The sequence below is a fragment of the Caretta caretta genome, chromosome 21 (genome assembly GCF_965140235.1).
Source record: "Caretta caretta isolate rCarCar2 chromosome 21, rCarCar1.hap1, whole genome shotgun sequence".
Lineage (NCBI taxonomy): Eukaryota > Metazoa > Chordata > Testudines > Cheloniidae > Caretta > Caretta caretta.
This window is the reverse complement of record NC_134226.1, coordinates 3,450,247-3,594,425: the sequence shown is the minus strand read 5'-3', so window position 1 is coordinate 3,594,425 and position 144,179 is coordinate 3,450,247. Positions and strand designations below refer to the sequence as shown.

At 43.2% G+C, this 144,179-nt stretch overlaps 2 protein-coding genes across 7 annotated transcripts; one reads left to right on the top strand and one right to left on the bottom strand.

Annotated features, from left to right (window-relative positions):
- Positions 1-6,600: 6,600 nt before the first annotated feature.
- ADORA3 (adenosine A3 receptor) lies at positions 6,601-11,632 on the bottom strand. The gene is made up of 2 exons (XM_048826542.2): positions 10,728-11,632; positions 6,601-7,913 (listed from the first exon to the last, which is right to left on the bottom strand). The coding sequence occupies exons 1-2, from the start codon at positions 11,075-11,077 to the stop codon at positions 7,292-7,294; spliced, it is 972 nt and encodes a 323-aa protein (XP_048682499.2). The 5' UTR covers positions 11,078-11,632; the 3' UTR covers positions 6,601-7,291.
- A 62,526-nt stretch (positions 11,633-74,158) lies between these two features.
- On the top strand, positions 74,159-143,647 carry RAP1A (RAP1A, member of RAS oncogene family). Of its 6 annotated transcripts, XM_048826689.2 has the most exons (11): positions 74,159-74,265; positions 76,659-76,701; positions 77,687-77,762; positions 108,656-108,716; positions 119,678-119,761; positions 124,755-124,823; positions 126,040-126,096; positions 128,447-128,587; positions 135,717-135,860; positions 139,337-139,453; positions 141,660-143,647. In XM_048826689.2, the coding sequence occupies exons 5-10, from the start codon at positions 119,705-119,707 to the stop codon at positions 139,421-139,423; spliced, it is 555 nt and encodes a 184-aa protein (XP_048682646.1). In that variant the 5' UTR covers positions 74,159-74,265; positions 76,659-76,701; positions 77,687-77,762; positions 108,656-108,716; positions 119,678-119,704; the 3' UTR covers positions 139,424-139,453; positions 141,660-143,647. The 6 variants fall into 6 exon arrangements, with proteins under 6 accessions (XP_048682646.1, XP_048682648.1, XP_048682647.1 ...); XM_048826691.2 differs by lacking the exon at positions 108,656-108,716; XM_048826690.2 differs by lacking the exon at positions 77,687-77,762 and having other exon boundaries at positions 74,160-74,265.
- The last annotated feature ends 532 nt before the right edge of the window (positions 143,648-144,179 follow it).

Sequence of the window (144,179 nt, the reverse complement as noted above, 5' to 3'; positions counted from 1 at the left end):
AGATGCACAGGTGAACGAGCCTCTGATAGTGTGGCTGATGTGATTAGGCCCTATGATGGTGTCCCCTGAATAGATATGTGGGGACAGTTGGCAACGGGCTTTGTTGCAAGGGTTTGTTTGGTTCCTGGATTAGTGTTGACAGAGCCAGAAGAGTACCCAGAAGTCACCTACTACAGGACAGGCCCAACAAAGGAAATAACAGAACGCCACTAGCCATCACCTTCAGCCCCCAACTAAAACCTCTCCAACGCATCATCAGGGATCTACAACCTATCCTGAAGGATGACCCATCACTCTTACAGATCTTGGGAGACAGGCCAGTCCTTGCTTACAGACAGCCCCCCAACCTGAAGCAAATACTCACCAGCAACCACACACCACACAACAAAAACACTATATGCTTCCTGCCTTTGTCCCTCTATTTCAAGGATTCCCTGCACCCCCCTTAACCTCTCTCATGCAGAGGCTCTGTGTTAACCAGTTGTTAATGGCTGCCATCAACTGGTTCTTTGATTATGGGCAATCAAAGAGGTGGTTGAAGCTGCTGCATCTGTTAACTAGATGCCAAGGGCTTTGTGTGTCCATTGTTTTCCTATTTTCACCAAAATCCATAGAGTTCTACCCATTGTTCCTACATCATTTTGGAACTGATTGGATGCAGGGTTCAAAAGTTACCATGTTACAGACAGACAGAAATGCCATTAAGTTGAGTGCAGGACCTGGCTTCGCTCAGCCAATCATGAGTCTTCATCACTCAGATGTCACTGCAACACGCTGTCTCATTTGCTCCTGCTGGGTGCAATTCTCCCCTGTGCAGAAGCCAGCACGAGGCCTAGGGACCATGTAAAATTAGGGCTGCCATCTAGCCAGAGTTTCCCAGGATCATAGCTGTCCTGGGAAATCTGTACAGGTGCCCACTGCCAGCTGTCCAGGATCATCCCTGAGCTCCTGGTTTTTTGTACCTTAGCAGTGGCAATCCTACTTAAAGTACAGCTTACGTGGACTTAATTAGCAGATAGGCTGCACATTGGGTCTCTGCACAGCCGGCACAGGGGTAAAAATCTGAGGTACTTCCAAGGGCATCTACCACAGGTCAGAGAGAATGCCGTGTTATGCCTTGGGCGGGAAAGTGCTTCGGACAATATCCCTGGCTGGGAAGCAGACAGACATTTTTCAGGGTGTGGTGCGGGCAATGGACTCTCTTGGCAGAGAGAAGATTAATAGAGACTCTCCCTGAGCCCTGTAAACAACACAGGTGCCTATCCTCATTGTAATGACCCTGACTAAGAGGGCAATGGGAATGGGCTCAGCTGGGGTGAATTACTAAATTCCCCTATAAGAGATGTGTGCTGAGAGTAGGGGGAAATGGCAGCTTGATGGGACTAGGAAGAATAGAATTGCTTCACCTCGTCTCTGGGAACGATGGGGTAGCCAATGCTGTACGTTGGGGTTCCGTTTAGGAAGGCAGGGTAGAATGATTCTCTTAGAGCTGTGGGGTTTCAACGGGAGATCTGGCTGGGCCAATCTTTTTTTCTGCTTGTTCATGACGTCTGGTCTCAGGAACGCTCACTTTGTCTCTTAGCCCTATAGGGGTGTTGGTCTTGTGCTCGTCTGGTCTCTTTGAACAGTGTCACTGCACGTGCCCTGGGAATAAACCTTCTGTGAGGCCCACAGCTAACAAAATGGGGCCCCTGTCCAAGCCTCTGACAACCCACAGCAGCCAGCTGGTCTGTCCGGTTACTGATGAACAGGGGTTCTGCAGGGAAATCCATGGGTGTTACGCAGTCTGGCTGAGCTCCCTCACTGACCTGTTCATTACCTGAGTCCACTTGCACACCAGGGTAGGCATCATCCCCTGTCAGAGGCTGTGACAGGTATTAAACTGGTTCTATACTTCATCTTAGTCACAAGGCCAAGAAATAGAGCATTTTTAACAGTAACTTCCTTGGATGAGCGGAACAGAATTGCTCCCTTTCAACTTTCCTAGAATAGCCTTTATCAGGGAAAAAAAAGCCTGGCTCCTACATCCTATTTCCACTCTCTGCTATGCTTACTGGAAACAGCAGATGCTACCAATCAACTACTGGTATTTAATGTAGCTTATCAGCTGGAACTTGTTCTAGTCAAGATGTGGTTTGAAAGGGTCTTGAGACTATTATTATTATTTGCATTCTTGCGGTGCTAGGTGCTACCCAAACACGGGACAAAGAGCCCCGTGCCCCAAAAGCTGACAATCTACTCAGGCTGCTTTCTCTGATCACCTGGGGAAGGACAGTGGGTGGAGTTCATGCTAACTTAAATGTCAGACCTCTAGAGAAAGTTAGTATGATTTGGAGGCACACAAGGCAGATGCCCCTTGGATTAGAAGTCAGTGTTGCAATTTGATTAGCTGTGATACTTCAGCCATCAGAGCTATATCCCGTTTTAACAAGGACATTAGCCAATTTCAGCCTGCTGTGACTTATCACAACTTCTTGTTTGTAAAATGGCAGAAGCTATAGCCTAGAATCCTCTAAGGCAATTGCAGGTAGGAGGCCCCCTTCATACTCCTTTGAGACATTCAGAATGTGTGAGTTCACACCGTATTGCACCCACTCTTTGTTCTCTATGTATTTGACTTTGGATTTTTTAAAAATATTAGAAAAATTGAAAGAACGTGAGCATGGCTGGCTAATCATTCTACTGTGTCCATGCCCTGCCATGCTCCAGTGATCAGGGTATAAGAACTGCTCTTATATGTATTACAGTAGTGCCTAGCCGCACCAGCAGAGATCAGGGCTCCAGTGTGCTTGGCATTAAAGAGTTTGCAGTCCAAAAAGAAAAGACCCCTAAAAAGAGGGAGAAATTTCCATTTTTCAAAAGGGGACCTGAGGTAGATGGAGGAATTGAATGTAGATCTTCCAGATCCTAGTCTAGTGTCTCAATCACAAGCTTGTTCAGTGTGGCTATGCGGTTTTCAACCTTAGAGCAAAATTAACTTTCCCTGTTTTTTCCCAAAGTCTCTTTTGTTTGCAACAGTGTATTTCACTTAATACTTAAAGCAAAGTTTCGTTTCCATCAGCTACTCTGATAAATGGAAGTTTGAGTTTCATTCTTTCATCACTGCCCTGGCTTCCTCTTTTTCTGGTATTAGTCTGAAACTGTGTCTGGAGCCTTGTCTTGTGTGTGTGGTTGCAGTTGGTTTTCAGTTCTCTATTCCTCTGGTTTCTCTGACACAATCACTCTAGTTCAGGGGTAGTCAGTAGGTGGACCATGGGCCAAACCCAGACCGCCAGATGCTTTCGAAAGGACCCTGAAATCTTTTTATTTACTTATTAATATCATCACTATTTTTTTTCTTCTCTGGAGACTGGACCTTGACTATACCTTAACCGAGAAATTTGGACCTTGACAAAAAATAATTGACTACCCCTGCACTAGTTCATCCCACTTTCCACAAACACTCAGGATGCTTCACAGCGATGTTTCAAAAATGGAGAGACAGAAGGACAGTCAGCGTCTGGTCAAACCACATGAGGTAACACTGAATCCAGTTTCAGAGTAGCAGCCATGTTAGTCTGTAGCCGCAAAAAGAAAAGGAGGACTTGTGGCACCTTAGAGACTGAATCCAGTGTTGAGAGAGAGCCAGGTGTGAATGAAAGTTCTCAGGGACAGGCAGGGCAATTAGGGAACAATGCAACTACTGAGAACTATTCAGCAATCAGTTGGAGATGCATTCAAAGAGCTATGTGGCCTTCTCTCCGATTCCCATAAGTTTTCCTTTTACTCAACTTACTTTTTTTGCTGGACTCCAAACATATTGCTAGCTAAAATATAAAGATGAACAAAAATACAACAGCAGGCTTGAGATATATTGCTGAGCAGCTTTCTGTCTTCAAGACCCTTTACAAACATTAAGTAATAGTTATGACACCCTGTGATATAATTATTTTCTCCATTTGACAGATAGCAAAATTGTGAGAGTAGTTTAGTGACTGGTTGAAAGAGAAGCCACTGCCAAAGCTGTGATTAAAATTCAGGAGTTCCTGGGTCAGACAACACAACACGCCTCTCTTCAAATATTATTCAGTCAGGATATGCCCAGGCTGCTAAGTACTGTATTTTGGAAAACAGGAATACACACCTGTCATAAATATAAAGGGAAGGGTAAACCCCTTTATAATCCCTTCTGGCCAAAGGAAAAATCCTCTCACCTGTAAAGGGTTAAGAAGCTAGGATAACCTTGCTGGCACCTGACCAAAATGACCAATGAGGAGACAAGATACTTTCAAAAGCTCGGGGGAGGGAAAAGCAAAGGGTCTGTGTGATGCTTTTGCCGGGGACAGAACAGGAATGGAGTCTTAGAACTTAGTAAGTAATCTAGCTATATGTGTTAGATTATGATTTCTTTAAATGGCTGAGAAATTAAGTTGTGCGGAATAGAATGGATATTCCTGTCTGTGTGTCTTTTTGTAACTTAAGGTTTTGCCTCGAGGGATTCTCTATGCTTTGAATCTAATTACCCTGTAAGGTATTTACCATCCTGATCTTATAGAGGTGATTCTTTTTTACTTTTTACTTCTATTAAAATCCTTCTTTTCAGAAACTGAATGCTTTTTCATTGTTCTTAAGATCCAAGGGTTTGGGTCTGTGGTCACCTATGCAAATTGGTGAGGATTTTTACCAAACCTTCCCCAGGAAGTGGGGTGCAAGGGTTGGGAGGATTTTTGGGGGAAAGATGTTTCCAAACAACGCTTTCCTAATAAATAAACCCAGATAAACGTTTGGTGGTGGCAGTGGAAGTTCAAGGGCAAAGGGTAAAATAGTTTGTACCTTGGGGAAGTTTTAACCTAAGCTGGTAAAAGTAAGCTTAGGAGGTTTTCATGCAGGTCCCCACATCTGTACCCTAGAGTTCAGAGTGGGGAAGGAACCTTGACAACACCTAACATCTTTTCCAACTGACTCTGGTCAATACCTTTATGAGAAAATGTGAAAGACAAAACATGCACCGGGAATCTCTTTACTGACTTTTGAAATTATAAAAGCTGTACCTACAGCTGTGCTAACTCACTGATATTCCCATGAAAGAACTGGTATATTGTGTCCCTGTGGCATATTTTGTTATCTTCCCCACCACCAATGCTGCCTGTTATTGTCTGGAGTGGTATGTCTCAACAGGACACGTCCACTATAGTGTGGTTCTGGGATTTATTTATTTTTTGTGGGGGAGGGTTAAGTGAATTCCAAGTTGATAAATGGCTGCCCATTGACAGGAACTCCTTGTAGGGCTAAGAGGAGTTTAGCCTCCATAGCCCGTTCAGCCTTTGGTCCTCTCTGCGGAGACTGCCACCAAGGGGCCCAGCTGAGAGTGAGGTTTGGTGCTGCAGACACCTGTCTTCCAGTGAATGTGCTGGAACCCAGTTCTCACAAGGTACTGAAAAGGCATCAGATGCATAGGTGTAACTGTGGCAAAAAGTGGGAAGGAGTGTCTGGATAAAAGCACTAGACCTGCAGCAGCACTGAAAGGGAAATGGAGAGGATAGCAGAAAGCTGAGTGGGGAGGACGTTCCACTGTCAACCACTCAGTGGTTGGACTTATGATCAGAAGATAATAAATCTAGTTGACCAGCTCAAATCTATCCCAGGATACCTGTAAACAATAGTTAATAATATAACTGCTTTTCATTGCTGTCCTGGGACAGATCTGAGCTGATGAACTAGAGGCAAAAGGATCTATATCTCATTTATCAGTAGACAAAGTCATTACCTCATCATGAAAAGTTCACATCTTTGAATCAAGACCGGAAATCTTTCTAAAAATACCAAAACAAGTCAACGCTCTAGCTCAACCACAAGCTATAGGCTGGTTACCGGAATCACTGGATGAGGTTCTATGGCCTGTGTTATGCAGGAGGCCAGACTAGATACTCATAATGATTCCTTTTGGCCTTAAAACCCATAAGCTAATTGCTGGTGCAGACAATGTGCTTTAGAAAAACATGGCTGAGTTTGGACTAGATTCTACTAATCCTGCTACCTTTGTATTTCTGGTGAAGCCTTTCTTTCCAGCATGTGTAGAATGAATGAGCAGAATATTCAGAGCATATATTTCTCCCAGAGCCTGTTTATGCGCAGGGTTATCAGTCTGTTTACGTTATGTGGATATAATTTACCCAGATAATTCAATTGCCATTCTTGATTTATGACCACTGCTTTGTGTGATTCTTGCTGCGGGTACCCAGGACTCTGAGGCATCTTGCTACCATCTGCCCTTAGCATGAGGACGCCTTCTCTGTGCCTGCTGGGGGTCAGCTCCCCAACTCCACTGGCCATGGGCAACATAATCACTCCCCTCTAGGCCTTGCAGGCCCCGCTGTCATTCTGCAGGTTAGCAATAGGCACACTCCAACCTCTGAGCATCTCCCTGGAGTGACGAGCCCTTGTGCCACTGGACACTCACAGTATTCACAGATTTGCTGCTTCCAAAGAAATGGTACAAGCCAGCTTACCAGTCCCACTTCAGAGCACCACTCCGCTGAACACACAGCATTGAGATTTGTTTATAGTTAAATCAAATGCAAGATTATTTAACAAAGCATAACAATTTGAGTAGAAGCAAGTAGAAGTATTGGAAACAAATGGTTCCATAAAGAATAAAATCATAGCATGCATTCTAGAGCCTAGACTTAATTAACAAGATACTCTCACGGCTAGTAGAGTATTGCTCATCTAAAATCCTTGCAGTACTTTCCAGCTAGGCTGGCTGTGACACCCTCCCACCCCTTGCATGAGATATGCATGCTGTCAGTTTGCTTCCAAGGTGAAGGTTTCAGTGTGTCCCTTTGCACACCAAGATATACCCCAAACAATCATTTGTCTTTATTCATAAGCAGGACACTCTCCTGCTGTTTTTTCTTCCTGTAGATTTCCTCTCTTGTAGATTTTCACAGTCTCTTAATTAGCACCTGGCTCAATATGCAAATAGGCATACATTGTGAGGCACACATTGCGCACTACACAATACACAAATGATCAGACAGGGAGATATTACCACTTGCCTGAAAGGAACATTTCCAAGGTATGTGACCTGCTTTAACTCCAAGACCTTAAGAACATTATTTTCAATATAGATACATAACTCCTTAAATATTATCCATCCATTCATATTGCCGTGGTTATGATGACCAGTGGGCTACTGGCTCTTGGTAGAGACCTCATTTGCCATCCTTTGGTGAATTATTATGCATATATGTGACCCAGGGAACCCCTGTAAAATCCTGTGTGTGCCCCCTGGACCTTCTGCCAGTTGGCATCAAGGGGTCGCTGGGTCACAGTCTGATGTTTGCTCCATGCTAGGACTGACCAGCTTTGGACTCGTGCACAGAACACAGGCTCTTAAAATAAGAGTATAAGTATCTTTGAACTTCTTTATCTTGCAAGCATAGACAATGGGGTTCATGACCGAATTGGAGTGAGACAGCAGAATGCTCACGTACAACAGAGGCGATGGGATATGACATTTGGGACAGAAATAGAGGATACAGTTTAGAATGGACAAAGGCAGCCAACAGATAGCAAACAAGAAGAGGACGAGGGCCAAAGATTTGGCCGCCTTGAACTCCTTCCCATAAAACACTCTTGCTGCATTCGTGTTTGTTGCACTTTGACTTAGCTTTGTCCGGATAATGTAGAAGATCTCAATATACAGAGCACACATGAGGATCATAGGGATGAGGATCCAGGCGAAGAAGCTGAAATATACCATGTAATCCATTCTCATCACAGAGGGGAATTTGCACTTGAGTTCACTGGCCCTTTTTGTGTCAGTCCTTTGATTCCATCCGAACATGGGGACAAATCCTGTCAGCAAGGACAGCAGCCAGCAAATTCCAAGAGCCACCCAAATTCTTCTCTTTGTGGTGATTATTCTGTACCTGAAAAACACCACCCCTGTTAGATGTGATTCTTTAGTGACAGTGAAGCAACATCCAAGAATTCATGCCTTCAAGGGCTGTAGGTTCATTTGTGGCTGACTTGAGTGCTCAGCTGTCTTTTGGACAAGGTATCTTATTGCAGGTACTTTGTACCATATGTGGAATGATTAACTGGTTTTAACCAAGTCTGTCTCTTACCATTTGGCCTGCTTTGGATGGCCACATTTCTGGTCTGGTGCTGATCTCAGCATGTTTGAGGCAAGGATATGATTGCCATTGCCAGCGGCTGATTCTGCTACTTTCCAGCTTTCCTTTAAGGACCTGTCCATTCATATTGTAATTTACACTATTCCCCCAGACTATACTATTCCTCTGCTCCTGGTTATCTTTTAATGTAGGGCCTTTGCTCATAGAAATATGGCCTGCTCTATTAATTTAGATGGGAAAAAACAAACCCAAAGAGTTAAAGATTTAAATTGACCCAGTCACTGCCCAACATTAAACAAGGTTCAGGGTTTGGTAAACAGAGACCTCAGCCTACTTAGCATCATGGCAAACGCACTATGGAAAGTCTTTTAAACCTTTTTATTAAAGATGCAGAAAAGAACTCAAAAACAGTGAAAGCCTTTGAAATGTAACACCTTAAGTCAGGCTTTCATTTTACGAACATCCCGACCCTTTCCCTTTCGCTGGAGAGAGTTTTGAAAGAACTCCTTTCCCCCTTCCCATTTGACAGTGTCTTAGATGGTAATAACTGTCCTTTAGGGAAAAGAGAAGACATTAGTTAAGATGGGCTGGACCTGTCATAGATGCTGCTGTTAAACTTCAGTCTCACTTCCCAGAGGACAAAACAAAACGAACACGCACAAAGGGGGAAAGAAAAGAATGGCAAAGATAGAAAATGGAACTTCTCTCTCTAGCATTGACTCTCACCGCTGGAAAAAACCCAGGCCTAGCACGCAGTCTGATCAGCCACTCCGAAACCCGGAAAACTCGTACCAGTGTTGGTCTTTTGAGGGCTTTTAGCTGCCTCTTTCTGGTCACAGGCTTACACCAGTGTTGTAAAATAGACAGTCTTGGCTGGTTGAGCCAGACTCTTAGACAGAAGACAAAAGAAGAAACATGGGAAAGAGAAGAAATAAGGATGTGGAAGGAAAAGGACATCTTGGGCAGTGGTGAGGGGTAACAAAGTCTCACATCCTAGACAGTGTTCAGGATTTAGTCAGAGCTGATAGAGGAGGCAACGTTATCTGGATCCCTCTCTCATGGCCCGATCTGGTCACGACATTTGTGAGGATTAGGATGAAGGAAGTCCGGGGACCCAGGAGACTGCAGGGCAGGTAGTCGTCACAGTGAAGCTTACTCCTAACACTTCTTTCATCTTTTAGTTAGACAGCATCACAGTAGCCAGCTTTCCCCCCAATGTCTCTTCTTTTAAGGATCTCCAACAAGAGTGGTGGGTGGAATAGCCTATCCCCTCATCATCTTGTCCATCTGTTAGACCTAATTTCTGACCCACTAGTTTTGGTTCATTGATTACTGGTCCCACACTTCTCTTGTTTACCAGGCATAATCTTAACACAGTCCTTAATTATATCTGTAGGTTTTTTAGTTTAGACTTATGCAGTTTTTCTGTCTCCCTTGTGCACCTTTTCCCATCAACATATGTTGTTACAGTTCATAAAAAAAATTTGTTTATGAACTTTCACTCATTCCTTACAGTTGACTTCACAATTAAGGTAAATTTGTGGACCCAATTACTACACCAGGACTGTGTACAGTCTGCCCCTGTGCCATGGTTTTTGGGTTTGGTGGGCTTTTTTCTTTTTTTTTTTTTTGATGGGGGGAGGGGGGGAAGTGTTTTATGCCTGCACTTGGCCACTCAAGTTATAGAAAAAAGGTGTGTTTTTTATAAAATCCTCTTATTAGAACTTGCTGTTCACTCTATGCCCCTTTCTCATTTTGATCCAGTGCTGACATTGACGGGAGTATTTGAAGTGACTAGCCCCAAAATAAACAAACACAGAAATAATATAAAAATCAGGCTATACACCCAACAAAATGATTGAAGAATGAAATCATGTTTCACCAAGATCCCAGCGGCTCTCTGATCCCTATAGGCAATTAAATAATTAATACTTATTTTTTATATTGTGGTAGCACTTAGGGGCCCCAAACACGGATCAGGACTCCATTGTGCTAGTTGCACAAACACAGAGCTACGAGATAGTCCCTGCCCCCAAAAGAACTGCTCTTAAATTGATTTTACAAAGAGATAATCTTACTCTTTTTGGAACATACATTTAAAGTGAGTTTACTGCTTCAGAAACTTGCCTGATTAGAAGCCACTTCAAATAGATGGGGAAGCAGGGAGCATCTGTCATCACAGAACCATAGAAATGTATCACAGAATCATAGACTATCCGGGTTGGAAGGGACCTCAGGAGGTCATCTGGTCCAACCCCCTGCTCAAAGCAGGACCAATCCCCAATTTTTGCCCCAGATCCCTAAATGGCCCCCTCAAGGATTGAACTCACAACCCTGGGTTTAGCAGGCCAATGCTATGTAGGGCTGGAAGGGATCTCAAGAGGTCGTTTAGTCTATCCTCCAACCCTGAGGCAGGGTGGAGTAAAACATAGGTGTTGCAGGGTTGGTGTGAGATGGGGGTATGAGCACTGGGGGAGACAGGGGAGCATGCCTCCAGGTCTGAGCTGGGGTGTGGCGACCAGGAGGAGCATTAGAGCATTAACAGAACCCCCCCATGTAATATGAACAATAACGTGAAAATGCAACAACCTAAACAGACTGACTCACCTAGTGGGCAGCTTCACTCTCAGGTACCTGTCGATCGCGATAGCCAGGAGAGACAGGATGGAGGCATTAGTGAAAACCACCAGCAGGCAGCACATGAAGAGGCAGGAGTAGAAGTGGATTACGACTCCCAAGCTCACCACGATGGCCAGCGGCATGACAAGGATGCCCACAGCTATATCGGCCAGTGCCAAGGAGACGATGAGGTAGAAGGTATTCGTCTGAAAAGCTGGGTTCAGCTTCACCACCCAGATGACCAGGATGTTGCCCAGGGTCGCCGATATCCCAATAACGAACTCGATGGTGATGTAAACTGCATCCAGGCTGCTTAGAGTCAAGCTGCTGTTTGTCATGGTGAAGAGCAGGGTGCCTCCTCTGCAGGCTCAAGGGCAGGAAGGAAGGAGGAAGACGCCAACAGGAACAACCTTGAGTGGGATTTTTCTTCCACAATGGCACCAAAACTCAGCTCTCCCAGTGACTTTCCTCACAATAACTACAGAACTGTGCAGAACTTTGTCACCATGGAATCATGCAGTTAACTGGCTGTCACCCCTCTTTAGCATTGCACAAGGGTAAATTGCACCTGGATGTCTATGCCACATGATCCTCCCTTGTGATTTCTCCTTGTTAATGCCAGAACATCTCTGTGGTTCCTTCAATATCCTTTGAGCACTCTGGCAATTTATTTTGAAGTGGTCAGAAATCTTGTAGCAACCCAGCCAAAAACCCACCTGCCTTCACTTGCTCTAGCTGTTGTCACTCCCCAGTGACACTATTTTAAAGCTGTGAACTTTTTTTTTCTTTAGACTTACCAATGTTAGTTAACCACATCTGATTCTAGATAAGCAATTTCTATTCTTCTTAGGAAGTGAGGCAGTTAAGAGGAAGTCACCAGAATGTTGTGTCTGATTTCAGCTCCCCACTTGACTTTTAGCTCCTGGTGTGTTAATCTTCAACTAAAGCTCTGAATGGGCCGGGGGGGGGCCCAGCAATCTTGGAGATCCCCCTACCAGCACTGCTGACCTTCTGAGACAGCTGTGCACCGTGGAGCACTGCTGTGACTAGGATGGTCCTGTCATGATGTAGAGGCAAAGCCTTTCAATGGAAGGCCCTGAGCTGTGGCATTCATTAGTGCTAGATATCAGAATGAGTTCAAGCCTCCTCATATTCAGAGAGCAACGCATAGTTCTTTCAGTTCTTAGTTTGCACCTATCAGCATGGTGTGTAGGTGCAGAAAGGTCTCCCCACCATGAAACTGCTGAAGAATGAGCCAGCACTGTTCATGGATAGAGGAAAGAAGTGATGGGAAAAGGCAGCAGGGAATTAGGGGAGGGAGAGAGAGAGAGAGAGAGAGAGAGAATAACTACACTAAGCTGAAAATATCTGAGTTTGTTATGGGAAAGCATTTGTGTGACCCTTAAATTTGTATTTCATGGTAACTGGGTACTCAGACATACAGATAGACACATGCTACCCCAGAACAGGGAAACAGAAACCACAGAAGAAAGGCAGAATGGGAAGATGAAAACCATCGTAAATTCCAAACTTTTATCCGGGTTCCAGAAGTGTCCTGTAAAAAACAGAAATCCAGCCCAAGTGACACTGTTATTTCAGGGTCCACCCCGATGTCCTTTCCAGTGCCCTCTAATCCCACTACCATGCCTGACCTTTAACTGCTTGCGTTGTAATGGTCTATATTATATTGCTCACTCATCGGGGAGTAACTTTATCTTCCTAATGTAAATAATAAACGATACTATAATAAAAAGAATGGAATGAAACATAATCTTTGGAAGGCAACATGTATAGTGTTCACTTCCTTAAATGTCTGTTGTCTCGAAGCTGACATAGCTTGGCACCAGAACCCATGATGTGGAAGTGAAATGAACCCAGGATCTTAAGTGATAAGACAACTCGGGGAAAATTAAAATGAAAAAACAAAGTTACTTCTGCACAGTGTGCTCAGTAAAAACAGACACTGGGCCACATTTATCCTGAGTGTAACCTCACTGAAATCAGTGGCATCACTCCTCATTGACCCAGGTGCAAGTCAGAGAAAAACTCTGTAAAATTACAGTAGACATGATGATCATTAATCTGGCTGTTATCTGCTGCATTGGGATGTGACTGAGGTTTGCTAGGGGTCTGGTCTACAGCCCACCAAAGCCAATGGAGCAGGTCCCTAGTGAACCCCAGTCATATCCTTTCCATTTTGACATCAATAGATTTAGGATTAGGCCCTTGTAGAGTGCGGAGCCATATCAGAAACTGCTTATGCTGAGAATAAGCCTCATTCAAAGACACAGGTCTGGCTTGCAATGAACACATACAAGAAGTCAAAGCACACGTCATCTACACATACTATCCATGTGCTCCTAGAGCGTGGATTCTAGTCTGGCAATGAGAAAGCTGAGGGCAAGGAGTGCATGCTAGGAATTAGCTTATAAATAAGCACAGCAAGCATCCAAATCTGCAGAAATTCCCATGTCCAGCTGTCCGCAGAAGAAGCAGCAATTTCAACTGGAACAGTTTTCCCCAGCCCTGGTGGGCAGCATAGATATATGTTTCACTCACCTACCCCGCTATAAGTAAAACTGAGTACGGACAAACCCACGCTCCTCTTTGCCTGCTGAGAACAACTTTGTCTCCTGTTATTGTATGCTGCATTCAGCAGATTGATAGGGATAGACGTGTGCACATGTGGGATAGACTGTGAACCAACCAGGTTGCTGAAGATTTATTGAAAATCAGCATTAATGATCCAGTGCGCTCCTTGGCTATCTCTTTTAAAACTCTCAGGTACGAGTTAGCCAGACCTGCTGATTTTTAAAAATGTCAAACTGTCTAAACTTATAATAGCTGCTGTGTAACGTCCTCCGAGTTACTGTTGCAATGAAAAGTCTATCATCACTGTCATCTGATATGAATACGTTGTCAGGCTTTTCCTAAATACAGAACAGGAAATGTATTGAACGCTTCTGCTTTTTCACTAACAGGTCTTCTATTTCCATCTAATAACAGACCAATACCATTATTAGGATTCTTTTTGTCCTAATATACTTAAAAGACTCCTCATTGTCCTTTACTCTTCAGGCCCTAGATTTCTCTCTGTGTCCTTCTGTTTCCCTTGTCAATTTTCTATCATTCCAAACTTCTAATATATATTCATTGCTTTATATTCATTGGCATCAACTTCTCCTTTTTCCTATGTGTAATATATTGTTGGGGGGGGGGGGTTGGCTGATCTTTTTAACATCGTAGTCACCTCTCTCGACCTTGAGATGGTGTACTTTGGGGTATCTAGTAAAATATTCTGAAATACTTCCCAATTATCATTCACATTTTTCTGTTCAAATCTTCTCCCACTTGATTTGCCTCATAATTGTTTTCAGCTTTGTGAAATTGGCTCTTTTAAAGCACCAAGTTGATATATTACTGGTATGGACTTTATTTCTGTTTGCACACAACAAAAACAACAGACCCTGGGCATTTTTAGGTCTGTGAGCAATTCCTCATTATGTGTCAAGACAAGGTCTAGTGTAGAATTCCACCTGCTGATGCAACACTTTTCTGAGTTAGGATAATGTTTAGAAATTGTGAGGACGTTTTAGTACTGGCAGCATGAGACTCCCAGCACCTGTCACTCAGACTGAATTCCCCCACCCCCCACACTGAATAGAACCACAAGGACTGCTGCACTAGCGGGGAGCAGATATAATGGAGCCCAGCTAAGAACACCCCATCCTCTGGACACTCTCCTGGATCCAGAACTCTACAGAGGAGACCCCCTCAAGCTGGGGCCACTAGGAGGTGCCTCCCCTAACCTCTGCCATGTGGCCTGGGGGGAAAACTGCAGAAAGAAGCCAGCCAGAGTCCAGCCGGTGGGAGCAGAACCAGCCAGGCAGGTTCTGAGAACTTTCTACAGTTCTGATTGAGTTTTCTCTGCCCTCTGCTGAACGGCTGTTTGCTCCAGGCCTCACAGTCTCTTCACCTTAGCTTCACCCCACAACTAACTACCCCTCCGACCCTCTTCTTGCCTGTCCTGTCCCCTTCATGCTCCTTCCCTTCCCTTTTCTTTGCATGTAGCTGATTCCCTCCTTAGTAAACTCACTCTAAAATGTAAAATCTTGTGGAGCTGATATGCTGTTTGCTGCCATCACGTTGTTCATGCTCCTTGTGCATTCTGCACCTTCCCCCACCCCCTGGCTCGCTGGTCTATTTAGCTTGTAAGTGCTTTGGGGAAGGGACTAGCTACTACGGTGTAATTCTGTCTGTACAACACCTGACACAAGAGGCCCCATTCTTGGCTGGTCCTTAGGCACTCCTGTGACAAACATGATTAATATCAAGAAGAGCCTCACTAAGCCATATCTACACTACATACTTTGGTTGATGCAACTTCTGAGAGCTGATAAAGCTGCTGCAGCTAGTGTGTTGCTTGTGTGCGTGCACACTTGGCTCCTTGCACTGGCTTTGTGCATACTGATCAGGAGTGCTCGTGTCAGTGTACAGTGCGGTGCACCTGGGGTAGGTGGTATGCCAGTATGCGACTCACCACCATCCAGCACCCTGTCTTTTGGGAAATGCTGGCAATGCGTGGTGGAGCAGCAGTGAGTCACACGGGAATATCCCCTTTCTCCTTGCTGTTAATGGCAGGGGTCTCTGTCTCGGGCCCCACGGAGGGATCCACAGTGGTTGGCGTGGTGCTGCTTGTGACGTCTCTGCCAAGTGCGGCATGCAGCTTGTTGTAAAAGCACCAGGTCTGCAGCTCAGCACCAGGTGGACTGTTGGCTTCCCTGGCCTCGTGGCATGTTGCCGCACTTCCTTTGCTGTCACGTGGCACTGCTGCTGGTCCCTGTTGTACCCCTTAGCCTGCCTCCCAGTGCAATCTGTTTGTAAAAGTCCACGTTTCTGCAGCTGGTCCGTAGCTGTGCCTTCTCCCCGTAGGCCCAGGAGATCCTGACAGGAGTACGTCTAGCGTAGGGAGCCGGCACGGTGGGTTGGGCAGTCGCACACAACCAAGGAACAGCTGGGCATGCTCACCAAGGTGGGCAATCGGGAAAAGGCATTTCAAAAATACACAGGGGCGTTAGAGTGGGGTAGGGAATGGCTTCTGGTCCCCATGACCCCTGGGCAGTGGAGTTCATGTTTCTGACCAGAGCAGTCACTGCTAGGCATTATGGGACAATTGCCGGAGGACTAGTAGGGGCTACATCGGTCATGCAATGCCTACACTCTCACTACATTGACCTCATTAGGTTGACCATGGCTCAGTGCCATTTGGGGAGGTGGTGTTACTGTCTCTCTTACATCTGTCGGAGACAAATGTGGATGTAGACATGTGCACAAATAGGTTGATGCAAGGTAACTTGCTGGTTTCTTTATTTGGCATACAGCAAAGCTACGCTGAGTTGATGAGACTCGAGCGTACGGGGTGGATATAAGTCTAATCAACTCAGCATAGCTTTGCTGTGTGCCAGATAGAGAAATCTGAGTGAGAAGACTGGAGTTTAATTCAGTTATTGGGGAACTGAGTGAAAGAGGTCTTGGGGGAACCCTAACACTTATGTTGACATAACTTTGTAATGTACACCAGGCCTAATGATATGGGAGTAGCTAGAGTGGTAGGAAATAGCTCAGACTAAGCCATGCTTTTCTAAATCCCACTGTCTGGACTAGCAGTTATTTGTACATTCTTGTACAAATGTGGCCGAGGTGGTAGGCTAATGGGTCCAGATACCAATAATTGGATATGGAATCTTTCTTCTCTAGGCCATCAGCTCAAATCTGGGCCAGGTTAGTAACGAGTGCAAGTTTTTACCAACTTATCATAGGTGCAAGCACAGGGCAGAAGAGAGAGAAATGTCTCCTGGAAAGAAACATTTTACTTTCCCAGTGGTTACCTTACTCACAGAATTTGTTTAGTTCAGCCCACTATTAAAATAGGGCCCTTCTACAACACTTGGATTCTTAACACACACTCTTCCTTCCATCCCAAACTGATTCAGGTGTATTTGGACTGGGTTTTGGTTCAGGCCCATCTCTAGTTTGAAAAGTGTTTTCTGTGTGGCCCTGTGTATTCCATGGCAGCAGAATATGACATGGAATCCATCATCTTCCACAGAATAGTGTTACAAAATCTCACTTTCCATTGAAAAAATGGAGCTTACGGCAGAGAAGAAACCCTTGAAAATATGAACCAAACATCTTCCTGAGTCTGCAGACAGCTTGAAACAATTGCTCTGAGCGGGGGGCCCCATAACGTTCAATTGCATTCTTCGGGTTCAGAGTAACGTTGTCAGCAATAAGAACAGGAGTACTTGTGGCACCTTAGAGACTAACAAATTTATTTGAGCATAAGCTACAGCTCACTTCATTGGATGCATTCAGTGGAAATGTGCAGTGTTCCACCGGAGAGCCAGCTAATGTGCTTTACTCACAATCCAAACCCACTCCCTGGTCACCATAAACCACAACTGGTTCCTCTCCAGCTTCCCAGATCTCCACAGCAACTGCCTCAAAAGAGTTCAGCATTGTTAGTTCCAAAAGCCTTGCCAAGCTGAACGCTGAAAATGTGGGGACAGTATTCAATACATGGACATGAATGTTAATATAAGTAACACTAGAACCCACACCTATGCAGTGTGGTGATCTATTTTCCTCGACTGATGGCTCAGCTGAGGTTGAGGAGCATGGGCGGTGGGTATTACAGGCTGGGGGAGGCTGAGCCTCCCCAAACAGCCAGGCATGGCTCTGCCCCCAGCCCCCTCCTGCTTCTTGCTCTGCGGGTGGCTCTTCCCCTGTGCCATGGCCCTGGCTCAGGCTGGGGTTGGTGCTGGAGCCGCACCGTCCTCCCAGCACTCTGGGGATGCGGGGGGAGGAGGGGGCTGGGGCTGTGCTGCCCGCCCTTCCAGCACACCGGGGCTAGGGGCATTAGCCTGGGGCATGGGCCAGCAGCCGTGATGGGGGGGCCTCTGGCCTCCGGCAGCAGGGGGACAGTGCGGAAGGGGTGGGGTTGGGGGCTAGCCTTCTCAAGCCAGCAATTCATGCACGGCTTATGATTTATGAGCCTGCTGCAACTCTGGCTAACGGAGCCAGGTCTTTTAGCTTGGGCAAGAGAGGCTTGTGTATTTGGATGTTGCCATCCCAAATTTGTTCCTGGCTGTTGCTGACCCACCCCAGTGCGTGGTGTAACAACTGCCTCATTCACGTCCCACCTGCTACCTCAGAATGCTGCGGACTCTTGCCACAGAGTTGGCTTCCAGCTTGCTGGGGAGTATCTGGGAGGTTATTATGTACGCAACATATAGATACAGTCAGGCGATTCCTGTGCTCCCAGCAAGCTCAGCCCAACCTAGATGGCATTCTAGGCTAGTGGGGGAGAGTGGTGTTTTTGTGTTGAGATCAGTCAGCTGGAGGCCATGACATCGTGCAAGCCTGTACCAAGCTGCTCTGCAGCAAGATAGGGTTAAGAGATAACTTTATCAGACTGTCTGTAACTGCTTCCAAATCTAGCAGATACCTGGTAGGAAGCCCCCTTCACACGCATGGAGCTGCAATGCAGAGAGAAGCATTTTAGAAGCCGATAGATAACGAAGATTGGTGGGCTGGAGTCAGATCAGTCTTTGAGTGGAGGCGTTACTACTTACCCAAGCCTGAGTTAAAGGTTTGTTGATTTATGAGCTACAAGAATAAGTCCCACTCACTTTCCTTCTGCCTTGTCACAGGTTCCTGAAGCTCATGTATTTTTGGCTAGTGTTTGAAGACACTAGGATCTAGAACTCCTGTGTAAACAGGTGCTACTTCCCCACATCCCACCCCAGCCAACTCTCAGCTCCTTCTGGGGACAGGGTCAATGACCGCAGAACTACGAATGTCTCCGACTGACCCCTCGGGTGGTCTTGTTTAATCAAGTCTCACACAAATAGTTTTCTTGTATGCTGTGTTGTTGTATGTCGGCCCCAGGATATTAGAGAGACAAGGTGAGTGAGGAACCATTGAAAACTACTCTCAAAGTGAGGTTTTCCAGCCAGTCGTGCATCCACTTTACACTAGGTTCATCTCGGCTATATTTCTCTAGTTTGTTTATGAGGAGATCATTTGAGACAGTATCCAAAGCCTTACTAAAGTCAAGATATATGACATCTATTAGGAAACTTAAAACCCTGATGTCCCTTTGCATCCCCTTCTCCCCCCCTCCCCCCCCCCCACACACATACATACTTGAGCAAGTCAAGCTTTACCACTGGTTCACACATAAGCACATCCATGAAAGGAGAGAAAAAGAAGGAAGCTGCTCTCTGTTCTGGCCTGGAGCCAGATCCATCTCTAGTTTCAATGTAATGAGCAGTGACATTGATGCAAAATGATTGAAAGATAGTAAAGATTATTTGTTTCTAAAACATTTTTAATCAACATGCTTATAAACTCTGTGTCCAGTTCAATGCCCATCTATCAAAGCACTGTGTGCTCCACAAATACCTCAGACAGGTGGATTGTCAGAAGGAACGAGGTCTGGGATGGGATGTAATCTGAAACATACAGTCTGGAATGCTGAGGCCCAGCTCCTACAAAGTGTTTGCTCCAATTGTCCTGGACGCAGAGGTCCCTGGAAGCCTGGTTTACCTCGTCTCACTGGTTGCTGAGCCCTGGATGTAGGAGAATCTTTGGTCTCTAAAGGACGGTGCCCACTATATTAGGATTTACATTTTCACAAGTAGTCACTGATTTGGGTGCCTCAGTTTTTTGGAGCTCAGCTTGAGACTGGACACTAAAGCACCAATTTAGGCTGGATTTTGAAAGCTGCTGAGCACCAGTCCAGTGCTGTCAACAGGAGATGCAGGTTCTCAGCACTTCATTATCCGGGGCCTAGATATCAAAAGTTGGTCCTCCAAAATTTAGACAGCACTTTGAAAAGTTGGCCCCAAATTCCAGACCCTGCATATTGCTTAGACTTGCTAATCAGTGGCCAGCATGACGCTACACAGCTAGTAATATGGGCTGAGATTTTCAAAGCTTTCTAGGGGATTTGGACACGTAATGAGAGTTGGGCCTCCAGATCCCTTAGGTAGTTTTGAAGAATCTCAGCCGTGAACTATACAGCGTGAGGCTACTTTCCATCAGTCCATCCAAAGCTGCTGTTAATCTCACTGTTGATCCAGGGGTGGAAAAAGAATGAGTTAAAATAAAAAAAAAAAAGGGTTATGGGGAAACTTTCTGAAAAACAGCCATAAGATGGCAGCACTTTCCTGAATCAAACCACCCTGGAGAGACAATGTCTCCGTTGAGTTTCGTGAGTTGATTAACACCAGTGCTAGCAGAGGGAATTATGGTATAAAGAGTCAAACCTATTCAGTTAGTCCTCCCCTTTCATGGGTGTTCAGTATCTAACGTGACAATTAAATCTTCAAAGGTTCCCTTTGCTGTGATGCCTGGCCAATGGTTAGATGGCTGGTGGGCTGGGACTGCTGCTTATCATACTAACCAGTTCTGTCTCTTCGTGCTGCCCCCGCCTGTCCGTTGTCCTCCGCCTGTCCTCTCCTCTTGCACTTAGATCATCAGTGCTTTGGGGAAGGGACGTGGTTTTGTTCTGTGTTTGTACAGCACCTGACACAATGAGGTCCTGCTCTGTGCCTGGGACTCTGAGGCATTACAGTAATACAAATAAATTAGAAGAATTAGCAATTCGGAGACATGTGATGGAAAATAATAAAATCCACCCTTTCGACCTCGATCATATCAGGCCAAAATTCTGCCAGGGTGTTGCCTGTGGACTCCAGCAGGCTGTCACCAGGGCTGACTTTGGCCCTAGATGTCATTTTCCCCTCCCTACCGGTCCTTCCTTTCAGAGTGCTCCCTTTTGTCTTCTCAATTCTATTTAAGGCAGCTGCTCCTTAAGGCAGTGAAGCTACAAAGAATTGTCCTGGTATTTTGCCAAAGACCGAACATCGCTCTGCATGTGAAGCCACTAGAGAATGTTACAAAAGCCCAATCCTGGCCTTATCGGATTTCTCCTTTCAGAGTTAAAAGGCGAGAAGGTGGCTGATGAGTGAAACAGAACTGAGTGGAGTCCAACATCGGAGCTAGAAAGGTGGGGATACACTGGAACGAGGCTTAGCCGCTCTGAATTGCACAAGGATGCCTTGCGGATGGATTCTTACTGCATGTTTCTTATTGCAGCAGCGCCTACCCTTATGGAAAAGTCCCACAGTATGCAACAGAGACTGATACTCTTTCTCTAGGGTTTCATTTGAACCAATCTATAGAATTTAATAGAGGTATAATAGATCTATACGTTTTCTTAGGGTGAAAGCCCTTCGGGACCAGGGCTTTCTCTTCTGATGTGTGTAAACAGTGCCTACCCTATTGTTAAAAGAAAAGGAGGACTTGTGGCACCTTAGAGACTAACCAATTTCTTTGAGCATAAGCTTTCGTGAGCTACAGCTCCCTTCATCGGATGCATTCAGTGGAAAATACAGTGGGGAGATTTATATACACACAGAACATGAAACAATGGGTGTTACCATACACACTGTAACGAGAGTGATCAGGTAAGGTGAGCTATTACCAGCAGGAGAGTGGGGGGAAAAAAACCTTTTGTATTAATAATCAAGATGGGCCATTTCCAGCAGTTGACAAGAACGTCTGAGGAACAGTGGCGGGTGGGGTGCGGGGAAACTAAACATGGGGAAATAGTTTTACTTTGTGTAATGACCCATCCACTCCCAGTCTCTATTCAAGCTTAAGTTAACTGTATCCAGTTTGCAAATTAATTCCAATTCAGCAGTCTCTCCTTGGAGTCTGTTTTTGAAGTCTTTTTGTTGTAATATTGCGACTTTTAGGTCTGTAATCGAGTGATCAGAGAGATTGAAGTGTTCTCCGACTGGTTTATGAATGTATAATTCTTGACATCTGATTTGTGTCCATTTATTCTTTTACGTAAAAAGGGCAGTGCAAATGAGGATTTAAAACCCACGCATCAGTCGCACATGTGGGGATAGAAAAGAAGCAGTGTCAGCTGCCCTGCTATTCAAAGAAGAAATAAAACCAAGCAGTCTCTTTGGGCCAACCTCACCATTGGTACACACGGGTGCAACTCCTCTGAAGCCCTCTGAGCTGCACCTGCCCAAATGACTGTCAGTGTAATACACCTCCTCTTCCCACACCATTCCTGGCATGGATGTTGCAAAATACGACTATTTTCCTCAGTCAGGCAGCATCTGTTTCCTGCCCTAAACTTAAACAATCAGGTTGCTGGACTTTTGTGACTCCTGTGCCACAGAGCAAATGAGACCCTTTCACAACCCTCTCCTTTCTCCAGAGTTCCCTACTGACCGCACACACACATGTCCTCAGCATGTCAGCTTCATGCACCAGAGTGAAACCACTGCAAGCAGATGTCACATTTCTCCTCTCCCAGGCTGGGCTTCCTGTTTTACTGGGCACCCACCTCCCTTTCCCACCCAGCTTCTTCAAAACCGGCTCCAGGAAACAGCGAGCTTGGGATTTTACAACTTGTGAAATGATTAAAATTCCCCAGCTCTGTGCAGGAAAGCAGGAGGCTGAGGTTTGTAATCTGGTTCCTTGGGGCATTCAGCTACTCTGTATTTATTTTTCCTTTTCACTGTTAATAGACGGGATGCATTTAAGTAGTCAGACATCTGAGGAAGGGCCCCCTCATTTACTAGCTCTCAATAAAATTAAACTCAATCTTGGAGCCTTAAGTTTGTGTCAGGTGCCCTTCTGGAAGCTGGATCACATATAGGATAATAGTCTGGTACTGCTGCAAACTAATGGAGTTAGTCTTTTAGCTCAGTCAATAGAGATTTGCACATTGGTCCAGAGTTAGACCTTGGTGATGATCCCTTCTTGGGAGTGTGGGTGAGGATCATTGAGTAATCCCTTACAAAACAAACACAAGCAAGTATTTCTTCACACAACACACAGCCAACCTGTGGAACTCCTTGCCAGAGGATGTTGTAAAGGCCAAAACTATAACAGGGTTCAAAAAAGAACTAGATAAGTTCATGGACGATAGGTCCATCAACAGCTATTAGTCAGGATGGTGTCCATAGGCTCCGTTTGCCAGAGGCTGGGAATGGGCAACAGGAGATGGATCACTTGATGATTACCTGTTCTGTTCATTCCCTCTGGGTCACCTGGCATTGGCCACTGTCAACAGACAGGATACTGGGCTAGATGGACCTTTGGTCTTACCCACTATGGCCCTTCTTATGTTCTAAAAAAAGAAAAACAAACCCACGGTAATAATCTGAAGCTGCAGTTAGTTACACCATTGTGAGTTAGAGCGTTGGGCACTGATGCTGCCAAAGCTTTTTTCAAGGGAATTTGTGGCTTGAATTATTGACTCTAGAACTTGTCAAAAAATGAAAAAAAAATTCAAGGGGAAGATTTTTCATCAAAGTTAAACTTCTTGAAAAACGTGAAGCCCTCTCCTAGCAGGTCCCAAAACAGCAAAGCTCGCCAGCTCTAACGGAGAGCAGAATTTGGCAGAGGTTATGCCTGGTATTTATTATTCTCATTCCCCGGTAGCATCAGGCAGGTATTTGCCACTGGACAAGGCCATATAATAGACTATACATCCTCGATGCAACAGTCTGGACCTACTGGTAATCTGCTCTGGCTTGGCAGGAGGAGGGATATCAAGCTAGATGGTCTGCTCTGCTGTATGTCAGCTCCCAGCTTCCCTCCCATTGCTGATAATTTGCCTCCCCAAGATTTCACAGAATGCACAGAGTTCTGACCTCAACTCTCACTGTGGCCTCTCACCCCTCCCCGGGCAAGAATGCACCACTTCCTTTGACTCTCTCAGCAGCTTTGTGCAGTTGACACACGGGACAGGAACACTGACTGCCCCACGCTCGTTTCCTTCCTTCCTCTTATGCAATCGCTCACTAAATACAAAACACAAGCTAATGCGGAGAAAACTCCCTGACAGCCATAGCCCCCCACCTTAACCCTGCAAGCTTCAGCCACTGTTGGCACCCACAGTGTCTGCTGTGAAGAGCAGGCACAAGGAGATCTTGTTTAAGACTAATTGACCTCCTCAGTGCTCCCTGGTACACAGAGTGCTCGACACTATCAGTCCCCATTGACTTCAGTGCAAGTGCAGAGCTCTCATCACCTCTGGGGGTCATGGGCCGGAGCTGGTGCTTTCAGCCAGGCGGACACAACACACTGTTATCTTAGCACAGCAGGTTTTGGGGTGAGAATCTAATAATCCTTTTTGTTTCCCCATCACCCTTCACTCTCCAAGGCCCTACAGCACTGCAGCCCTTAAGAAGGGCTAATTTCTGCAGGCTAACGGTATGTCTATACAGCAAAAAAAACCCATGGCAGTGAGTCTCGGAGCCCGGAGCAACTGATTTGGGCTTGTGGGGTTTGTGTTACAGTGCTAAAAATGGCAGTGTAGACATTTGGGCTCAGGCTGGAGCCCAGAATAGGTGCTGGAACTACGGGTGCTGGGGATGTGGCAGGACCCTCTGGCTTGAAGCGGTTTCCATCGGACACAGGTTTGCAGTTTGGCTCAGTGGCTCTCAGCACCCGCACTATAAAAACGGTTGCAGCACCCGTGGAGCCCAGGCAGCGGGACTGTCCCCCCTCGTCAGGTTTCAGAGTCCGGGGCCCAGCCTGAGCCCATATGTCTACACTGCTGTTTTTAACCCTGCCACAAAGGTCTTGTCTTGCTTAAAGGAAAGGAGGACTTGTGGCACCTTAGAGACTAACCAATTTATTTGAGCATGAGCTTTCATGAGTTACAGCTCACTTCATCGGATGCGAATACAGACTAACACGGCTGCTGCTCTGAAACTTGTCTTGCTTAGGATTTGAAGAGGCATTTTTAGATCACGGTAGTTAGCTGAATTTAACTCGCACCTTCTAAAACTCCAGTGTAGACAAGTCAAGTTGTACTTTATAATGTACCTACCTGGTTGCGTTAAAGCACAGAGGACAGCTTTGGGCTTTAACTTGGTCCTTTAGAGCTATCTGGAGCACAACCTGTCTTGTCTTAACTGCTGGTTAGACTCTGTCAGTTAGACTGAGGTAGATAGCAGATGGTGATCTTGGCTCACTTTTAATTCCGAGTCCAAGGGGAGCTGGGGTTGGGCTTGCTGGACTAGCCATTTTAAAGCTCCAATCTGTTTGCTAGGCATTTCTATGGATCCAACAACAGGCTCCAATGGCCCCCTCTCCAATTTGCATGCTGGTGGATGGGGGAGGGGGGCTCCTATATCCTGGTCAGATAAGGATCAGAAAGGGAACAATATATCTTAAATCTTAGCTACAGCTCTTGAAGAAAATATTTCTCTGTAAGTGACACACAGATGCGGAAAAAAAACAAATGTCCTGTAACAATGACGCTATCATGTGACTCAGCAATGGAAACAATCCCCCCTTTGTTCTGGCAGGGATATTAAATACTTGCAAGGGAAAGAAAGCTGCATTCTTCCAGACAGAGCTGACATCTCACCCAACTACAGAGCAAGATAAGGGCTCTTGTCTGTTCCTCCTGGAGTCTGCACTCCTTTGGTGATGTAATGCACTTTCTGTCCATCACTGCGTCACTTGCTTTGGTGCTTGGGCATATCCATCTATCTTTACTCCCCCATTTTGTGGATTGCTTTCCTCTTTAATTTCATTTCTTTCCCTTTGTGTTCCCTGTCTCTTACCTCCTCCCGTCCGGGTCTTCTGTTCTCCCTTTCTCTTTGCCCCTATCCCCTGGCCATCGCATGAAATGCCACTTCCAACTGCCATGCCTTCTCCTAGTGGCGAGGAATGTAGGCAATAAAGGAGGAATCAGGAGCTGGGGCTGGAGACAGGGACTCCAGCATCATGTAACCTAGCAGGAGCCATAGTATTTTGTTGTGCACAAGTTGTGGTGTTACCCCCAAAGTCTAGTACTGGCCATTCTTGGACTAGATGAACCATGGTCCAGCATGGCAGTTCCTTTGTCCCATTCTAGTCCAGCAAGGTATTTATAAGGCACCAGCTACCTTGGTATGTAGGTGCCATTTCAACCACATTATTTTTATATGTTCACTTCAGGCTTCCAGATGGAGACAATGTCTTATATTTCCAGAGCACCTTTAAAACCCATAAGCTCCCCAAAATGATCTACAGATGTTGGGCCAGATCTCTGACTGGTGAAAACTGGTGTAACTCCATTGATGTCAATAGAGCTGATAAACACTGATACACATCAGCTGAAGACCTGGCCCCATATATTCAGGGATCACTTTGCCACGATGAATCCATGAGACTATGGAATACTTTAAGAAAAGTGGTGGAAGCCCTGTTGCCAAAGCTTAGACTGGCCAATGCATTGGCAAATAAACTTTAGGGAACTGATCTGTATTGGCCTTAGGCTGCATGAACAAGATGACCTTTCCATCTTTAACTTCTGTGTTCCTACACCCACCACTGAAACCCAGTTACCTCAGGGGCAGAAGATGGCAGCTGTTTAAAAGCTTGGAGCAATGCTGCAGGACAGTTTAGAACAAGAAGCACAGATGGGAAACAGCTGACTGAAAATGCAGGAGACAGACAGACCGTCAGTCATTGGAACTGAGCTCGGACACCGGGTTGAAAGTTCCAATTCAAAGCATGGCAGGGGAGGTTGTATGCTACTAAATGATGTGATCCTAGCAACTGCTGGCAAAGGAGCGCTAACGTTTAGACTGATATAGCCACCGGGCAGCCTTTCCAAATACAAGGCACTCACAACACTTCACAAGTGTGCAGCTGGGGGATATTTTTCTGTGTTCTGCTTTCCTAGACAGCTGTATTGTATATGTTATTAAATTGCAAGATTTCATTCTATTGTGCCAGAGGGTGTACAGGAGCTTTTCAGGGATTTTGGGTCTTAAAAAGAAAGATTCATACCACATGACTTAGTGAATGGAGACCAATATCCCTGTTTGCTATTCTGTGTTTCAAAGGAAAACAAAGCAGAAGCAGGATGTAAACATGAAACAGAGGTCACGTCAATTTGACAGGAGAGGCAGTGTGGTCCACTGGTCTTGGACTCAGGGGGCCTGGGTTTTATTCCAGCTCTGCTCCACCCGTGCTGAGTGACCTTAAGCAAGTTTCTGTTACCTCAGTTTCCCCAGCTGTAAAAAAGTGCTCAGTGTTCTGCAGTTGAGAAGTGCTATATAACAGCAGGATTTTACTATTTTTCAGATGTACTCATATTATTTGGAAGCTTTTAACATTGGGACATAATTACTCCAAACTCCTCAAAAATGGAGACATAATTACTGTAGGAGCCCGTACATAATTCTGGGAAAACATGGGAAATTCCCCCTGCCAAATTTTGCAGAAAGACAAAACTATTTGGTCTCCTCTTAGAGTCTGCCTTCTGCTCCGGAGAGAATTGTAACTGAGAGCAAACTGACTGGAAAGACAGAGCCGAGCCAGAAAACTCATCTTCTTCCCTTCCACATTTCACTCTCAAGGCCTTGAACCCTGACAGGCATTCATGCTTTTTGATTCATCCACAATTGATTTGTTTTCAAGAGCGAGATGTGCTGGGCTGGTGAGATGAGATGGACCCATCCCCTGTCACCTCACCTACCTCTGGCTGCTGAAGTCGCATCATTTAATTTCCAGTGAAAATCTATTTGTTCCAAACACCATTGAAACCCAGTGATTCGGAACCCCTGTAATGGAGACAAAGTGCCCTGAGCTTCCTCCTATCCATGGTTTATTTCTCTTCATGAACAAAAGGTGAATTAGCTGCTCCCAGCAGCAATTTGACACCGTTTTCTACTTCTCCAATGAATCTTGTGCTGGTGAAGCCTCTGGGAGAGCGAACTACTCTGTTTATCCTCAGGATGGGTACAGAACCAGTGATGGTCTGGGATCCAGTGTGGACATTCAGTCAAAAGGAGCAACTCCCCTCAGAAAAATCCTCCAACATTCTCTACCTTTATTCCCTGACCAGCAGTAGGCAGGCTAGGGGTGAAGCTATCTCTGTACTGAAGGCTTTTGCACAAGATAAGCCTCACTTAAGTCCAAAGGGCCCTCTGCACAGGCGTGAATTTCAAGCAAGGCTCTAGAGAATTCCAGATTGGGCCAGAATTCTCCATCCTGGTCAAATCCAGGTGCTGGGAGTGAATGACCTTTGGGAAGGGGATAAGAGGAACAGAGTGGGGGAATAAGAGGAAGGCCTGGAGGTGGCTGTGGAGAAGTTTGTATTTCGCGAAAGAGGAGGAGATCCTACATTTTGGTGGTTCTGGCCCTGACCACCCCAGATACTAGCAGTGCCAGCTTCCCCACAGTGTCCCCCAATTCATCTTACACCGGTAAAGGAACAGCCATCGTATTGCAACAGTGTTTGGCCACCACTGGATTCTAGATATCGACTTAGAGGTAAATGGATCCATGTCTCATGATCAACCCCAGGAGCCATTAGGCCAGCCCTGGTTCACTCCCCCAATACCTATTTTCCACCCCGGGATGCATCTGCCTCCTTCTTTTGCAGCGTGCGACCCTGCGCTCGTTGAGGTATGATCGGGTCACTGCCTGTTAAAGGTGACACTTTCCAATGGGAAGAGTGGCTGCCGCATGTGCAGCCAGGAAAGCATTCAGGGTTGAAGGAAAGGAAACAACTCTCCTGAGCATTTCCTTTCTGCTTTAGGAACAGAGCCCAGCGGAGCACATGGGCTGGAGTGACAGCTGGATCAAACTTTTAACCACGTTTTCTCTCTCCAGAGCTTATCACTGCATCCTTGCTGCATATCAAACAGACAGAGAGTCACACATATTCACACACACATGCACAGTGTCACGCATTCACACATGTTCACACACACACACATCTCATTGCCATGAGCCATTTTCAATAGAAAATACTTGCTCCTGGTATAGAAAATGACTCATCACAAACATAAAGGAAGAATAAAAAGCAAAACTTATGCTCCCTAAAGGAAATTATCCTCAGGGGAGTTGCGCAGGGTCTCTGTCCATCTTGTCCTGCATTATTTACAACCATCAATAAAACTGAGCCAGGGTGCGAAGTGCACCCCAGGATTAATATTGTTATGGTTGGCACCCCCAGATGGCTCTGTTATAGGGTTCTTACACTTTTCTTCATGTGTGAGCACGGTGCAGTCTTTGAAGAAATGCTGTAGTGTTAGTTTTGTGAGGTGGTTTTGTTTTATGGCAACTGTGGCAAGCAGCAAGGGAGGCTGCTCTATGCCTTAATCTCTCTATTACAATCAATTCTCGGGGCAGAGTAGATTCCTGACATCTGCCACTGGGGACTCTGCTGAGAGGTTTGAAAGAGGGGATTTCCCGCATGCTGTTTGTGACCACTTCTGTTCAAGAACTGGTGTAAAATACACAAGTTACACTACGACTATACCTTGACTCTATGTCACTGATTTCTCCTCCAATGGGAAGTCAACCTTCAAAGCTCCAAACATCTGCTCCCACTAGGCAAGGGAGTGACAATACAAGAGATGAGCCTCAACTGTGACATTCAAACTCTGACCCAGAACTGAACTCCTTGAAGTTCAAAGGGTTCCAGAATTACTCAGGTGGTCCAACTTGTTCATGCACAGACCTTACGTCCTACTGGCCAGATCCTCAGCTGCTGTGCACTGGCAAATCTCTACTGAAGCCAAGGAAGAAAAAGACGCAATGGAGCTATGCTCATTTACACCAGATGAGGATCTGGCTCACTGTTCCTTTTGTACTTTGCTTCTAAATGTTACGTGTTTGTTTGACAGGTTTCAGAGTAAAGCACAGACAGACAGGTAGATGTTATAGGATACTATTTTGCTGAATACTAATGAAAAAAGAGTCATGACAAAAATTAGTCGAACAATAGTACCCATTTGCAGGAGCCTCTCTGGACTCTGGGGATCATCCACGGGAAGAATCTGATAGACCGTAGCTTTTGTTTTTTAGTCCTGCTTGTAGTTTTACAGCCACCCTGTCAATTACACTAACAGGAAAGACGATAAGATATGTTGGCTGAGGGAAGGTAACTTCCAGCCCAGAGATCTGCTCAGTGTTAGAAATGTTAGGTTCAGGGCCTACACCCAGAAAAGGGAGATAAAAACATAAAATACTCTTGCAGCAATGTTGCAGTGTAACTACTTTATTTCTTAGAATTCGGAACGATAATGCACAAGTACCCTGAAAGAAAGAGAGTTGAAGCAGGCTGCCCCCTAAAACAGCCACAACTCACGCCACCTTACTATAGGCTGGGGCTTTTTGCAGACTGACTGCGGAGGACACAGATCCGTACGCTTTCCTACAAAGCACCCTAGCCAGCAAGCAGCACCAGGCAACCCCGTAGGATTTAACGCGACAGCTTGTAATTTTTTACATAATAGTCAATACAATACAATACAAAGAGAAGGGCTTTGTTGTAGCATTTAGGGACGGATCTTCAGCTGGTATAAATTGCCACAGCTCTGCTAACTCCAGTGACCAAGTCCTTTTTCTCGGCTGCCTCCGATGGAGTGACGCTGGTTTCCACTTGCGGAAGGGCTGGCCCCTTCTCTTTAAATTACCTGGCACACCACAGCTATGGATGCTGCAGAATCACAGCCCATGCAAATGAAGCGCAACAGCAGAGCATATCAGCCCAGGATTTCACAAAAGCAAAGATCAGATGAATAATAATTAGTAATAGAATAAATCATTTTATTCATAACCCCACCACAGGCCCATGAGGATGACACACAGGCAATTAAAGTACAGGAGTAAATAAACAATAATTAAAACTTCATAAAGTAAACAAAGCTGAGCCCTAGCAGTGATCATGACAATAATGTGCTCGTCTTTGTTGCTCTCCCATTTTTACGGGTCTCTTAGCCTCAAGGATCCAACTATAGGGTTAAAATAATGCGATCTCCAGTGCTCGCTTGATATGTCAGTTCCTGGGAGGTGGAGATATTGTGACAAGACCAGACATTGCACTATTTTTGTCTCCTAACTGACTTCCTGGGGCATTAGAACAAGCTCCTGGAAAGCAAACACAAGTGCTGAGAGAAGTGGTTCTCAGATACCACTATTGGGGCTTTATTTGGCTTCCCAAGAAACTTGCCTCCTAAACCACTGATCCTCAAGGGCACAATCCTGCAAACATCCAATGAAGTGAGCTGTAGCTCATGAAAGCTTATGATCAAATAAATTGGTTAGTCTCTAAGGTGCCACAAGTACTCCTTTTCTTTTTGCGAATACAGACTAACACGGCTGTTACTCTGAAACCTAACATTAAGCACCAGATTTTCACAGGACAAGTTCCCCTGAAGCCAATGGGACTACTCCAGGGTTCAGGTTACTCACACATTGGCAGGATCACACCCTGGGTATTTATCTGTGGGCTCTTTAAGAGTGTGCTATGTATTGATGACTTTGCTGACCCCTCCCCAGTCAGGGAATAGTATAGTCAGTGAGCAGGTTCCTGGCCTGATACAGGACATGTATGCCAGGAAGTGAAGGTGGCAGGCGAGGGCTTGGAAGAAGGATAAGGCCCTGGCTGATAAAGCACTTTAGCAGCAGAGCTTGTTGAAACTTTTGGCACATTTTCCCCCAAAACTTTTCATGGAATATTGTTATTGTTTTTCAATCAGTTTATGGAGCGGTCGGAATCCTTAATGAAAAATGTGTTTGCGTTTTTTTACTTCCCCTTTAAGCTCATGAGTAACTTACGCCTGTGCTTAAATGCCTTGCTGAACTGGGACCTTGGAGAAAGAGTGAAAACAGAACATGTGAATCATTAATAAGAGGGATCTTGAAAGGATCCCTGAACAGAACCAGGGGAGCAATGAAGAACATAGCAGTCAAATAATTTATTCAAAAAATATCACAGCAGTGATCTGACAAATAACTGACAAGTGTGCGTTGATCTTTGAATTTGCTGGGGATTCAAAAGTCCTGGGAAAGAAAAGGTTGTTTATTGCGGCTTAAGCCCCATAACTGATCTAGCAATCTTCACCCCACATTTGCAGAGACAGCAGGGCACCTTATTTTCAGAACCCCAGAGAGCTCACAATACAAATCTGTTCGGTGACCAATGGTGAGCGAGGTCTCAGACACTGAGGGAAGAACAGGAACAGGAGTTGCCATCTAGTCAAAGTCATCTCTTTAGGGATGGTATAATAACAATTTACTAATAAATCCTTCCCCATTCCCCCAAGCGAGATCCTCTGTACGTATGTGACAAAGGATTCCCTTCTTCTGGAGCCTCAGGGCCTGATTCTCTGCTCTAGTGAGCTAAGATCTGATGACACTTCTGGGTTATTTCTTTAACTTGAAGGGATCCCTTCACTTGCTAATAGACACAGCATTCACAAACCTGGCATTGCCTCTCCCGCTCTGGAAAATTTTATACTGTAAACAGCGGTAGAGCCTCCGGCATCACTCCCAGGGACTTCACGAGACACTCCAGAGTGGATTAATTGCTTGACAACTTGACAATTCTAAGAAACATGGCCCCAGCCCTTTGGGCTGTTGACAGCTCTGTTGTGTGAGCAGAAAGAGGCTGGACTGAACAGAAGTTTCATAACAAGTGAATTTGAACCTAGGACCTCCAGAGAGCAGGCTGCCAGTTTCAGCCCCCACCCACTGGCTGCAAAAAGAACTTAACTCCTTTTAAGTACAGAGGACCTGGGAAAACTCACACTGTAATGGCCACTTCCATTTATGGGGATGGCATCCTTTCAACCGCAGGAGAAGTATCCTCTCAGTGGCTGGCTGCTCCAGTGCTCTCTGAGGACACAGCTAGACAGAGATCCCTGATCTGTTGCAGGGAAACACAGTAGTACCGATGAAGTGAGCTGTAGCTCACGAAAGCTTATGCTCAGATAAATTGGTTAGTCTCTAAGGTGCCACAAGTCCTCCTTTTCTTTTTACAGTAGCACCAAGACATTCTGCCTATGGTGGATGCTTCCCCCAAGTCAGCGTGTCTTTGGGAACGGAACACTTACCCCTGGGGATCTGACCCAAAAGCAAAACCTTTACACAAGGGGCTTCTAGAGTCGGTGGGGAATCGATGCACCCCTCACGGTTCTGCCTGGGTATGTCATTCAGCTTTGGATTTTAAACACCCTGGAACCTGGGCATGATTGGACCTGGGTTTTTTTCAGTTCAGGCAATTGTAAAGCACAACCCCTGTGGAGTGAGGAGAAGGGGTGCCTCACATGTATTGCTCTATGGTTACTCCCCCTGGACAATGGTGGGGTGGCCTCTGGGGACTTTGCAAGGACTCTCGATGTTCAATCCTCACTCTCTATCTGAGGAAGATGGCTGCAGTGCAAAGTCCTGAAGGATAAGGGGTGCTAACTCTGAAGGAAAGATGGATGATTGTTTATATTTCATATTTAATTACATTGTAATTAGCATTTTAAGTGTTCAATGGCTGCATCTCTTTAAGCAGGTGAAATTGCGACTTTGGGTGTTGCAGGTAACGCAGGGGCCCGTTTCACCAGAAATCCATCTTACCCGGATCATAATTAGGTCCCAACAGCATGAAAGTGTCCTTCCCCCGGATTATCCAATCGCTTATTGTGCCATTGGATTTGGTGCCCTTGAAATATATTGGGCTGACAGAGGACTGTGCTGTGCTGTTCTGTGTTTTCCTAGTGACCCAATCGTTACTTGTCAAAAAGAATCAGGTGCCATTGCAAGCACTTGACCTATATTTGTGCATGTATCTAACCCCCTCACTGATTTCTCAGGCCATGGTTTTCCTTTTCCATTAGTGCAGGCTGATATTTTGCATTGCGACACATCACACGGAGATGAATTGGTCCTTGTCTCATTGCATCCCGTCACGTGGGGAAGTCAAGTGGAAAGCACAATGTTTCCTTTGGTTTTTGTTTTATGCTTCTGTACAGGTAGATGAGGACTTGTCATCAGAGATCCCATTAATGTAGCATGCCTTGGCACCGCCAATCAAGCATAACAAATTTGGTGCTAAGTAAAACGTTGCATCTCATTCTGGAGAAAACCTCATATGAAAGATAATTTCCGTAAGGGAGAGAAAATATAGTCTGACCCTAGCTCTGGGACCCTGAGTTCTAAAGACTGGATTCTTGACACTGAATCCCCTATGGCTTTGGGAAAATCACTTGACCTTTTTTGATTAAGCACCTGTAAAATGTGGGTAATGGCACTTATTTCCCTACCTGTTGTGAGGGAATGTCTTTGAAACAATAGACAAGTGTCATCAGAGACAATTTATATAAGACACAGTTTTTGCTCGGAACAGAGTTAGTTACATTGGTGAAACCCTCCTAGCATGGACACACCTAAATCATGGTGCAAGCTGTATATAGGCCAGGCCCCTGTCACCATTATAACAAAAAGAGGATGTTTACCATTTCTGATGCTTCTTTGCTTTTTTTTGTAATTAACTTGGTGAATTCTAAATTAATAACAAAGCATTAAAATAAAATAAAAACCCTCCCTGATTTCTAATACTATCTTGCCAGCCCATTGTCCTGAAGGGAAACTCAGCCAATCTGGTCATAATATTTTAAAAACAATTAAAATGAGTGAGAGAATAATTCAATCAATGTCATAAGGGCAATGATTCCCAGTGCATAAAAATAACATAAAAAATGTTGAGCCATGTCACCTTCTATAACTTTCTCCAACAGCATTTATAGTTCATGTGGTCTTCTGGATTTGATCTCTCCCTGCCCTCTCTGTGGTATCCTTCCCCTCCCCTGGCTTCCCCTCTTTAATCTGCACTATCATTTCTTAGACATTTCTTCACTGCTGGTTGGATGATCTTATGACATTTCCAGCCTTCAGAATAAATCATTTAATGTGAAGGTTGGACATGTCATAATGTGTACATTGCAACTGATGTTAGAAAAACACATTTACTCTGCAGCTGGTTGCATCATGCCTATAAATAACATAATTTATTTACAGAAATATGTATTTCCCTTTGTGCTTGTATATTAGACCAAGGACAGAGTAGGCCCGTTACTCAATGAAGGGGGAAAGACAATAACGGAAAATGTGGAAATGGCAGAAGTGCTTAATGACTCTTTGTTTTGGTTTTCACCAAGAAGGTTGGTGGCGATTGGCCGTCTAAAATAATGAATGCCAGTGAAAATGAGGTAGGATCAGAGTCTAAAATAGGGAAAGAACAAGTCAAAAATTACTTAGACAAGTTAGATGTCTTCAAATCACCAGGGCCTGTTGAAATGCGTCCTAGAATACTCAAGGATCTGAGAGGAGATATCTGAGCCATTAGCAATTATCTTTGAAAAGTCATGGAAGATGGGGGACATTCCAGAAGACTGGAAAAGGGCAAATATAGTGCCCATCTATAAAAAGGGAAATAAGGACAACTCGGGGAATTATAGACCAGTCAGCTTAACTTCTGTACCCAGAAAGATAATAGAGCAAATAATTAAGCAATCAATCTGCAAACACCTAGAAAATAATAAGGTAATAAGTAACAGTGAGCATGGATTTGTCAAGAACAAATCGTGTCAAACCAACCTGATAGATTTCTTTGACAGGGTAACAAGCCTTGTGGATGGGGAGAAGAGGTAGACGTGGTATATCTTGACTTTAGTAAGGCTTTTGATACAGTCTAGCATGACCTTCTCATAAACAAACTAGGGAAATACAACCTAGATGGAGCTACTATAATGTGGGTGCATAACTGGTTGAAAAACTGTTCCCAGAGAGTAGTTATCAGTGGTTCACAGTCATGCTGGAAGGGCATAACAAGTGGGGTTCCTTAGGGATCGGTTCTGGGTCCGGTTCTGTTCAATATCTTCATCAAGGATTTAGATAATGGCATAGAGAGTACACTTATAAAGTTTGTGGATGATATCAAGCTGGGAGGGGTTCCAAGTGCTTTGGAGGATAGATTAAAATTCAAAATGATCTGGACAAACTGGAGAAATGGTCTGAGGTAAATAGGATGAAATTCTATAAGGACAAATGCAAAGTACTAAACTTAGGAAGGAACAATCAGTGGCACACATACAAAATGGGAAATGACTGCCTAGGAAGGAGTACAGCGGAAAGGGATATGGGGATCATCGTGGACCACAAGCTAAATATGAGTCAACAGTGTAACATTGTTGCAAAAAAAGCAAACATCATTCTGGGATGTATTAACAGGAATGTTGTAAGCAAGCCGCGAGAAGTAATTCCTCCGCGCTGATTAGGCCTCAACTGGAGTATTGTGTCCAGTTCTGGGTGCCACATTTCAGGAAAGATGTGGACAAATTGGAAAAAGTCCAGAGAAGAGCAACAAAAATGATTAAAGGTTTAGAAAACGTGACCTATGAGGGAAGATTGAAAAAATTGGGTTTGTTTAGTCTGGAGAAGAGAAGACTGAGGGGGGACATGATAACAGTTTTCAAGGACATAAAAGGTTATTACAAGAAGGAGAAAGGTAAATTGTTCTTCTTAACCTCTGAGGATAGGACAAGAAGCAATGGGCTTAAATTGCAGCAAGGGCAGGTTAGGTTGGACATTAGGAAAAACTTCCTAACTGTCAGGGTGGTTAAGCACTGGAATTAATTGCCTAGGGAGATGGTGGAATCTCCATCATTGGGGATTTTTAACAGAAGGTTAGACAAACACCTGTCAGGAATGGTCTAGATCAGTGCTACTCAAAGTGCTGGTCTGTGAGCACATTGGAAAAAAAAATTGCCGGTCCCCCACAACAGATAGCTTGAGAAGCACTGCTCTAAATAATACTTAGTCCTGCCTTGAGTGCAGGGGACTAGACTAGATGACCTCTCGAGGTCCCTTCCAGTCCTATGATTTTTATGATTAACTCATTACTTGCTGGCACTGAGTTGAGACTGGTGCTCGTATCTGTGGCTGCTATTATCATTGTGATGACGATGATGGAGTTCTCCAATTATAGAAAAGGGTGTCTATCCAGGCATCCCTGACACAAGTTACAAAACCAAAAGTAATTAATTTTCTATTAGAAAACTAAAATATCGTGTCAGCAAGGATTCTATTATCTGTTTAGCACCTTTTACCAACTGTAGAACACAAATAATGCTATTAGGGTCATTTGTGATTATGAACTGATTACTAAAGTTTTCTGCATCCCTGACACATGTATTGTACATTATTAATTGTTTTTTGCGTGTAATTATGAATGTTCCTATTGTATTCACAGAACTGAATGGACTCTCAAAGAAAGAAAGAAAGAAAGAAAGAAAGAAAGAAAGAAAGAAAGAATCTGTCTGAAAAAGTTTGAGAACCACTCAGCCAGATAAAAATGTGATATCTGGCAAAGTAGACCCATTGGTGGATAATTAGCTGTTTAAATAGCCAAGTTAAATAACACAGAGCTAGGGATAATCTAATCCCCTCCTCTCAGTTGAGATCAGATCTCCTGTGTATGTACCCTGTGAGGAAAGCCAAGTTAGTCCTAGGTGTGTTCTCCTTAATTTGACCGTTTAAAGAACGAATCCTTCTCTAGCCTGGTTGTTATTTTAGATACCCCCAGTGTATCAAGTGTCATACTAGTACCTGTTCAAATGCGTGTGAGTGTGCGAGTGTTTGTGATAGCAATCACAGTATTCCAAGGGATATGGGAGAGGTGGCTACATCTTTGCTGAATCTGCAGCTCTGTCTCAGATCTAAGCTGAACAGTTCTGCCAAGCCTGACGAAATGGACCCGAATCATTCCAGCAAAAATGCATTTAATTCCTCCAGGCCAGCGCATTAACAAAATACCCTTTGTCTGCTACTTGAAATCATGACTACAGAGTAAAGCCATTCCCTTTCTTAATGCATAACAGTTCTGCCAACCAAACGATTGCAACATGCCCTTTGTGAAAAATCCTGGATAACTAAAGCCTTGCGATCATACAACATAAATGTCTGAAGCTCCCAGCTTGAAAACACTCTAACAGCTTTCAAACTGGAGCGTGGGGATCTTTGAGACTTGGCATTTCCCTACATTCAGTGAGGGAATCTGTCTCCTGCAGGGACTCCAACCAAACCCCTGTAGATGTTAATGCTAGAGCTAAAGGGGAATATCCTGTTGCTGTCTTTAAAGATTAAAGGAAATTTTTATTTTCCATGCTGGCCTCCAACCAGTAAGAGGTGAGACAGTTGCACGTGTTGCCGTGACCTGCATGCCATGTGTTAAGCCTTCCAGGGTAACAAAGTATTGGAATAATCATATGCCAATATGGTTGCCCCACAATGCAGCCATAGGCACTCAGCAGGGGAAACTAGGAAGGAAGTTCCAATCAGGAGCTAAACTAAATATCTGCTGTAGGTGCTTACATGGCCCTTGTTACCCCAGCATCGGAGCACCTAACCAGTCCCCAACTGAACTGCAACAACCTGTGGAGTAAAGACATAATGTGCACTTTACTACATATCCCTGACTGCCCAGTCAGCACTAGGTGTGGGGCAAAAGACAAAGGCACAACCTGGCCTCTGAGCCGAGGCTGCCATCAAAGGCGACGCCAGTTACAGTCAGTTATGAAATGGGTGGCTCTCTACAAAGGAAGAGACTGACACCTCCTGCACAGACACACACACACTCCATTTTATGCAGGCCATTGAGTTATTAGGTTATTCAAAGCATTGGGATAGGGATACAGCTGAACCTGTCTCATTTTCCACATCAGACCTGAGCTTCATCCATTCCAGTATTTCATGTTTAACAGTGGCCAGAGCCAGCTATTTCTGAGGATGGTGTCAGAAATCCAGTAGTGGGAACATGTGGGCTAACCTGCCCCCAGGGGACGTTTCTTCCTTATCCTGCGTTAGTTAGAGGTTGGTTCATGCCCGGAAGCAGGAGGGCTTAGATCCCTTGCAAACTTTTGAGTTCTGTTTTTTGTTTTTGGACAGAGTCCTGTAGAATTTAATAGGAAATTGTAAGTTGTTTGGACCAGACTATACAATTTAATACTTATGTCCCTGCTCTAGAATTCTACGGAATGCTTAAAAAAACACTATAGAAAATACACCATTGAGTTGATATTTTATAGTGTTTAGAGTAACTTCTCCAGAGCCTTATTAGTTTAACCTATTAAATTCTTTCAGACTTTTCAATAAGGCACTATATATCATTATTACTATATTACAGATGCCTCAATTGAGATCAAGGCCCCAACGTGCTACTTACTGTACAAATACAGAGCAAGAGACCATCCCTGCCCCTAAGAGCTTTGGATCTAAATAGACAAGGGACAGGAGGGGAAACAGGGGACAGAGAGATAAAGTGACTTGCCCATAAGGAGAACAGCAGAGTCGGTATAGAAATCCGCTCTTCTGACTCCCTGTCCACTACTCTACACTTCCAGGGAAGGGTGTCAAAGTCACACTTTCTCCCAGTTTAGAACATAAAAACGGCCACACTGGGTCAGACCAAAGGTCCATCTAGCCCAGTATCCTGTCTGCCGACAGTGGCCAATGCCAGGTGCCCCAGAGGGAATGAGCAGAACAGGTAATCGTCAAGTGTTCCATCCCATGTCTCCCACTCCCTATTTAATTTCCTATTTGCACAATGATAATAAACAGGTGGTTATTTTGAAGAAACACAGACAGGACTGAAATGGTTTATTTTACTCTTTCTAGCTATTTTGTAAGGCTCAGTAAATTAACTTTTTTCGGAGTGTTTGGTTCCTGGGATTAATACTCTAGCCCGGTGCACAGGAGACACAGACACAAAACCCATCAAGTGATAATAGTCTTGAGTGTTCATTTCCCACATAACATTAGAGGAAATTACTTCTCACTTTCTTTCTGAAAGCCTTTCCACTTTCTTGTTACCGTGTACCTGACAGGCAGCCGCAAACAAACGCTCCTGGAGGGGTTCTGGCAGCTGTCAATCATATGCAACTCACTTCGTAGCCCAGGAGTTTCCTTCCTTCCCTCTTCATTAAAAAAATTAATAAATTGAGGTGCTGGAAGAGAGGTTTAGGCCTTTAAATCAACCCAATAAATTAGCCAGATTATCTGGATTACACAATAGAAACTGTTTTGACATTTAATCAAGCATCTCTGCTGATGGTTGATAACTCTGACATTTAACCATGATGAAATTAACATTTCAGAGGGAGGGAGTATGATGCAGGGCTATAGCTCAGGAATTGGAGGCAGGAGACCTGTGCTCTGTTCCCAGCTCTAACAGCGTCCTTGGACACCTCACTTAACTGCGCCTTGCCTCAGTTTCCCCATCTGTCAAATAGGGATATCAATACTCCTTTCTTAAACCAACTTGGTGCAGACTAACAGTACTAGCCAAAGCTCACTTACCTCCCTGCTCCCCCACAAACGTCACAGGTTAGTTTTTGGGAGGCAGTTCTTGCCCTTGGTTATTCAAGACCATGTGTTATAAACTTGTTGTGTAGGAGTTTCTTGATGTGGATAAGTATCCACTATTGGCTGAGTTGATCCTACCCCAAACTCATTTCGCTCATGATCAAACCTGGGCCCCAGAAGTTCTCACTGTCAATGAGATTAAAGAATGAATGATCTGTTTCCCTTGTTTATATATACGGTATAGACAAACCAATCTCTTGAAGTTCCTACACACACCACATTGGTATGCACTTCAGTAGATTTATAAGTTCAATCTGTACACTATATGTTTCTTTAGGTTTAAATGTTTATCTACAGCATAACCCACAAATGCTCTTGGTTGGTTTGAAAAATGCAGAGTCATAAAGAACACACCTGTACATTGCAGAAAGTGGCCAGGTAATAGACTATATCAGTGCTTCTTAACTAGTGCTCTGCACAGCACTTGTTCAGTTTCCAACTCTTAAAATACCTGCTTTTTCTTCTTACTGAAAATCTAAAATTTGGACATATGATTGAAGATCCAACCTCTTGGGTCAGATGTAAAACTAAAGTCCCATGGAAACTTTCTGTGAAAGTTGAAGTCTTAACTCCATTGTCTTGGCTACTACATTTAAAATCAGGTTTCAGAGGAACAGTCGTGTTAGTCTGTATTCGCAAAAAGAAAAGGAGTACTTGTGGCACCTTAGAGACTAAATCTATCAACTGCATGAAAAAACTTGTAAGTGAGCTGTAGCTCACGAAAGCTCATGCTCAAATAAATTGGTTAGTCTCTAAGGTGCCACAAGTACTCCTTTTCTTTTTATTTAAAATCAGGTAAATTACGTTCCACCTCCCTAAATCCCTCTATGGATTCAACTGGATTTGATACTCTTCTAGCCCTACGCTTTGCTGTAGTGTTGCTGTGCGCTGTTAAATAGCTGCCGCAGTCCATTCGACTCCAGAGGTGGCTACAGTGCAGTGATGAGTGAAGTGATCCTCGAGTATAGATTGTAAAGCACTTTGGGTTCCTTCACGGTGAAGAGAACACATTGAATATAAAATGTGATGTTTTTTATGAGTGCTAATAAAAAATCTCATACAGAATCTCTGATTCCTTGCAAATACCAATTACCTCCGCCTAGCTGAGCCTGTCTCCTTGTTGTGATTCTTTGCAAGTGTTCCTCCATCATTCCTCTGCAGTTATTGTCCAGCTGTAAATAAACACAATTTCTAAAGAGAACAAGAAAGGACTCTCCTAATCTTCACCAGGGCCGGGAGTGAGTCAGGGGTGTTGTAATGGTTTTTCAGGCAAGTTTTGTTGGTTGCAAAGTCTGGGTTATGTTTCTTGGTTGATTAGCTCCCAGGGTCAAATTTCGGTCATCTTGAGCTGGCCCAGCCAAACCGTCAGTCAGATCATTGTGGTTGGTTTAGAAACCAACACAGAGCCATTTAATTCCCAGGGATGAGGGATGACATGGCAAGTCCAGTGGTGGGAAACTGGGTAATCCATGCCACACCATGCTGCTTGACTTGCTGAGAGCCTGCTTTCTCCTGGCAAAGCTGAGCTCTCAATCAGCTTGGAGGAAGGGAAGTGACAGCAACTGTGTATGCAGCATGTTGCCCACACTGGAGTTTGCACTCCCACAATTCCCTCTGCATTCTTCCCGTAGGATGCTGGGTTTGTCCCGCCAAGGAAGTAACAGGGCTTGTCCTTCACAAAATCAGCAGATGCCCCAGGATTTACAAAGGCACAGAGCTATCTTTGCCTCTTGGGTTCTCCTTCTGTTTTCAGCCCTCCAAAGAGCATGCTCTGTTCTGCAAGGGTTGGCCCCTGCAACCTCCTCTGAGAGAGGATGTACAGGGCAGAGAGGAAAAGTTGACTGAGTTGCCATTAACTTACTTGCCAAAGTCCTGTGGGGCTTTCGGGGTCAGGATGACAATGCAGGAGAGGGGGCATTTCCCTCTTCTGTGATGCCCCCAAAACATGACCCTAAGGTCCCCTCCTGTGTGTGTTTCCTCTGCACATGGAAGTACAGGAGATGATATGGCCCATTATGATGAAGAATCAGCTATCTGCTGAAGGCCTAGAGGGCCCGTTTGGACAAACCCCAGAATCTGAGGCGTTAATCCAGATGCAGTGAGTCTGTGAAATGGGGCTGGAAGGCTCATAAAAGGCACCTTTTCCAGGTGGCATTTCCAGTTCTTCCTGCTCCCTCCTGGGCTGGAAATACTGTAGGAAGAGCCTTCTTCCTTGTATTTCACCACTGGAGCTCCTGGCCTGCTTGGAAACTTGTCGTGAAATCCTGGTCCACTGAAATCAATAGGAGTTTTGCCATTAACAACCATGGGGCCAGGATTTCACCCCAGAGGCTCCACGGTGAAAAGGGAATCTAGTGGAACGTGGAGGGGAAAGCTGACCAAACTATTTCCCACCTGAGGAAAAGTTCAGAGGCTCAGGCTCACTTTGAGTTCTGGCCTCCAGTTTAGAAGGAGATTTTATTTTATCTGAAGAGTCACATATCTCCTTAAAAAGAAAAGGAGGACTTGCGGCACCTTAGAGACTAACAAATTTATTAGAGCATAAGCTGTTGTGAGCTACAGCTCATCACGAAAGCTTATGTTCTAATAAATTTGTTAGTCTCTAAGGTGCCACAAGTCCTCCTTTTCTTTTTACAGATACAGACTAACACGGCTGCTACTCTGAAACCTGACATATCTCCTTAGTTAGGCCTGAGCCAGATCTCCGGGGCCAGCTGGGAATTTCGGATCTGCATCTGCATCCGTACTTCATAGCTCAGGGATGAGTGGCTGTGATACACAGGCAGCTCCAGCTGTAAGTCAATCCCTCTGAGCTCCTCTGAAGGAAAACCTCTCCCCTCCCATCCCCTATCCCACACCACCTCCATCCCGCCTGTATTGCCTCAGAAAGGAGTATGCTGTCAGCTCAGCTACAACCCCCATCTGCCTCTATGTGAAGATGGGCACCAGCCAGCCCACCTCGCCCACCTCTTTGATCCTTATCACAAGGGGAATGACTCCGTAAGCCTGTCTGGGCTTCAGAGGCAAAGCATAGGAGCCTGTGGAGATCTGGGATTGAATTGTGCAACCTCTGAAATATGTAGGCTAAATTCTGCTCTTTGCTGCACTGGTGTAAACTTGGAGTCACTCCATTGGCTTTCCCTACACTTACGCTGCAGGTTAAGCGTTAGAATCAGGGCTTTGGACTTGAAAGAAATAGAAATGATATTTCATTTAATCTCTGCCTCCCTCTGGAGGAGGTACGCAAGCCGGGGTTCCTTCTGATTCTCTCTGGGAGGGCTGCCGGGGTGGAAAAGAAAGGTCCCATGTTATTTTCTGGGTAATGTAGAGGACGAGCCAGGCTGACAGCATTTAAATACCATGATAAATAGGCAGAGGATTAGATATGGTGATAGAGAGGCAGAAAGCAGGCAGGCATATATGAAAACAGAAAGATCGAAAAGGTGATGGATGGATGGATAGATCATTTCTTCTCACTAAGACAAGTTCTAATGTCCCCGGCTGCTGTTGCTGAATTCAGTATGGCTGTTGCATTTGCCGACACAGTCACGGCTCTGCCAGGATGTAGCTCACTGCTTTAGTAACAATTCTTTGGGATACTCTGTGTGTACAGCATTAGACAAAGCCAAGTGCTGCTCTGATTCTGTACGCTGGGCCAAAGAGTGTTAACTAAACCCATGTGTGATGCACTGAAGGATGAAGTCTTCACCCCATGAGGTCAGAGGCACGGGAGTGAAATCCATTGTGTGCACTCAAAGGGAATGAAGACAGCAGCAGATAGCAATGCTTCCACATTATTTTTGCCTCCTTGGATTGCTCTCTCTCTGAATAATAGTGCTGGCATGTGCTTCTGGAGAAACTGCTGCTCACCCACTGCCCAACTCCTCAGCTAATAAGTCATGATCCTGGCAGCTGCAGCTGGCTGACAGTAACTGTAACGCATGGAGCTCTTCACTTCTAACACAAAGTGGTGCCAGGATTGCACACATAAAACCCTTCTGAGCCAACACCCAGGCACACATGCTGACTCAGCCAGTGGGGAGGCAGCAGGACGAGGACAATGCAGATGCAGGCTCCCCAGGGTGGGGGAATTAAAGAACAGATCAGAGCAAATTCAGTTTTGGATGCAGAGGGTAGAAGCGGTGGAAAGAGCAGGTCAATATGATCATGGAGCTTTTGTAACATTCTGCTGTGGTGACAGCCAAGAATGCGCTTCTCGCTGTTCCTTCGATGCATGGGAAGTTCAGACAGGGGCTATACTCAGGCCCCAAAAATTGGAAACGTATGGCTGATAGAACTGTTCCCTCAGGTACCACACAGCTGCTCATACATCCTAGTGATGGGCATGATGTAAGAACTCAAACAGATTTAGGCTGTGGCAGCTGGATCCCCATGCAGATCCAGATTAAATTAAAACTAGGGCTTGGGGTGTGGTCTTGAGGCTGAACCAGTGTTAGGGTTTCAGATTAGAAAGCTTCTGAAATCTTCTGAACTGGCTTCAGGAGATTTCGCCCCCCAATCTCACCAGATCAGAAATCTCTGTGGAAGAGCTCTTCCTTTCCATGCACAGTCATGTAACCTGACTACACAAATGGGCCTGGTCACTGTATTTCCAAATTTTCCCTGAATATTTAATTGCTCCAGCAAAAAAGTTTGTGACAGTTCTGCTTCATTTTGCAGTTGTGCAGCAAAATCCCCTGGAAATAATTCCCTCCCCGTCCCCACTGCCAGTGAAGTTGCACAAATGAAGAGGGGGAAAGCCTTCAGAAACCCCACAGCTAACAAAGGGATTTATGGACTAAGCAAAAATAGTAAGAGTGGATCTAATTCCATTCAACAGGAGAAGGGGCCTGAGCTAAAGCCCGTTGACACTGCTAGAGAGACCTAGATGCCTTGCAGAAAGGCCAGTGTAAACACCTCTCATCTCAAATGGCTGTCTGGTCCTTGTGACAGAGATTGTTAATTAATCTCCTAGGTTTTCCATGATCCAGGCTCACACCTGGAGACACCGGCTGCTGTTTCCTGCAGAGAAAAGCAAACACCAGTGATCATTGGTCATGGAAGGAGCATTCGCTTTTACAATGGATGATGTCATGCTCTGGAATCTCCCTCGCTCTTTGCCACGTGTGCTCCATTAAATAAGCTGGGTAAACACTGACAATGATCATTAGGCAAACAAAGGACAAGCCCAGCAGCAATGCAAGCTCTTCCCACACATTCAGGGCACTGAGAGATAGTAATCAGGGGCTCACTTACCTTCGCAGGTGGGGTTTCTCCCATCTGGTTTTCTTTCTCTCCCACTTTCTCTGCTCTCACTTGCTCCCTGATTCTGTTGGTTTCTTCTTTGGTTCCATCCCTTTTTTCTTTCATCGGCTCATTTTCATGGCTCTGACCATTTTCTTCGCATGCACTGTGCTTCCTCTTCACCTTTCTTCAGTGGTGGTTCTCACTCTGCTGCCTTCTCGACTTGCTTCAGACTCTGCCTCCCAACAGTCATTCCCAGCCCTCCGGTTCCCTCTGCACAGTTCTGTCTGCCACTCCTACTGACCACATCCAGAGTCAAACTTTCCGAGTTCTCCAGTCTGCAGAACCTTTGCATTCCAATATTCTGTCCTTTCCCTTGTTCAAAGGACTCTGCTTTGCTGTCTGGCTAGCCGGAGAGAAAAATTATGTACTTCCACATCTTAGCCCCACTGGGACCAGATCCTGACTGGGGCCTCTGGGCAATATAAATGCTAAATAAAAAATGAATATTTTAATAAACACAGGAGGCCTGAGTTAATGATGGACGGAGCTTGGTATGATTGTGCCAGAGAAGCAGCCAGAAATTCAGATGCTCTCCAGCTCTTTTCTGAACTATCCAGGCCCCCTGCAAAACATGGCCATATATTTTGCAAGAGCAAACTTCTCAAATGATATTTTGGCATTTCTGCGTCTGGTCCTGGTCATAAGCAGGAAGTGCTGAGGTGCCTGGAAGTGAACAATAAAGGGGAACAAGTGATCTGAACTATTTTAAGCCTCAAAACAATTTTGCTGAGCGCCTGGATTCAAGAACTAACTCTGCTCTTATTTTATCCAAACCATATTGCTCATCTCTAAGCCCAGCGTTCTCTGCAACCTCAAGATTATCCCCCCCTTTCCTATACACGTCTCAGCTAATTCCTCCTCCCGTTAAAGTTTTGCCAGGAGTTGGCCCACTTTGATAATTTATGATACTCCCCCATTAACTTCAGTAGGAGTTTAGCCTGAATCAGGAGTGAGTACGCATTGCAGGAATTGGCCAGATGTTTCCCCACCCTTCCATTTCTCTATGTAGTCACTGGTCATGTTTTGCCTACTTCTTAGATTCTGAGGCCTGTGGGACAAGGAGTGTCTTTGTGTTATTTAACTGTGCAGTGAGGCTCCGCTCTCTGATTTGCATTTTTAGGTTAGGCCACCAGGGAGGCACTGCAGCCTAAAGTACGAGACAGAGCCTCAGGAGACCTGGATTCTATTTCCAGCTCTGCCACTGGCCTGCTGGGTGACCTTGGGCAAGTTACTTCCCTGCCCAGTGCCTCAGTTTTACCATCTGTAAAATGGGGATAGTGATATTGACCTCCTTTGTAAAGCATTTGAATTCTACTGATGAAAAGCACTATATCAGAGCTAGATATTATTATTCACAATAGTAATTATCAAGAAAGGGTAATGATTCTATTTTATTTTATTCTGTATTATTCTAGGTTCTTATACCATGGTTATCACCATCGTATCTGAGAGCCTTGGAGCTTATGTTTCTTCTGCATATCTTTAAAATGCTTCCCTCTAGCCCAAAATAATACTCTGAGCAAAATGCTGAGTTAGGAGAGTGCTTGCTTTCACCAGTGTAAATACAGAGTAGCCCCAATGATTTCAAATTGGAGGGACTAACTAGAATCACTCTGGGTTTACACGGCCATAACTGGAAGAAGTGTTTTCCTGTGTCTGTTTCTTCACAGGTGGGGACACAACCTTCTTTCCCCCCAAACAGTCGTCATTCAAACGTATGTAGCCTTTTTGTGTGAAACTGATTTACAAACGTGAATAATAAAACCCCACAACTCCTCAGCACGGTAGGAAAGTATTGTTATTATTATTATACCCGTTTTACAGGGGAGCCAGTTGGAGCCCCAAATGGTCATGTGACTTGCGCCATGAGAGCACATAATCCGTCTTTGGCAGAAGCAGATATAGAACCCAGGAGTCCTGACTCCCATCCCTCAGACACCAAGGGGCCAAGTGCTAGGTAAGAACCTAGTGGTGGAATTTTCAAAGGTGTAAGTGATTTTGCAGCACAAATCCCATGGAAAGTCACGTGGAGTTGTGCTCCTAGATCATTTAGGCACTTTTGAAAACCTAACCCTAGCTGGATAAGTCTATCCAATGGTGGTGTCCCTTGCAACAGAAACGTTCATTTTGTAGTCAGCTAGTTCCTGGGGTATTGGGGAAATAAATATTTTATAATAAGAAAGTTAAACCTGACTCTAAGTGCAAAGGGATGAGCGCGTCCAATATCTATACACATATATACCAGCAACAATCTCCAGCAGGAAGAAAATAAAGAGACATCATATACGAGGATGTGAGTAGTGAAGCAGGGAGGAAGGAAGGGTTTCTTTGGTAGTACCACAGACACTTTTGAAAGCAAATTGCTTTCCAGAGTTCTGATCCTGAAAGGTTTCAGAGTAACAGCCGTGTTAGACTGTATTCGCAAAAAGAAAAGGAGGACTTGTGGCACCTTAGAGACTAACCAATTTATTTGAGCATAAGCTTTTGTGAGCTACAGCTCACTTCATCGGATTTATGCTTATGCTCAAATAAATTGGTTAGTCTCTAAGGTGCCAAAAGTCCTCCTGTTCTTTTTTCTGATCCTGAAAAGGTCTGGAGTGCGTGGAACTTCAAATTTCAAAGCGAGCTCGGCCACACCTTTCAGGACTAGTCCCTGTGCAAACAAGAAGATAAACTGGATGCACCCTGATCGCTGAGAATTTGTTAGTGTTCTGAGTTTGCCGGGGAAGCTCTCTGGGAAGGAAACACTGTTTATATCATTTTATTTTTAATTTCTGCTTTTTGGATCCAATCCTTTCCGTTATGTAGACCAGAAATCGAGGCTTTGTCAACTTCCTTTCATCTCCAAGCATCTTGACAGGGGGCTCTGTTCCTCTAAAACAGAGTTAAGTTAAAAAAAAAATCTCTTTGCAGCCACACACACACACAGGCACATTCCCTTTAGTGGAGAAGAAAACTCAGTTTTGCTAACCTTACTCCCTGCCAAGACTTCAGCAGCAATGTTTAGGGAAATAGATTGCTCACTGTCCGTTTTCTCAATGATAAATCTCGTAGCCTCATAAAAATGCATCAAACGCTTGCTATAAGTTAAGGTGGCTTTGGGGAAATTGCAACATATTCCCTCTAAATTAAAACCACGTGGATTGCCTGCTAAATATTTGTTAGGGGCCTGTGAATGGGATTTAGTGCTTTATAGCACATCAGAGCCCAATAAGGAGCCTGCAAGGTGATGGACTGGCTGTATTTATTGGAGGTGGTGGAGGGAGGCACAATCATTAAGGTTTCACTAAAGAAGACATAGGGGGAAAGTGTGTCCTGAAACACAGCAAGATAAGGCATCACTAATTTCCTTTTCTTGGGTCCTTCCTCTTATGCTGCCTAAAGTTTGGGGGGAGGGAACCTGCTAATTTTAGCTTTACCCATTTTCAGAGCGGAAACGCAGTCCATTAATGCTGAGATGTGGGTGACAATGGCCTGAGTCATGGAAGTCAGTGGCTCAACGCCTTGATGAACTGGGCCCTAGTAACACGAGGCCTAATCCTGCAAGGTGCTAAGCACCTCGGCAGCTTCGACAGGAGATGACAACGATCAGCCCCAAAGGCAAAATGAACAACTCTTCCCAGCTAAGTCTGAAGTTCAAGGATCTGTGTTGCTGCTGCAGCAACTCTGGGGAGCAGCTTTAGGTGTTCATCTGAGATGGGACAAAGTCTGTGGACAACATATACATGGGTTGCTACATCATTTCGGATATAGCTTCCGTGGGACTACTCAGGTGAATAAGTATCCATATGCATGACTAATGGTTGCACAGTCAGGCCCTAGGCCTTATGGATCCATTAGGCTCTCTGCTACACCAGTACATTGGCTCCAGTGCAGAATTTGGTCCCAGAATTCATATCTGAGTTCTGTGTTTGACACGGATTGAGGCTTCCATGGAACAAAAGGTTTCTGGGGCATTTAGCAGCACTGTGCTTTTTATTATGCAGTTTGCTGCACGCCAGCAAATGTTTGATTTCCTTATCTTCTGGAAGTTTAATTTGCTGAGGAAATCCCATCTTCCACTGCCTGCCCAACGTCATTAACGGAGGAAGTCTCTCCAAGGCAGCTATGTTACCATACGTCTGGCAAGCATGCAACCAAGGGTCCACGGAAGATAATGCTGTAGGTGAATAAATCATAGCATTGCAGGTTACTAGGCTACCAGAGGCAAACATTTTAATCAGCTCCCAAAATAGTGGGTCACTCGGGTAAATGGGTGATTTATAGCCACCTTAAATTGTGCTCTGAAACACTGTCTTTGATTGCAAAGAACAGAGGGAAGTTTAAAGACATCATACAAAGCCCTTCATTAAAACTCTTGGGTGCTTGATTCAAACATTTTATGTCTAGAAAGAACCAGTATGATCAACAAGTCTGACCTCCTGCACAACACAGACCAGGAGATTTCATACAGTGTTTCTTGCAACAAGCCAAATAACTTATAGGTGAACTAGACCAAATGTTTTGGGAAGAAATCCAATCCTGATTTAAAGCAGTCAAACAATGGAGAATCCAACATACCCCTGGGTAATCCATCCCAAGGGTTAATTATCCTCACTGTTAAAAAATGGCATCCTTTGAGACCTTGTTATGCCATTGTCTGCTAGATTAGAGAGATGTTTATGATCAGAGATCTTCTCACCACTTGTAGACCGTGATCAAATCACCTCTTAACCTTCTCTTTGGTAAACTAACTAGACAGAGCTCCTCAAGTATCTCTCTGCAAGATACATTTTCCAAACCTGGTAACATGCTTGTGGCTTTTTTCTGAATTTACTCCAATTTCTTTACACCCTTTTAAAAGTGTAGGCATCAAAACTGGACACCGTATTCCAGTAATGGTCTTACCAATGGCATATGTCAATATCTAGGTTCACTTGGTCCTATCTCAGCACAGTGGACTGGACTTTGTGTATTCTTGAGGACTCTTCCAGCCCTACATTTCTATGATTCTATGATAGACAGAGGAAAAGTCAGCTCTTTACCCCAATCTTAGAGGATTCTGTTTTGCTCTGGATGCGATGCACTGCCCCCCTTTAAGACAAATGACACAATCCTGCCTGTGCACCCAGGAAGGCCCTGCTGGAAAGGTCTAAAGACAGGTCTCTGAGTCAGGAGGAAGCAGTGGGTCTGAACAGGCAGACCGTAGCTGTTTATCGCAGGGTCCCTAGCCTGGAGAGCAGAGGCAGGTGTGGGTTCCCCTACCACCCCAATGACAAAGGTGGCATGGAAGCCCAGGAAATAAGGGCTGGGAAGGACTGAAATCTGTTGCTGGGCTGGAAACCTGGGATGAGACCGCAGGGCTATAGGCATAGCCCCAAAAGGGCAGGACCATATGTGACCAGGCTGGTGAGGAAAGTAAGGAGAAAGAAGTAGACTGCTGCAAGCCTGGAGCAACTGTCAGCAGTGGGAGCCAAATGAGGAGATCCTGGGGTCCCACACTGAACCACAAGTTGATATGTCAGGCGAGAGTCTGCTCTGAGACCAGATGCATGGCACATGTTGACCAGTAGCAGGGTCCTGCCTCCTCCTCACTCTTAGGGGCACAGTGCACTGTGGCCAGGAATATGGAGGTGTCAGTCCCTGTGCTCCCCTGAGTGCATGGCCAGACCAATTGTACCACATTCAGGGCCTGATCCAACGCCCTTTGAAGTCACTAGAAATACTCCCGTTAACTTCAGTGGGCACTGAATCAGGGCCTCCCTGGAGGGTTAGGCACCTTCGGGCTCTTAGTCAGTTTTTTGAGCTATCAGAAAACCTCTGGGCCTGGGCGGGAGGCTGGCCAGCTAGGGCCTGCGGAACTGGTTCAGATGAACTGAGAGGCCTCCTAGTACACTGACGAGCAGCTGAGGTCCCGTGATTTTATTTTTTTAAAAAAAAATTTTAGGTTAGAGAAAATGACTTTTATTTCTCTTTGTGCTTGAGTGGCAGTGTGGTCTAGACTGTAGAGTCATGAGCCCCAAAACTCCAGCTCCAACCAATGGGAGCGGCAGGTACCCAGCACTGCGGTAAATCAGGCCCTCAATCTCTGTGCCTGAGTCTCCCCATCTGTAAAATAAGGTTAATAATGCTCACTCCCCTCCCATTGCTGGGAGGATTAATGAATATTGGGACAGTGCTTAGAACATGTGGAGATTATAAAGTGGAGAGTGGATGCTTTAGCAAACCTCTCTGCAGTTCTGACGTCAGCTGGGTCCACAGGTGGAAATATTTAAATACTCCAAGAAAAGATTCCTCACTGTATCTCTGGCCCATCAGAAATCAGGATGTAGTCAAAATCCCGCTAGCAAGCTTGCTCCTGTGAGGTTTTCAACCATGAGTCCCGTGCTCACCCCCCTTCTCTAACCACTGGGCTATGCTATCCCACACACTTTATTTTTATGTGCTCCCCCTCTGGCTTGCACTAAATTTTCCATATTCCTTCTCTAAATATTGGTTTAGGCGTAGTAAATAATTTCCTTTTCTCTGACAGCAAATATTCACTGTTTAACTTAGAGCTCCCTTGACTTGAACATGCATTTTACAAGGCAAAAATGAGTTACAGATTAATTGGGGATTATTTAAGCATTTGTTAAGCAGAGCTCAGCACAAACATGCCTGGAATATAAAGCTGCAGCTTCATTTCACATGGTATCCAGCACCTTGTTTGGCATAACGCTGAGCAAATGTCACCTGGCTTTTAAGGTGTTTTTTTTTTTTTTTTTACTGTTTCTAGCAAAATAAAAAGGTTCTTTTAGCCCAAGACTATTCCTGTTTATATCATGTGGGTGATATTGACTGCATGACAAATGAGGAGCAGAGTGTCTATCATTTCGCTTTTCCAGAGACTACACTGCTAGCTAGAGAGTAGCTGTGATCAAGCAGAAATCTACCTCTCATTAATATATATAAGGATCAATCAACATAAATACAATCAATAAGATTCTGGAGTGCTCTTACTTCAAATGTATGGGCCTCATTCTCTTCTCATGTTGGTGCAATTCATGAGTAACTCTGCTCCAAGTCAATGGAATTACTGTCGTGTAAAATTGCAGCAAAGGAAAGATGAAGCAGGCACTGTTTCCTGTTATGCATTCATCACAGTGAAAGACTTTGGTGCCAGCATTGTTGTTTAATGCTTTGTCCCGTGCAATTTTAAAGGGTCCAAGAGACGGAGCTTTCCACGCTTCCCCCTAGAAGAGTCGCCTGTTAGTGACTTTTTCTAGATGTTCAACTTAACTGTCCCTTTCTTATGGTCTGTCTATGCAGGGAGTGGAAGAGAGGGATATTTGAGCTCGTGTAGCTACACTGATCAAGCTATTCCAGTGTACACCCCCACTGGAGATACAATGCAGCACGACACACGTCCCTGATATAGACAGGTGGCTACATCCCCTGGAGTCCTTTTGTTTATGTCCATATCACAAGCAGCATTAAATAGTACCCTTGTTGGCATTCACGGAGGAGATGCTCAGGCCTAATCGATGCTTAAAAATTAGATCGACCTAGCTGCTCTGTGAAAAATTTCACACGATTAGCACCACAGTTAGGTCAACCTAACCCCTGGTGTAGCCACGGCTGGGCTGACAGAAGGAGTCTTCCATCAACCTAGCTACTGCCTCTTGGACTAACGACTTCAATGGAAATCTTCTTTTGCCGCTGGAGGAAGGGTCTGCACCGCGGTTTACAGTGCCGTCGCTGTGCTGTTGTAGTGGTTGCAGCATAGACATGGCCACAGTCATCAACAGACAAAGAAACTGAATGACCCGCTTACTCCAAGACTTGCTCCCTCTAGGCCAGGCTCGGGGAAGCGTCTGCCTTCACTGTACCTGTTCTGCAGCCAGTGCATTTCATTCTCTAGGCCTGAAACCCCAGTGCCTTCCGCCCACACTACGTTCACTTCCTTCCTTCTTTCCTTTTGTTTTTTGGTAAAAAATCATGCATTGAGCATCCTGCATCCTTGTGGGCTCCTACCCCGCAGTGCTGAGCATAGTAGAGCCTGGCAGAGTGCACTTTCAATTCCATTCGCTGCGATCACGAATCGGATTACATTTCTGCTGCAGTCAGTCCGGAGCGCTGCAGCAAAGCTGGAGGGCCAGGGGGCCTGTTCGGAGAGGCTGCTACACGCTGTGTAATGTAATTGTATTCAATACTTGGAAAGCGGATCCTCTGTGGGTGAGTGAAGGAGTTGCCGAAGGTGAACCAAATAGCCTTGCTCCATAGAGAAGCGTGCTCGGAGAGCCTGTATTTTGTTGCTAGCAGGAAAAGGGAGGATGGCTCCATGGTAAATTACAGATGCAGCCCAGCTCACCTCCATGCCTTTCCCCTCTCTGGATGGGCTGGAAAGGTCAGAACTTCACTCACACCCACACATTTGTCTGTCTTCTGCACCACAAACCAGGCCAGTTAGGAAGCACTCAGATCAGATCCTGTCCTCCCACAAGGACAGTCCTGAAGCAACTGCTTTTCCCAGTGTGAAATGGAAGAGAAGAGTCTCGTGGAGGGAGTGGCAGCTCAGTAGCCTGAGGGCCACTGGTCTTCTTGCTGGCAAAGCTTACCCACCCACAGCCCAGGAACAACACCCTTGCCATCCAGCCCAGCGGAAATGTGCTCCAGCGGTGCAAAACGTAGCCCAGCCCCTCTGCTCTCTTTGCCTCTCTCCCCCTTGGGAAAGGAAACTGGCCCTGGTCCATTTCCTGCCTATTGCATCTCCTAGGCAGGTCATATTTGCCATGAACAGAGTCAGTAATTCATTCATGACTAAGACTGGCTCTGACTAGAAAGCAGTGCCTTCTCGTGCCTAGAGCAGAGCACTCGGAGTCAGAGTAGCGCTCCCAGCTCTGGGATGGAGTGTGCTCTTGAATTAGAGCTGCCAGAGCTGGGAGTCAAGACTCTTAGGTTCAAGTCCCAACTCTTTCTAAGGTACTTCTATGGGCCCCATCCCCACAGGATCTTCTATGGACCCCATCCCCCTAACACCGCAGGGAGGGCGGGAAGTGCTGTTATTAACAGATGGGGAACTGAGGCACCCAGAGACAAAGTGATTTGTCTATGGTCATGCGGGAAGTCTGCAGCAGAGCAGGGAAGTGAACCCAGCTCACCTGAATTCTTGGCTAGTGATCCCACCGGATCATCCTTCAACAGAATTCCCCTTTTTGCAGCGTTATACAGAACAAACCTAGTACTAGTTCCATTAGAGTTATTTTAGGGGGGGACCTTAGTCTGAGGCCTTAACAGCTCACTCTAATTGTTTACACTGTTGTTCACCATCACTGATGTCATCACTGTCAGCAGAGGAAAACACTGCACTTTAAAAAGGGATCTGAGCAGAGGACAGTTGGCTAAATGTGATCGGGTGCTGGTGGACCGATGGTGTGGAGGGCTAGTGCACTAATTAATAGAGAACACAGTGGATTAGCTCACTGTTAGCTCATGGTACAGCACGCTTGTGCACTAGTAGGTGGATGGTGCTGTGGCTCATCCACAAGTTAGTCAGTGGTGCTGTGGGATAGTGAATCGGGGCTTTCGCACTGCTGCCCTCAGCTCCAAGTGGACTTTGTCACAAGTGTGAATGTGATTGTCTCATTTTGGTCCATGAGGACACATGTGCAAGTCACAAGGCCACCCCTCCCAGGTTCAATGCTACTGGCAAATTTGTAATGGAACAATAGGGGATATCACAGGTCAAAATTCATGCGCACTGATAGAGCCATGCAGGGGACATTTTCACAGCACCTACCTATGGGGAGATCAGCCCTTCTTTAAGCATTAAACCACAGTGGAAAAAAATGGTTAGTTTCCAGAACATCCGTTAGATGGTTACGACAAGTATCCAGATATACCAGTGGAGAGAGATCCAATGCCCCAGCATGGTATGAGTCAGAGGACTATTGACATCTGATTGGAGCTTATGCAATTGAGAGGGTGTGCCTGCTACATAGCAACTTGGGCGATAGGAAGCGTTTCTATTTGCCCATCGAGGGCAGATCAGTGTCACAGCTAGAATGTCAATGAGATGGATTCAGAACGGCAGAGATAGCTATGTTGGCTGGAGTCCTGTGGTAACAGCAAATGTGTTGTATGGGAGAGAAATCAGCATGGGTGTATGCTGTAGAGATAATCAGCAATGGGTATGCCCACTTAGTACAAGAGAATCCTGATTGCCTCTGTCTGAAATGCTGCGTGTATTTTTCCCCAGCTATAATATATTCATGGTTTTAAAAGCTGTTGCAGTGAGAACCGGTCAGTCAGGTACCGTATCTTAATGCATAATAAATTGCAGCCAATAAAACAGGAAGATTAAACAGCCTGATATATCTTTGCTGTATTTGCACTTTAGTTTTGCAAATGCAAGTGAAGCCTTTTAAAGGCATAGTAACTGAAGATTTAGCTTCCTGCCAGCTTATGAGCTGGTGGATATCATGGGATCCCTGAAAGCTGGTGTATTTGATGGAAGGAAAACAACTCTAAAAGCCACTAGAAAACAAGTCCCCCATCTGCAGCATATTTGTTCCTTGGGATGATGGTCTCATGAGCACAGTTCTATTATGTGCCTTACAATGATTCTTGCAGGACTTGTGTCTTGCTCACAATGCTATTGCTTGCAGCATAGAATCTTTGTTGGAGTATTAAGCAGCCAGTGGGATACCCAGTTGCCTGCATGTATTTTGGTGGTGTCACCCTATAGCGGGGTGGACAGCCGGTGGGGCCCAGAGCGGTTTAAGATAGTCCTGGAGAGGGCTGGGGCAGGGGAAGAGCTGGGCTGATTGGCAGAGCAGCCACAGCTGGGGGCCATGCTGCAAACAGACCCAGCGGGCCTTATAAAGGCTGTGCGCCAGAAGCCCTAAGTCTCTCTTTACCTTTAGAGGGAGAAGGGCCTGGCTTCAGGGTGTTGAGCAGGACACCTAGTTTGGAGGAGGGCTGGGGAAAAGCCCAGGGAGCCTGGGAGCTCTGGCTAAGGAAAGGCCATTAGGTATGGGTGTTGCAGGGGCAGCAGGTCCAAACCCAACCTTGCCTGTGATGTGTGGCTCACACTGCAGTCTGCTCCAGGGTGTGGGGGCTAGCTGGTGACTGGCAGGAGCCTACAACTGAGGTGAGGTAGGGGTAGTGGGTGGGGGGTTCCCCTGGGAGGGGGAGACCCAGAACTGTGGGGTATGGCCAAGGGTCAGTACCCAGTGAAAGGGGCACTGGGGTCCTGGGAGGGACATGGGAGCCAGCAGCAAGGCGAGACACTGGCCTGAAGAGGGTGCTCTGGAGGCTGGAATGCTAATTCCCTCAGATGACCAGCAGGAGGTGCCGCTGGTGAGTCTGAGCCCGGTTACACACCCCAATTGAGTTACCAGGTATTTCAAACACCCACTCTCTTTGCATCAAAAAGCTGGTCACCCTGGGCCCATGTGCTATTAGTTCAGTGACCTTGCTCCATTTCCATCATGACATTAATGCCCAGAACTGGCAGAAACTGGGGCTGTGAGTGTGTATGGGCCATGGAGAAGGAATTATCCTTTTATGTGGTTGAGGTGTGCTAGCAAGGGGTTACTAATGCTGTATCCATAGTTGCACCAGACAATGCTGTCTGTGCTACACCTGGCCTATGGGCTTTAATCTCTATGGATGTCAAGTCTATGTTTTCACCAGGACTAAATTCACATGCAAAAATATTTAATTAAAAAAATCATCCTCTTCTCTGGTAAGCAGGAGCCTTTATTAGTTAATAGAATGGGGGGAACAGAATAGCAACATGAATGACAACGCTGTGCCTTCTGAAAGATCACCGTGCAGGAATGTTCCAGGTGTATACTCTGTGAAGTTTCATATACACACCATAAATTAAAGCCCTCCCATGTCTCTGCTGTAGGAAGTTTAGGAATCATTCTATCAGCTGAGCCAGGCTTTGTAGCCAAAGCCTGAAACAATGTTTGTAATAAATGCTTTGTTACTTTTCTGAAATGGGGGGGGGGGGGAATCACTCAGCTCACAATTTCACGTCAGCTGGATAGAGACGTGAACTTTCCCCAAAGCAGAAATTGAGTTTCTTCCTCTGGCTTGATGATCTTTTCTCAGCAAAGCTAGAGGAAAAAGCAGCAACAACAAAAATATGTCTGAAGTGAATGACGAGTCACTAAACAAAACTGATGGCTTGATGCCCACTGGAGAAAGGTCTCCTCTTATTGCCTATCAATCACTTGAAAGTAGGAGGAAAAAGGTACCAGGTGATTCACAATCTCTTGAGGACTGAACAGCTTCTCTCAAGCCATTTTGATGCTTCTGCTTCTTTTCCTGGCTGAAAGCAAGAAGCACAAGCAACAAAAGTTAAAATAAACATGCAATAAAGTTAACTAGACGTTTGCATTTGCACCTCAAGATGGAACTGACTCAATCAGGTTTGAGTTTGGAGGCAAGATAGGGCTGGTTCTCGTTTTTATCCATCTTGTTTGTGTGTCTAGAATCTCGGGAAGAACTAAGACCATTGACAAAGTGAAGGAAAAGGCTTGAAGCTTTAGAAGTCTCATTCATGCTTGTGTATGCAGGGAAAGTAACGAATGTATCTTGCAACTGGTCATGAACAGACCCGATCTAGGGGTCGTTCAAGTGTAAATCTTCTCACCTCAGACATGGTCTTTAAAATGGCCCTGCTTCAGTGGGACTGTAGCGTCATTAAATTCTTCCTTCTAATGTGGAAATCATTAGCAAACAGCTTTTTAAGAAGCTTTTTTTCTAGGTACCTTGATCCCATTGTTAGTGTGACAAACCCTGCCTTGGGTCACAAGTTCAGTGAACATGGAGGTTTGCATTTTAGTCCCCTCACTTACCCAAGTCACACCACCTACATCCAGTGTAGCGTGGCTGGCCGTCTATTCTCAAAAGGTGCCCAGCACGGGACTAGCCGGGTTGCCACAAACTGGGATTAAGGTGACTCTAGAGAGTTGTGCGAGGCCCCAGAACTGGAATAGCAGGAGTGCTGCTGGTTTGGAATAAGGCACATTGCAGGGGTAGGGGGCTGAAATGTGGAGCGGTCTCAGGATGGGAGTAGCAGGAAATGCTGCTTGTCACACTGAGGTACATTGGTATTGCCGTGTGATGGCACAAGGCAGGGCTATCTGGAGGTATTGCCTATCAGGGTTGAGATGCATTGGGAGAGGTGTATGTGGGAAGCTTGCTCAACTTTTCCCTGAACTATGGCTGCTTCTGTCTTGTCAACTGCTCACCCACATGTTGAAAAAATTGTCAGTACTAATAGCTGCAATGCATGTAACTGAATCTTAGAAGGAAACAAGCAATCTGGCCCGATCTGCTGCACTGTCTGGAGCTGGATAGCGACACAAAGGCAGCTCAATAACTAGAAAGCAATGCAAGGGATGGCCAGCTATTCAGAAGCCCACCTGCTATATTTCTAATGTCTTATTCGAGTGTGTTATCTTTCCTCATTTCTGTTGCTAAACACTGGGATGGTAGATAAGCTATTTTAAAATCCATCAGTTATTTATGCAAACAGTTTCCTCTCCCAGCACAGCCTCAGCAATGTGGTGAAAGCTAACACACCAAAATAGTCCAAAATGCAGCCATTCTGCTTTGCCAAAGGCGCTGCAGAAATGCATGTGTTTTGTACTAATGAAAAAGGTGGTGGGTAACCTCATGGAGATTCAGCTACTTTCCCCTCTACTTCTGCTATGGGAATGCAGGTCAGCACATGGTGTGATAAAGTATTTTGGTACCATGAGCTGAGTTTGGCTCAGAGCTACAGTCAAGCAAACAATCTGAAGCCAACAGGGCTGCACTGATATAAGTGAGAGCAGAATTTGACCCTATGGGTTTATTTTATTGATGGGGAAGCCTCAAAAGGTTTGGAGAATTAGGAACAAACCATCCAGCTGTTACTCTGGTAAAACTTCCACCTATTTCCAATTGACTGGGAAGGCCTTAAATTCAGTGGGAATCAGACCTGCTCAATGTTTCTCAGCTTTTAGCCTATTTACTGGGCAAGGAGGAAGCTGTTGACTCCAGTGAGGAATTCAGGATTTGCCTTACAAGTTGGGAGGATCTACATTAGGCTTATTTTGCCAGAAATTTCCAGCTGTTGCAGGTCCCCAGTAGTAGCAATGATGAAGGTACCAACACAGACCAGGCTCGTGCAGCTGTGGGAGTTGTCACACCCATGAGCTGGAATCTCAGGGGAGCTCAGCCTGCTACGTTTGTGCTGGGTGCTGAATGCCTGAAAATCTGGCCTGAGCTCAGCTGCAACCTGCTCCGAGCAAGTCCAGACAATGCAGTGTAAGGATAACAGTGTCCCCCAGTGCCCTTTCTACACTATATGGCCCCCATTACCCTGGAGCTGAACCCCTTCATGTATTCATCTACACAGCATCCCTGTGAGGCAGGGGAACTGAGGCAGAGTGAGGGTACCTCTACATGGCAGCGGGGTGCTGTGATTTGTAGCTCGGGACATACAGGAGTTCTGCTTGAGTTAATGCTTTAAAAGCAGCAGTGTGACAGCAGCCACTTGGACTAGCCCCCAAGTACAACCAGTCCCTTTGTGGTGGGGGCTCGGGCGAGCCACCTGGGTGCGTGCGAGGATCTTGGGAGGGGCTGCACTCTGGGGGCTGAACGAAGTTGCTGTCGCCACCCTGCTACTTTTAGAGGGTGAGCTCGAATGGAGCTAGTGCACGGACGTCTACCCGAGCTGGGAGATCTACCCCCCAGCTACAGCATAGACAGCCCCAAAGAGGCTTATCAAAAGGCACAGACATTTTGGGGCACAGTAGAATCCACATCTCTTGATGCTGCCTAGCCAAATGCCCTAACCCATGAGACCATCCTTTTTCAGGAGGTGTTAATCACCATTCGCAATGGTGGGGAAGCCTTGTTTTCTACATGGTTAAAGTGTGAACCATTTTCCCCCTTGAGTGCGGAGTTCAGCAGACATTTTTCTTTTGCTAATTCCATGCAGTCCGTGAGAGGAGACACATGTACTGTGCGCGCGCTCTCTCTCTCATGCAGGCTGAACTTCTTCTTTCCTGCTTTCTTCTCTTAGCCTAAAATCAAGGCCATCCTGGATGAACGTATCTGTTTGTCCTTTGTGGGTGGAGGAACAGAACACAAATATTTATTATTGGCTCATCCTCCAATTGCTTCCAGAGCATGAAGAGTGCTGTATAAAGGCTAAGTGTTATCATTTAAATGTAATTATAGTGGAATAGTTAATAGGAAGAGCGGTGAAATGAGCTTTTCTGAAACAGCTGCTGCAGGATGCGCTGCAGCTAACTGCACCTGAAGGAGCAGAGGTAGGGAGGCCCTGCCATTGCATGCCAGATGGTTACCAAGGCTGTGGGATGAATAATTCCTCCTTGGATATCACAGCAGCCTGACATGAAAACCCACTTCTCTTATCCAGTTACCAGTGATTGCATTAACTCACAGCTGTCCTTATAAACCCAGCCACGGAGCCTCAGTGACATCTGCCCAAACCAACCCCAGGCAATTAGGTCTCCTGTCTCACTTAATTTAGCCAGGTGCTAAATGTTCCATCTTTAATGCTCCTGGAGGATGGTTGTCGGAAGTGGAGGCAGAAAGTGAAGTAACTGAGGGCTCACGCTTTCCTTCCTTGCTTCAGAGTAGCAGCCGTGTTAGTCTGTATTTGCAAAAAGAACAGGAGGACTTGTGGTACCTTAGAGACTAACCAATTTATTTGAGCATAAGCTTTCGTGAGCTACAGCTCACTTCATCGTAATCTTTAGGTGCTGACACCAGTAAGCACCAGCTCTGGATCAGAAGAGTGACTTACATACACCTCAGATTTAAGAGAAGTCAGGCACCTGATCCAAGCTGACTGGGTTTACATTGGCTTGAACATTATGGAGCCGCTCAGATCCTGATCTGGCAAAGGACTCCAGTACATACTTAACTTTCATGGGACTTAAGCATGTTCTGTGCTTTGCTGAATTGGGGCCTTACACCAGTGCAAAATGAGAGTGAACTGGTCCCATTTAATTTGTAGCATTTTACTTTGCCTTTGCACAAGTGACTCCCTCCAGTGCAAGACAATGGAGAATCCACCCCGGGTACTACTCCTGACTACTGTTATCCTGCTGTGTGCCCTTCAGAAAGTCAAGGGAACTGTTTGGGCCAGACCCTGTTCTCACATAATTTCAGCTCCATTGACTTCAGAGGGATTATTTCTATTTTATGCTGGTGTGAGAAGAGAATGAGCTCTCTGTGCTTCAGTTTTCCCTTTGTAAAGTGGGGATAACAATGTGGTGCCCTACCCCTGAGAGAGGGAGAGACAGCAGTGTGCAAGGAGAGATGTGTGTTTGAAGACTAGTGCATGGAAAGTGCTGTGTATAAGCAAACCGTTGCTGTTTTGTTGTTAGTTCCTGCAGCCCCTGTTTGTATGAAATGAGGAACTTTGCTTCAAATTCAAACTGAAGCTCCAAAACTTTTCCTGAAGTTCATAAAATCTCACTTAACCTTTTCCTTTTTTCCCTACCTTTCCTCCTTCCCATGGTCATACTCCTCCGCACTCCCTGATTTCAGCTCTGATTGGCAACATGAAGGCCGAAATTCTTTCCAGCTAGAAAGAGACCTTGTCAGGATGTGAGCTCACATATAAGGTTTTGCATCTCTCGTTGTCTTTGAGCAGACAAAAAAAGAAGAGTTTGTAAGGTGATCATGGGTGGTGAGATTAGACACTGCTTCTTGTTAGCACTGAGTAAAGTTGAATGAGAGAATATTAGGATCCAAAGTACGGTGCAACAGGAAGTTGGTTGAGGGCAGAAACTGTGCCTGCAAACTGCCTTTGATCACTGAATCAGCAAACGCAGCTTGACGCCTGATGAAGGAATAATATTTCTCCTTTCTCTATTTTGAACTTGGCATATCAGCCCTTGCACACTTGAGAGAATTTCTTCGGTGACTCTTTACTGGTGTCAGAACTGCTCTGTAGATTTAGGGGCTTGATTCTCCTTTCACTCCTGATTCACACCAGGCATATCCATTGGCTTCAGCTGTGTTATTCCAGGTTACACCCGTGCAAAGGGGAGAGCAGAGTCAGGTCCAAGAATATATTGCAGTGAAGAAAACAGGTAGCTGGATTTATGCCTGAAGACGTTACAGAGAATTTGCATAAAGATTAGGACTGATGTGTTGTCAAATAATGTATAAATGCCTGTTTCACTGTTTGCTATGTTCTTGTTCATTACATTTCTCTAAATGAACACTGGGCCACACCATGCCATCATGCGGCCTCACACAATTCTTCTTGCTGGGGGTGAGTAACTTTCTTTTATGGATGAGTAAAATATTATTCATTATTTTCATTTCTACCAGGCGTAAGAGAGAAGGGCGGATGTGTAGATTTTTTTTTTTTTTTGTGTGTGCTTGGGCTGTTAAATTTTCATGGCAGTTTTGCACCGCTGCTCATGTAATCTCTCTCTCTCTCCAAAATTCTGTGTTTACAAGTATGTTGGGAGCAGGACTGTGGAACAACAATAGCAGCTGAGTGGAGAGTCCCTGAGCCATCACATGACTTCTGGTGCCACAGGCAAGGTACTCCGCAGCTCTTCTTACCGAAATGGAAAAGCACTTACTGCTGAAAGCAGCGTGGGTACAGAGAAACCAAGGTCTGGTTATGCCCCTCTAGGACTGCAGCGTGCTAGCTCGTTATCCAGGTCTCCCACCAGGCCTTCTCATTCTGTTCTCCTGCACTGCTCCAGCACTAGGGGAGAAATTCAAAGATCTTTACATACATTAGCTAATTAAACCTCCTGCCATCCCATTTGACAGGCAAAGGGAGCTTCTCAAAGACAAACAGAACCTTAGTGGCAGAGATAAGAACAGAACCCAGGTGTTTCAACACTCAGTCCCTTCCTGTTACCTGCTAGACATTGCTCCATCCCAGTACTGGGCTGGACATCCCAGGAGTCCTGACTCCCAGGGCCCCATTCTCTGTGGCATTTCACCTGGTTTAGCCACTTAAACCTGCCCAGTGCAGGAGTAAATTTCTCCCCAAGTGGAATTCTCCATGTCTTCCCAGAGGTGGTAATAGCTTACGCCCACTCTGCACGAGTGACTGCAGGAGGTGGCAGGCAGGGGAGAATTGGGCCTGTTGCCTCTCCCGCTGGCTGGCTGACGCCTAAGCAAAACAAAATTGCTTCTACTGTCCAGAAATAAACCTTCCAAGCTCTACTTTGAAAGCACATCTCTCTTCCATGAATAGACTTGCCGGGACGAGATGGGGAGGGGTTGGATAACAAATTGCTTGGAAAACTATTTTAAATATAGCTATGAAATCAATGGCTGTGATTAGAAAGCAAGCAAGGGACATAATTAGAGCTAAGAGGTTCATATCCTTTGCTCACTTGGGCTTTTCCCATTGCCAACAGCTGATCTTGGCAGCAAACACATGTTTTCAGAGCCTCACACAGGGAAGCTCTTGCTTGTGGAGGGCAAATAATAAAATCAGGCCATTAAGATCCCATTCGCCCAAAAAATGAGAAACTGTCTGTGCTTATGAGCAGTGTCTTGTTAGAGTCAAACCGCAGGAGGCCTGATCTATGCTGCCCTCCCTAGCAAGTTCGCTGCCTTTTGGGAGTTTTATAGGCAAGACTCAGGCTCTGAGGAGATGCATCAGCTTCCTGTGCAAATGCACCAAGAAAGGGGCATGAGACAATGCTTTGCTCAGCATCTCAAGCTGGCCGGTTTGAAAGGAGAGTTTGCACCAGACTGGACCTGCTGAGGCAGAGGAGGAAACTCCTTGAGGGTCATCTTAAGGAGTTCCCTTCCTATCTTCCCCTCAAGGGCACAGAGCAGTGAAGGTCACAGACTACAACCCCGCTGGATGTTGCATTTCCAAGATGAAGCGAGCCCCAGCCTTGTGAATGGTCAGTCCCCCCCACACTGCTTTTTTGGCCCCTTCTTCCAGGAAGCTGCCTCATGCTTGCAGGTGCAGGCACTGTCTCGGCTAGGAATGCCTAGTACTTCCCAGGACTGAGCCCTAACTCCCACTGGAACCAAGGCCTCCCACTGGGATCCAGCCCTAATACCCATAAAGCTGCTTGAAGATGTATCTGCTGACTCTGGAGGAGAATGGCACAGAGCAAAAACCTCTCTTCTTGGTCCCAGCCCCTGCTCCCAGCAGCCACATTGAATACTGGCAGAGGTGCTTCTGTAGGGTACCAGGGAGCAGATGAGGGAATGATGCATTGGAATCAACACTGCCTCCCCAACCACCATGCCCCCTTGGAGTGACCCATCCAGTCAGGGTCTCCTCTACTCCCAGAAGTTGGGGGAAGGAATGATTAGCCACATAGGTTCACACATACTGTGGGTCATAGGACAGTGCATATGCTTAGACCCACCACAGTCTGAAGGCATTGGACATATTCAGTTTAGGAGCCCATCTGATCCCATCTGCCTGATCTTGTGATGTCTCTGGTATGTTAGCAGTTCACCTTCCTCCAGACAGTTTGCAGGTTGCTGGCACACTTTAAATGATCTTCATCGTCTAACCTCCAGCAGGAATGTTTTTGGTGCATTGCATCACGGTGGTGCATAGCATGGTGACATGAGGCAAAGTGCACTTGCAATGCCTCTGATCTCTATATACACGCACACATGCTGTGTGCAAGAGCCATAAAAATGCTAGCTATCATGCATTGCTAATATAATTAATCATTTCTAATGATACATTACAATAAATATGTTAAGGAAAAATTGTTTGCATTTTAAAGGCTCATGATGAGTTTGTTTGTAACAATTATTTAATGATTATATTTTTAAAAATCAAACAAACTTGGAGAGGGTAAAAAAACTGTTTCTGTACAGTTTGCATTGCTCAAACAGTCATAATGAAGTCGGCACTTCACTTGATAATAATATTAACAACATATTAGGAGCCTGTATAGTGCTGAACACATTTTCATTTAAATGTACCATTGATCTGTTTTGCTGAGCTGACCGCTTTTCTCCAGTCCTGTGATTCTATCAGCTAGGAATCCAGGCTCATTATGAGATTGCGAATTGTTTCTGGATTTCATTAAGTTGGCAAATGGATATTAACTGGATGTTTGCATCAGCTGAAGTTGTGATAATTGATCCAATTGGGCAATTGTAATTTTAAAAACCATCCCAGGGGATTGATTCATTTTCATCTGTCTGTATGAACATCCGTCTAACCCACAGACGGGTGAAGCCTTTCCAGGCGATGGGTTTCAAGCCCAGTGCAGGGGGTCAGGATGACCATGTTTTGCATTTAGTCTCACTCCTGCCACATCCCAAAACATAGCAGGCCAAACAATCCCTGGTGTAATAAACTCATTGACATCGGTAGATTTACACCAGGGATGGATTTGGTTGGAAATAAGATTTTGTGCAACAACTCGGGTCTTTTGTAGAAATAAGACTGAAGCTAGTTTTCGATACTTGCTGAAACTGTAAAATTCAGCATCACTTGAGGGAGTGGAAGTCTCAGGGTTTGGGTAACAGGGATATAGAAGGCTTGATTCTGTGCCCTGCAGCTCATGTTGTCATGTGCACTGCAAAGCAGGGGCGCTGGGAAAAACTTACATAGTGGGGGGTGCCAAACCAAACTCTAACCCCTGTATTTGATGGAATCCACTTCAAGGTGGGGGAGGGGGGGTGGCAGCACCCCCACACCTATGCTGCAAAGTGTAAGTAAATCTCTTACCATTCGGATATAGGTCATGGGTATAAGTAGTGACACAAACTGCAAAGCAGCAGCAAATCAGTCTTTTATGCCAAGGATGCTGGCAAGAGAGCCCAAGAGAGCTAGGCCTGCAAGTTGGTACCAGGGGATGGCTGCTCAACGGTGTGTGTGCTATGAATTTATTTGTTTTCATTTAGAGACTGTGCCAATATCAAAAAGATGCTGGGTGTGATTACAATATTTACCACTGTGAGCCGATCTGTCTCCTTACCAGCGAAGAAGGGAGAGTGGAGTAACATAGTGGTGAGTCAGGCCCTATGTAGGGAGGCTTGTGCTACTGCTGCCATACCTGCTCTGCTGATAAATGGAGGGAATCCCGTTTCCAGAGATGTCAGGATCGTGCATCTTACCAGACCTAAGGCCCCAGTCTAGCACCCACTGAACTCAATAGGAAACTCCCATTAATTGCAATACATTGGAACTGGCCTTACATTCATCCCCCCCCCCCCCTTTCTCTTTAAAAGAGTTTATTGCTTTGTTACCAAAGTACATATTCCATCAGATCTGATTTCACACACCTGCAGGGTCTGACTCAGCAATCAATCTGCTCAGGTTCCATGTAAACCAGCAGAAACTTGGACAAATCAACCTTCCCAGCAACATAAGCTAAACAGGTCCTCTCGCTGAATCAGGCCCTGAGTGCCTCAGCCCTCCTTATTGTTTTGAAACATAGAATATGATCCCAAATGCTGGATATGAAATAGATAACAGTGAATGACTCACTGGGTGCAGTAAAGGAAGAGTCAGTAATGCCGAGTCAGAAAGGAGACGGATGGATGGATAGCAGGGGCACTGTTTATTATATATTTAGAGAGACGCCTCAGGTGAAATTCACCCTTGTGCCAAGGCATAGCCCAAATTTTATGTAGCACTTCAATTCCATTAAGCCCCATTGAGGGAATAGGGGAATTTAAGTCATACCTCGCCCCTGTGCTGGCCCTCTAGACAAGATTGAATTTCACCCCTATTGACTTTACAGCAGTTAAAATCACAACTCCCATTGACTGTTTGCCTGTGTAAGGAGCGGGCTTCAGGATTTGGCCCCCTATTTTTGACTTTATGCAGCCAGTAATTTTCTGTCAGAAGAACACTCCCTACATTTTACAGATTCCACAGTAATATATATAAACTCAAAGGGAACATCCCCACCCTGTAGTCGGAGCTCTCCTTAAGGACATCAGCTCCTTCCATACTAACCGCGCTCAGACAAAAGCCTGAGTCAATAGTGCCCTAAAGGTTAGCTAGTCTGCACTCTGTTAGATCTACAGGAGTGAATTCAGAGAGCCCTCTGCTGAGAACAGCCTGCCTTGAGCCATACAAATGGAGGGATGGTGAGCAAGAGTGATTCATCTGTCAGGATGGTGCAAGGAGGGAGAGAGAGATGAGTTGCAGGTAGCTAAGACTCAAGCCCCAAATGATAGGGCTTTATAGCTCATTATCAAAACCCATGAATTGCAGCTAGAAGCAAAATTCTGCTGCATTATAGATCTCCACTGCAGAAAGGAGAAGTGAGAAAGCAGTATTATCTAGTAGTTAGAGCTGAGGAGGGTGTCAGGATTCTATTTGTCTCCCCGCCACTGACTGGTTGTATGACTATGGGCAAGTCACTTAACCTCTCCTTTTCTGCATCGCTAAAATGAAACTAATAATATGTACCCATCTCTGTTAGAGCATTTTGGATGAAAGGCAATGTAAGTGCAAAGTACTACTATTTTATTAATCAGTCCTCATGAAAATCTCCTACTCATATCCACTGAAGTTCATAAGTGAAATAGGAGCAGAATAGACAAATGAGGGGCATAGTGAAGGACCATGCGTCATCTCGTTCTATCTGCTTGCAGCTGCTGCAGGGCAGCTTAGCATCACCTCTCACAGCAGCCTGAGAGTCCTTTGTGTAGCCTAACCTGGAATATCTCCAGAGGTAGTGGTTGCAGTTCTTATGTCTCTTGACAGCTGGTTATGTAATTACAAAAAGCAGTGCTTAAAATGCATAGAGAGATTTCTATTGTTTTCAAGTAATACCCACTGAGAGCTAAACATTCAAATTCAGAGAGACTGAACGGCTTTACTTTCGGGGGCATTTGAAGCTTTAAACTGGCAAAAACAGGCATTCTGCATAATTTCTAAAACTGGTTATCTTACATCTGAGCTTGTCCTGAGCAAAATTCAAACCTATATTTTACAGATGAATTATAAGTCACACAGAACTGGGGAAGAAGTCTAACAGCCCTCAGAACATGAGAATCTTTACATTGATTTCAGTGGGCTTTGAATTAGACTCTCTGCATATTACAGAAGACCCAGTCCCCCGGAAAGCTTACAGTCTAACTGAAAATCAACATAAAAACAAAATAGGAAGGAGACGAAAGAATATATATTCCTGTTCTTCAATGTTACTGCTGTCCTATTATGTATTTTTGATTTTTAAAACTTTACATCATGTCACCAGTTCTTCAATATGGTTCCACTTTCACAATACCTCCTGCAGACATTACACCCCACCCTGCACTGTTAACTGTCAACACATTGTTTTGATAGATAAGTGAGAGGGTGTTTTTCTTTCCTTATCTGTGTCTTCTCATGCTGATTGGGATGTCCTCACTCAGCTACTTTGTCCCTTTCCTCAGCTTTCCTTGGTCCACCCCTTAAATGAATTTGGACCAGCCAGGGTTTTCTATTATTATTTATTATGTTTATTATAGTAGCGTGTAGGGTCTAGTCAAGAATGGGCCTCTACTGTGTTAAGCATGGTATAGCATAGAATAAGAGAGAGCCCCCACCCCAAAGAGTTTACAGTCTAAAGCAGGGGTAGTCAATTATTTTTTTTGTCAAGGTTCAAATTTCTTGGTCAAGATATAGTGAAGGTCCAGACTCCAGAGAAAATAATTATAAAAATAATAAGTAAATAAAATGATTTTGGGGTCCATTCAAAAGCATCTGGCAGTCCAGATGTGGCCTATGGTCTGCCTATTGACTACCATTGCTCTAAAGAGACAAGACAGACAAAGGGTAGGTGAAAGGGATAGAATATACAAGATGAACAAGGAGATAGTAGCAAACGTCATGTTAGTTTCATGATGTTTGTCTTTGTTATTTAAATACTTTCCTACCTGCTGTTGTATAGGGAAGCCAGGAGTTATACCATGGCTGAATCTAATTCAGCAGAACATGTTTGGTGTACCAGCATGAGATCTGGAAGTAGACAGGGCTAAAAGGAGAACTAAAGCAAGACTGAGTGCCATTACCCACTCCTCATTAAGATCTACTTCTACCAAGACAGCCATGTGAAGTGGGTCAACCACATTCTTGCTTTACTAGGATGAAATTCACCCTGCAAAAGTCCTGTTTCCCATTCAAGTCCCACTTAAGATTTCAACCTTAAATAGGCCTTGAATTGACCCTTTGCAGAAGGTGAATTTCACTCTGAGACATTTGGGATACATATTTATTTACATATGCCTTTGTTGAAAAACAAGTAACAATGTCATCTTACAGTGTGAGCTGTTTCTTTGCCAGCAGTACGCCCCCCCTTTCCCCCCCCCCCCAGCCAATTGCTTGTTTCCCTGGTTACATCCTGAGTGAAAGGAGTACAAACTCTCTAAGTTAGGAACTATGTGCAATTTACCTTGTACTGTAAGGAGTAAGGCATTTTTGGGTGCTGTAAAAGAAAAAATAACAAAGAACAGACCCAGGCAGCACATCCAAAACAATCTAATCAATTGAGAGTTTAATATACTAACAGAACTGGGGCTTAAAAACTAGTTCAACTAAACTGGAAGTTTAGTAAACTCCATATAAATATTTACGTTGTTTTGGAGCCTGACAATCTCTCAGTGTAAAGTGCTGTTTATAACACAATATTTAATGATTATACTGTGCTGCTACAGTAAATCCAATCATACTCTTGAACTATGAGCACTTTCATACTCTCCTGAGATTATATTTATTAAACTGGAGTTATGGCATTAAAATTAAATGGTTTACACCATGGTCCAAAATAAATTGATATGATTTTTTCTGTCTGTAAATTTGTCCTGGCCCAGCAGCTATGTTTGGCTTGCCAGGTCTATTCCTGATTGTGTAACAAAATAGATTATTTAGTCATCATAAATTGAAAGAATTTTGAAAGAGATCAGCAAATTTATGTATGAAAAGCAACTGAAACTGCAGTGGGCCATTTAACAATCATGTGCACATAATGAACACCTTATATCAGGAGTTCTCAAACTGGGGGTCGGGACCCCTTAGGGGGGTCACAAGGTTATTACGTGGGGGGTCATGAGCTGTCAGCCTCCACCACCCAGCTCCGCTTCACCTCCAGCATTTATTATAGTATTAAATATATTTTAAAAATGTGTTTAGAAGGGGGTTGCACTCCTAGGCTTGCTGAGAACCCCTGCCTTACATTATCCAAAAAATCCATGCTTGAAGCCGAGAAGTGTTTCTAGGTTTGAATCAGGCTGAAATAAAAATTATGAGGCCGAGCGCTAGCTGAAAAAATGGGCTGTGGGCCCCCCGAGACAACAGAAGAACTACTTGTCTTCTCCAGAGTCACGGATGGAATGCACCTCTTTGCAGAGGGCCAGTACATGTCCTACAAAAACAACAAGGAGTCTGGGAGCACCTTAAAAACTAACAGATTTATTTGGGCATAAGCTTTTGTGGGTATCGTGCACCTGGAGAAGTTTTTTACCCACGAAAGCTTATGCCTAAATAAATCTGTTAGTCTTTAAGGTGCTGCTGGACTCCTTGTTGTTTCTGTGGATACAGCCTAACATGGCTACCTCTTGATACAAGTCCTAAGCACTGCTCAGAGAGGGTCCTGGGTGGTTTGGGCTGGGCTAGCCCGACACATGGGAGTGAATTTCACACTACACAAATGGAAGGCATAGCTAAAACTAGCTTATCATGTTCACTAGATATATTCTCAAAAAGAAAAGGAGTACTTGTGGCACCTGAGAGACTAACCAATTTATTTGAGCATAAGCTTTCGTGAGCTACAGCTCACTTCATCGGATGCATATCGTGGAAACTGCAGCAGACTTTATATACACACAGAGAATATGAAACAATACCTCCTCCCACCCCACTGTCCTGCTGGTAATAGCTTATCTAAAGTGATCATCAAGTTGGGCCATTTCCAGCACAAATCCAGGTTTTCTCACTCTCCTGCTGGTAATAGCCCATCCAAAGTGACAACTCTCTACACAATGTGCATGATAATCAAGGTGGGCCATTTCCTGCACAAATCCAGGTTCTGCTCTTCCCAGGCTACTCCTAGGTGGGGCTTCATCCTACAAAGTGCTGACCATGTGGGCTTGATACAGCAAAGCACTTACGCATAGGAATAGTTCTACTGACAACAAAAAACAACATGCAAGCCCCCATCAAAGCATATTGCTTGTGTGTAGTCACTGATGTCTTCCTCTTGCCCTGCCTCCCTGGGTATATTTGGTTTTGCCTGTTTTCATTTAGGCCTGTTGTGGGAGGATGGGTGGACCTCCTTAATGCCCCACCGTGGTGAAGGGGTCCACCCATGGGCGGTTGGAGGAGTCTGGGGATGGGGCAGGGTTTGGAGGAGTAGAGGGGAGAGGTCCCCCCACACAGAACAAGTGACAGCAGAACTGGGGACAGACTATAAGCTCTTCAAAGCAGGAAACTTATTTTGTTTGTCTGTAAAGCATGAGGTACACAAAGGGCCCTGCATAAATAAATAAAACATGACATCAGGTGATAGGAAAAATAAAAACCAGCAGCACAGTTCGCTCTGCCCTCACTCTGGTCAATGATTCAGACCAGTAGGAAGCAGATAAATTGTTAACAGGAATTTCCAATAGAAAAGTTCCAGCCTGAGCACCTACCCATCCCCTCCAGCTCCCCCCATAGCCCAGGACCCCTCCAGCTGGCCCCCTCCAACTCCCTTCATAGCCCGGGACCCCTCCAACAGCCCCCATCCCCTCCAGCTCCTCCCCATAGCTGAGGACCCCGCCAGCTCGCCCCCTCCAACAGCCCCCATCCCCTCCAAATCCCAACCCCCACCCCAGCCCAGGACCCCTCCACCTCCCCCATCCCCTCCAGATCCCCCCCCCATAGCCCAGGACCCCTCCACCTCCCCCATCCCCTCCAGATCCCCCCCCATAGCCCAGGACCCCTCCAGATCCCCCATCCCCTCCAGCTCCCCCCCACCATAGCCCAGGACCCCTCAACCTCCCCCCCCCCATAGCCCAGGACCCCTCCATCTCCCCCATCCCCTCCAGATTCCCCCACCCCCCACAGCTCAGGACCCCTCCACCTCCCCCATCCCTCCAGCTCCCCCCCCATAGCCCAGGACCCCTCCATCTCCCCCATCCCCTCCATCTCCCCCGCCCCCCACAGTCCTGGACCCCTCCATCTCCCCCATCTCCTCCAGATCCCCCCACCCCCCACAGCTCAGGACCCCTCCACCTCCCCCATCCCCTCCAGCTCCCCCCCCCATAGCCCAGGACCCCTCCATCTCCCCCATCCCCTCCATCTCCCCCGCCACCTACAGCCCAGGACCCCTCCACCTCCCCCATCCCCTCCAGATCCCCCCCACAGCCCAGGACCCCTCCACCTCCCCCATCCCCTCCAGATCCCCCCCCATAGCCCAGGACCCCTCCAGATCCCCCATCCCCTCCAGCTCCCCCCCACCATAGCCCAGGACCCCTCAACCTCCCCCCCATAGCCCAGGACCCCTCCATCTCCCCCATCCCCTCCATCTCCCCCGCCCCCCACAGCCCAGGACCCCTCAACCTTCCCCCCCATAGCCCAGGACCCCTCCAGATACCCCCCCCCATAGCCCAGGACCCCTCCATCTCCCCCATCCCCTCCAGATCCCCCACCGCCCCCATAGCCTAGGACCCCTCCATCTCCCCCATCCCCTCCAGCTCCCCCCCACAGCCCAGGACCCCTCCACCTCCCCCATCCCCTCCAGATCCCCCCCCACAGCCCAGGACCCCTCCATCTCCCCCATCTCCTCCAGATCCCCCCACCCCCCACAGCCCAGGACCCCTCCACCTCCCCCATCCCCTCCAGATCCCCCCCCCATAGCCCAGGACCCCTCCAGATCCCCCATCCCCTCCAGCTCCCCCCCACCATAGCCCAGGACCCCTCAACCTCCCCCCCCATAGCCCAGGACCCCTCCATCTCCCCCATCCCCTCCATCTCCCCCGCCCCCCACAGTCCAGGACCCCTCCATCTCCCCCATCTCCTCCAGATCCCCCCACCCCCCACAGCTCAGGACCCCTCCACCTCCCCCATCCCCTCCAGCTCCCCCCCCCCATAGCCCAGGACCCCTCCATCTCCCCCATCCCCTCCATCTCCCCTGCCCCCATAGTCCAGGACCCCTCCATCTCCCCCATCCCCTCCATCTCCCCCGCCCCCCACAGCCCAGGACCCCTCCACCTCCCCCATCCCCTCCAGCTCCCCCCCACAGCCCAGGACCCCTCCACCTCCCCCATCCCCTCCAGATCCCCCCCCATAGCCCAGGACCCCTCCAGATCCCCCATCTCCTCCAGCTCCCCCCCCCCATAGCCCAGGACCCCTCAACCTCCCCCCCATAGCCCAGGACCCCTCCATCTCCCCCATCCCCTCCATCTCCCCCGCCCCCCACAGCCCAGGACCCCTCCACCTCCCCCATCCCCTCCAGATCCCCCCCCATAGCCCAGGACCCCTCCAGATCCCCCATCTCCTCCAGCTCCCCCCCCCCCCCCATAGCCCAGGACCCCTCAACCTCCCCCCCATAGCCCAGGACCCCTCCATCTCCCCCATCCCCTCCATCTCCCCCGCCCCCCACAGCCCAGGACCCCTCCACCTCCCCCATCCCCTCCACCTCCCCCCCACAGCCCAGGACCCCTCCACCTCCCCCCCAGATCCTTCACCCCGGCTCCCAGCGCCCCGCTTTCCCGGCCGTCTCGGGCCCGCCCCGCTGGCTCCTCCCCAGGCCGCTGCCGGGCGCCGGGCCGGGGGAGGCGGGCTGAGGCGGAGGCGGAGGCCGGGCGCCGGGCCGGGGGAGGCGGAGGCCCGGGAGGGCGGGGCGGACGCGGCGCCGCCGCGCACAGCAGCCGAGCCCCGAGCGGAGCAGCGAGCGCAAGCGGCCGGCGGAAGGAGGCGGCGGCGGCGGCGGCGGCTGGGCGGCCCGGCGGGCACCGGCGGCGGGTGAGTCGGGCGGCGGCGCTGGGCCGGGCCGGGCCCGCTCGGGGCTCCCCGCTCCCCCGCAGCGAGGCCGAGGGGGCCCGTCCCCGGGGAGGTCGGGGACCCCCGGGGGTACCGGCCCCCAGCCGGAGGGAGCCAGGCGCCGGGTGGGGGGCCCCCGGGGTAAAGCGGGGCGAGTCAGTGGGACCCCCGGGGAAGGGGGCATGGGAGGGGCCCTGGCGTTCATTGCCCCCGGGGGGGGGGGTTCGGGGCCGCTCCCCGGGGCCGCTGGGAGTGAGGGGTAAAGAGGGCCCTGACCTTTCCTTGGGGGGCCGCTGACCTGTGTCCTCCCCCAGCCCTGCAGGAGGTGGGGAGTGAGGGGGCGGGATTCCTGCCCCCAGGGGAAAACCAAGGGCCCCGGGAGGGAGGCCGGCAGTGGGCCCGCTGACCCCCAGGGGGAAGGGGGCGCCCGGGGCAGGCTTCGGCTCTAGGAAGCGGGGTGTGGGGCGGGCATTGGCTGGAGGAAGAAAGGGGGAGGTGGCCGGGGCTGTGCCCCCAGGGCGTCCCTGGGCTGGCAGCGCCGCCCGGCAGCGGGTCTCTCTCTCCCTTCCCGTACAAATGTTTCCGTTGTGATTTCTGGGGCTAGGCGTGGGGGTGGGCACTGGGCCTGGGCTGCCCATCTGCCTTGTTGGCACTGCGCTTGGCTGGCGTCAGGCATATTCGGGAAGGCCTGACCCGTCGTGGGCCGTGCCCGTGCCCCACATGGGAGCTAGCAGGGTAGTTTAGTGCATTCCTTGAGATGCTGCCATCAGCCACTCTCCCGCACCTCCTAGACCCACCTAGTGCATGCTAGCCATGGTAATAGAGGAAGTGAAACCAGGACTTCCCCAGCGTCTCTCAGACCTCCAGATGTGGGGACAATCAGATGCCAAGGATGCTGCATTTCCCTATTTTGGGGTGTGCGGAGGGAGGAGGGAGTGAATTTGTCTGGCAATCTGGCATACCCACCTCGCTCCTGGACTCTTCACCGCTTCCTGTTGCCTTTTCAGTATTGGTGCCTTCAGTGTTGCAGTAGCAGAAACTCTCCCCAGATTGTGTAATTGGGCCTGAGAAAATCCCCCAGTTCTCTTACTGGTCCATGGAGTCTGCGGTGTTTCTCAGTCCTAGAGGGGCTTTACAGCCCAGACTAAAGAGGGAGGCAAGGAACCCAAGTTGAAGGGGAACAGGCCATCTCACTGCTCCCAAAGACATTGCAAGGGGACATAAAAGGCTGTTGTGGTTCTCATACCTTGTCTTTGAAGATAACTTGGGGCTAACATGTGAGACAAGGCTTAGGTGGTCTGTGTGGGAAAGATCTATTTGAGGTGGGTGATACTTGGATTTGGGTTTCTGAATGTTCGATTCTGAGAGTTTATTTTCCTGTTCCTCCTGCCCTGACTTTGAAGAGGAAAGTTTGGGAAGGGCCATTGAGACAGTTTGTAAACTGTTCTCCAACATGGGTTCAAAGTTTTCTGTGGTCCTAAATCAAAACAAAAAACAAAACAAAACAAATGTTATCTGAATTATCAAGGCATTGAGAGCAACAAGCTAGCTTTGGATTGCTATTTTGAGCAGTAGGTGAAAGGGGAAAAGAGCATCATCTTTCATTTGCATGATCATGTCTTTATAGTGCTTCCTATTTTCAAACATTTTATTACATTGTCACTTTTCTGAAGGTGTCACTCTAGGGGGGATCATCTTCTCTCCTTGCCTTCTGCCAGTCTTATATTTAAATGTGAGGGTGAACGGGGTTGTTTCAATTTTGTAAGTTACAGCCCTCCAAGTCTGGGTAGTATATGACATCAAAGTATATATTTCAAGGGCTGCTTTCATTATTGATAGCTAAATTCCGACTTGTAGGAATCTTTCAGAATTTTTTGTTGGCTAACTTTGGCATGTACATAGAATAGTATGTACCTCTGCTCGGCACTGAAACTTTTAAACATCACATGATTTATTGGGCATGGGTTGTGTTACATTATCTACATCACTCTAAAACTTTTAAAATAGGGAGCTGACTACCACAAGAATTACCAATAGGGTAGTCTTTCCAGTAGTATTCAGTAGAAAAAACTATTATATGCCTCCAGACACCATCAAATTTAATTTTTCTCCCTTCATCGAACTGCAAAAATTATTCATGGTGAAAGGCATGCTGTTTAGCTCCAAATTTCGTGGGTATTTTTGTTTAGGAAGTTTGACAAAACCTAATAGCTATAGTTATGTTGCCAGTATGTTTTTTTAAAAACTTAATTACAGATAATTTTGAGTTTGAGTTTAAATCTTTCTATGCAATGTTTGTAACCGAGCATTGCAGTCTTGTGTTAATGTCTGAAAAACAGAAATTGAAACTGACTTGTCTATTTTCATTGTTCTAGTCATATATTGGAATGAACTGCAAACAGTAAACAAACACCACAGGTAATGAAAACCAGATTTTTAAAAATTCTTTCATTTTCAATAATCTGTAAATGTGGTACCACAACTTTTTGTTTGTGTTTGTATTTATTAAATTGCTTTTAACCAGAATAGTAGTTTGTAATTTTGGCTTTGTGTATTGTTCGCAGTCTAAAATGTGGCACCAAATGTGTTTGAACTTTAGCAGCATCAAGTAATCTAACTCACTGTGTTATTTGAGGAAGACCAGGGTTGAATTGTGAACTGCCCTGTTTTGCTGTGTAATATTTTGAAAAAATTCTCCTCCTTTGTTAATGGAATAGCACTTGATTCTTTATCCAATTGGCCATGGCAGACTCCTCAAGAGGCGAAATATGTTTAGTATGGACGTTTCTGAAATTGTGAGACAATAAGGACTGAAGTCACTAAGAAACAGATATTAATAATCAAACACACTATATACCTTAATGTTGTTTCTGTGAGTTTTAAGTGAAAGATAAATTTAAAGCAGAACAGGCTAGATTCTACAGTATCTGTAACTTTTTAATTTATACACAGCTAGTACGATGCACCATCTCCTAAGTATGAAATACTTTCTGATTATTCTGACATCATTATCATGTTGCTATAGTGACTTCATTATACTGGGAATGCCATGTTCACATCCTGTTGCTATGGAAAAGATCAGTGTTATAAATAAAAATATTTGAGTCTATTCATAGCTGTGACAGATAAAAATGCCATCGTTTTAATATGACATGATTGCCTTAAGAGTGACAGTGTATTTTAACCAAACTTTTCTTGTGCTGAGTTATGGACTAGGGAATTGACATTTCAAGTTTCTAACACCTTGTCCCTTCGACATCCCCTCCATTGCATTTGATAGCAGGGGTTATGAAATACTAGCTGTAGAACTCAAAAAGAGTGTGTAGTTTTTAAGGTGGAGCTGAGACAGGAAGTACTGTGCTTTCACATACTGAGTCTAAAAATAATCTGTTTTCATACACAGTATTTTCATCAAAGCGGGACACACAGGGACAAGGGGAATATTGGTGTTGCATCAAACTAAGATCCTCAGCAGTGAAGTGAGTTATCCTTGTATTTTCATAGCTATGTCTCATGGTGTTTATAAATTTAGGATAGCTAAATCTTGTAACTGAACTAACCTAGGGGCTACATAAAATGCAAAAACTTTGCTAGCATTTAGTAGACCCACTTGGTATTTGAAGAGCAAAGTTTATATTGGGTTTGAGGATTCAAATTAAACCAAACACACTATTTAATCATGCTTCTTGGCTTCAGTTTGGTGGTGTTTAGGTCAGGTATCTTTTGGTAAGATTTTAGAGAGGAATATATGCTGATCAGGGCATAATTTAGTAGCACAGTGTAGTTCCAGTGACATGTTAATGTTTTCATTTGGAGACTGCTGTTTACACAATATGTCAGGATAGTTTAGAATTGAAACCAAAGGCTTCAAATATACTGATATATGTAGACTATTTTGTGATATATTTGATGCATCTTCACCTAATACGAGGATGGCATTGCAGATATAATTAAAGAATTGAAATTTAGTTAGATGGCATTAATGTAATGTGAGCATACTATAATGTCTGAGTTTTAACTGTACATTGAAACACAGTCTTCATGCATAATAAAATCTAAAATTTAGAATGTACTGATACATCATAGTACAGGACGAAAGTAATACTATGTCCACATAGAGGTCATGATGTGTTATCTGGAGAATAAATTCATTCAGTGCAATATTACATATATTTTTTAATGGATCTATACATAGTCTCTCTTTTCCAGATTGCTTAATGCTGTATAAAACCACAGACAAGTTATCAACCACCAATTTAATTATTTTTTAAAAGAAAAACCATAGTGTCTTGGTTTAAAGGAATGTGTGTCTATTTTTAGTGATGCAGGAAGTGAATCTCTTTTGAACATATTTAAAGTTTAAATCTTTACTCCATATGTTTGGGATACTGTTTGCAGAGGTGCCCACTTAGAACTCAAAATTGTTCCCCAGTCCTGAAATCAGATTGCTGTAGGTGGCATTATGTGCCGTATGGAGCCCTATTGAAGACAGTTCACTGGCCCTCTGCATGGGTGCAAGGATCCACTTGTGGATCTGATTGCAGGATTGGGACTGAAAAAATAGTGGTATTAGATGCTTATTATTATTATTTATTATAGAGAGTTTCTGGATTTATGCATGTCCTTGTATTTTCTAATATGAGGTGGTATGAACCTCAATTTTCCTTAAGCACTTTTGATGACTTTGTGTACTCACTTCTAATAGAAGTGAACTTTGGAGGCAGGTAACCTGATTCAGCCAGTCCCAGGGTTGTATCTGGATAGATAGTTGTTTTCCCATTGTAGACCTACTTTTGTTTGTAAAGGGAAGTTTGTTGTTGCTTTTTTCTCACTAGAGTACAGTTCTTTGAAGTCTCTCTTACTCCTGAGGGCAATCTGTGCCAAAAAAAAATAAAAATTCTATGCACAATATTGTAAAATTCTGCACATTTTGTTTGTCAAATAAATGTGGAGGCTACAGCATGGCATTGGGGAGTACAGGCCACTGGCTGCACAGAGGTGGGAGATCACTGTACAGCTCCCCTGGGACATGGACTCAGCAGTGAGGCTGCACCCAACCATGACACAGCGCAAGGATTCAAGTGTGGAGGGGCTTAGTGTGGGGGGATCCAGGTGTAGGTTGAGAGGGTTCTTTGTGGGACAGACTGGGTGTGGGTGGCTCAGTGGATGCACAGGGGCTTGTTAGGGGGTTCTGGGTGCAATGGTAATGGGACTCTGCAGGAGGGTCCAGGTGAAGGTGGTTGAGGCTCAGTGGGGGAGGGGCGGTCTTGGTGTGGGGGAGAGGAGACCTTGGCAGGGGAGTATGGGTCTGGGGGACTCAGTGGCCGGGGGGGTGGGTGGGTCCAGATGCAGCTGGTTGGGGCATGGTGGGGATCCAGGTGCGGGTGGCTTGTTGGGGTGGTGCAGGGGGAGTGGGGCTCATTTTGGGGGGAGGTTCTGAGTGCAGGAGGGGTGAGGCTCAGCAGGAGCGTCTGGGTGTGAGGAGGTCTGGATGCACAGGGGTTGGGTGGATGTGGGAGAGCAGCTCCTGTACAGGGGTCCCTCCCCCTGCAGCTGAGGAGCAATGGGTGAAGGAAGCGTGGGGGTGGGGGGGGAAGTTTGCAGAGCTTCCTTCAGGTGGAGGAGAAATCTGGGGGTGGGTCTGACCTGACCCCGGATGCTGTGCAGGGGAAGAGGAAGTCCTGTTCTCCCAGCCCAGTTGCGACTACCAGCTGAGCCTTCCCCAGTCCCACCTCCTGCCGCACAGTGATGTACTTTTCTTCCAGCTGCCCTGGGCCCCTGAAACATATTGCTGGGGAGGGTTGCATGACCATCTTTGTGGCTTCCCTTTGCTTCCCCGTCAGAAAGTCATTTTTCTGTCAGGAAGCAAAGAAATCTGCAGGGGACATAAATTCCTCTCATGTGCAGTGGTACAGAATTCCCCCAAGAGTATATCTTTATACTAAGCTGTGAGATAGGTATTGTTTTTTTTTTCACTCTGATTAAAGTTTTTTCTTTTCATTCTGTTGAAGACAACTTGTCTAGTAGCCTATGTTCACATAACAGTTTATACAGCAGTTGCAAGTGTACTTGATGAGCAACGGTTAAGTTTTTAGTGTTTTTCTGATGTGGCAGTAAGATAGATATTATTAAGAATGCATTTGGACAACTGCAGAATAAACTCATGACGTTTATGTTCATATGGTTTAGCTTAATTGAAATGTTTATCATTATTTAGCAGAAGGATAAGAAAAAAAGCACAACTGTCATGAAACCTTCTCTTTAGAAGAGTGCTCAGTGAACCTTGTGCCTTAGTCCACTTTTGGTTTAATTAGCCAACTGTGTATATAACTTGTGAAAGCTTCTGGTCCTAGAAACATGACTCCTTGGGCAAATCGACACTACAAAGTTAAGTCGACTTATAGCCACTGTAGTAATTAAATTGCTTTTGCATGTCCACACCACACTCCTTGAATAAGTAGTGCATATCCTCAGTAGGAGCACTTGCTCCGATTTAACTGTCAGTGTGGGGCATTGTGGGACAGCTTCTGAACGGCAGCAACAGGCAATGTAAGCAATGCAGTGTCTACACTGACACTGTGTTGCCCTAACTATGTCCACCTAAGCGCTACACCTCTCGCGGAGGTGGAGTTAAGTCGGTGTAAGTCAGCAAGTTACATCAGTGGGAGTGACATCTTAGCATAGATGCTTACTGAGTTAAGTCGACATAAGCTGCCTTACTAACTCTATAGTGTAGACCAGGCCTTTGGGCACATGCCCCCCCAACCAACCAAATCCCATAAGTAAGGGTGTCACAAGCTGGAAAGAAAAATGAATTTTACTTGGCTACCTTATTTGATCCAATCTTTCTATGTTCAGATGCCATACATAGAGAGGTTAGGGTTTGTTTGTTTGTTTATTGCCATAGCCCATGTGAGTGGCAACCAAACTTTGAGAATATTTCATTAATTTGCTAAACTACCATGTTGGCTCTAGAGTGCCAATTAATGTCCTAAAAGCCCACGCTTCAAATGAGTTTGTACTATTTCCTCTTACAGTGAGTGCAGTGCGGACAAAGAAAGAAGTGCCTCTTTACGTAAAGACATACCATGGAAAGGGGATTATAGCATTATTAGTTTTTTGCTGATATTGGATATGACTGAAAATGTAATATGCTTTCTGCTGCTGACTGCAAATATAATGAAGTTCACTGTATTTCAAATAGAGCATAAAACACTGTGCAAGATGAATTTTTCAATCTTGTACATGTGATACATATTAATGATAAATCCCTATGATTTTGACTAGATCAGCCCAATAGAAGGGACTTAATTTTGTGTGTAAAGTGTTTTCAAAATTGGTTGATTTCTTAAATCAATACAATTAGAAATAAACTTGTTCCCCCTTCTTCACACTTGTACAAGAACAGAAGTTGTCATTAGTCATAGAGTTAAGCTCCTTTATTTTCTTTTCTTGGTGAATTTTTACTTTTGACTAAATTTAGAATTTTTTAGTTTAGGGGACAAACTAAAAGAAGTAACCCTATTGCATATCTATGAGATTTGTCAGCGTATCATCTTATCAATTTTAAGTTGAAATAATGGATGTTAGAATGGCTAGATCATTTCTTCCACACTGACAGTTTCAGGGTTAATTTTGGACGAAAAATAAAAGTATCCTTGGGCGTATAAGCAAGTTACTGCAGAAATGGTTACTCATTTGGATGTTGTTTAATGTTACAAGCTTTGAGCATCAAATTATTTTAATTAGAGAAAACATAAAATATTCAGTTGAAGTTTGTTCTTCTGGTGACCCCTCCCTTATAATTTAAGTAGAGGTTTTCAGATCTGAACTTGGCTTTGTGCCCAGTTCTGGTCCTAAAGATCCCCCTACCCCTTCATTCTGGGCCTTTATTTGTTTCTCTTCCACCCCTCCTTGGAATACTAACATGGGTTCCCATGGAAAATCCTAGATGTCTGTGGATGGAGACACTTTGGCAGGGAGCTACCATTTCTACAATATCTCTGGACTCAGACTCCAAGACTTGAGACAAACCAAATTTATTCTTGATGTAGTTCTATTTATGTTAACTTAATAATATAGGCCCAATGCCCCACTTCAGCCATGCTGTGGAAAACCACTATGCTTGGTAAAAACTGCGAAGATGACTGTGAACATGTCCAATTCTGTCCTTCCTAATTAGATTTTCTTAGTTCATTCTTTATGAATTATACGAAGGAGATTACTTTCTATAGTTTGATCTTAACTTATCTATTCTATAAAGGTTATTTTCTAACTCTCCTTTCGTCCAGCAACATATAATAGGTTGTGTCTGATCAATTTAGGTTTCTAAAAAAAAAAGTTGTGATCCTTATAAAGGGACATGTAATATGCTGCTTCCACAGGTACTATGTTAAATGTCATGTTTACTAGTTGAAATAGTATTGGTTGTTGTAATATAAGGCTTTCAGAATAAAACCGGGTTATAGTATATAAATCACATTGTCTCAATTCTGTTCCATAGAGAATCTCCAGCGTTTGAAAAAAACTACAAGATTAAATGGCATTAATCTAAGCTGTAAGGCCCCAGATGAATATGTTCTGAATTGATTTGATCGTGCTTTTCTTAACAAGTGTCTAAGCAGGCCGCAACAGAGAATCTTCAAAGGTCAAATGAGATTTGTTATTTGTATAGCTGTCAACTTGGTTTCTGTGTACATTGACTGGCATGTGCTAAAAATTCTTTCATACTAAACCTGATTTGGTAGATAAAGCAGATAGCTAATGCCATTAAGACCAGTTTACCTTACACTATTGGAAATCGAGCATATTTGACAAGTTATTAAAGGAGTTCATACATGGATGGTCAAGGTAGACTCTTAAAAGCATCTTATTAAAAATCTCCAGGCAGTTGTGGATGCTTGACAAATTGCTTTCTTCTCTAGCTCTCCTCATTCCAATTAAACAAAGACTCTGATGCGTAGACCAATATTTTCAAAAGTGACTAGTAATTTTGGGTGCCCAAATTGAGACATCTTCCAGTGGCCTGAGTTTTACAGTAAATGCTCAGCACCCACTCTCTTAAAACTAGGTTCATTCAAGGCGTTTAAAGTTGGGCACCCAAAAATCATTAGTTAGTTTGAAAATTTAGGCCATACATCTTACGTTTTCAGTTTATTCAAACAGTGTAAAACTATTTAGTATCTTGTTATGGCTGCCATGACAGCCATAGGACTTTCACAGTTGCTCCATCTAACTGAGGAGTGTTGTTTCATGGAAATGGAAGGGGCAGAGGGCCAGACCTTTCTCATAGACTAACCACTACCTCCTGGGTACTGAGGTTGGGTTGCTCCTCTCCCATCAGGACAGGTGATTTATTTTATTGGTCCCATATCACAGGCTTATGAAACCACTTTGTAACATTTCTGTTCATCTCCTGCTGTGACTGTTTAGGATGAAAAACTGTGACTTTGCTTCCACCATTGCATCCAGAAAGTTCTGATCTGTGGTCTTATATCGAATGGTGGATAGTTTGACGAATGGTTGCTGACTGCAGTCTTTGGCAGCAGAGCATTGCTTACCATGAGGAACCTTTGTTGTACATTGATGATAAGATCAATTAGAACAGACTGAGCTTTTAGCTTCTGTGGAGAGCAAGGTCTTCACTGCTAGGCTTTCAATTGGTATTACTGTAGCGGTGGAGCACGGGGACCCCAAGCTGCCACTTTTCAGTTGGGTCCATGTCTCTGGTGGTTGATAAAACCTTATGGAGAGATAACAGGCCCATTATTCGAGGACTGTCCCAGCTTCCCTGTGACTCTGATAATCTGGTTAATTACTGCCCATTCTCTAAACTCATTTTTGGGAGGGGAGGGGAAGGAGGAGGTGGTGGTGAAACTTCATCTGTTTTAGGGTATAGCTGACCACCTGCTGGTAACTGATGTTTCTTGCTGAAGCACCTAATACCTGTGTTTTAGATACTTATTCCTGTTCATTTCCAGATGCAGTATAAAATGATAGTTTAAATCTATCACATCTTTAAATGGGTCAGACCTTGATTTCTGAGAGACTGCCTTTCCCCACATGATACCATGGTACTTAAGGCTCTCTGACATACTCTAGCTAATGCGTTTAACATAAAGAGGCTGGGGGCGGGGTAGGATTTTCAGGGAGGAGCCCTTGACTATTACATTAGTAACTTGCACTGGTTTTGACAGAAAGTTTGTTTACCTTTAAGTCTCATTTTGAAATTGTGTGGGTGAGTTAAGGGCAGAAGTGGAGGGATGGCTTATTTTTGGTCAGTAATCATTTTATTTTGGTTTAGCTCTAATGGTCTTTGCCGCTAGGGAGAAGCAGAATGTACTGTGGAAACAGTGAAAAATAATATTCTACATACACAATGCTGTCAAATACACAGAGTGAACAGACTGAAAACATTGGGGGTGGGGGATGGGATATACATTCCTTGCCAGCTTCTATTACAGTAACTTTGGGATTAGTAACTAAACGAGGTACAAAACTTGCAGAGAAACTTGTGCCTTTCAAGTCCCAATAACACCACAGAGTAGTCTGCCCATTTATTGGGTCAGCCCTATCCTTTGAGTTAATGTTCTATCTACTATACCTGGATTATTTCATCTTTCTAGGTTTTTTTTACTGTACACATCACTGTATTAAGTGGGTGCCATGCTCAGATTTAAAATATTGACTTTGTATAGGACAGGGGTGGCCAACCTGAGCCTAAGAAGGAGCCAGAATTTACCAATGTACATTTCCAAAGAGCCACAGTAACACATGAGTAGCCCCCCATTAGCCCCCCCAAGCTCCCAGAGCCTTCCACCGATCAGCACCTCCCCCTTCCTCCCTGCAGCTCCCGATCAGCTGTTTTGTGGTGTGCAGGAAGCTCTGGGCGGGAGGCGTGAGGGCACGGCCGGCTCAGGGGAGGAGGCGGGAAGGGGTGGAGTGGGGGCAGGGCCTGTGGCGGAGCCAGGGGTTGAGCACTGAGCACCCCCCAGCACACTGGAAATTTGGCACCTTTGGCTCCAGCCCCAGAGTCGGTGCCTTTACAAGGAGCTGCATATTAACTTCTGAAGAGCCGCATGTGACTCCGGAGCCACAGGTTGGCCACCCCAGTATATGATGAGGGCAAGATCATGTGCACATACAGTAATTGACTTTGACCTTTGCTTTCTAAAAATGAATTTGACTGACTACTTTTAGGTACTTTTTAAAATCTAAAGCCAAATTCTGTTTTATTTTACTGTGTAAATTCAGAGTGCCTCCACTGAAATCAGTTTTCAACTGAGGTCAAGTTCAGTTCTTACCTGAAGTCAGTGGAGTGACTCCAGATTGGCACTGATATAAATGAGAGCCTAATCTGGTTTTTGTGCGGTTTTTTTTTTATAGTGACATTTTGAATCCCTGACACTTAAATAAAACCTGCTCTGCAAAGAATTACTCCATTAACGAGAGAGAGAGTTAATGACAGACGTCTTCAATTATTATTCGGATACATGTAATGTAAAAGATTTTTAATGTTAAAATGAAGCTTTGCTAAATCATTTTTGCAACTGGATGAGAAAGCTGCTTAGCCTAATTAAGTGAGGCCTTCAGTGGTGCTTTACATTAGGTGAACTGTGACCTCGGTGTATTTCTGCCTCTCAAGTGTGTTTCAAGGCTTAACTCAATGTGTGTGAAATGCTCTGAGGTCCTTGGATTTAAGGCAGCGCAAATAAACCAACTACTATTATTATTAGGCCTTTATTATGCGTTTTCCTAGACTATAGTGAAACATTTCTGTGAACAGGTGCTATGTGATGTTGCTCTGAGCAATGATAGCTTATTGTCTTACTGTCACTTAAGAGGCACTACTAAAAGAGAAAAGAAGTTTTTGAGACTAGTTCTTGTGCTACTCAGTCCTTTGTTGGGAAGTGAATTGGATTACCCTGATAGAGTGTGTCTAGGTGTTGTGCTTATCCTCATATGTGAGCACTTGGCATACATGTGATTTTTGGGCCTGCTTATTTGTTTTTCTCAATAAGCAGAGCTTATATTGCCTTACAGGAGTTTCAGCTCTGTTATCGTGGAGTTGCTGAAAAGATCACAGTGATGGATATAATGACTGAAGCAGATAAATTTAATTGCATCATTTTAAGTGGGACTGTTGAATGTGTATGCAGCTTCAGTGTTTAATATATGTGTTGAGGGACTGGAACGAGTGAGTGAAAGGTAGGTAACTGTTACCGTTTTGTCAAATGCTGTTGGAGGAGACTACATTCTGGAAATTTGTTACACCTAGTAGCAGTTACTGTGTTTGTCAATCAGCCGCATTGCATAACTTCGCTGCTTGTGAGAGCACTACAGGAGAACAGACCAGTTGCATTTAATTTTTGAGTGGCTGAAACCACAGATTAGAGGCTTGTTGGAATGTTTGTTTTTGTTAAAGTATTTGTCGGATCCAAAGTTATCACCCATGTTGAATGTTTTCAGTATTAGAACATGCACATTTGTCATTGAAACTGCAATATTGCATGTGTTCTCATAGCTATAGAGCCTGATTTTGCAAAGATTCTGAGCACCCACAGCTCTCATTCCCGTCACCCAGTTGTGGGCTCTCAGCACTTCAGGAAATCAGGCTATGATGAACTCTGCTGTTTCATACAGTTGACCTGGATGGTGGTATATACCTTTTTTTGACAAATTACTTGAAAATAGAGCTTACGGTGGACTGCTCACAAAATTGGAAAGGCCCGTGTGGGAAGAGGAGGAGTTGAGCTAGATTTATTGAATTGACTTCAGTAGGGTTTCAAATTGGCACTTCTTGTGCCCCCTTTTATAGCATTCTCTTCTCTAATGTGAATACATTTGCAGTTTTAGGGAGAGGCTAGTCAGAAAAACCCTTTCCTTACAAACAACTGACATCCAAGGTAATACCCTTTTTTTTATATATATATATATATATATATATATATATATATGAAGTTAAAGTGAATGTGATAGTTTAAAGGCAAAACAGTTCTCTTTGTAAGGTTATATGTAGTGCAATTTAGCTTTCTTTTTAAGCTGTGAGCTTTTTTTTTTGACTGCAGTAAGAATCTCCAGCACTAAAACTGGTGAAATTTCCTTTTCTAGTTGCTTGTGGTTTATCATTTCAAGAGACTTTTTTTTCTTTTTTGGCTTTTGTCTGCCTCAGTCATATTTAACCTCTCTTGAAATTACTTCTGCAACTGCCATTATTGGAGATGGTTTTTAATTCCATCTAGGAGAGTTGAGCAGGGGAGTATTTCTGGAATACTGCCATTGCTGCTTACCTGGTCTGTTGATTAGATGTGTATGATTATTGATGCCTTCTCTTTTTCCTCTAAGTTAAACTCAGTGTCATCTTTTGAAACCAGATTGTCCATAAGATTTTTTTTTTTTGAACAGCTGTTTCTGTTGAAATGAGTCTTGATCTTTTTAGAAGCTAAAACTGACTCTACAAAACTGTGTTAAACTATGGGAAGGTTTTTTCCTTTTTGAAGATGGGTGCAAAATTAATTTCCCTAAGAAGTTTTAGGGATGGACTGCCAAGGTTGTTTTGTCCACTTAAGCCTGTCAGCTTTGGAAAGATTTAAATCTTTAAGAGAATCTGGCAAGAGGTCTAAAACTCACAGCATGAAAGTAATGGTACCCCTTTTTTAGAACATTTAAGGCCTGTGTTGTAGGACCTTCTGCTGCCCAAGAAAGACTGAATGTGATTCTCCTCAGAATCGATCACAGAGATGTCAAAAACCTGAATATTCCTTCAGTTAAAATTAGCATCAGAGAGAATTTCAGTTTTGTCACCAAAAAAAAAAAAAAAAAAAATTTAGGCTGGCAATATGGTTCCAAGACTGTCCAGAGAGGTAAGTACAGTGTGATTTAGCACCCTTTGTCTCCCTGTGACCTAGTCTTTTTTCCCGGCAATGCTTTCAGTCCTTGTAAACCAAAAGCTAATATTCTAGTCCTTACTCAGGCAAAATTCTCTTTGAAGTCATTGGGAGTCTTTCCTGGGTAAAGATAGCAGGGCTTGGCCCAAGGAAGCAAGAGACCAACCTTAAAAATAGAACCTAGGTCACTTGCGTGGTAGTACAGACGGGTAGCGTGTGTTAAAGGGCAGAACAGTCTTTGGTGACGGTCCCCACTCCCACTGACTCGCTGTGTGATCTTGAGACAGTCAACTTCTCAATTCCTTCGTTTCCCCATCTATATATTCTCTTTTAATCAGACGTTTGCAAAAGTGCGGTATAAATGTTGTCATAGTGTCATCAAGTGTGGAACCACCTGCACTTTACTTATATAAAAGAAGATCTTAGTTAATTTAGGGGTTAAAGTAATCCTGGTGCTTTACAGTGGCAAATATTTTGCTTGAGGGTGTTGCCGGTATCATTTGTGGGGAGGTAGGCAATTTAGAGACATTTACTTCACTTAGGTTTATGACCGTTTCACATGTGACTGAGTCCAGCCTAAACTGCGTGTGCCAAATAAAGCCAGGCCCCTGTGAAAGCATGGCCACATGCCCTGTACAGAAAGTATACTTGAATTAAACTTTCAAATTCATGCTACCATATGGAGAGCTGTGTGAAGTTTAGGTTACAAGCAAAAATAAACTTGGTCTCCTCCTAGCCTTCATTCCTGCATCTCTCACAATTCTACCACACAGTTGGCAGTGTCTGCTAGAGAAAGGCCCAAGACTGGAATATCGTGGGTGTTGGCTCACAAGAATGGATGGAGGTGCAGTCGAGCTATGTGAGGGAGTTAGGTACTGTCTGCTCACACTGTGCCCGGCTATCCCCTCGAACTGATTCACAGATACAGGGTGATGGGTAGTCTTCAAATTACCAAAGCCCTTTATGAAGAGGACATATTTGAGTTTTACCTAAAGCTTCCATAGTTCTTTGTGCTATGAGCAAAATAGGTAGTTTAAAAGCAGACTTGAAAGATTTCAGAACGCTGTACCAAACAGGTAATTAAGACAAACTTTGCGCTGCTTGTTGAGAGTTCCAGGGGAAAACTGAGCTTTTTATGCTCAATGTAGATATTGGTATTTTGATGTTTTATGTATGGGTTTTCAGTGTCTTTTAGTGCTGGAATGAAGTGTGTGTGGTTTTCTTCTCAGGCTCTGGGGAATAATACTAAATGAGAGAGATGAATAATAAAGGATTTAGCAGGCATACTAGATGCTCTCACTTGCAATAAAATGAAGTTATTAAAACTATTTTTCTGTGGAGTAATTAATATACTGCAAGACTCCTGTGAAGTCTCAGTGTTACTCTTGCTATTTAGTGAAAGAACTTTAAGAGGTGCATCTTTGATTAGGAACAGATTTATTTTAGCACTGCATTTTGTTTTTATTAGGGGTTTCTTTTTCTGAAATGGGTGCTCATCACCCAAGGCACTGAAATATAAAATGATACACATAAAATTGTTAGTTAATTACCATAAAGCAGATGTTTTTCATTCAACAATAATCGTTAGAACAGACATTTAATTAGCCCATGTGCATAGAGGGTAGGGAGAGTTTTGTTGCTTGTGTGTTACTTATACAGTAAACTTGGAAGCGCTTTTTAAGGTAGTGAGAATCCCTAGACTTACATATGCAAACATGACCTTTAGAGCAGGCTGCATAGCATAATCGGGTTGTGTATATACATTTGATTTATACAGCTTCAGCTATTCAAGGAATCTTAGTATTTTCAGGAATTTAGTTTATAATCTAGCAGACACTGACCTAGAGTTAAGGGCTGAATGTTTTCCCCTCCCTCTTATGTAAAACACATTTTAAATGTTTAATGTGGAATACATGGCAGCTCTGTGGTGCACAAAGGGTGCTTCCCTGCTTGTCTTCTCTCCTCTTTCTTTTTCTTCACTCTGCCAGGGGTACTTACAGCCCCCATTACCATAATATCTATGTGCCTCACATTCATTAATGTATTTATCCTCACAACATCCTGATGAGGTAGAGAACTGCTAATATTTTACAGATGGGGATCAGAGGTCCAGAATACTTAAGTGTCAACGTTACACCAAAATTGAATGAGAATACAGTTGTCATCCGCTTGGGATAGAATCTGTTTTTGGATTAATAACAAACAGCTTGTTGGAAAAAATTCTAATGAATTTTTTTTTATCTGAATTTGCCCATTCATCAAAATTGAACCATTTTGTGGAGACTGTTTTTTTTGACGAAGTTCCGACAGAATCCAGGCAGGGTCCCCGCCAGCTTGCCCACCCTGTTCGTGGCAGCCCAGGCTTCCAGGCTCACAGCTCCTTGGTAGCCTGCCTGGTGAGCTGATAGGAACCTGGAAGTCTTGGATGTGCTGCCTCATAGCTCTTCAACAGCCCAGGCTCCCAAGGTCTGTGGCTTTGGGGCAGCTCACCAAGTGGACTGTCCTGGAGCCAGGACTCCTTTTCCTTTTGCAGAGAATTGTATAGAGTTTGAGTTTAAGGTCAGAAGGAACCATATAGCATCTGTTTGACCTCTTGTATATCACAGCCATTAAAATGTGACCCAAACGTGACTTTAGTTAGACTAAGCATTTAATTCTGATTTGGAATGAAACCAAATTTTGTAATAAAAAATATTTCTCTGCGTATTGGAATTTCCTTCCTTCACCCCGTTCTAATAAAAAAACTAGTAAATGTGCTATGGTATATTTAGTAATGTAATGGTGGGTTTACCGAGATGAGAACTCACTTAGGCTGTGTCTACACCAGTGGTTCTCAGCCAGGGGTCCGGGGACCCCTGTGCGGGCGAGAGCAGGTTTCAGGTGGTTCACCAAGCAGGGCCAGTATTAAACTTGCTGGGACCCAGGGCAGAAAGCTGAAGCCCCACCGTGTGGGGCTGAAGCCTTGGTCCCTGAGCTCTCGCACCTGGGGCTGAAGCAGAAGCCTGAGCACTTAGCTTTGCGGGGGCCCCTGTGGCATGGGGCCCCAGGCAATTGCCCTGCGTGCTACCCTCTAATGCCGGCCCTGGCTTTTATATGCAGAAAACCAGTTATTGTAGCACAGGTGTGCCGTGGAGTTTTTATAGCATGTTGGAAGGTGGGGGTGGGCCTCAGAAAACGGTTGAGAACCTGTGGTCTACACTACAGCCTGTCAGCAAAACTTACGTCACGCAGGGCTGTGAATATTCCATCGCTTGAGCGACATAAGTTACACTGACACAAGCGCTCACATGCACAGCGCTATGTTAGCGGGAGAGCTGCTCCTGCCGACAAAGCTTCTGCCGCTTGCGGAGGGGTTTTTTTTATGTTGACGGGAGACCCGTTGGCATAGAGCATCTTCACCAGATGCACTGCAGTGGCGCAGCTGTAGCTCTGTATGTATAGACATCGTAGCTGAGAACTTGTACACAAAAACCAGTAATCACACACAACAGGTGGATGAGCAAATTAGCAAGATTTGCTATCTAAAAATACGTTTTGTTTTCATCAAAAGTCCATGACTTTACTCTTTACCACTGAGACTTACATTTAAACATACAGCTCTTGTGAGGTAGCCTAAGTTTTTCTTGAAAGCTGTGGTAGCCTAAATGCAAGAAGAAGAAAAGAAATTTTAAAATGCATAGTCATGTCAGTGTTTAGTTTCCAAAGTGTCCTCCCTGTGGCTTGGCAGATTGCTTCTAGGGACAGCTTGAAAACACCAGGGGTGGGGGAAGAGGATAAAGACAAAGTGCACAGTAGGGGGAAGATGAGAGATTTAAGCAAGAGAGACAGAAGGAGTGAAATGGCAACCAGTTTAGACAAGGTGAGATTTTTAACCATGGTAGAATACTGCCCTAGACAAACTTCTTTCACTTTAATTTTGTTTGATCTCATTAAAACTCCTTGATGGCGTTAAACAGTCATTAAGTACAGTTGATGGGATACTATTTCATATTAACCATACATGCATTTCTTTAAAGTGAGCTTTTCTTATTTGCTGCAAAAAACACTGATTTAACCTTGGGAGATATTCATATTTAAGATGTAGTGTGAATCTAAAATGCTCCTTCGAGGAATAATTGCAGAATGAAAACTCAGCTTTTAAAACATCGTGTTGTATTATAATTTGAATTAAAAAAAAAATCCTTTAAACTTAAGAACTTGTATCCTCCGGTATCTCACTGGCAAAAAATATTGTATCGATACATTATATGGGATTAAAGAAATAACAGCGTAAAGTCGTGTTTTGCCAAAATTCTCCTCTTAAGATGAATGCCATTTTTGGAAGAGAGTGGGTTTATCTGTGACTGTTGTTGTTTTAGAACTAACATCATTGTTTTTAAAACCAGTTAAGGTTGCTGAGTGACCATCTACCATCTTATCATGTCATGTAAAAAACCTACGTACATAAACAAGGAAGTGAACAGTTAAAAACATCATCAATCTTACCCGGTCTATATAACAAATTACTTGGTAAGAATAACACATTTCAACAAAGCAACCTCAGCTCTGCTCCCTGTTGAATCTTTCACTAAATATCTCAAAATAGTTACACAACAACCTTATGAAGAAACATGAAAATTATATATGATTTGAAATGAATGACATACAGTACAAGTCAGCAGACAACAAATTAAAGATGACCACTCACAAAATCAATTTGTCTAGTGTTTGTATCCTGTAACATTTACTTGTTTTGATGGTGGTGGAGGGAGAAAGGAAAGATCTGAGTCTTCTTCCTAAAGAACTTTTCCATATTGTAAAAAATCCTGTGTTGAAAACTTTTAGTAGCTCGAGGTCAACAGCTGAGAAATGCCCAAGTGCACCTGTGTGTTAATGCCTTCTTAGGAGGACCTTTTATTCTTGTGTGGTTTGCTACATTTGAACGGTGTAATTCACTGTGACGCTGTGTTTCCACAGTAGAGATACACAGCACTTCCTGTGGAAGCACATCTTAGGTAGGCTGCTGTCCTTCTGTTTCCAGGGTCGCACTCATTAGTATTAAATCTGCAGTGGTACTGCAGTCCATTTTGAGGGGAGCCTGCCAGTTACAGCCAGTGACATAGTGATTTGGTCTAATTTGAGGATGCAGCATGTGTTGGTCTCTGAGCTTTGCCTCTGGCTTTCTCTCCTCTGACTTTGTCTATTTGACACATGTCCCTAGCAACTTTCTGGAAATGCAGACCAACAGGACCCAAAATAACCCTAGCCGTTTGAGCACTTCAGGCTGTAGATGCACAGAGTGTTTGTTCCCTAGCTGAAGTGCTGGTAGCAAGCATTTCAAAATGCACGGCAAGGAGGTGGGCAGTCCATCTCTTAGAAGTGCATATTTTGATGCTTACGGACTAAAAGTTTTGTTTGAAAAAGAAAAAGGCTGAGGCAGGTGTATTTTCAAAGACCAAATGAATCGCTTCTTTTAAATGTTTCTCTCAGATTTATCTTGAATGAACTTTAGTACAGAACTAAGGTCTCAGATCAGCAAAACTTTTGACCAGGTGTTTAACTTTAATCATGTGAGTAGTCACACTGAACCTGACCGGGACTGCTCAGGTGCTTTGCAGAATTGGGTCCTAAGTTATAAAAGTCACAACTCTCATAACGTGAGATCGTTCAAGGTTTATTGTAGGAACTAGGATTCTTGGTGAGAGTAGTTCATAGAGGGCACATACTCAGCTGAATTGTAGGAAAGGATATGTCCTTTTTGTGTGAATCTTTCATGGAAGAGGGCTTGAAGGTGACCATTGTGCCAGCTGAACTCAGTGGAGACTGTACAGAAGCATTAGCACTAGCATGTAGCCTGAGCTGTCCCTAACATACTGAACTCTGAGCATTGCCGTTTTTTTATTGTAAAACTACATAGCTAATGACGCACATGAAGAACAAAAGCAATCTTCAAATAGCTGATCGTTTTCTTGGCTAGTCATTAGCTTTGCCAAGCGGGTAAATGTGTCCACTGAACTTATTGTGGTATCTGGAAACAGAGATTAATTGACCTATTTAAGAGTTATTTAAACTGATTTGTTGTGGTTATCATACATTTTGAGTAAGCAGTGTAACTAGAATGTTGCCATAACCAAATCAATCTTGGCTGAAAGTTCCTTTTTTAAATCAAATAATGCATTTTCCATGTGCACTTCAAATTGAATTAAACACTTAGTAATAGAATTAGACCCTGGACTATTTCAGTGCCAAGAAGCAATTCAATAATGTAGTTAAATTATTTTGTTTAACATATTCATAAGTCTTATTTTTAGGGCATTATTACTCACCAATGAAGATTCACTTCTAGTTGAAAGTGTTGGCATACAAAGTGTCTGCACTCACCAGGAACAAATTTATGTATGAATGTCCAAAAAAACACTTGCCTGATGTTTAACTTACAGATGTACAAAAATCCTAATTCGGTCTCTTTGGAGTTCCTGGAACTAAATGGTTTTCTTGTTCTTAAAAGAAATAATGTAGGCCATTACCTGGATTGAATTTAAAAGGGAAAAAATACCCTATTAACTGAAAAGATTATATCTGCAGTACAGAGTAAGTAGTCTGCTGTGTTGCATAGTAACTGGTTTAACAATTCTAATATGTATATGATAGGTAATTATATAGTTTCTGCATTATACTTTATTCCATATTGGCTATGACATTGTTGAAAATAATTGAAGCAATAGTGATACTTCTTCTTCTGTGTTACTTTTGAGTATTTGCGCAATTGATTCTTACCACTGCTGTAACTGTACAAGATAATTTTATTTAAGTGTCAACTGCTACAGAGATGGGGACTGTTACAATAATGCAGATAGACTGTGAGATGAACAGACATCGGTCAAATCATGTTTTAATTTCAATTTGAGAATAGCACTAAAAGGCCACTTTGTCCATTTATTTATACTGATTTTTTGTGGTGGTCTTTGCCTCACAAAAATAAATTCATTAAAACCTCTCAAAGGGTGGAGGATGTAATACGCATGTTTAAGTGATGAGAAATTGATTGTAGTGATTAAGTGACTTGCCAGAGGTGTTGCTGAGATCTCTGCCCTGGACTCAGTAATTTCTTTTTTCATTTGAACCGTGTCTCTGTAGTGTGAGTCTGATGGATACCTTCCCTTCTATTTACGGTTACACAGTCCACGTCCCTTCCCATTCTCGACTGTATAACATTCTGTGGCAACTGCACAATTGCTGACATGAAGAATTCATATTAGGAAAGTATTTAATAGACTTTTAGCTTCTCTTAATACAGTTTACCAGCTGAAAATGAGAAGCCAGCTTCTATGTCCTGCTCTCTCTCAGTGGACCGGTAATAGTCCATAGATTCCAATTTGGGAAGCTCAGGTCTTTGGCAAAGCTGAGTGCAGAACTCAGGTCTCCTGTTTCCAGTCCTGTGGTGTTAACACGGACCATCTTTCCTCCTGTACGTTTCAGTACCTAGCTCTTTAAGAAGAGTGGGCTTTCCGTTTTAGTACAGTGTTGATCAAGACAAAACTTCCCATTCCAAAAATGGTGGGTTTTAGATTGGGGCTTGAGTATTTGTGTGAGAGATTAATTTTTGGAGGAAATCCTAAGAACTTTTTCATGACTTGGTTTATAGTCACTTTGAACTTGGCATGTGATATGAGGTTCGTATGTTCAAAATTAAACAGGCTTGTTTATAGTAATAGTTGCAGTAAATCACTTTTAACTCCAAGGTAAAAATAACGAGAACACGTGGCTGTAATGTTCCAAGTGTCTGCCCATCTCTTGGCGGAAAATGGAGAAAGTGACATTTGTTTCTGTAGTACAGACAGCTTGAAGGAACTGGTGGCAGTTTAATCTACAGGCATTCATTTAAATGTCTCTATCCCCAGACTCTAAAACACTAGCAACGTATTTCCATTTGAAAAATTAAATATTTTGATTTCAGCACAGACGTAGCCTACCAACAATAAGAGGGTGTTGCAAGGGATGTGGAAGCCAGAGTACAAAAAGGGGGTAGCATCTATTTTTTTCCCTGCCAATTTGGTAAATGTTGATGCTTGCTCGCCTTCTACTTCCTTTCCTCCCTTCAGCTGATCTGTATCTCAGTAGTGCCACAACATGAGCCTTTCAAGTGAACAGCAGAGGACTGAAATACTGAATAATAATCTTGGTTTGCAGTGCAAATACGTGTAGCAGCAAAACATTTTGGTGGCTATGTTGTTGTTCTCTGTAGGAGTTGATGTTTTTGCTGGTTGTCTTTTGGTGTCTGCCTTTCCCCTTCTTCCCTCCCCCACGCTTTTTAAAAGTAGGGTTGTAGGTCTAATTTTTGTAAGGGTTGCAGTTCTTCAGGAAAAATGCAATCCACATTGTTTAATTATAGCATCTCTGTCTACAAGCCTGTAGTTGAGTCTGTGTCAGCACTTTGATTCTAGCTCCCTATTTTCAAGTATATGTAACTCAGCTATGAGCAAATTCTTGAAGCAAGAGAACCATATACGTTGTCTTAGTGTAGATTCTTTTTATGCCATGTTTGGAAAATGTTAAGTTCAAAGTGTAATGATTTACCAGTGTGATTTGAATGCTACTTCCATTGAAAGTAGTCTATATTTTTATTTTGATGGTGCTCATGCTTTTAGTATTTTGAAGGAGTCTGGTAGTCAGCACTTCCAAAAAGGAATACTTTGAAGACCGTTAAGTCTACATCTACACTAGCATTTTTTTTCCAATGTTTTCTCACTGAAGGTAGCAGTAATGGGAGCCCTCGTGTAAACAGAGCTCCATGTAGCCACAATTATTTGTGATGTAGCCTTATTATGTGTAGGACTGTATAACAGAATATTTAAAGTGGCAGCTGCCAACTGAAGCCTGACGATCCTAGTACGCTCATTGCTGTTACTAACTGGTGGTAGCACTTGTGAGAAATGTTAAAGAAAACGTCTCAGGCCCCTATCTGCAAGGAGGATGCTGGTACCCCATAGCAAGGGTAGGGACCAGGAGTCGATAAGGTCTGAAGAGACACTGTCAACTTGACAAAAAGTTGGTATTTCTCTTGCTGTGTAGAAGGCTTGTGCAAACAAGGGAAACAGAGTGGGGCCCCAGTCTTATAGCTGAGCACGTGGGCAGACTGCTTCACCCTCATGGAGCCCCATTGACTTTAGTGGGCTCCTCAGAAACACAGCAATCTGCCCAGGCACTGTTGTTTGTAGGTTCGGGGCCATGCACAGATGAAAGGGATACCAAGTGTACTCAAAATGCTGTCAAATGCACAAAGAAAACAAGCTGAACAGAATAGAGTAATATGGTGTATTTTGGACACCTTAGGTTTTACCCATAACAAGTAAAACAAAAACACACATTCACAAGTATAACAAGGAGTCCGGTGGCACCTTAAAGACTAACAGATTTATTTGGGCATAAGCTTTCATGGGTAAAAAACCACTTGTTGTTTTTGTGGATACAGACTAACACAGCTACCCCCTGATAATTCACAAGTATAATTTTTTTTTTAATGAATCCCTTGAACTTAACCAGAGCCAGTATAATTAAGTGAGCTGTTGTCTACCTATCATTTAAAATTGAGAGGACCTGGTTGCATGTTGTTATTTAATACCCTTCAGAGCATTTAAAAGGCTAATATTTAACCGTGATAGAATGCTGCAAGTGTACAAAGAGCTTTACAAAAACCCAAGGTAGTTTCCCCAGGTCAGGAGCCTTGTCTTCGTAATTTGGATGAGTTTTTGTACAAAAAATAAAGGCCTGGAATACATAGTCTGTGAGGGTCCTGATTATTAAGAGAGGTTTTAAACGAGAGGGGTGGGTCCTGGCGCACAGGAAGCGGGCATCAAGAAAGGATAAATATACAATGGGGAAAAATCCTGCCTTGGTGGGGGATAGCTTGGTTGACTCCCTACATTTGAGGGATGGAAAGACTCATTATTCTGTAAATGGGGCACAAAGGTTGAAGATGTGTTGGGGGTTGGGAACAGGACAGTGAATAGTTAAGAGTGTACTCTCTCTCTTTCTCTGAAGGAAGGAGTAAGTAGGAGCTAAACTTTACCTTTTCTTGTTTCCAGTTCTTTGACTAAAAGATTTGTTTTCTGCCTATGTAGTTTTTGTTGGGGTGGGAGAAGAAACATAATTAGTTCGTTGCACCATGATATTACACATGCAAAGCAGGGCTTTCTTTAGCTTCAGCAGAAATTGAAAGTGCTGTAATGTAGAGGGACGTGCACCCTTGTCATCCTTTAGACAAGGACTGTTACCCCTGTCACCAGCCTATGACTTTGGATTGAGCAATCTCAAAGGGTTACAGCTGCTAGATAAAGATGCAAACAGGGTGGGGCAACTCTTGCTGCATCAATCAAGGTGGAAGGGAGCAGAGCTTACTCAAACCAGGGAGAACAGGTTGGGAGAGCTCCCTTCTGGTTTTAGGGGAGGAGGGGGAACTGTGCTGTTTGCAATAGTGTTTTGGCAGCCTGAGCAGCCTTCAAAGGGAAGGTCCTGGCAACATGAGTGGGTGGTTATGTAAAGAGATGCAGTCTCATCTCGGAAAAGAGCCATAATTGGGTCTGTCTTTCCATACTCAAATGACAGACTCATTCAGGCTACATCCACTCAGGAATCTTTTGAGGTCAGGATTCAGTTCCTGTCCTCCTCCACCTTCAGATAGGGAAGTGGCATGTTCTTGTTAGTCCCTGACTTTTTATTATTTGTATGAGGAGTACCTAGTAGCCCTTATTTTGGGTGCTTAGTGAGAGATGGTCCCTACCTCAAAGAGTTTACAATCTAAATAGGCAGGAGGAGCTGAGGCGCAGACAGATGAAGTGACTTGCCCAGTATCCGACAGAGAGGCTGTGGAACAGCTGGCAATTGAACCCAATTTCTAGGCCAATCTTAACAAGCAAGACAACTGGTCCTTCATCTTCAGGTTTATGTTTGCTTCAGTTATTGGCTAACATGTATGGACAAATTCTTGTTTCTTTAACAGAAAGTCAAGTGTGATTTCACCAGAAAGGTCTATAACTAGATTCCCAATTTTACTAAGTTCCATTGACTAAAATAGTACTTCCTAGTGAATACTGCTCCTGGCTTTATTGATGATAAACACTTAACTCTTATACAATGCTTTTCATCTGTAGAGCCTGTGGCACTGGGCAAAGGTGGGCAGGGTCACTGTCCCTGTTTTACATTTGGACAAACTGAGGCAGAGAAGTAAAATAACTTGCCCAAGTTACATGACAAGTCAGTAGCAGAGCTGCCCACTCACCTATATACGGAATACAATTGGTGTGTTAAGTTACTGTTCATTCATAGGAAAGCTGCATATTTCTCTTGTAGAGATGAGAATGTTTTCTTTTTAAAGTCTCTGGAAGACTACATCAAACAATTTTGATAAGTTAATTCACAGATGGCATGGCATAAATTAGTTTTTCACTTGGCAACTTTGATCTACCCATGTGGCTTTGCTACAGTCTCTGCACATTAAGATTAATCAGACAATTGAGCCATAAACTTAAAATATTTTGTCCCAATTCAACTATTCTCATGAGCTCCTTGTAGTAAGTAAACGTGATTTGCATCTCTCAAAATGCATTGGACACAATAACATCACAGAGAATCGGGTTAGTAACACAAATGGTGGCTTAAATATAACTTAGATACTTCAACCATCAGATATTGTATTGGGTGTATTTACATATTTTAAAAACAAAACATGCAACCTAGTGACCAATGTCAACTCTAAATAGAGGTCCCTATGATACCTACATTAAATCTGATTACAATAACGAACTGCTCAATTGTAACATTTCTCATAAATTTACAAAGAGTAATCACTGAAAACAAAAGTTTGTTATCCTGGGGCCATTTTCTAATGTCCCTTCAGATCATAAGAGTAAAGTTTCCAATTGTGTGGACTAGAGATTCCTTTTTGGGCTCCAAGAGTGTCCAGATTTCTGGAACTCTTCTAGAATATATGAAGTAAACTTTCAAAGGCTTGAATGCCTTTCATTTGTTCAAAATGAAATCTAAAGGTAGCGACAATAATAACCTCCCCACCATCTTCTGAATAGCCATATCTAAGTTTGCAGTCAGTCCATTTCAAGGTAAGTTTGATGTTTCTGGGTGCACTGCAAAAGGGTGAAAAAATCCAAAGGGAAGAAGGCTGTTTATAAGCAGCACCCTTCTTTCCTGAAGAATGAAATTCCCTTTGTGTTCTGGGGAGAACAAAAACCGTGGGAGAGGAGTAAATATTTAGCTTTGTCCATTCTGCATAATAAACACTCAGAATTTTAGAACAAAATATTTCCATCTGCCTGAGTATTGTTTGAATAATTCCAATTGATGGCAATGGTTCAGTTTTCTGATCTTTTCAGATGTGGCCATGTCTGTATAAAACTACCCATTTGATGTGTACTTGAAGCTCAGTGGAAGCATTAGTCACCGCCCTCAGTATCATTTCCTGCTCTGTTTTGGCCGTCTTACCCAGTTAATAGTACAGCATGTTTAAGATGCAAGGTTCGCTTCAGTAAGTTGGAGTTTAAATATGAGTAGCTTCCTCCATGTTCCTGCCCCTTCTCCCCCACTTTTTTTTAAGCCAAGTTACTTGCATATGACTCATTTTTTAGTGACTAAAATAAAAAGAACTTGCTCATCTGGAAGCTGTAACTCATTCTTCAGAGAGAGTTTTTCCCTTAATGGGTAATTTTTCTAGGGTGAAACTTATTCTAGTACAGAGGGGCCTTCTTCTAGCACCTCAGCTCCAATTCAAAGCTTCAGCTGAGGTCTAAATGGGGTTGGAATGGTACAGAGGACTTTGGGGTGAGTTTGGACCTCGGGAGTTGTTTAGCTGTTTTTATGCACATACTAGCAGACTTCGCTGAAATCTGCTCAGTTCATCCCTCATGGAAGGACACAGGTAATGATTTGCTCTCGAAGGGCCCTCTTCAAAGTGAGTGTGTAGTTGGTATCTATGGCTTCTTTGCTGAGCCTGACCAGAATAGTTGTGCCCACATTATCCACTAGAGAAAATGGACTGACATCAGTAACTCGTTACAAAGAGGAAATCCAAATGTGTCCGCACACTTGCCAACGTTTAAAGGCTTATAGGGTAAATTGCTGCTGTACCTGAAATTACAGCTGTAGATCTTCCTGGCTTATATATGTTGGAGCAGAAATCTGAGACAGTTCAGTGTGCAAACTGCCCTAGCTGCCAGCTGAGCTCCCCAGTGGGTGGGTGCGACATTTCAAGAGATTTGAATCAGACTTAACAGCTGTAAACTTTTAAACTAATAACTTGCAAAATCCTGACAAAAATGGAAAAATCATTCTCTTTTGGGTTATTCTGAATCTGGGACACTTCACACACAAAACACGCTCCTTTTTTTGACCCCTACCTGTCTGCTTCATGCCATTTCTAGTCAGTTTCATGGGTTGGAGCTATTCAGAGCTGAAGAACAAGTGCATAAACTGGGACTGCTGAAGGAATGTTAAATGGTTGGGATTTGGGGAGTGATGTGCCAGGAAAAAAAAGCTTTATTTTGTTGTTGTTGCAAATGCTAATAACCTGAAAGGTCTAGGTGTAGTATATTCAAGCTGACATCACTGAAATATCATAAACTGCAGATTAGTAATACTTCTGAGTAATTTGATATTGAGAAGACATAACCAGTAAGATACTGTGGCTGGCTTTCAGAGGTACTGAGCCATCTTCGTTGGGAGTTGCCATGTACACAGCATATCTAAAAATCATACTCGCTATTCGTAACATTCCATGCACTAAGAAATGCAATGAACAAATGCAAGTAGAAGATTCTGCAGTTATTCAGAAACTCAGTCAGTATGATATAAACTGAATCTATAGATTTTTTTTTTTTTTTTAAACTGGCTTCTCTCTGGAATAAGTCTTTATTGGAGGAGAAGGTTTCTTCTTGACACATGAGTTTTGTCTCCAGTTGTATGGAAACCAGGGACACCTCAGAACTTATTTTCTTGGGTGTGGACCCACTAAGTTTATTGCTGTGCGATTCCAGCAGGAGGAACACTTCCAGAATCATAAATATGACCTGCTCTGATTTTCAAGATCTAAGCATTCACTCAGAACCCATTCAGAATTTCTCTTAAGCTAACTTTCAGCACTATAGATTATTTACCATTATTGAACATAGCCATACTGTACACTTCTATGACTTGCATTTGGACTGATGGCTGTTTCATTTAAAATGAAGACATGATTCTCAAAATATGTATTTATTTCTCTCCTTCTTAAAAGTTGTTGTTCAATAGTGACTAGTGGGTCTTAGGATTTAAACTTCAAAGGTGTTTTCCCCTCAATCATAGAATTTGAGACTAAAGATGACTCTTGCAGCCATATTCCCCTGTGTAAAATCCAGAGGCTCTTGATGTGGTTTTTTCAAACTTATTCTCATAACACTTTCTTGTTGATACTCATGATTTTGAATTTTGACATTTTGGCTTGCTTTTTTTTTTGTTTTGTTTTTTTTTTGAATAAACCTAGGACATACGAGGGCAGCATATTAATAGCAAAAGTGTATACATTGGGGCCAGGGGGGAGAGAATAGACTACGGTATGGTCTTAGGACAGGATCAAAAGCCAGGGACTCCTGAATTCTTAGCTCTTCCACTAAGTCTCTTTCCATGGCTTTGGGCAAGTTGCTTCACCTCTGAACTTCTTCATCTGTATAATGGGTATAATAATACTTACCTACTGCACTGGGAAGGTTTTGAAGATTGATTGATTGTTTGTAAATTATTTTGAGTTTGAGAGTTGGGAAGTGTTAGACATACAAATTCTCAAATGTTACCAAAGCCCTACTATTAGAATGTATAGCATTTAAATTGCTACTAGATTATACTACATTTAAGCAGGTACCTCAACAACTAAGTGCTTTAAGACTTTTTTGGTAGGGTATGGTTTGGATAGTTAAAGTGCAAACTCTTTATCTTTTTGAATTTCCTCTGAAAAATTGTTATGGCAATGTGAATTTCAATCTACAATAAAATAATTAAAGCTCACATAAACCAGGAAAAACATGGTCTCTAAATGCACGCCTGCAGACACAACAACAAATAGCTGTTGTTGGTAGAGACAAATGATACAAACTGAGCCCTCTGTACTGCAGGCCAGAGATTATGAAAAGCATCCCATCTGTTACCAAATTTGCACTTTGGGAAAATATAAACAATTCAATGTATTTGTAAAAACAAATTCAGTAGTAGATGGGAAGGGCATGGACAAAATGAGGAATATTTTCAAAGATAGACTTGCGCAGTTAGGTACCCAACTCCTATTGATTTTTCAGTAGGAGGTGGACCATTCAACTGCCGTTTGGGCCTTGGGGGCTATTCCTTATAGTGTAAAAAGATACTTAAAATCAAGGGACAGCAATAGAGGTGAATGTCTCTATTGGGAAGAAATTGATGGGTATTGCAGAAGGGAAAGGAAAAGAACGGGGCTTTGGAAGCCTATCTGGATTTGAGAATAAACCTAGCTACTGAAAGGTTGATGCAAATAACTCTGGACAAAAGCAACAGCATACCATGCATCTTTGACTAGTAAAGCTCAATACAAGAGGAACAGCAGGCAGGCTATTTAAACATTGATTTTACAATGATTCATGGGAAGAGAGAATGTTACTGTCCTCCACAGACTGGCAAAAAGTGTTTCAAGCAGGTATCTCTGAACAATCGATTTATTTCTGTCATTTTCTGGTGGTTGACAAACAGTAGGTGTCAGGGTCCATTCAAAGAGAATTATTTCTATGGAATTTCTGTATTAAACTAAAAGTTACACCTATATTGATTAACTTGTGCTAGTAACTGAAACTTCTAAAGAAAAAGGCAGTGGCACCAACACACAAAAAGCTGCCCTGTGGGAGTTTGTGGTCATGGAGCTTCTCCGCTGGTTAACGTGACACGATGAAGACTGGACTGGAATGCAGTTCTGAGCTGCTGATGCCTTTTTGATGTGCATACCAAGGGCGTTTTACAAGATGCTTGGTAACTAGAGAGGAAACATAGGGTCATTTTAGGCTTATATCTGAATTGTAGGTATATGTTACCCAAAGCAAGGTGGTAAGTGCTTGAGGATTCTTGTATTCTTTCAAAAGCACTAGACTTGTAAATCATAATTAGGCTGATCATCATCAATACGGAGACTCCCTCAGTGGGCTGGACGGTTGGATGACAGAGTGAGAGAAATACCACCACAGAAATGATATGGCCCTGTCCTGTAAAGTTCAGGGGCAGAATTTGCCTTAATGTTGTTGTACTAAATACAAATGGCTTGTATGCCTGAAAGTCCATGACCTTGATTTTCCCGCAGCCCGCAGGCTCCCCCCTCCCGAGAGAGGCTCCAAGTTGGGAGCAAGAGTGGTCCAGTGGATACAGCACTGGCCTAGGCCACAGGGGAGACGGGTTTATTTCCCTGCTCTAGCATGGACCCTCTTGCGTGACTTTAGTCAAGTCATTTAACTTATCTGTGCCCTAATTCCCTGTTTGTAAAATGAGGATAGTAATGGTTCTCTCTCTGAGTAGTGTTGTGAGGATCAATACGTGAAAAAGATTGTGAAGCACTTTTAGATCTACTGATGAAAAGTGCTAATTAAGAAATAGGTATCATTATTTAATAATAATTTTGTGCCTTATTCTCATACTATCATTTAATTGCAAGTGCAGTTTTGTACGTGCATTTGCAAACATTTCTGACCCTGTTAGGGGCTGTGTGTGCTCACTAATACTTACTGTTCCATTTCCCAAACTCCCGCTGACAGCGATGGTAGTGGCCTGCGCACAGTGAGGGAGAAACAGACTCCTCAAAATTGGGTGATTATTTTGCAGTTTGTTCTGGTGAAATTAGGCTAAGACAAAGCAATTTCATTCAGTTCACCTTCTGACTCCGGGCTCACATCACACTGTAACCCAGATGTGGCTCTCTTCTTTAACTCCCAGTCTGACTGTACTCCAGGACAGCCAACGGCAAGGAGTGCTGTGTGGGCCATACAATCGGCTCCAGGAGGGGAGTTTCTAGTGGTGGTCAGCTTCAGCAGTTGACTTGCTTGGCTCCAAAGAAAATCCTTTTCATGCATCTACCAGAAGCCTGACTGCTATGATGTAGCCTGTGTGTGGGGAGGTAGTTGCCAAGTATAAGGAAGTGGGATCTGAAGAGAATCTTTTTAAGGTGAAAGCTTTTATGTTCAATACGTTTATTTCTAAAAGGGCTGTTTATAAAGAGGTGCTGGGAGGTTAAAATTTTAAAATTTTTATTAATAGGCCCAAAGTTACATTGTGGGGCTAAACCAGTGGTTCTCAAACCGTGGTTCATGGCATGACTTGTGGGTGGTCCATGGAGCTGCAGCTGTTCCTGTGGTGAAGCATCTTTCAGTCTTCAAGCAGTTTCCTGCTAAATATAGCACAATTTCAGGATTCTGCAAATCAATCTGGACCGGTTTACACTAAGAATTAATTTGGCTCTTTGCATTTTCAAGAGCTTTTGGGATCCAGTAAACTCAAAAACCCTAAACCTCTTTCTGCTCTCTGCACAGCTGTTTTGTTTTTTTCAGTGTTTCTTTGGTGAAGAGGCAAGTGCATTTCAGTTTACAGACTCCCAAAATTAAAGGTCACAACCTTTAAAGAAAGTTAACAATCTGAACATTGGATGCAGGCAATGGGGAGGGACGGGGAGGAGGAGGATTCAGTATTAAGTCTGAAGTCCTAGTCACAAAGAGGAAATAAACAGCAGCTCTAAAATACTGGGAATATAATGAAGCAGCCATCACCACCAAGGCATTAAAGCAAGTTATTGTTTTTTTTCCTAATGTTGTCTCCTTGGTATTTATTAAATACTGTTTCAGATAACCAAGCGCCACAGAGAAGTTGCCTGACTTGAATTGGGACAGTTGGATGGGAGATAACCTGTGAATTGATATGGAAGCATGTACCATAATAAGAAAAACTTTGAGAACCACGGTCCCTAAGTACCCACCAGTCTTTTTTTCTTTAAGTGCCTTTTGGCTTGTAAGTCTTGTTTGTGAGGAGTCACAGGGCAAACTACAGTATAAAGAGAGCTATATACAAGTTGTGGTGTCCTGTAATGTAGCCTGTGTTAATTTCACACCTGCAAGATAGTAGTATACAGAGTAGTTGTGGACTCAGACAATAATGGAGTACAGTGTTGCCAACTCCAGTGTTCAAAAATTGAGGTAGGCCCCAGAATATCATGAGATTTCAATATATAGTGGGCTTTTTATTTGTATTTTGGTTTTAGAGCTGTTGGGTGCACTTGGGAACAGAAAGACTTTGGGGAGTAAAAAAAATGATACTTCCGGAGCCCTCAGATTACATGAGCAGAGGCAATAAGCAAAAAACATGGTATCCTGAGTGTCTGAAACACTGGCAGGATAGTGTGAATTGTGCGCGCACGCTTGTTGGGAAAGGAGAAAACCAGGTAATTCTTGGAAGTTATAATACTTGCTCTGAAGCAAGAGCATCATGTAGCTCTCAGTGTGCCCTGCTAGCTTCTAAAGTGAAGGTCCAGTTTTGCCCTCCCCAGTTCTGTGGGTTAGAAATCTTCTGAAGACCTATCCCAGCTCCATTGGGATTGGAGAGCAATGTTGTATCTGTAAATCCAGCTGTTGGAAAGCATGGTATCTTGGCATTCCTTCAATTCAGCGTTTGTTTATTGCCTTTGTTGGTTGGCCAGTGTTTTTCATTGGTTTTTGCTCAAAAGACTGACTAATATCTGGTTGTGGAGCAGCTGAATATTTCATGGTCTTTGCCTCACACTGTGGAGTTGATTTTAAGTTTAAAAAGAACAGAATCAAAAACCTTTCGAGTTTTTTAGAGAGTAAATATTGGAACAAAACATAAAGCAATTGATAAAAATACTTCCTTACGTTGTAGCACTGGTTTAGTATAACACAATACTTTCTATACAGTGTCCGCTTATTTAGCTATTTGCATAATGTGATGTAAGAATGAACAATAGGAGAAGGTAGGCTGGTGAGAACAGCATCAAATTATTGAGGCTTGCTATAAAAGTATGTTGTTCCATTGCAATTTGGGGAAGTGTGTTGCTCTCTGAGCTTCTGGAAACCTCTGTCTAGGAGCATTGTACTTTTAATTTCTCTTTAGAAAGGAGCTTAATGACCACGATAATGATTCAGTTCCTTAATTATATGTATCACAGTAATTGTATGAAGGAGTACTTGTGGCACCTTAGAGACTAACAAATTTATTAGAGCATAAGCTTTCGTGGGCTACCGTCCACTTCATCGGATGCAATTGTAATTGTATAAAGTGTTTTATGACTGAGCTTGCAAGTCATACCATAAAACTATATTGTACTATTTGTCTTTTCCAAATCTTGTTGATCCAATATACATTGTCTCCAATTTCAAAAGCAATTTCCATGGGTGATTTGAGAAGATCACGAATGCAGGGGACTGGTCAACTGTATTCACTTTCAGGTTTTCTAATTGACCCTGGCCTCTCGTGGATGTACTTAACAGTAATGGTTTTGTTTAGAAAGGTACCAAGAGAAGAGTATGTGTTCAAGGCTCTTCCTTGGGACTTTGTGCCCAGGTCTGCTGAGTTGAGGAGCTCTGCAGGACTAGTACGGCCTATCCTTGGGAGGTGAAAGGGGAAAGAAAAGTTAGGGACTTGGAGGACCTTGGGAAGGTTGAAGATAAACCCATGGTTATTTCACCTCTGCATTTGGCACTGGGACAGCTGCTACTGAAATACTGTGTCCAGTTCTGGTGTCAACAGTTGAAGGATGTTAATAAATTGGAGAGGGTTCAGAGAAGAGCCACGAGAATGATTAAAGGATTAGAAAACATAACTCATAGTTAGAGACTCACAGAGCTCAATCTATTTAGCTTAGAAAAGAGGAGGTTAAGGGTGACTTGATTAGTGTATAAATACCTACCTGGGGAACAAATATTTGGTAATGGGCTTTTCGGTCTCACAAGAGGTACAACATGATCTAATGGCCGGAAGCTGAAGCTAGACAAATTGCAGATGAGAAATAAGAGGTAATTTTTTAACAGTGAGGGTGATTAACCATTGAACAATTTACCAAGTGTCATGGTGGAGTCTGACTGTTTTTAAATCAAGATTAGAAGTTTTTGTAAAAGATCTCTAGGAATTATTTGGGGGAAGTACTGTGGGCACAGGAGGTCAGATTAGATGATCACAGTGGTCCCTTCTGGCCTTAGAATCTGTGAATCAGTTATTCAATGTGTGTTAAAACAGTCAAACTTGCATTATTCCAGAGGTGATGCCAATGCACCTGTGTGTGTTTGGGGTAGTTTGATTCCAGTAGCCAAAAGTTGTTTGATGGAACAAAATAGTTAATGGCTTGAAATTCAAACCAAAACCATGACTGCTCTGTAAACTGTATGGTACAGTATCCTTTTAAAAAGTGTTTCGAAATATTTTAAATTGCATTTTTTTTTATCCTTTCAAATCCCCTGTAGGGAGCTTGGAAAAAACGTCCAGTAGGGCTGTTAACACTGATGAGAGATCTTGTATGCCAAGGTATGAGTTTTTTTCATGTTCTCAGCACATATTTAAATGGGATTGCCAATTATAAAAGTGTGGGGGTTGGATTAGCAAGAGGGGAAGGTTTAAGAATTACTAAATGTGTAATACAAGTATGTTTAAAAAAACCCAAAAACCTCTGTTTCCTGCAGTTACAAAAAGTTGGTGTGTTTTTACTTCTATCTCCATTAACAATGTTGCGAGTCATGAAACTTGTGAAGGCAGCTCTATATTCTTGAAGGGGCAATCAGCAATGTAGTTACTTAGTATGCTTTAAAAAATGTCCTTTGTCACTGTCTTGCTTAAATGGGGGACGTGTCTTCAGTCATGCTGCACATTTCACCAGGATATGCAAAATCATCAAACCACACTTCTGCCGAGGCCTTCGCACACTGAGCAACATACACATACCTAATGTCACTTGTGGCTCTGTCAGCAGTTGCTGGAGGAAGGGGGAACCAACCAAACGTAAACCGCCTTCTTCAAACATATAAAATTGTGCTCAACAGTTATGTTTGAAAGAGCTTGTGTCACATTTCAGGTTAGTGTGAAATTCTTACACCCAACATCTGTTCATTGGTGGGTTTGCTTATTTTTCCCCTGGCGCAGGTTAGGAATTTCCTGGTGAGTGACTAGAATTTTGGGGGGGAGTAGAAAAAGGGGTTGGACTAGCTGTGAGTTCCAGAAGGGCTTCCCAAAGATCATCCTTGTATTTATTATAAAGTCAGAATTATTTAAATCCTCTTAATGGCTGTGAGTAAATGCTTTTAAAAATAGAGGCTGGCTGACAAATGTCTTAATTTTTTTTGTTCTGCTTCTGTAGTGCTACAGTACATGTATTTACCTAAGTCTTGTGTAAAATCTGTCTTAATGTCTGTGCACAAGCACATTAGCTGGTCTTACATAGCACAGTGTGTGAAAATGCAATTGAGCCCTTTAGTGCAGTATTTCCTGTCTGAAGGAATATGATGTAATGGACTAGATTTCCTGGCTCCCAGTCCATTGCTCAAGTTACAGTCCTGGCTCTTCCCCTGTGTCTATGGGCTAGTTACTACTTTGTGCCTCAGTTTTTACGTGGTATAAAATGAGTATTACTTTACTTCACAGGGATGACACGAGGATTAATTGTGGTTGTAGAGTGTTTTAAAAATGTAAAGAGCTGTTTTAAGTGCTGCATGCTGTCGTTGCTCTTGGTCACCCCTTCATAGGATTGATCAGCCCTTTCAATTCAAACATGCATGTTTGTTTCTGTATTGCAACAAATGTGTTAAATCCTTATCTTGGTAAATGACACAGTTCTTAAACCTGGAATGCCACTTCACTTTATTTGAGCAATACATAAAATTGTCCTCTTCTGATAGTATGCTATCTTTCACTGCGTGTGAACTGTGTGAAGAGACTGTGTAATTAAAACAGGCATTCTGAGCTACTTCTGGCATCTGCTGTCTTGCTGAAAAATGGTGTCATTTGGAATCCCAATAAATATAACAAACAGTTTTCATTCTGCTTTCATGCTGAGTTAACAATTGGCCAAACATATAGGTCTGGTAATAATTCAATAATAATAATAATTCAATAGTTGGACCCTCACTGGGATCCTCTGAGAGCACAGTTGCAGTGATACACCGAAGCACTTTCTCAGAATAAAGAATGACTTATTTTGCCCCAAAGATACAGTGCTTGGAGAAATAGATTTAAAATAGACAAATTCACTTACCTAGTGAGCAGGAGTCCCATCCTTTACATCAACAGGAACATATCTCATCAACCTTTTTGCTGCGTTTTTGCTAAAAAGGTTTTATTTTTATGCTGGAATAAAAGACCTGAGGCATGGCCATGGCTGGCCTGGGTCAGCTGACTCGAGCTCATGCTGCAGAGCTAAAAATTGCTGAGTAGATATTTGGGCTTGGGCTGGAGCCTGAAACCAAACATCTCCACAGCAGTATTACAGCCCCACAGCCTGAGCCCTGCGAGCCCAAATCAGCTGATTTTGGCCCTCTGCAGGTATTTAATATCTGTGGACACATACCCTGTGTGTCTTCTCCCACGTGGCCCTTATGCATGCCTTTTCCCAACTCCTTTTGCACCACACCTAATGCTTTGCTTATTTAGGCCCTCATTTGGCAAAGCACTTAAGCACATGCTAAAGTATTGGGATTAAAGCATGTGTTCAAGTGCTTTGCTGAATAGGATGGACCTAAGCACATGCTCAAGTGCTCTGCTAAACTGGGGCTTTATGTTTCTCTTAGAATAGATCCACACTGCAGAAAAGCCTCCCACAGCATCAAGTCTGAGCCCAGGTCATCTGACTCAGGCTTGCACTATGGGACCAAGAATAGCCATTTAGATGTTCCTGCTTGGGCTATGACAGGCTATGACACGTAGTGACAGGGGGTGGGTCTCAGATCCTAGGCTTCAGAGGGAGTGGGAATGTTTTTGCTGCTATTTATAGCTCCATAGCATGAGCCGGGTGAGCCTAAATCAGTTGCCCAGCCTCAGACTCCCTGTTGTGGTGTGATTTTTGTTTAGTTTTTTGCAGTATGGACATACCCTATTAGACCCACTTCTGCTAGGCTGTCTATAGTGCATCTAATTAACTTGTATTAAAATAACACTTGTTCCCCTTCTCCTAATGTGTCTTTAGACTGACTTCCACGGAGAAGGGACCATCTCTTCTTGAGTGTCTCTGCAAAGTACCTTGCACATTGCGGATGCTGCCATAAATAATCAGATGTCCCAGTTTCTTATGCTTTCAAGGAAGTTGTCATTTGTGACAGTAATAGTAGAAGAAAATAAGAGGGTATTTTAATTCTGGTTCTAGAAACAGGTCCTTTTCATTGCCTAGTTGTCTTGTCTGTTAACACCCTTCTGTGTTAAAAATCATCGTTTCAAACAGCTACATTTTGATTGTTGGGTCAAGACATGGGGCAAGTGAAAAACTGTAACAAGCCAGGGGAGACTAATCTTGCAATGCCAAATTTTCAGTGGTGTGACTGTAACGCCAACAGACTCGATTCGTAGGCAGGCGGGATCGAACTGGGGATGTCTGGAGCTTAGTGCATGAACCTCTACTGCATGAGCTAATGGGCAGCTGGCTGTTAGCTAAGGCTGTAGAGGCTCGATTTTTCCCACTCGCACTTTCTCGCTCTCTCTCTACATGACCATGAGGTTTGTCCATTGCTGCAGATAAGATCCAGACCTAGAGGATTTATAACTGCTGTTCTTGAAAGTTGCTTTTCTGAGATATTCAGTAATTTAGGATTGCTGCTTATTCCAAGAGCTGACTATCAGAAACCAGCCCTTTGCCCCTTCAGTATCTATTTTAAATAGGTAGCTTTTTCTGCATGTGTGTAGGGCAGTTCTAATTCAATTATTTGTATCCTGGCCTATTTGACTAATATAATACCAAACATATGCCAGTCAAAATGCTGTCTACTACATATGTCTTGTAACTTAAGTGTGCTTATTGTGATTGCCTATTGGCTTTCTTGGCCCTTTCAAGTGGATATCTATCAAATAAGCAGCTGTTACTCAGTTCCCCAGAGAGGACTTGTAGTTCTTATATATTTTTCTGTTCTTCGTTTTTAAATGAAATTAGTGCTTGCAATAGGTGCCCAATGGAAAGCCCTGGGGACTGAAAACTTCTATTTATCGACACCATACATAGAGCAATACAAGATTTCTTAAACTGCTTAGCGAATGTGCTCCATCACTGAGCTGGAAGAAGTACTTTTTATCCAGAGGACTCGCTGTATACACCACTAAAGGGTAGTCACTGCTTAACAGCACATAGTACCACTACAGAAAGTTATGGGTGGAAATGAATGATACTGTGTCTAACTGAAACCTAAGGGGAATTTAGATAGACATAATGAAATTATCCAAATGAAAAATTGGGCAGGATATTGCATAGTAGTAATGCCTGTATGAAAAGCCCCTAGCACTCTGTTGGTGCTGTATAAACAGATATTAATATCTTGCAAAAGTGCCATGGATAATTAGTCCATGTAATGGCCGTATAAATACCTAGATTAATCACAAGAGGTCAAGATCTTTGACTTCCCGTTGTATCCAAAAAAAACCCGTAACTGGAAAATACTGTAGAAAAGTGAGAATTATTGTAATACCCCTATCTGAAACTTTCCCACATGTGTTTTTGACTATAAAAAAAGAATTGAAAGTGTTCATGGCTAAATCTAAGCCTTAACTTGATTATTGTGCTTTTGAATGGGAGGGACCAGAGTGTGGTTTTATGGAAAGAAAAGGGTAGACTGGATAAAACAAGCTGCTTTTATACTTCCCTTAAAATCCATTCCCTTTTAAATGCTAATAATAGATTTTACTTTCGATATTACCCACAGTTAATTAAAAGGAATCCCCCTTCTTTTTTTCAGTCCAAAATGATGGCTTTGAAAAAAGGAAGCAAATGTTGCTACTCAGGGAAATATTGTTCAACTGGTTTTAAATATTTAGTTGCCATACTGGGGGAATCCTGCACAGATTGCGTTTAGTTTCACAGTTTTTACAAAGTGGAAGTCTGTGAAAGTGGGGTGCTCATCAGCACTAGAGAAACAGCCCCAAGTTGTGTAACGATGGGCACCCAAAGTTAATGTTGATCTCAACCTCTCTGACTCGGGTTTCCCATCTGTAAAATCTGGGAGGTTGGGGAAGACAGTGATACTGAACATAAGCAAGATCTGAGCTACTGGACTTAAGATGTTCACAGCCACAGGTAGGTGAGTAAGGGCTTGTCTTCACGTACAATACTACACCTCCCTGAGAGGCAGTAACTAAGTTAGCCGGGAGAAGCTCTTCCATTGACATAGCGCCGTCTACATGCAAGGGGGTGGAGGGGTTAGGTCAATAGAACTGTGTCGCTCCGGGGTGTGGATTTTTCACACCAATGAGTGATGTGGTTATACCAATATAGGTTTGTAGTGTAGACCTGGCGTTAGTATTGTTTGTATTTTATAACTTTGGAAAATGAGGCTCAAATCAAAATGGTGGTAGGTGCAAAATCATCATTCAAAATGAATTTTCAAAGAAAACTTGGATGCATCTTTACCCTCAAAAACGGCGTACTGATTTAAAACAAAACAACCTCTGCCTGTGTCAAGTTCAGGTCATAAGAAGAGGTTCTGCGGTCCAATGGATAGGGCCCTGAACTGAACATAAGAAGATCTCCCCAATGACTTGTTGTTTAACAAGTTAGAGAGGATGATGTCAGGTATTTTGTCAGACTCTGGACTGCACAAACTTTATCTTGCCAGTCCAGTGAGGATGTACTGCTCTCCCTTTGAAAAGCTCTTGCATCTAACATTGTCAGTGATTTTCTGTGTACTCAGTGTGTTCCGTGCATTGCTGCTGTGGTCTGGCTCATTAATAACTTGAGATCCTCTTGTAATTTTTGTGCCATAGAACTCAACTTGCCTTAGTGTTCACTCCTCCCTAGCTCTCCTCTAACACCACCAAAAAAAAAAAGGACTTGTGTCTTTGTAGGATCTAGTAGTTAAGATGAGACTTGGTTGCTCTCAACTCCTGGTTTGCTTTGCTTTCCTTTCCCTCCCCTCCGTTCGTGTTACCAAGTCCGCTGACACGATTTCCAAAACGCTAGTATTTCCTGTTGAGTTACCGTTACGCAATGATATACAGACTTATGTGGGCTATTCACTCCAGGCCACTGAAGATCAGAGGCGGCACAGAGGGTATTAATCCTGCTTTTATGTTCAAGGAGTTTAAAAAAAAAAAGAAAGAAAGAAAGAAAGAGAGAAAAAAAAGAGGCGTTCAAGAGCTTTGATGCCACAGCAAAGAAGGCACAAGGATACCTTGAGAGATGAGTAGATGACCATTCGGTCTGGTGTGAGAAACTTGCATTGGGACAGAGTTCCTGTCCAAAGCAGGAGGTGGAGTCCCACCTGTAGAGATGGATTTGGTTTGGCTTAGGTTTAGCAGAGTCCTGTGTGAATTAAGAGGTAGAGCCTCAGGCCACACCACATGGAGTAAGACTTCTACTAACTAATGACAGGTTTCAGAGTAACAGCCGTGTTAGTCTGTATTCGCAAAAAGAAAAGGAGTACTTGTGGCACCTTAGAGACTAACCAATTTATTTGAGCATGAGCTTTCGTGAGATACAGCTCACTTCATCGGATGCATGCCGTGGAAACTGCAGCAGACTTTATATACACACAGAGAATATGAAACAATACCTCCTCCCACCCCACTGTCCTGCTGGTAATAGCTTATCTAAAGTGATCATCAAGTTGGGCCATTTCCAGCACAAATCCAGGTTTTCTCACCCTCCACCCCCCCAACACAAATTCACTCTCCTGCTGGTGATAGCCCATCCAAAGTGACCACTCTCCCTACAATGTATATGATAATCAAGGTAGGCCATGTCCAGCACAAATCCAGGTTTTCTCACCCCCCCACCCCCATACACACACAAACTCACTCTCCTGCTGGTAATAGCTCATCCAAACTGACCACTCTCCAAGTTTAAATCCAAGTTAAACCAGAACATCTGGGGGGGGGGGGGTAGGAAAAAACAAGGGGAAATAGGCTACCTTGCATAATGACTTAGCCACTCCCAGTCTCTATTTAAGCCTAAATTAATAGTATCCAATTTGCAAATGATTTCCAATTCAGCAGTTTCTCGCTGGAGTCTGGATTTGAAGTTTTTTTGTTTTAAGATAGCGACCTTCATGTCTGTGATTGCGTGACCAGAGAGATTGAAGTGTTCTCCGACTGGTTTATGAATGTTATAATTCTTGACATCTGATTTGTGTCCATTTATTCTTTTACGTAGAGACTGTCCAATTTGACCAATGTAAATGGCAGAGGGGCATTGTTGGCACATGATGGCATATATCACATTGGTGGATGTGCAGGTGAACGAGCCTCTGATAGTGTGGCTGATGTTATTAGGCTCTGTGATGGTGTCCCCTGAATAGATATGTGAGCACAGTTGGCAACGGGCTTTGTTGCAAGGATAAGTTCCTGGGTTAGTGGTTCTGTTGTGTGGTATGTGGTTGTTGGTGAGTATTTGCTTCAGGTTGCGGGGCTGTCTGTAGGCAAGGACTGGCCTGTCTCCCAAGATTTGTGAGAGTGTTGGGTCATCCTTTAGGATAGGTTGTAGATCCTTAATAATGCGTTGGAGGGGTTTTAGTTGGGGGCTGAAGGTGACGGCTAGTGGCGTTCTGTTATTTTCTTTGTTAGGCCTGTCCTGTAGTAGGTAACTTCTGGGAACTCTTCTGGCTCTGTCAATCTGTTTCTTTACTTCCGCAGGTGGGTATTGTAGTTGTAAGAAAGCTTGACAGAGATCTTGTAGGTGTTTGTCTCTGTCTGAGGGGTTGGAGCAAATGCGGTTGTATCGCAGAGCTTGGCTGTAGACGATGGATCGTGTGGTGTGGTCAGGGTGAAAGCTGGAGCACTTAGCACTTTCAAAGTGCCTTTCTTCCATAAGGAGCCTTGTTGTACAGAGCAGACTAAAGTTCAGAGAGGGGAAGTGACTTGCCTGAGTTGTCCCTGCTCTGCCATTGAATCACTGTGAGTAGAACACTGGATTGTTGACTCTCTGTCCTGTGCACCATTGAACCACAATGACTCATTAGACAGTCTCATATTCAAGAGAATCAGTTACAGCTATTTTTTCAATAAAAGCTGCTAGGATAATCCTGCAGAGAACTAGCAGGCTTTTTCCAGAGGGCCCAGTGAGCAGAGTTATTTGCAAAATATTTTACTGTTCTGTGTGGCTACAGATGAATCAATTGTTACACACTAGCCACATGAGGCACATACTAGAACTGATGTGACAGTTGGAGATTCTGGTTTGTGTCCAGCTTTCATAAATTATGTATCTTTGTAGATGGGATTTGACCTAAAAGGTCTCTTTTTCTCTGATTTCTGTGATGTATTATGCATCCATTACCACATGAGCATGGATGGTCTATGGTTAAGGTGTTGGTCTGGGACTCGAGCAAACTGGGTTCAGTAACTAGCTCTGCCATAGACCTGTGTGACCTTGGGCAAGTCACATAATCTCTCTCAGCTTCAATATCTGCATCTGTAAAATGGGGATACTTCCCTACTTCACAAACATGTTGTGAGGATAAACTCGTTGTCTGAGAGTTAGCCAGATCCCACAGTGAGTAGTTAGGTCTCATTCAGAATGCTAACTTTCAAATAATCTTACTTCTGCAAAGAATTCCTGTAGGTTGTTACTGCATTGGCTCCTTAAAATAGTGACCAAGATTTTAGATTTATTGTTTTAGTATAAAGGGCATTGATACATTAATGGCCATAAGATCTAGCCTTCTATATAAATCAACCTGACCTAAAAATGTTAGTGGCGCATTCCTCTGTGGGTTTTTGGTCTCACGAGATAGGACTTCAGAGATGATACTTGCAGTAAATTTTTCTCCACTGACATTGTGTGGTAGAATCTCCTAGCTAACCCTGACTGGGAGCCCCACTGCAGATAATCAAATGTTGCAAATTAATGAGTAAATGAACGTATAAACAAAAAAAGCTATAGTGTTACATTGTTAAAATTACTTGTATTTATTTCCACAAGTGTAGTTTAATTTTTTGTCGCACTGTACTAATCTGTTAGGATACATTTTGTTAAATTAATATAGCTTTATATGAACATTCATTTCAGTGATGAGCTCACTACAGTACTCTGAGCTGTTCAAACGCTGAGCATTAAGGCCCTGATCCAGAAAACACCTCTTCCACCACCATTACCACCACACACACAGACACACCTGCGTGCTTTGCTAGATCAGGTCTAAGGTTGGAAGGAAGGTAGAACCGTTGTAAATTTTACTAGCTTAAAAGCGAGAAATAAATAAAACAGAGATTGTTAGGCACGATCAGTTTTGTGTGTGGGTTACCCAACATTGGCTCACAGGTCAAGCATGTTATAACAAGGGTTAAAATGGAGTATTTAAGCAACAGGACTGCAGTTATCGTAGGGCAAAATGTTATAAACGTAACATTTTAAAACAAAGGCTTATCTTGAAGTGACGATCCAGTCCATCCCTACTGTTCCTAGCCAGTAAACATAGTGGGCTAAATTTTCTAAAAGGCAGGTGCTATAATCTGTTCACACGTTTGTACATATTTTGCTTTGTGCATGCAGCATCTGACTTGCACTTGCAGATTAGAGTTTGAGCAAACTGGATGAGTTCAATGGTGCATGTACAACTTTGCATGCATATTTACAAAATCTTGCATGTTTCCATCAAGGCTGATGTTGGTGTTTTTTATAATGAGGGACTGTTTGATCCTCTAATTGAAACACATCAGACTTGTTTATGTATCATCCAGCCTGGTAATTTTAGATAATGCCTTTAGATTTCTCTCTGTCTCATACTATGTCAGTTTTGAACTTAAAACAAATGGGGATGTACTTATGGATTCTTCATCTTGTTCAAGAACATAAACTCCAGTAATTTAGCTACAGGGCATCTTTGGAGTTCAGGATCAGTTTCCCATCAGTAGTTCTTTGCAGTCATAGAGCAACTTTCTTGTCAAGAATTTTTGTGTTACAGCCTTCACCCTCATTTTATGGATGTATAAACTGAGGCATTGACAGGTTATGAATGACCTGCCGATGGTCCCAGAGTGAATCAGTGGCAGAGCTGGGAACACAGACCATGCCCTCTGTACACTGTTAACTCCAGTGAGCAAGTTGGTTTATTTTTATATCCTGCTACAGGGAATAAATCTTTATTTTTACAACAAATCATAAGATTATACCTAGAAAGGCCCATAAATCATGTGGCAAAGTTAGTCTGAAATCCCTTTGAGAAACTAAACCTATCCAGTTTCATAGCATTCATATTTCTGAATCCTTACTTGGGAAGAAAGTGCTATTTTACTGGGGGACGAATGAACAGATAATTAGCTGGTGAGGTCATTGTTTGCTTGGGCTCTGTTGATGGGGCAGCCAAGCCTGGCTTATAATGTAAACATAGTGTAAAATGTTTATCGCTGGCTTTGTCATTCTCCTTATTTGTCAGGGCATCTTGATGAGAATGAGAAATTTTCTTGTGCTGCATAGGGAGTTGAGAGATTTCCATAAAAAGGCACAGGCGTTGCGTGGAAGAGCAGAGAGTTTTCTGACTTGGCAGCATTAAGTCAGGCCTGACCTTTTTCAGAAAGAAAATATTGACCACCTAAATCATTCCCTATTGCGGGTGGGTGGGTGGGTGAAGTAAACTCCGGTGCTTTTATTTCACTGGTTCAATTTTCTTGTTTAATTGCTTGTAGTTTTATGCAATTAAAAGTTGGAAGAGTGAGGGAAAGGTGCCATAAGCGAGTAGTAATATTTTGTGCAGATAGATTTTAGGGAAGAATTGTTTCTCTTTAATGGATGGATACATATCAAAATGCCCATTTATCACTCCACATTTGACCCTCTTTCTTCCCAAATACCTGAAAGAAAAGACTAACTTTGTAGTATTCCGAGAAAGTTAACAGGTCTAAGTTTTGGTGTCCCAAGGGAAGAAATTAATTCCAGAGTCAGACTCCTCACACATTCCCTGAAATAGGTGAATAACTAAATGTCAGTAAAACAAATAAAGGTAAATCCCAGCCCGTATAATAATACTGAACAGAAACAATAAAAAGACTCTGTACATCTACCAGCATCCTGGTGAAAAGAACATTGTGGGTTTTTAATTTATTTTTTTGAATTTGAAGGTTGCTACACTGAGTACAGTAAATTACAGCCATCAAAGTACACATTTGCTTGGGCACCCAGGTTTAAAATAAAAATCTTTTTGCTGCGGCTGAAGAGATTTTTGTACTTAGCTATACAAGAGATTTTTTTACTTAGTCTGTCCTACAAATAAACGTGCTATGACAGTGGTTCTTCGGGAAAACATGTAATGTTTCTGAGGTGATGCTTGCAAACATTGCTCCTAATTCCATGCTTTCCCCCTGTTTTTCAGATTACCTGTATTTGAACAGACCACATCATGCGTGAGTACAAGCTAGTGGTCCTGGGTTCAGGAGGCGTTGGGAAGTCTGCTTTGGTGAGTGAGCATTCAGTATCTGACTTGAAAATTGTGCATTGGAGGGCAGTATCAAAAATTTCACCAGTGTCTCGTTGCAAATAGAATTATTTTACACTATCGGGACATTTTTGTTACTTTCTGCGTACCCAACACTTGATTTGATTACTGCTATTGAACTGCTCAAGTAGTAAATGTATTACATTTAAAATGACCAAATCTTTAAAGATGGAGCACTGAGATTGTTTTCAGTGAAAAGACTTGTGTTGCTATTTTATTTTCAGTTTGCATGTATATAACCTAGCATATAAATATATATTTTTAAATTGAAAATGTGTAATCTAGAATAAAATGAAGCACAGCGTATTGGCTTGAATGCTCGTGAACTGTGGATGCCTGAGGCGCAGGGTAGCTGGCATTCCTCGAGGGCTGCATGTTTTCCATTGCAGACGGAACTAGACTGAAACCAGGGTGGCAAGAAACAGCCCACTGGTAGTGTAGCAGGGTAACACTGGCACCGCTCACGTCTGAAGTACGTGTGTAGTTTCGCAGTGGTTTGTGTTGCAGTGCTGACAGCAAAGCCAGTGCACTGTAATGGAGACTTCAGTCCTTCACTGTAGTACTGAGCATGCGTCAGCTATGTATCACACATCTAAATCAGCCAGCTCACTACTGAAAGGAGTAGGCAGGGAGGGACTAGTGGGAACTTACCAAAGCAAGCAAATTCACCCTGTCACTTAGGGGTGGGAGAAGCTGTCCAATTGTTTTTAGTGTAGGCAAAAATAAGGTGTTAAGGATAGTAAGATTGTTTTCTCTTGCATCCTTTCACTTACACATGGAGATGAAAAGCTGATGTACTTGGTAAGTTACTTGCAGAACCCAGAGGGTGAGTGAGAGAAGACAGATGAGGTGTAAAGCATATCCGGTTGTTAAATAATACATTTGGTTTGATGCACTATTTAGTCGATTTCCCCATAATAACCTGTGGTATCATGCAGGTGTAAAACTTTATTCTTAACAATGTGTTTGTATAAAACCCTACTCTTCCATGGTAACTTCAGCAATTAATAATGAGGTTTTTCACCCCCCTGTCCCCCAATAGTCCCCTAGGCTATGTCTGTTTTTCCCATCAGGAATATAATATTTGTGATTTAGGAGTCCTGCAATGAGACTCTTTATAACCTACTGTACATGCCACTAAAATGTCAGACAGATGTCAAATTTCGGAGAAGTTTCCTCACTTGTGATGTAAAATCTAAATCAGTTCAGTCTCGCAGCTTTTTTTAATTGAAAAACAAACTTTTGCTTTTCCAAATATTTAACTTTTAGGTAAAAGTTAGATTTTTTTTTCAGACTCATTAATTCTCAGATCTTTTCTGTGGACAAATAAACTTGTTTTTTGTTTTTTATAAGTAATATGTATGACCTGATTCTCATCTCACCTACAACACTGTAAAGTGGGGGGGTGACTCCATTGATCAGCAGCTTTGTACCAGTGATACAACTGGAATGAATGAAGAATAATGTCAGTGTGCATGTCCAGTGATATTTGGTAAGCCAAATGCCATTATTGACATTATATAACCATACATTGCATTGCATATGGACATATTGATCCAACATGCTGATAATGGGGAACAAAAAATTAACAATAAACAAGTCAAGATCTGATGGCATTGAGAGGTAACAAATTAGTAAATTATTTACAATACAGCCATCAGAAGAGAGGTTCTGATGGGCTTTAAAATAATACAGTGGAAGGGATTAAAACACAATATAACTATGGTATTTTTCTGCCAATAGTAGGGTGACCCAATGTCCCGATTTTATAGGGACAGTGCCGATTTTTGGGTCTTTTTCTTATATAGGCTCCAATCCCCCCCCCGCCCCCCCTCCCCCGGTCCTGATTTTTCAAATTTGCTGTCTGATCACCCTAGCGAATAGTAATCTTAAAATTTCTCTCTCCTTCCCCACCCCCAAGTGACTTAAACTAACATTACTTATAAAGAGGCTGGTATTGGTATTTGGTTCTGTATTTGAATGACAGTTGAGAACACAATGTGGTGGTGTTTTATTGCAAAACCTCCTTTCTTGTTTTGACTCTTGCTTCCCAATATAATGCTGATAGTGCAACACTTCTCCTGGCTTGCCCTCGGGCACTAATGGTCGTATAATGAATGTCCTTTATAGTAACGAATGCGCAGTTATTTTAAAGCTTTCTTTTAATAGTCATCTGTTGTGCGATGGACTTCTGCTCCTTTCTAATGGCAAGCAAGATCCTTTGGCCAATCAGTGAGAAAATAAAGTTACCAGCATCTGGCTGCAAATGGTCATATGTATAATTGGACAAACACAAAATGAGCAAACATTCAAGCCCTGTGCTAAGGGAGAGTAATATAAGTAATGGAAGGTGTGGCTGGGAGCCAGGAACTTCTGAATTCTCTTCTCCTGTCTGCCTCAGTTACCTTACATATGAAGTGAGGGTGCTATCTACCTACCTCACAGGAGTGTTGTGGAGATCAGCAAATATTGTGAAGTGCTTGGAAGGTGAAGAAGTAATACTAGGTAACAAATAGAGCCACAGTGTAGTTAAATGTGAATACAGTGATGTTTCAGTGTAATGGGCAGTCTTGTACCTGGTGGAAACAAGGAACTTTATTTTCAGAAGTGTTGATCCCTGCAGCTCCCATAGTGTTTGGTTGGAGCTGCGGTTGAATAGTTTCTTCTGAAAACAAGGCCCTGTGGATTCAGTTAATAACTTTCTTCTATTAGGTACACCATACATTGATTACAAAATGAGTTGTGTTGGGATATTACGTTAGAAGGAGAAGCTGTTCAGAGTGGTCTGCCAGGTTCTAGCACCTTTGTGTGAAGACTAACTTACAAACCTGGGGAAACTATTAACAGTATACCAATGAGATACAGTTGTTTTTTTTTGAGTCATGACTGAATCATATTTTCCAGTGTTAGCCTCTCAACCAAAACAAAGTCTTTGTACCCTTTTTGGTAGTAACCATTCCGAAGTCTCTGGATATAATCACCACAATCTTAAGGAGTTCTGTCTGTTGTGGTAGGGCTCCTGTTGCCTTATATAACACCATGGCTGATTGCATTACCGATGATCTCATTTAAAGTGGTATTTCTGGGATCTTCTATCTGAAGAGACCTTTGAGATAACCACCATACAGTGTGATAGGGAAATGGTAGAGAAGAAGAGACTTTGTCTTTCTAGACCAGTGGTTTTCAACCTTTTAAAATTTTTGAATGGAGGCGCATAATGTACCTCTTTGGAAGTATTAGACATAGTCTGCGGACCCACAGAGGTCTGGGGACCACAGATTGAAAAGCACTGTTCTAGACTACAGAATGAGTTGAGATTTTGAGTGAGGCCACATGCCTCCCATCTGCAGGAAATCTCTAGCATGAAGGCTAGAAAATTGTTTTCTTGCGAGTTTAAAAGAAACCAGTGGGCATTTTGTACTCTCCAGAATATAGTGATGCCTTTTGCAGATTCCTGGCTGTGTGCTACTCTTTCAAAATCTGAAACCATCTATTTAGGAGCAAAAGCATGTTTGAGCCCTGCTATTTATTTATGTGTGTGTGTGTGTGTGTGGCACAGAGGTTGCTACTACCTATATTTATGTAGCAAGTCAGGGACAGATTAGCATTAGAATTTAGTAGTTCCTGGTTCACAGACCCAAGTTGATCTAGTAGATTATGTAGCAGTATCTGGTTAAAACAGAAAATCCACCATCCTGAAAATAGAGCAGTTCCGAATTTCTCAAATTGTGACCTGCAGAGATCTGGGTGGTCGCACTTGGTGCTACATTCTCCTCATTTCCCGCTATTAAATCACATTAAAAGAAGCTAAAAACCTCACTCTTCTATGTAAGCAAATGCTGCTGCTGTTACAGGGATGCTTTGCAATCACAAATGGGAGAGGAAATATCTAAAGCACATGCCTTTCTATTCAGATTTGATCCATACTATGAAAGACATTTGCGAACTCTGGGATAGGTGAAAGCGAATTTCATCTATCTCACAAGGCAAAAGTAGAAAACCATAGCGTGGTTGGTGGAAAAGCATGAGTTTCCATCCAAAAGCCCTAAAAGAACAGAGTTAAAATACAGGGTCCTTTACAAATTTAAGATAAATACTGGATATCCAGACACCAGCCATGTCAAAAGCTTCCCATTCTAGTTTCACTCTGAGTGCGTGCATAGGAGGGGAAAGAACTTCAGTTTTGAAATGAGTGGTATCTTCTTTCTTCTGTTTTAATATAAATTGTGGTGGTTGAATGTATGGTGCACTGTTCTAGTTGGTTTTTATTCATTTTTTGATTGTTATAAAAACAATTACAATTACTAAGAGGTGAATAATTTAAAGATAGTTTTTAAATCTGTCATTCTGAAATCTTGCTGTATATCTTTGTCAGTATTAATATTTTATTTATTTGTATTATCTTAGCACCTTGGAGAGTCTTAATCATGCCCTGGACCCCAGTGCTACGTGCTGCGCAAATACAGAACAAAACACCCCTATCCCTGCCCTAAAGAGCTTACAGTCTAAGTTACTGCATTTTAATAAGACTGAGATGCTCTAAATGAAACTTAGACCTCAAATACAGAGGCTTTCACAGTGGTGACACCTTTCCAGATTTTATTGTCTCTCTCAATATTTGGTGGTTTTCCTGAAGGCCCAGTTCCTTTGTGAGATTTTGTGAGACACTCAGCTGTCACTTTAAAAAATAATTAAGTTTCTAGCCCTCGTAGTTGCTGAGAAATTCTTAAAACTATGACCGTACACACTGAAGACTTCAAAACTAAAACAAACAACCAAAAACCCCAAATGTTATTAGATTTAAATTTTTGTCCTGTCTCATGACTTTGAATGCTTGGGTTGGCAATACTGATGTGATGCAGAATTTACACTATTCTGTTTTAGAAGAGCTGCTACTTGAAGGTCAGTAGGCCATATCGGAGTTTATTCTTTAACTGTTTTCCCTTTTTTTCAGACTGTACAATTTGTTCAGGGAATTTTTGTTGAAAAATATGACCCCACAATAGAAGATTCATACAGAAAGGTACAGTATAAAATTATGCTATTTTCTATCAACCCTTTTAGGGCCTGATACTTCATCTTTCTTTTTCTTTTCAAGTTCAGGCAAAACTTCTCCATGTCCTGCGAATGTTGTCTGCGTAAGGGTTGTGAGTTTGGATCTGTGTTAGTGTAGTGAGGTTGGCTTGTTAGCCTCCAGTCCTGCAAACTGATCCATGCAGCTGGTTCTCTGTGCCTGTATAGAGCACTTTGCAGAATCAGGGCCTTAAGGTATGTGCAATTATAAGACCTGTAGCGTGATAGCGGCTGGCCTGGGTCAGCTGACTCTGGCTCAGGTTGCTGGGCTATACAATTGCCGTGTAGACGTTCAGGCTTGGACTGGAGCCTGGGCGTTGAGACCCCGCGAAGGGGGAGGGTGCCCGGGCTCAGGTCCAGGTCTGAATGTCTAGACTGCAATTTTTAGCCCCGCAGTCCGGGCTCTAAAACTTGGTGCGACAGGATTTTTTTATCACAGTGTAGCCATACCCTTAATGTCATGGAGTCTTAGTTCATGGTACGCTGACATAACACTGATTGCCATTTAAAAATAAATGAATCTGAATTTATCATGCCATGGCGTTTGCAACGTTTCCTACTGTAAGTAAAGGAAATAACACAAATATCACAGATTTAAGTACTGAAGTATAGTCATTGTTTTTAAAAAAAACAGACCACTTCACTGTTCAGTTTAAATGAATGTTGCTTACTTTGAAGGCATATGACATTTTTCACTGCCTTTTTGGAAATGAGCTTGCAATTACAAAGCAGAAGCTCTTGTTCGAATCCTTGATACAGTGGCTTGATGTAATTCTATCCTTAGAGCTGTATTCTCCACTCAGATTGATGTAAAGATCCCCATTTTTTAGAGATAAGAATAATTATTGTCACAATTAAAGGCTCCAAACCAGAAAACGAAAGGAAGTGGTGCTTTTTGTGCATGACAATAAAGCGAAAAAATTGTTAAAACCTTCGTATTCAAGAGTTGCTTTTTCTGGAATTACCCTCTTTAATCTGAAATTATTTTTAGTAAGTGGAACACTTGGAAAATTTAACAGGTTTGTTTTTTTGTGGGTTTGAGGAGGGATGAAGGAAAAGGTAAGTTAAAGGGCTCTTTGGTTGTAATTCTGTGTCTCACACTTGCACACTTTTGAGCATATTACATTTTTTTTCTTACTGTTGTTTGTTTCTTCCTTTTTTTCCAGCAAGTGGAAGTAGACTGCCAACAGTGTATGCTTGAAATCCTCGACACAGCAGGGACAGTAAGAAAAATCTAAAATATAGAATTTTTAAAGTTAAAAATGAAGTTGCATTTTAAAAGGATTTGTCAGTGAAATAGCCCCATCCTGTCAAAAAGAAAATGTTAGATTGACTGCAGCTGCACTAAACTGCAGTGTTTTGTTAAGTAACCCAAAAGCCAGTGTGGTGAATCTGTCACCTGAACACGGCCAAACCCAGGAAAACTGCACACAATCACTATGTTCTCGAAAAAAGAAAAGGAGTACTTGTGGCACCTTAGAGACTAACAAATTTATTTGAGCATAAGCTTTGGTGAGCTACAGCTCACTTCATCGGAGGCATGCAGTGGATGCAGTGAGCTGTAGCTCACGAAAGCTTATGCTCTAATGAATTGGTTAGTCTCTAAGGTGCCACAAGTCCTCCTTTTCTTTTTATGGATAGAGACTAACACGGCTGCGACTCTGAAACCTTTTTTGTCCTATGATTATAGGGATGTTAATGGGCCACTGCACCTTGAATGGTCTCTTATAATATGTGCTAACTACTTTTACACTGAACTATCTGTTCGATCTTGTATGTAGCTGTGACACTCCGAGTACCTTTCCCAGACTGGAAGAAGAGTTCTGTGTAGCTTGAAAGGTTGTTTCAAGTTGGTCCAACTAAAGATATTACCTCACCCACCTTGTCTCTTCAGTGATTGTAGATGTTACCTAGCATGAATTTCTCTCACAGATGGGATATGAATGGATTAGTGTTCCTCCAAATTCTAAACACCTTATCAACTCTGCATAGGAATAAACTGGTATCTTTATAACATGATGCTAGAATTTAGGGATGATCATTCGTAATGTATTGTATTGTGATGTTGCCCAGAGTTCACAATGTGCTGAGCATTGTACAAACACATACAAAAGATATGGTCCCTGCCCCAAAGAGCTGGCAGTCAGAGACATGAGGGATGGTAACAAGCTATAAGAGGACAAAGGTGGGTATGGGATGACCATCATAAAACCACACCGTTCCATAAGCTAACAATGGACATGACTTGAAGGTCCTGAATCATTGAAACTATGATGTATTTATTTTTTTCAAACAAAGAAAGTTCTCTGTCAAGCCGCTGCACTTGGGCCTGCTTCCTCCTTTCTTAAAGCACCCTCCTCCAACAAATAGGGCCTTCCATGCTGTGGCTCTTCCTCAGATAGTGCTGGAAGGGACATTCTTCTCCTTCAGCTGCTTTCCATGTTAGGAGGGCACGATGAAACAGCAGCCTGTCCAGAGCGCAAATTTGAAGAGAGGCTTCTCCTTCGCAGCAGCTGAGGATGTCCTTCCACCCCCATAGCCCATGTGACTGGATCATGTAAGGGCCTTGTGCCTCCTGTGGGAATCCCTTCCTGCCCAGATCAACTGCCCCTCTTGCTGCTTCTCTGTGCTGCCCAGCTGTTCCATGCTGGGGGAAGCCCTGTCATCCCCCTCCTCCTAGCATCCACTAAGCGAGCTTCCTGAAAGCCTACCAAGCCTTTTTATCATCCTGTGGGAGGGGGTCACTAAACAAACAGACTCCAGTGGTTGAGAACACTATGGGAGGAGGATCTGCTTCTTAAAAGAGTTTTAAAACACAATTGCTGTTTGTTTTGGGAAGCACTTGGATACCATGATGTTGAAAGTAGCACAGGCAGATAGAAATCAAAGTATGGTTAAAATTTCTAGTGAAGGTTGTTTCACTGACTTATACAAAAGATAGCTCTTGGGTCAGTCCCTGGATTTTCCAGCCCATTCTTGCATACCCTTATATTTCATCACATTGAACCTTCAAGCCATTTCCGTGCAGCAAATAACTGCTGTACAGTTACATGTGCTTAAATGTGAGCTCACCCTTTCTTCTACACATTGGTGTTCACAAAAAAAACCACAAGTGTGTGGGCACCTAGGCAGTCTCTGCACAGTACTAGAGCAGGGACATATTTGCAGACTGTCACATCTCTGGCAGCGAAATAACACATTTGCACTGGTATTTCAAATATTAACCAAATATTAACAGTAGTATGCTTTAGATGTACATTAGTCCATATTTATCTGCAAGATATTTACCAGATTTAATTCTATAGCATCCTCTGCCTTCTTTTCTGCTATTTTTGTCTGTTCTAACAGGGTTTTTTTTCCTCCTGAGGGAGGGGCGAGGAAGAAGGGAAGGAATTGAGTTAATGTTTTCATTAAATTCATAGGCTTCACTGAATTTCTGTAAGGGGTAAAAATGTAAATGTAATGTTAGCTACTACATTCTTATCTCTATTAGAATAAAAGGATTCCTTTTGAAATGTTTGTTATATATATATTAATAGCTAATTAATTACCTTTTAAAATATTTCATTACAGGAGCAATTTACAGCAATGAGGGATCTCTATATGAAGAACGGTCAAGGGTTTGCACTAGTATATTCTATTACAGCACAGTCCACGTTTAATGACTTACAGGACCTGAGGGAACAGATTTTACGGGTTAAGGACACTGAAGATGTAAGTAAAGGACTTTTTGCTTTGTGAGCTATTGAAATCTTTCCGTAAGTAAACAAGCCGGTATTTGGCTTTTTTGAGCAAGCTGATGGATGACTGAAGACTCCTGTTGCCTAGGAATGTTTTTTACTGTGTAGTAAGCTTGTGCTAGATGTTTTAGAAAAACTTTTTTTTTTACATTAACTTTATTGAGCTGATTTTCAAGAGCTCAGCATCCAAAATTAGGGGTAGATTTTTTTTTCAAAAGAGCTCTTCTCCCATTGGGCGTACAAACAACTTGGCCAGATTTTCAGACATGCTCAGCATCCAGGTGGCTCTGGTGAGAACACTGGGAAATGCTGGTTGCGGAACTTTTTTGGAAATCTGTCCTTAGTTGGTTTTTAACGTTGATAGTCTTCCCCAGTATAGGCATTTTCTTTTTTCTAGATGAGTTATATCAGAATATTATTGTTTTAAAAAATTAAACAAATTTTACTGTACTTCAGTTTCTTTTCCTCTAATTGAGTGAGGAGGAAGCTTACATGTGAAGAATCATCCTGAATGTGTTGTACCTGGGCTATAAGTGGAAAAGACGTGTTCAGCCTAGTCACCAAAAAGATTAATCGAATTTTTGCAGTGGGTTACAAACTTAGTGATGGATAAAATTGGTTAAAGCGTGTTGCCAAGCTTTCTTTTAACTCTACGTATGTTTTTGTGTGGCCTAAAGATGAGGCAACCAGCACTGAAATAAGAGCTTGAGTATGTGGGAGGGAAGAAGTGTTGTTAGCCAAGCTTCTTACCTTTATTCCAGCTGTATGGATAATAATGGCAGCATTGAGAAGTGTGCTTAGTTACATAGCCTTAGGTCATATTGCACAAGGCAGAGATGTGTTTTGTATGATCTGTTACTCTAGTGCAGGGGTCGGCAGCCTTTCAGAAGGGGTGTGCCGAGTCTTCATTTATTCCCTCTAATTTAAGGTTTCGCGTGCCAGTAATACATTTTAATGTTTTTAGAAGGTCTCTTTCTATAAGTCTGTAATATATAACTAAACTGAAAGCTCATGCTCAAATAAATTGGTTAGTCTCTAAGGTGCCACAAGTACTCCTTTTCTTTAAACTATTGTTGTATGTAAAGTAAATAAGGTTTTTAAAATGTTTAAGAAGCGGCATTTAAAATTAAATTAAAATGCAGAGCCTCCCCCCGGACTTCTGGCCAGGACCCGGGCAGTGTGAGTGCCAGTGAAAATCAGCTCGCACGCTGCCTTTGACACATGTGCCATAGGTTGCCTACCCCTGCTCTAGTGAATACTGTTCTGTTCCCTTCCCCTTCTCCTCTCCCCCTTCGCCCCATGAGTTCGCTTGAGACATGACCAAGACCAAGGACTCGCTTATTTCAGTGTGTGTTGGATGGTTTTTGTTTGGCTATAACAATACAGAATACAGATAAACAGTTTGTCCCAAAGAGCTTATAGTCACATGTGGGCCAGTGACTACTTTTTAAAAAACTTTATTTTGAAAACATGTTCAATTTCATGTCTTAATAAACTGAGTCAAAGTCAGTTTTCTTTCTGCACGAAAATTTCCCCAGTTCTCACTGGAGATTGAAAATACTTTTTTACTTTGCATTAATATCAACTGAGTGATTTTAGGGTCAGTGGAGATTTGTCGTGCACCTATTGTAACCTTTTAAGCGATAATGTTATGTAGTAGCTGGTCTGGGGAATAAAAATTCATTTTGCACTTGCTGATCAGGAAGTCTTGATTCTAGACGCTGAGTAGTAGCTTGGTTTCTGTTTGCATAAGCAAACTGTATTGCAGAATTCAAACCTGAACAGTTAATATTTGTAAGTCTCTAACAAGCTACCTGTACCAACCACATTTGTGCTTTCATTGTGATCTTTACCTTGTAGAAATGAATGTCCAAGGCATGTGATCTGCATGCATCTAGGGTTGAGGAGGTGACCCAGTTTCCATGGCCTTTTGGTCTGTGGTCTCTGCTGAGACTGCCAAGAAGGATTTCATCTGTGGTAGTGTTTCTGATGTGTATACCCGCCCACCAAGAAGTCGTTTTCACATTGGCCACCAAACAGCTGGCAAATGGGTAACTACTTTAAATCACTACTGACCAGTAGGTAAAGGCTTTGTATCCCATTTTCAGTTCCCTGGAGAATTCTGTGTTTCTATCTGTGTCCTGAAGGAGAGGATTTTAGTCTTCAAGGCCCTCTGGGAAGCAACTTTCATAAATCCTTTTTAGGCCTAGGTGAGATTGTGTTGCTTCTGTTCAGTTTCCATTGCTGCTTACTCTACAATGAACAAAAAAACATTGCTGTATTTCAGAACCTGTCAGTGTTGGTTTTGAGCATTAAGGCCATCAACTTGTGATTATTGCAGGAACAGCATATCATTTAAACTTGACTGGCAGTTTGTCAATAGCTACTTTTTCAATTGTATATTTATCCTGCTGGCTCATCTTGAAAGCTCGTTGCTAAGGTTGAATAGAGCAGGATGTCTTGGGCTGTTTCCTGAACACAGTACTGTTTTTAGTTACAGTGGTTTTAGACAGAAAACTTGAAAACGTGTATGGTAGCTCTGGGAGGAGGGACTTGGGAGTAAAACTTTCATACTGGTCTAAGTCCATATTTAGGCACCTACATATTCATGTGGCCTGACTTCAGATATGCTCAGAGCCTGCATCTCCCATTGATTACAGTGGGATACGTGGGTGCTCATCACTTACGAAAATCTGGCAACTTGTATTTAGATGGCTGGGTTTATGATCCTAACTTTAGGCACCCAGATGTGGGAATTTTGGCCTCAGGGAGAACATGCATATTCAGAGTCTGAATTACAAGTGTGTGTGTTAAGGGTCTACTTTTATATATAGCTTTTAAAACTCCTGAGACTTATAAACTCAGGACAGTTTTCTTTGTCCCTCCCACTATTCTATTACAAGAGTCCTTGTTTCCAAAAACCTTATAGTCCCAAGAGGGTCTAACAGCTGTGGAATAAATAATTTTATTTTTAGTTTTTGAAAAATTTTCAGCTAATGATAGAAATTAATTATTGGTTAGGTAATTTTTAGAACACTTTTAAAAAAAAGTGAAGAATGATTTAAAAAAGAACGTACACTGAATCCTTTCGCTGGCAAAGTACTGATCAGCCTGTACATCATAGGAGGAGATAATATGCAATAATGCTGTGCCTCTGGACCCTGTGGATGGAGCTGTTCCTGTCATTAGAGGCTTTAGTTCTGTTGCATGGTTCTGTGTTTCATGATGTCTATATTTCTAAATAAGTCTATATTTCTAAAACTTCTGATGGAGTTGAAGTTGCAGATGTTTTACAGGACAGTGTTGGGGTGAATTGTAGAGTTTTGTGACCCTCATCATTTTATGTTTAGATGACAGGAAGCTGAAATTAAACTCTGATTAATACAGTTAGTAATCTTTTCAAGGATTTATCTTGAGGGGCGTGAAAAAGATTTTTAACCACTGACAACAAAAGTAACTGTTTTCTTTGAAGTTGGATTGCTTCGGCCATTTATATGGTCCTTGAAGCTGAGCTGGGATGCTAGAGGTAGCTTCTCATTTACATGTTGTTACCTTATCTTCTTACACTCATCCAGTTAAGAGTAATGCTGAGGATCAGTAAACAGAGCTGGAGTTGTTGCACATATTTAGGCCAGATCATAAGTAAGCCATAGGCATTGTATTTAAATAGCCATTCATGAAAAAGCTGTTTGAACAATCCAGTAGGCTGCTCTGAAGGATAAACTTACCGTGGTGCTAAATGTGTTTTGAAACTGAGGGTAGTCTCTTAACTTTTGTATTTACCTGTAAATCTTCATTGTTCCTTAACCTTGGCTACCTTGCTTTTTAAATGATTTTGATCCCCTCTCTGGTTTAACTTGGTAAACTTTTTATTTAAATAAAACTAAGCTTCATTGCATGGAGCTTATGCTTGCTGGCAGCATGATTCTTTTATTAGCATTTAGGTCAATGCCCTGAGCTGTTCAGCCAGCTACACTGCTTGCCGTGGCATTTGTAGCGAGGGTCGGTCAAATTAATCAAACCGGACACGGTTACTTTCATTCTGCTTCATGGTCATCAAAACTTGTTGGATGTTAGTTCATGGATTAAAATTTCCAACAAGATTCTTTTCCTCTATATTCTTTTTCTCATGAGTACAAGGCTCAGAGATTACCTTGTGTTTAGTGCTAGCGGAATGAGTCTCTTAAAATTTCAGCATTTTAACTGTTAAATGATTTATGTGCAAGAAAAGTATAAATTGCTGTCTTGTTTGAATTTCAAAATGATCAAAACCAAACTTAATCAAATTCAGTTTATTGCAGTAAGTCTAGAAATCTCATTGGTATGGAGCAGTTAGTTAACTCTTGCCATTTAAAACAACCATGTGTCTCGTATCTCCCCATATCTAGACAAATGTATACCTCATTTACGTGTTCCATTTTTCTGCTGTACCGCTTTTTAACATTCTTTGGTTAGTTATGAATGTGTTCAGATATTTACATTTCTACATCAGTGTCCATGTCTGGGAAAATGGATATTTTCTTCTGGTCTCATACAAAATGAGAGAGATTCTAATTAAGCCTATGTAATTGTGAATATCTATATTTTGTGTAGCGTAGAATGGTTTGATCTGAAACAGAGATTTTGTTTTGCCTGCAGCTTCTGTTTCATGACTTCAAGTTTTGCTGTAATAAGCAAAATGTAGTTCCCAAAAATAAAATGTTGTCTGATCTCTTTTGAAACCATATTGTTTTGAGGTTTAAATGAGTCTTAAATGTAGTTGACTAAGACTCGGCTTAAGAACATTTCTGTGCAAAATTAAGTCTAAATAATAAAAGTAATTTGAAATTTTATAGTGCTTATATACATTATTGAAGGAAACGTATAGCAACTTATTTTCCATCCAGAAAGTACAGGTTTTGTGGCTCAGTTTTGTGTGCAGAAAGGGAATGGCATGCACACCCACTATCAGCAGTTCTGTAATTTTGTCTCTTACAGTGCTATGGGGAAACAGTGGTATATGCATTGTGCATGTAAGTAAAATACAGAAGTGGAATGTAGTGCAGATCTTGATGTTACCTGTGTGCTTAAAAATGCTCAAGGAGCTGGAGATTTCTTACCTTAACTCCATTTCAGTATTTCAGGAACTGGGATTTATATGAATGGTATGCAACCCAGGACTTTCTGTACTATATTGTAGTTGCTTACAGAGTTCATTTACAGGAGATGTAAAACAGATTAGACATTGTAGAGTTGTGAGAGCTCTTTTCTTTAACATTCTTTTACGCTTTAAATATGAAGTCCTACCAACTCTTTTTTGGCTTTCCTCCCTGTCATTTTAAATGTGTTCATCCCTGGTGGTATGCAGGGATATCCATCAATAGAACACAAGGCTGAGGGGAAACAGGAAAAGTCTTCTGAAATTCACATGTTGTTACCACCTCAAAGGTGTCTTACTGCTAAAGCCTGCTGGAAAAAATGTTCCCATTTTTTGGCTGAACTAATTCTGAGTGTTTTTGATGGTTATCAGATTGTCACATGGTATTGGATTGTGACAATCTGATAACCATTAAAAACACTCAGAATTAGTTCAGTCAAAACTGTAGAAACAAACAAACAGTCAAAACAATCATCTGATTGTTTGCCATGGAAGCTTTGGGGAATATATTCTTAGAAAGGGAAATGTTTGATTTATTGAATGTTGACAACATGCTTGGCTCTGTACAGTATATAAGATAAATACAGTCCCTGCCCTGAAGAACTTACAGTAGAAAACAATTTTACTGGCCCTCTCCCAGTGTGCAAGAAAACCCTTCATTTCCATCCATTGTTTGCTTTCATGTTTGTTGAAAAACTGCCCCAGCTCTTTGGATGTGTGTAAAGACTACTCCATTCTGTTCTGTCTAATGCAAATAAATCAGTAACAAGTGTGTGTTGTAGCCAAGGTCACTTTCTGAAGGCACTCCTGTTCCTGTAACACTCCCCAGGAAATGTAGCAGGGACCCTGGGCTCCCTTAGGCATGTCTTTCCTCCTGAGGGGCAGGTGGCTTCTCAAACAGCCAGCAGTTGGTAGCTCCTTCATCAGACTATTTAACAGATAGTTTGCCCTCATTTTGTGCCATATCTACAGCTGTTTCTACTCATTGAACCTCCTGAGCAGAGCTTAACTACAGTGGGCCTAGGATACAGTGGTGCGGGTTACTCATATGACAAAGGCAGTAAGCAGTTTTGATGTTAAAACAAGATGAATTTAATTAAATGAAGAAACGGCATTTCATCCAGTCCTACTAATCAAGATTCTTATGAGTCTGTTACAAACAATTAGTTGCAATTTTTGCTAAATTACTTCTATAATATGAACATGAAATTGTCCAGTATGTTTGTTATTGCAGGAGGCTTTCCCTTTTGTGTGCATAGAACTGTTAATGCAGCATGGTCCTGCACTCCTAATGGGAAAAGAGACCGCACATGTGGAAGGCCATAGAAATCTTTTCCTAGGTGCATGCATCTAGTCCCTTTCATTCCAAATCAAGGCAGTGTTTTTCAAAGGTGGCCCCATTTATTTTCTGTGGTTTGACAACAGACTGCCGGGTCACTAGGGCTGACAACATTCAGCATATATCTCTGGAAATATGCTGTATACCCTGTTGTCTAACATAAGTTAAGATGGCATGCAGTTTAACCTCTTGTCGCTTGAAAGCATCTCAACAATACATTATGTTTTTGACTAGCATGATGTTAGTGGATGACCTCAAAATAAACCTTGTATAATGTAACCTCCTAAACTGCAGTATTTCCATTTGTTAGATGGTGTGATTAATTGTCAGTGAAACTTGGTCATGGTGGCTGCATGCCACAGTTTTCCTTCAGCCCCTTTCCCGCAGGTCCCTGAACTGTAGTCTAGTCTGTGAGTTCAATGTAGCTCTAACTCTGTGGACTGTATACTCCAGCTTATATCATTTTTCTTGTGCTTATGAAATGTAGCCCTGTCAAACAGAGACAATGATTTTTGAAGAAATAACCTTTGTCCCTGATGGCTTTTCTGGGCCAGTCCAGGTTATATGCAGTGTGTGTTTGTTGGAACAGTGTTTGCTCATATGCTTCTCCTTGGTCTCTCCACACAGGTTCCAATGATTCTGGTTGGCAATAAATGTGACCTGGAAGATGAACGCGTAGTTGGCAAAGAACAGGGTCAGAACTTAGCAAGACAATGGTGTAACTGTGCCTTTCTAGAATCGTCTGCAAAGTCTAAAATCAATGTTAATGAGGTAAGTACTAGCTGTTCCATTGCTAGGCAATAGTGAATCACTTTTGTCCTTTGTATATTCTAACTTCACCACCCCCATAGAAATATCACCAATACAGCATTCAGACCATTGTACACATCTTGATCATCTAGGTTTAGGATGCTTCTGGAGTCTTGATCTTGGGTACAACAGCTGTATTCCGTTCACTGTAATGAAATGCCCTTCTTTAGTTTTTCCAAAGTACCAAAAAGTGAGATTCATCTCAGTGTAAATGGCTCCTGCACAGCACTTCAGCCAGAAGTGGAGGGTATAAATGGAGGGATTTCACCCAAAATGAGCTTTATCCAAGTGGGTATGTAACTACTTAAGATGCCATCTTCGGAATACTGGCGTTTGCGTATTTCCCAGCATATTTCTAGTCGTGTTGTTTGCTCTGCTAAAAATTAATTTGCTTTACATATGTTGATCAGCTGTATTGTAGTATCTTGGTGCCCTACCAAACAGACACATCGTCCTCCTCTCTTAAGCTGCTATTTTACTGTGGCCAAGTCCCAGCACAAGGGTGTTGTCAGGGCAGTTTGTGACAGGTTCAGCTGGAAAACACCTGTGCAAATAGGTGTACCTTGCACGGCATTCAGGCTCCACCTGCTCTCCAGCAATATTGAGCTCTTTAGCCTCTACTGAGCATTTCCTGGCTGACAGAGCCCAGGTTTGCAGCCATGGAGGGTGAAGCGCCCTCAGGGTGGGCCCAAATGGGGGGTTAAAAATGAGGAAAAGCAGTAGAACCTGGGATTGGCAGCTCATGTGAAGTTCACAGCACCAAAGGTGACAAGTCAGAAGGAGAAGGGCACGCCATGCTGCACTAAGTGGCAGTCGGAGTCAGCCCCAGATGGGGAGGGTACTGTTAACTCAACCCTGAGTGAACATTAAAATTGTAGTAAAACGTGGATCCTAGTGCAGTGTAAATGATACCATGAACCCAGGGCATCAGTTGCAGAGTACTTCACAGTGGGCTTCACAGAACAGTCAGAAACCCCCCTTTTATTTTTTTTTTTTAATACATAAGATTTCCACACTCGACATACTGATGACTGAGAACTCTGTGGCCAGAGGCATCTTAACGTATTAACATACACCAGGGAACTGTGCAGGAGGGAGAGAGTTTCACTTGTATGCAATGAATATGTTTAACTCGTGAGTGACAGCATCAAATGCAGTCACAAGACAGTTACATAAAATCATCCCTAATGAGTGAACCAAGATATTGCCATTCCCTCTCTGTGTATTCACTCCACTAGCATGTCGTAGAGAAGAGGATTACCATGGACATTAATGTCTGTACTCTGTTTAATGGAGCTTTATAGGGTTTTTTTTAACAAATTTGTAGGCTTAATCTGTATATAGTCCAGGCAAGCATCTGAACCCCCAGTTACCCAAGATTGCTTCTTTACACATGCATTTATTCAGGTACCATTGTCATGGGAACTAAGATTTCTTTGACTTACAAGTGGCAGCTTAATCAGTTTTGTGAAATTTGTCTTTGTACCAGATACTCCAGTTTCCAGGACACCTATCCCCATAGTGTTTGAGCCTGACGGGACACACTGCCACAAGACGCTCTCGTTTTGTGAATTGGAGACTATATCACAAATGTGTTTTTCATAATCTGGTTGTGACACACACAAAAGCTGGGAAAAGCAAAGAGAAGGAACACTCCATTTCTAAAGTGAACTATTATGCTACATGTTTGTTTAGGCTGGAATTATTAAGGGCAACACTTCGGCTATTCAACCTTTTGATTTTTCTGGCTAATATTGGATTTGATGCTCTTTAAATGTATTAAAATATGGAGGCGAGGGGGATTAAATTCCTTTTGCCATTATCTGAAAACGGGCTGTTAAACCTTGCATGTACACAGAAAACTTCTGAGCATCTTCTTCTTTGAAAAGATGATGCTGAACATACTCATTAGCAGATCTTCAAAGTTCACCTTTTCTGGTGGCTTATATCACTCTTACATTTAGCTGACTCTTCGAGGGAATGTCATTCCTTTGCTGCGATCTTCTATGCAGACATTTAGCAATAATCTTTCATGTCCACTAAAAACACCGAACAGTGTGAGCCTAGATTTTTCCAATGTGACTTCTGATTGTTGGGTACCTCCATTTTTGCCTGCCTAGCTAGATTTATTAGGCGGCTTCTTTTTCAGAGTGGGGGGGGGGCTCAGCACTTTCAGAAATTCAGGCTTTTTTAAAGATGTTTCAATTGGGCACCAAAAGTCTTGGTCCCTGGCTTATAAATACTTTACTGGAAGCTACTTGTCACTTGCAGGGGAAAGGCTGGTTAAATACTGTTAACATATTTTATTTTTAAAGCTTGACCATGATGCTGGCTTTATCGTTTAATTTAAAACCAGTTGACTATGTTTCAGTGCTTTAAAGGAGATAATATCAGGAAAATATTTCATTTCCAGATACTGCGGTTCATTTCTACAGATATTTTTTTCTTGTCTTTAAAGCTCCTTGGAATCAGCAGGCATTTGTGAGTCATCAGCCATATCGGAAAAGGAAAAAATAAACAATGAGTTGGGTGGGGGTTTCCAAGGGGATAAAGAATCCTCTTTGATACTGTGAGATAGCTCTGCAGGGATGTTTGGAGCTAGTTTTTCCATGAATAAGCTGCTAAGTATCATTGTAGGCAGAGTTAACAAGAAATGCACTCATACAGCAATAAGGAGACACTGAGACTGGTGCCTTCTGGGGAAGTTTTCAGTGCACGGCAGCTATCTGTTGCTCTTTCATGCTAATTTGATTAGCCAAGTCTGGGGTTCCCCACGATTTTGGGACAGAGAAGAGGGATGAGGTAAGTCACCAGATAGCCCCAACGTGTACTGCAAAAGCAGAACTTGAAAAAGGCAGATCTCCCACAGAGCAGATTGAAGGAAGGTTTTAGGAGAGGAGGCAGGAACTTGAGGGCCAGATGCTCCAATATAATGAAGCTGCTTTATGCTGTGGCATTGGTGTAATGTTGCCCTGAAGCCATATTAATCAGCCCCGGGAGGGTAGCTCCTATCTAAAGATGATCCTCAGGAGTGTTGGGCCTCTTTTCGCTTCCTGCTCAGCTTCCAAAAGGAATGGTGCAAGAGTCAGGATACCCCTGCCTTAAGTTGATCTTCAGCTTCTTTTGGCCGTTTGCTGCCTGGTATCAGTCACTGCAGCCCTGTGCTGCTCTGACATGGAGCAGGGGGACCTGCCTGCACTAGGAGCAGAGGAGGCAAAGGTGAGCTTTAAGTCACTCTTGCACCCCCTGTGCTCACCCAAGTTGACACTGAATGTTCTGCTCCTTAACTTTTGTAATGAGAAACAAGCTTTAATTCCAGAACTTAAGTTTTCAGCCACCAAGGAAACGTACCAACTTGCCAACCAGCCTAGTTAGCCTCCTCTGCAATTCAAGTGTTGTGTGACTCGTGGTTTGCTAAACGCTCCTTTCTCTTTCAGATCTTTTATGACCTGGTCAGACAGATAAATAGAAAAACACCAGTGGAAAAGAAGAAGCCTAAAAAAAAGTCATGTCTGCTGCTTTAAGACCCACCTCACGCAGCAGCTCTGAGCCAGGTGAGAGGCCAGGAAGACCCAGAGCCCTCTGGTTGCCCTCTTCTCCCCTGCTGAAATCCAGTGGCCTTCCTGTGGCTTCTGGGCTGGCTGTCGCTGTTGCGCAGCCTGAGGGGATATACGGACAATCACAAATTGAGGTGGGAGAGGCAGGAGTTTGAATGGCAAAGAAATGAAAAGTTGCCCACCAAAAAAATACCATGGTTGGACACGTGCCATAAATAATCTTCCTGCGTATCTCGGCAGGATGCTCTGTGCTACAATCATTGGTATAAAGTGCTCCTGAAAGGAGACCATCCTTCCTTACGCTTTATGTTTTGGACAGAAACATGCCTGTGCTCCTACACAGAGACTGGCGTGACACAGCTTCCAGGCACTATACCCTTAAGGCTACTGGTGGTGGTTGTACACATGCTACTTTGTAAATCTCCCCCTCCAGTCCAGAAACTACTTTGGTTCTGCAGGAGAGCCATCTTCAGAAAACAAGAAAATCGTACATTGTTGTTGATGCAATGCAGAGCGCCCTCTGTCTCAGGACCCCAGAAAAGCAGATGCTCTTGTGTACCGTGCGAGCTATGGTAGCCCAGCCCAGCTAGATTAAAAGAGTTAGAGACAGCATTAAGTGGACATAGTCAGCTGCTGCTCTGGGCTTTCAGTTCCTTAAAGTTGCCTTAAACTTTACCAACAACGTATCTTGCTTTTCCCCCCTAATCTATCAATAGATGCATGTTTTGCAACTCTGCTAACGTTGTACAGGTAGAGTTTATCTGGAGAAGCAGTATATCAGTTGGTCCTGCAGCAGCCATGTATCTTTGGGGAAAAATTAACTCCCAAAAGATTTCTAAGATGACTTGTTTAATTTCTGAAGATTGCATGAATCAGTGGTCCTCTGCCCAGCCATTGTGTCCTGGGTCTCTCTAATCTCTATAACTATCATGTACTTAGTTCATGAAACGTAAACATGTCTCGTCTTTAAATAGCTTTCAGATTGGTCAGAGTTGGAGCAGTCACCTGAATACCTTGCTGGTTCCTAGTGGTTTGGGGCTTTATGCAGTTTACCTTTATCCTTTCCTAGTGATTTGCAGGCTGGACCCTAATGCTTTACAAGTAAAGAGGGGAAAGAAATATGGTTTAAAAAAATCAATAGCATGGTACAAATAGTACCAGACACCTCTCCCCTTTACTGTACCTCAGGCTATGGATTTGAATTTAGCCAGTGTATCATCAGCCAAGCAGACTCCATTCTTAACACACCTACCTCGTGACATTTAGAAGAGGTGCCATCTGCTGGTCTGTCAGTACTAGAAGTCATTTGCTGCTGGTCCTTAATAGCAGCAGCTTTGCAGCTAGTATCCTTTTCATTGGCACAAATGGAACACTGTGATAGGTTACGTGGTGTAGCAAGTGTGTTTTGCTTGCAACTTTTGGAGTAAAGTGAGTATACACGCAGACTACATGCTGCTGATAAATTACTGGTAAAAATGTGGATATGCAGTTTTGTTGATGAATTGCTAGTAGTTTTGTGTTAATGGAAATGTTTAAGTCTGAGACAGATATTCAAAATATCAGATTCTCTACTGTGCTTGCCATTGTTTGTGAGCCTCGTCTTAATTAATTTGTTTAATCGATTTGTTACAACCCAAGCTTTCAAGAGCGGCTTTAATGAGGTCACTAACTCATTATCCATTTAAAGAAAACCATAAGGGATTTCCAGTCAGATAGCCATTTTGTTAATGAAATAACACCACAGCAATGCCATTTTTTGCATTCCTGATTTCCAGCATTAGTGAATGGATACAAGCCAGATGAGTTGGAATACTGTAGCCTCAGATGAAATGCAGACCATGTTGCTATGACAGTAGTACCCAGGTGTTCCAATCAGGAGAGGGGCTTCATGGCACTACACTGTGGACACACACAAAATAAAAATCTCGGTCCCAAAGAGTTTACAGTCTCTAAAGAATCCAATTTTTTCTCTTCCTCTACTTCTAAATGCATATGGAGAAGTTTACAGTGGAAACAAATCACAATGATGAAGTGAAATAACCCCTTTTTGTCAGAATGCTGTCCATTGTGGTATATGTTTGTTCTCAGCTTTTCCTTCTGTGGCCAATTGTTAGCAATGATCTTTGGGCCTTTGTTTAAGATCTTTCATCTCTATGACGATTTAAGAAAGACCCTAACTTTTTTTTCCTTTTACAAATCGTAGATTGCAGGAATGAAGAACTGTTGCCCAGTTGGAAAGTGCCAGCATTCCAGATGTCAAAAAATGACAAAGTAACAACATATCTGAAGAGGCTTCTCCTGTTTTTATATATTATGTGAAGAATTTAGATCTTATAATGGTTTGCACAAGGTCCCTGGAAAAAGAAATTGCTCTGTGTATATCTTTTGGAAATTAAGACAATAGTATTTCTCCTTTGCAATAGCAGTTAACAGATGTGAAAATAAATATAATTGACTCTAGTTGATAATTATACAAAAGAGCATGGATGCATTTCAAATGTTAGATATTGCTACTATAATTAAAATTATTTCATATTGACCTTTTTATCATCATCCTTCCCCATCAAGCGCTAAAAATGTTCAACCATTATACTTTATATCTATTACTATATAGATATATACTATATGAATTTTCCCTTTGAACTCACTGCAGCAAATAACTTTTTGAATCATTGACTTCATTTTATATTTAAAAGTTATGGAATATCATTATTTTCATTCTGCCATTATATTCTAATTAAAAATGTTTGTGCATAATGCTTTGGAAAAATGGGTCTTTTATAGGAAAAAACTGGGATAACTGATTTCTATGGCTTTCAAAGCAAAAATATATAATATACTAAACCAACTCTAATATTGCTTTTGTGTTTTACTGTCACAGATTAAATTACAAAGCTTTTATGAATGATTAAATTTTAGTACATTTTAATTTTGTTTGTGTGTTTTTGTTAGTTTTCAGGTTTTGGTTTTCATAAAGAAATGTTTTGTGAATTCCTTCCTGCTACTGCAGTAGTTAAAGTCTTCTGTTATAATAAACCGCAAGCACACAGTGGTTATGCTAATGACCTGTCTCCACACTGGCCCTTGTTGATGTATTAAATCAGACTACACAGTAAAGACCATCAGGTTGCTTTTAAATACTTTGTAAATTCGCTTGAATATTTAAAGATTGTATTCTGCTGAAAATATCCCTCTGTATAATTATTTTTGTATGTAAAAAAATTAGTTTAATACTGTATCAAGGTCTATGATCTTTCAGTCTGACATGATCGTGTATTTCACTGAGGGAATCTTTGTTTTAATATTGTTAAGCTGCAGGGCAGGAGCCCAAGAATGAAGTTATGTGCAACATCTCAAGTGAATCTGTGGACTGGAGAACTGATTTTGAGTAAATGTAATTGCACAGAAGCTACCACCAGCTATTACTTTTTTAGGCAAAACTCACAGCGAATATTAGTATCGAAGAGATTGGTGAACTTGGTCTGATGAGTACAGCGAGCTGAATGTGTTTAACTTAAAACCTCCCAGTTTCACAAAATTCAGGATATGGGGAGTGGAGAGACCTATTTGTATTTGTCAAACTCACTCTTGTTTGTGTACTAGCAAAAAAATAACAGCCTTCTGTTATTGATATCGGGCGTGATTTCCCCACTTCAGATCTACCCTGCCGAAATTCCATCGACTTTGGTGACTTACTCCTGCTTTGCCCCAGAGTAGGTCAGAAGAGAATAAGGTCTGTATCTCCGCTGTTGTGACCTGGAGTAAATTCAAGCAATCCTGTAGGTCCAAAAGAACAAAATAGGAAATCCAAAACTGCATTGTAGCTAAAAGATTGTTCAGGAATCGATATGCAATTTTACTGGAAACCAGGAACTTCCTTAGACATGTTTTCAAAAAGGTGTGGTGGTGGTGCAGCTGCTGAATTATGCGGAGATCCTAGTTCTAAATGCAGCTCCGAGAAGACTGAATGAAAGAATTTGAATGAGAACGATACGGCAAATGTGTCTGCGCTCATCAGTTACTAGGAAAAAGTTTAGTTGCTTAGCTGTGTCCCTTCACTGACTTGAATATGCACTTCTGTCTCTAGAAGGACCAGAAACGTGGTCCCTGGAGGTTAGTCAATATCTTTACTAAATGTAAAATTATTTTTAATAATGATTTTAGTAATAAAGTAACTGCTGATGATGGTTACAGATGTCTGTGGTATAAAAATAGAAATCTAATCTTAACTGTCTAATTAACTGAGCCACTAGGTGGTGCTGTAGTAATACAGCTATCGTGGTCCCAAACATTTCATTAAAAAGGGAAATATTTTTTTCCTAAACAAACTAGCGCACTCTTTACAAAAACCTAGCCAAAGCGCCCTGCTTCATGTGAAACAGTTGGGTGTGGTCCGCATGAGAATGGGAGCCTGCCAAGACAAATCCAGGTGCTGCAGAAGGTGGTATTATGAACTTGGTGGTGGTTTTCCCCTCTCACTTAGTAAACTTAGAACATCATCTTTTAGTACACAGTTTCAAAACATTAACTAATTGGCTGAGCAAGGCAAGGTGTAACACAACATGATGGCATTCTGTCACATGACACGTGTGGAACATCCCATCCAACCCACTCATTGGTGCAAATCAGAGCACCCCGAAAGCCTGATGGACAGGAGAAGCATGCATACACACACACAGTGCTGCTCACAGAAGAATGTATCTACTGGCCCCTGCTGCTGTCC

Coding starts and splice junctions, on each gene's coding strand:
- ADORA3 (XM_048826542.2), bottom strand. CDS start 11,077: ATGACAAACAGCAGCTTGACTCTAAGCAGCCTGGATGCAGTTTACATC. Junction 7,914..10,727: donor AGAGTGAAGCTGCCCACTAG/GTGAGTCAGTCT, acceptor GGTGTTTTTCAG/GTACAGAATAATCACCACAA.
- RAP1A (XM_048826691.2), top strand. CDS start 119,705: ATGCGTGAGTACAAGCTAGTGGTCCTGGGTTCAGGAGGCGTTGGGAAG. Junction 124,824..126,039: donor TAGAAGATTCATACAGAAAG/GTACAGTATAAA, acceptor CTTTTTTTCCAG/CAAGTGGAAGTAGACTGCCA. Junction 126,097..128,446: donor TCCTCGACACAGCAGGGACA/GTAAGAAAAATC, acceptor ATTTCATTACAG/GAGCAATTTACAGCAATGAG.